The sequence below is a fragment of the Dromiciops gliroides genome, chromosome 1 (genome assembly GCF_019393635.1).
Source record: "Dromiciops gliroides isolate mDroGli1 chromosome 1, mDroGli1.pri, whole genome shotgun sequence".
In the NCBI taxonomy this organism is placed as follows: Eukaryota; Metazoa; Chordata; class Mammalia; order Microbiotheria; family Microbiotheriidae; genus Dromiciops; species Dromiciops gliroides.
This window is the reverse complement of record NC_057861.1, coordinates 114999815-115115641: the sequence shown is the minus strand read 5'-3', so window position 1 is coordinate 115115641 and position 115827 is coordinate 114999815. Positions and strand designations below refer to the sequence as shown.

At 36.2% G+C, this 115827-nt stretch overlaps 1 protein-coding gene across 3 annotated transcripts; it reads right to left on the bottom strand.

Moving 5' to 3' along the window:
- Nucleotides 1-24851: 24851 nt before the first annotated feature.
- Nucleotides 24852-115475, bottom strand: TAF2 (TATA-box binding protein associated factor 2). Of its 3 annotated transcripts, none has more exons than XM_043976572.1 (27): nucleotides 114970-115475; nucleotides 111578-111632; nucleotides 108996-109156; nucleotides 104616-104734; nucleotides 102806-102947; nucleotides 101176-101407; nucleotides 97491-97675; nucleotides 96520-96633; nucleotides 87617-87716; nucleotides 83627-83712; nucleotides 82405-82540; nucleotides 78675-78829; nucleotides 77952-78066; nucleotides 77556-77665; nucleotides 75932-75997; nucleotides 74594-74846; nucleotides 72364-72504; nucleotides 70211-70321; nucleotides 64607-64800; nucleotides 63574-63713; nucleotides 58802-58871; nucleotides 55809-55918; nucleotides 36055-36284; nucleotides 32249-32404; nucleotides 31690-31795; nucleotides 29932-30054; nucleotides 24852-26422 (listed from the first exon to the last, which is right to left on the bottom strand). In XM_043976572.1, the coding sequence occupies exons 1-27, from the start codon at nucleotides 115050-115052 to the stop codon at nucleotides 26160-26162; spliced, it is 3756 nt and encodes a 1251-aa protein (XP_043832507.1). In that variant the 5' UTR covers nucleotides 115053-115475; the 3' UTR covers nucleotides 24852-26159. The 3 variants fall into 3 exon arrangements, with proteins under 3 accessions (XP_043832507.1, XP_043832508.1, XP_043832509.1); XM_043976573.1 differs by having other exon boundaries at nucleotides 36055-36191; XM_043976574.1 differs by lacking the exon at nucleotides 32249-32404 and having other exon boundaries at nucleotides 114970-115474.
- Nucleotides 115476-115827: the final 352 nt, after the last annotated feature.

Sequence of the window (115827 nt, the reverse complement as noted above, 5' to 3'; positions counted from 1 at the left end):
ACAACCCTGGCAGGTGCTATTATCAGCTCTATTTTTCAGATGAGGAAACTGAGGCCAACAGAAGTTAAATAAATTGCCCAGGGTTAACTGCCAGGGCAGCTGAGTGGCACAGTGGATAAAGCACTGTGCATAGAATCAGGAAGATTCATCTTCCTGAGTTAAGATCTAGACTCAGACAGTTACTAGGTGTGTTATACTGGACAAGTCACTTAACCCTCTTTGCCTCAGTTTCTTCATTTGCAAAACGAGGTAGAGAAAGGAATGGCAAACGATTCCAGTATCTTTGCCAAGAAGACCGCCCAACCAAAAATGGGGTCACAAAGAGTCAGATACAACTGAAACAACTCAACACATACACAGAGCTAGTAGATGTCTGAAGCTGAATTTGAATTCAGCATTTCCTGACTCCAGGTCTAGCACTTTGTCTATTGTATCACCTAGATGCCTGAGAAAGATGCAGGCTGAATCATATTACAGTTAAATGAATTAATAACTGGCTCAGTGAGCAAACCCCAAAATGTATTGTCTCATGAATAGATGTCACCCTTAAGGTAAGTCCCAAGTGGCAGGCCAATGATCTCTTTCTTGGGCAGTTTTTTATTGGTGATTTGCGTTCATGAAGATCTGGGTTCAAGTCTTGGCTCATTACCGGGTAAATCAATTAACCTTTCAGTGCTCTAGATTAAATTAGAGTTGCACTCTCAGTTGCTGAGAAGATGAATTGGTGGAGAGATTTCTCTCACATCCAAGTTCCCTATACCAATGAAATTACAAGCCCAGCCCCTATTCTATATCTTATGCAATGGTTTGCACTAGGAACCTTCTGAGATGCAAAAAATGAATAAAACATGGTTGCTGCCCTCAAAACACATAATTCAGTAGACTTAGTTGAAGGCATGGGAGATATTTGTTCATACCTTGGACCCCAGTAGGACTTGAACCCAAGTCTTATTGGTTCCAAAGCCAGCTCTCTTTCCATTATACCTCAGATAGACCACCTGAATCTCCAAAATAACAATACACTATGCAGAGCTATATAGCAATTATGCAAACATACTTGCTCAGGTCATAAATCATGTCTTTATGGCCACTGAAGTCACCCATAAGCTGATTTCTCTACTGCCTCCAAAGCCTCTTTCTTCTTTATGTTCACAGAAATAAGGAAAAAATGTTTTTATCCCTCAACTAAAGTATTACAATAGCCTAATTGGTCTCCATACCTCTACATTCTCCCCTCTATTGTCCATCTTCCCTGCTGTCACCAAATCTGTATTCCTAAAGGATGGTTTCATGTCATTTCTCAACTCAACAAGCTTTGGAGGTTCCCATTGCCTTTAGGATCAAGTACAAAACTCTCTGTTTGATGTTTAAAGGCCTTCGCAGTTTGTCTCAAGCTTAACTTTCTGTGCTAATTCCATATTACTCCTCCTCACTCCAGCCTATGGCTGAGTTCACCTAGATGCCATTTTTCAAACTGTTCTCCTGTACCTGGAACACCCTTTGTACATGTATAATCTATATCTGATTGCTTATCGTCTCAGGAAGAGGGGAGGGGACAGAAGGAAGGAGGTATAAAATTGGGAACTCAAAACTTTAAATAAAAATGTTTATTATTAAAAAAGAAATATCTGTCTTTCTTTTGAATATATTTTTTTGCTTATGTGTTGCTTTATTTTTTTAGTATGAGTTACATTTTTTATTTTCCAGTTACATGTCAAGATTGTTTTCAACATTTGTTTTTATAAGATTTTTTTGTTCCAAATTTTTCTCCCTCTCAAAGACAAAAAGCAATCTGATATAGGTTATATATGTACAATCATATTAAACATATTTCTGTATTAGTCATGTTGTAAAAGAAGAATCAGAACAAAAGGGAAACCCTCAAAAAACCAAAAGAAATGTGAGAACCCATAGTTCTTTTTTTTCTGGATGTGGAGAACATTTTCCATCATAAGTCCTTTGGAGTTACCTTGGATCATTGTATTGCTGAGAAGAGCTAAGTCTATCACAGTTGATCATAACATCATGTTGCTGTTACTGTGTACAATGTACTCCTGGTTCTGCTCACTTCACTCAGCATCAGTCCACTTAAGTCTTTCCAGGTTTTTCTGAAATCTGCCTGCTCATCATTTCTTACAGCACAATAGTATTCCATTACATTCAGATACCACAACTTATTCAGCCATTCCCCAATTGATGGGCATTCCCTCAATTTCCAGTTGAATATATTTTATATTTGTTGTTATGACATTTCAGTTGTGGACAACTCTTCATGAACCCATTTTGGGGGTTTTCTTAGATACTGGAATGGTTTGCCATTGCCTTTTCCAGCTCATTTCACAGATGAGGAACTGGGGCAAAGAGGGTTAAGTGACTTGACCAGGGTCACATAGCTAGTAAGTGTCTGAGGCCAGATCTTCCTGACTATGTCTGGCATTCTATCCACTGTGCCACCAAGCTGCCCCAACTAGATATGTAAATTTAAATGAATTAATATAAATGCAAAAGATATAGAATTTTTAAGTGTCTGAGGCCAGACTGACTCCAGCCCAACACTCTATTCACTGTATCAACCCAGCTGCCCCTAGCCTATATTTACTTATCTGTGAATATGTATTTCTCCATTTCAGTAGGAAATAAGTTCGTCAAGATCAAAAATTATCTTCTTTCTTTATTTGAACCCCTAGTATGCAGCAGAGTGTGATGCATATATTGTTGTTTGGTAGTTTTTCAGTTGTTTCTCACTCTTCATGACCCCATTTGGGGTTTTCTTGGCAGAGCTATTGAAATGGTTTGCCATTTCCTCCTCCAGATCATTTTGCAGATGAGGAACTGAGGCAAATAGGGTTAAGTGACTTACCCAGGGTCACACAGATAGTAAGTATCTGAGGCCAGATTTGAACTCAGGAAAATGTCTTCCAGATCCTAGGCTTGGCCTCTATCCACCGCACCACCTAGCTGTCCCTCACATATAGAAGGTCCTCAATAATTGCTTGTTGATTGATTGTTGAAGACATGCTTACCAAATTTGTGGATGGGGGATATAGCTAAAAATACTGAATTACAGAATCAATAAAATAATAATAATTGTTAACATTTACATAGCACTTTAAGGTTTGCAAAACACTTTATAAATATCATTCCATTTTGAGCCTCACAGCAATCCTGAAACATAGGTGTTATTATTAACCCCATTTTGTAGTGGAGTAAATGAGGCAACCAGTGGTTAACAGGGTCACACAGCTAGTAAATGTCTGAGACTGGATTTGAAATCAGGGCTTCCTGTCTCCTAGAGAGATGGAGCATTCTACCCCCAATGCCAACTACTGTCTATACACAAAACCAAACCAAAAAACACAGTGTAGCCAAGACAAACATGGGTAAAAGAGAATCCATGGAGAGGCCTAGTAAGTCACTGGAGATGACAGGCAAGAAAAAGGGGCATCAAAAAAGCCTATACCCTCAAATATCTGTATGGAATTGGGCATGTGAAATAGGCACTCTACAAACAGGGGGGTTGTTGAGCTCAAATGAGATAAGAATAAAGCACTTTGTAACTCCTGAAGCACTATATAAATGCCATGGTGATTATTGTTACTGACCTACAGTTACCAACCCTCCAGTCTGGTGTTCTTCATTTTCTCAGACTTCTACTGCACTCCTGCTGGGCTGAATTAATGTTTATAGAGCAATACAGAGGGGAGCTCATAAATATCTAACACATGGGCAAAAAAAAAAGTATGCACACATACTTCTAAGTTTAATTTACATTGTTAACATCTTCTGAAGCCTAAATAATCAGCAAAACAATAAATCAAAGGGCAGCTAGGTGGCACAGTGGGTAGAGCACTGGCCCTGGAGTCAGGAGTACCTGGGTTCAAATCCGGCCTCAGACACTTAACACTTACTAGCTGTGTGACCCTGGGCAAGTCACTTAACCCCAATTGCCTCACTAAAAAAAAAACCAAAACAATAAATCAAGCCCTCATTTGTAATTATCACTAACTTCTGAGGTATAAATGCTCACACTGGAAATTTAATAATCAGCTCTAGGAAGTCATTTCCGGCTGACTCCACCACTCCCAAGGTGAACTAGAGATGTAAAATCAAGGAGACAGACTTAAGTTCACAGGTACTCCTCGCTTTGATATAACTTACAACTTGAACACAGCTCTAAGAAGAGCGAGCTTAATTCAAAAGGATCTAAATTTTTTCAAATGAAATTGGATTTTGTGTGTTATCTGCAGTTTGGGGGTTAGGGAGCTTGCAATGATGTGTTGCACTGTTTCTACTATTTCCTTACATAATGGTGGTGACAATGATGATGATTCTAAGGCCTGCTACAACAGTGGTGGATGGAGCAGCAATTATTCAATCAATCCAAAAGCATGTGCTACTTGCCAAGGACCATCAGGTTCTGATGATACAAAGACAAAAGTCTTTGCCTCCAAGAAACTTATACTCTATCAGTGGTCTTCCTGGGTGATAAATTAACATACTCCCAGGAGCCAGCCTGAAACAGTGACTTGTTTTGGGCTGCACTTCCACACCTACACCAGTTCAAATCTTTGAAAAGTTGCAGCAGATGTTTTGACACAAAGGTGGAATTCCACAAACACATTGCAGGTCATTGAAGAAAGTGACTGGACCTTCGGAAGGTAGAGGTGATGATCTAGTCAGGGATCTGGTACCTCTTTCAAAGATCTGCAACACTTCCTTGAAGTTTTTAGAGTGTTAAGTCTATTTAATTCACAGGATTTTTGATTTAAAGAAATCCCTTCATTGACCTACTGAAACAGACAAATGAATCTGGACAATCATGACAGAATTAGCTCTCATTTAGAGTAGTTTAAAGTTTTATAAAGTCCTTCATTTCATTTGATAATCAAAATAATCTCATGAGGTAGGTACTGTTATTGTTGGGTTTTTATTTATTTCAATTGTGTCTGACCCTTCATGACCCCTTTTGGGGACTTTCTTGGCAGAGATACTGGAGTGGTTTGCCATTTCCTTCTCCAGCTCATTTGATAGAGAAGGTAAACAAGGCGAAGTGACTTGCCCAGGGTCACACAGCCAGTAAGTGTTTAAGACCAGATTTGAGCCCAGGAAGATGATGTCAAATGTGTTCAAGTAACAGAAGGTCTAAACACAGGTTCTCAGATTCCTGATTCAGTGATCTAGGCACTCCCTCCCTAGGCCTCATCACAGTGACTTTTTTTCCCTAAATCTAGTGTATGCTATGTGGGGGCAGGATGGCTGAAACACTCAGTTCCTCACTCCATATTAGTTATTTAGAATCTGATATCATTCCACACACAGTGGGACATTAGGAATCCTCTGTTTTATGTGCCTCCTTTTCTCCCCCTCCTTCTTTACCACCTTCTTTCTTCCATTATCAGCTGGACTCTGTGAATCTCCCCCTAGTGTAAGATTTTCTCCCTAAAGATTTCTCCAGAGATGAAAATGCTCCTATCTGATTTAGTAGAGTTCTGATAATATGATTTCCTGTGGCCCTTTCCTTCCCTCAGCCCTAAGGTAGCATGTTTTCTGTAAAAACAGGCCAAGTTTCCTGAACTGGGCCTCTGGGAAAAGTGGGAGTGTGTGGAAGAAAGTGGCACTGGAGCAGGACTTCTTAATCCTTGTTTGTCACAGACCTCTTTGGCAGTCTGCAGAAACTTCTGGCTCCCTTCTCAGAGTCATGTTTTTCAATTCATAAAATAAAATACATGGCATTGCAAGAAAACCAATTATATTGAAATATGGCAATATTTTTACAAAATTATAGACCCCAGCTTGAGTCCCTGTACTAGAATTATGACGAATTGGGTGGGGTTAGTTTTCACATGCATACATACATACGTACGTATGTGCGTATATATGTACCTACTTACATGTGTGTGTGTATGTGTCTATGTGTGTGTATATGTAAATATATATACATATATATATGTAATTAACATTGGTAATAAAAAATGGAAGCAAGCATTTTATTTCACCCTGATGAAGTGGGGAGCATCCTGTGGATGATGCTTCCTATTTCTGATCAACAATGTGGAACCTTTGGTGACTATTTCTAGCTATGCAGTAAGGGGTTAAGAGGATTTACCATTTTGGTATGGCACAGCAAGCCCTGAGTAGTGTATTGGACATTCTGTCACCCTACCTGTGACATGGGCAGAGGGGACCACAGTTGTATCAGTTAAGGAAAAAAGACAGCTTCCTGGACATCCTGAGACACTGTCAGTATACTCTTTCTCAAGACTTCATAGGGTCCATCTGGTCAAAGAATGGAATTTGTTGCACTCAGTATTGCATAGGCATATGAAATTTTTAAGCCAGACTTCATTTACACAAAGCCCTGTCAAGGGTTCTTATAGATCTCCATGGGGACTTTCATATGAGACAACACGCAAAAAGTTCTTGGCAAACTTCAATCCAGAATATAAATGGTATCTATAGTTACTACTACTACTACTACTACTACTCATTTTTTTTTATGAGGCAGTTGGGGTTAAGTGACTTGCCCAGGGTCACACAGCTAGTAAGTGTCAAGTGTCTGAGGCCGGATTTGAACTCAGGTCCTCCTGATTCCAGGGCCAGTGCTTTATCCACTGTACCACGTAGCTACCACTACTACTCCTACTACTCCTACTACTCCTACTCCTCCTACTCCTACTCCTCCTACTCCTACTCCTCCTACTACTACTACCACTACTACCACTACTGGAAATTTGGAAATGAGTTTACTACTGCTCATGTGAACTAGACTGCTTTCTTTGCAGCTCCAGGAAATTTATGAACTACCTCTGGTTCCAAGTCAAAGAAGCAAGTCTACCTCTACTTGAGGCAACTCAAATTGCCTCAAGCTATCTTTTGCTCTAGTTCTCAGCTTGACCCTCAGCGATTTGGGTAGAGCTGGATTTCTGACCTTTTGCTCCCGGCCACCCTCTGCCATTGCTCTTTTGTACTGTTTGCTCGCTTTTTTTGACCAACACTTCTGTCCCGAAGCCCTTTTATGTAATTATAACCATAGAGGATACCTGTCCTCAACTGCCCTGAAACCCAGCTTTATCTCCATAGTAGGTCGGGTGGGGCAGAACATTAGCCCCATGAATAACCCTTTCATACTTGAGGTACTTATAAGCCACATATAGCTAATGAGAAGTGAGAAGCCCAGAAATATTCTAAGTGTCAAGGAATCCTGAAAAGTGAAAATGTATTGCTGGGAATCCTTTTCAATCAATAAACATTTATTAGGCAGACTATGTGGCAGGTGCTCTGCTAAGCACTGGGGATACAAAAAGAGGCACAAAACAATCCTTGCCCTCAAGAAACTTACAATCTTATTAGACCCAACCAGCAAACAAATATATACAAAGCAAGTTATATATGGGATAAGTAGGAAATAATCAACACAGATGAGGCATTAGAATTAAGGGAGGTTGGGAAGGGTCCCCATAGAAGATGGGATTTTAGTTGGACTTAAAGGAAGCCAAGGAGGTCAGTAGTCCCAGCACAGAAAGGAAAGCATTTCAGACATGGAGGACCGTGAGAGAAAATACCTAGAACAGAGAGATGGAGTCTTGTTCATGGAACAGTCAGGAGGTCGTTGTCATTGGATCTAAGAGTACATGGTAGAAAGTGAGGTGTATAGGAAAGAGGGAGCTAGGTTACAAAGGGCTTTGAATGCCAACCAGAGCATTTTTGTTTTTGTTTTTTTGGGGGTTTTTCGGTAAGGCAATTGGGGTTAAGTGACTTGCCCAGGGTCACACAGCTAGTAAGTGTTAAGTGTCTGAGGCCGGATTTGAACTCAGGTACTCCTGAATCCAGGGCCGGTGCTTTATCCACTGCACCACCTAGCTGCCCCGAACCAGAGCATTTTGAATCCAAGCTAGAAGTCATGGTAGGAAGAAGAGTGATATAAGAAGAAACAGTGGTGGATTTGAAGTCAAATGACCCGAGTTTAAATCACCACTCTCTTCTAGGATGTTGGGGGCAGCTAGGTGGTACAGTGAATAAAGCACCAGCCCTGAATTCAGGAGGACTTGAGTTAAAATCCAGCCTCAGACTCTTGATACTTACTAGCTGTGTAATCCTGGGCAAATCACTTAACCCTCATTGACCCGCGCCAAAAAAAAAAAAATCACCACTCTGTCACCAATCAAAATCTATCCTAGTTCCACTTTAATCATCTATAGAATGATGGGGGTTGTATCAGACAACTGCTAATATCCCTTCTAGTTCTTAATGTATATCTTAGAATCAAATGATGAAAGTAACTTGCTCTAAAACAAGACTTGTTAATCAGGTTCTCTATGAACTTTTTGTTTTAATTGATCATTGTATTTCTTTTTGTTTTGTTTTTTTTTGTGTGGGGCAATGGGGGTTAAGTGACTTGCCCAGGGTCACACAGCTAGTAAGTGTCAAGTGTCTGAGGCCAGATCTGAACTAAGGTACTCCTGCCTCCAGGGCTGGTGCTTTATCCACTGCGACCTAGCCACCTAGCCACCCCCATTGTATTTCAGTATAACTGGTTTCCTTCGTAATCCTATGTGTTTTATTTTATGCATTATTAGTGCATTATTAACACATTATTCTGAGAAGAGTCCATAGGTTTCAAGAGACTCACCAAAAGTTCCGTGAAACAAAAAAGATTAAGAACCTCTGTACTAAAAGAAATACCCAGATTAGTGTTAAATCCAGTTGTTTTAATGAAGAGATTTAGCTCTAGGGGTAGAAAGGAGCAATGGGAAAAAATAGAAAAGAAGCAAATTTAGGCTTAACATCAGGAAAACCATCCAAATAATCAACAAAACTATCTAAACACAGAATGGGCTCTCAGGATACACAGCAGATTTTCCTATCACTGAAGGTCTTTAAGTAAGGGCTAGATAGCATCTTGTTATGGAAGCTGAAAAGGAATAATAGCATCATAGATTTAGATCTGGAAAGAAGCTCAGACCTCATCTACCTTAACACCCTTGTTTTATAGATAAGGAAACTGAGGTCCAGAGGAGTTGTAACCTGCTGAAACAGATAGAAAGTGGGAGACCTAGGATTTGAACCTAGTTCCCCTGACACCAAATCCAGAATTCTTTCCACATTGACACCTGGGATTTTTGTTCACATACCAGATAACTAAAGAGTCAAATCAAGTCATCACCTATGATGTCATTGGTCCTTATCAAAAATGAAAGACAAACAACAAGATCTAAATGGTCTCTGCTTTCCATCTTAACTCTAAGTTGATTCATTTTTGACATAAAAGGAAGAAAAGTATTATAATTATCTCTGTAAGGACCCCACAAAGATAGCCCCTCGATATCTAAGGAATTGGGTCATAAATTGATCCACTCCAGGAAGAAATCTGCTCTAATATGCTTCAGAATCTAATTGTTTAGATCCCTAATCATTAAAACCTCTGTCTCAAAGAGCTCTGCCTGTTAACCCTTCAAGCTCTTCCTATGTAGTTGTGACACAATACCGCCACCTGGTGGCCATATGTCTAAATTGCCATTTCAGGTGGTTCTGGCATGAAGAGGTATTGAAAGGGGAATAACACCCCTCCCCTTTCAAATGAAAGTGATGACATCACCATAAATATCAAACTGTATCTAACTACATAAGTGCAAAAGTGGGAAGCATAGTTATTAAAAGTGTTCTAAGGCAACCTCAGTCCCACAAAAACAGCACAGTTAATGCCTGACAATGGCCAAGGCTAAAGGAACATATTTGGGCAGATAAAGCTTGGTTTATAATTGTGAAATTCTTTCTTATTGCTGCAAAGGATTAAAAAAATCTTGGTTTAAGTTTGTACAAAAGCAATTTAAGGTCAGTAAATTTCCAACAGTTTCTCTCCTAGAGGTGAAAAGCAAAGTCTGATTCAATCATTGGGACCAAAGTAAGTGATAAATCCAATTGGCTGGACTTCAGGATCACAAGGGCCACTTGCCCATTGGGAAACAAAGAAATATACAATGCAAATATGCATTTTCCCAGGTTGCCAAGAAGGAAACATGCAATCTGAAATATTACAAAAATATCAGCGATTAAATGCATACTGAGAGGAATACAATCCCTTTCCTTAATGAGTTTCATTGTTACTATCCTTGCATCTCCTGTTTACATCCTTCCTCTCTCCCTACTCCCACACGTCACTTTGCCTGATTGCACAATTCCCAAATCCATGCCTTCTCAAAAAAAAAAATATAGATAGTGTGTATATATTTGTGTATACATACATACACATGTACATGCACATGAACATACACATACATACATATCTTACCCATGGAAGCCATGCTACCTTCCAGCTTCCAAAGCTCCTTTATTTCTGGGTTTGTTTGGATTTTTTTAATCAAATGGCTATATTCAAAATATAAACATCAATGCAATCAACTTGTTTAATAACTATTTATATTTTAATTTATTTATTTTTAAGTTTACCCTTTTTTCCCTTTAAATAGAAATTTTTCACTAAAAATTAACATTAAGCATCAAGACAATCAACTAACAATCAGTAAATAACCATTTGTTAATGCTTACTATGTGCCAGGTGCAGTGCTAAACCTTGGGGGTACAAAGCCAAAAGTGAAACCATCCCAACCCCTCAAAGAACTTACATTCTAAAGGGGGAAAAAGATCAACACATATAAGAACATACAGAATACAAAATGAAGAAAAGGTATTTTTTAGGAAGTAGTGCAGGGTGAGGGGAACAGGGAAGTCTTCCCATTGAAAGTAGTATTTGAGGGGCAGCTAGGTGGCGCAGTGGATAGAGCACTGGCCCTCGAGTCAGGAGTACCTGAGTTCAAATCCGGCCTCAGACACTTAATACTTACTAGCTGTGTGACCCTGGGCAAGTCACTTAACCCCAATTGCCTCACTAAAAACAAACAAACAAAAAAGACAGTAGTATTTGAGCTGAATCCTGAAGGAACTAGATTTGCATAGGTGAAGTTGTTGTTCAGTCGTGCCCAACTCTTCATGACCCCTTTTGGAGTTTTTTGTTTTGGTTTGTTTTGGTTTTTTTATTTTTGCAAAGATACCAGAGTAGTTTGCCATTTCCTTCTCTAGCTTGCTTATTTTACAGATAAGGAAACTGAGACAAAGAGGGTTGAGTGACTTGTATAGGCCTGTACAGCTAGTAAGTGTCTGAGGCTGAATTTGAATTCAGGTCTTCCTGACTCCAGGCTAAGCACTCTATCCACTGTGCCACCTAGCTGCCCCAATGAGATGTTTAAATTTAAATTAATTATGTAAATGCAAAAGAGATAGCAATACTTTTAGTCATTACTTCTACATTACCATTAGATTTTTTTGTCCTTTCATTCTCATTCACTTTTCCTCTCAAATGAAATTAACTAAGTTATTTAAAAGTAAAAATTAAGAGTATAAGCTGTTCTATTCCAAAGCTTCTTCCTTTCCAAACTTTGCCTCCTATTTCCTATAGCCACCTTCCACTTCTGACGCAGTTTAAATTGCCTTTTCTACTGCAAAAATTGATAATAGAATTATCCTTAAGAAATTAGTATGAGATGAGCACAACCAGAAGAACATTGTACACAGTATCATCAACATTGAGTGTTGACCTACTGTGATGGACTATATTCTTCTCACCAATGCAATGGTACAGAAGAGTTCCAGGGAACTCATGATAGAAGAGGATCTCCAAATCCAAGAAAAAAAAAAAAAGAACTGTGGAGTATAGATTCTGATTGAACCGTACTATTTCTTTTGTTTTGGGTGCTGTTGTTTTTTTTTTCTATTTTGAGGTTTTGCATCACTGCTCTGATTTTTTCTCTTGTAACAGGAGTAATGCAGGAATAGGATTAATGTTATTATGTGTATATATATGTGTGTGTCACACATATATGTGTATATATATGTATATATATGTATATGTATAGAGATATATAGATATAACCTATATCAGATTACCTGCTGTCTAGGGGAGGGGGGAGGGAGGGGAGGGAGGGAGAAAAATCTGAAATTGTAAAGCTTGTATAAACAAAAGTTGAGAACTATCTTTAAAAAAAAAAAAGAAATTAGTATGGGGCAGCTAGATGGCACAGTGGATAGAGCACCGGCCCTGGATTCAGGAGGACCTGAGTTCAAATCCAGCCTCAGACACTTAACACAACTAGCTGTGTGACCCTGGGCAAGTCACTTAACCCCAATTACCTCAAAAACAAAATAAAAAAAAAAACATTGAAAAAAATTATATAAAAAAAAGAAATTAGTATGGCATTTTGAACAGAGAAAACACTTTCCTTGTATTTATTTTGAGTTTACTTCAATGTGCACATAGAAGTTGAGAATATAATAAGGTTCCTGAGGACAGAGACTGTTTCATTTTTGCATTTTGCATATGATCATAGGTATAGACTGGGGCATGGAGGGGGGTAGCTCAGAGGCTGTAAAGTTCAACCCCTTCATTTTACATTTAATGGGACCCAAGGAGGTTAACTGTTAAAGGTGATCAAAAGAGATTATTGAGAGAGAGAGAGAGAGAGAGAGAGAGAGAGAGAGAGAGAGAGAGAGAGATTGAGAAAGAGAGCAAGAGCGAGAGCGAGAGAGAATATGTAATCATTTGAGGCAGAGTTTGAACCCATGTCCTTTGACTCCAGATGTTGCTCTTTCTTAAAAAATTTTTTTCAATTAGCAAGCATTTATTTTTTCTCCTTAATATCCACTTACCTCCAGCAAAAAAGGAAAAGAGAAAAAGAAAAAAGAAAACCTTTGAAACAAATATGTAGAGTCAAGCAGAGTAAATTCCCCCATTGTTTATGTCCAAAATGTGTGTCTCTGCATACTGAATCCAACATCTTTCCTTCAGGAGGTGGATAGCATTCTTTATCATCAGTTCTCTGGAATTATGGTTGGTTATTGCACCTATCAGCATTCTTAAGTGTTTCATACTTTTTTGTTTTTACAATGCTCTTGTTCTGTAAATGATTCTCCTGGTTCTGCTCCCTTCACTCTGCATCAATTCAAATCATCTCTTTTGTCATTTGTTACAGCACATTCGTGTGTTATAAACTTGTTGAACCCTCCCCCATTTGGAGGACACCCCTTTAATTTCCAATTCTTTACCACTAAAAACAGAGACCCTATAAATATTTTCGCATGTGTGGGTCCTTTATCTTTATCTTTTTCTCTTTGTTCTGTAGGCAGAGTAGAGATATCACTGGGTCAAAGGGTATGTACAATGTAGTGATTTTGGGGGGGGATAGGTTCAAAATAATTTATTGGATAGCTGGACCCATTCCCACCACAAGTGTATTCATCATCCAGTAGTCTTTCCAATGTACCTTGAAGCCTGTGTTTTCTTTGTTCTCTTCCAGTTTTCAAGTAGTGCACAATCATCTGAGAACAAAAAGTCATACATTGATTCTGCTTCTACTTTAGTCTTGGCTTGTAGCCTTTTCAAGTTAAATAGTGAGATAGTTAAGCTTGTTGCCATATTAGTCCTCATCAAAGGCATCTGACAACACTGTTGAAAACTTCATGCACAGATCTGGCAATTGTCTTGTTGGATACCAGGAAAGGCAAATAGACCAGTTTGGCTAGAACATGGAAAAGGAACTAATATGAACTATTAATCTAGAAAGATCAATTTTGGGCCTGATTGTGAGGGGCTTTAAATTTACAATCTGAGGAATAGATATGAAATGTAAATATTAAAGTAGGTGCTATCACTATTCTCATCTTTCAGATAGTAAACTGAGGCAGCTAGAAGTTAAGCGACTTGCCCAGGGTCACACAGCTTCAGTAAGTATCTGAAGCCAGATTTACTCAGATCTTCCTGATTCTATGCCCAGTGTTTTCTCCACTGTACCATCTAGCTGCTTACTGAAAAGTGCCAGGTGGAGAAGCCAAAGATTGTGACCTTTGCCCTGCTTCTCACCAACAACTAAATTTGTTATTCTCTCTGCTCTTCCCTTCTCCATTACCCTCATATCCAATCAGTTGCCAAATTTAGTCAATTCTCTATCCACAACATCTCTTGAATCTATTCACTTCCCTCCACTCCTATGCATATCACTCTAGTTCAGGGCATTGTCACCTCTTGCCTGGACTGTTACAATAGCTTCCTAATTGGTCTCTCTGCCCTTACTGACTCAGACCTCCAGGTCTAATCATTCCACCCCCCTACTCAAGAAGATTCAGTGGCTACATACTGCTTCTTGGACAAAATACAAATGCTTTTAAGGTCCTTCTTAATCTGGATCCAATTTATCCTCTTGGATTTATTTAAATCCCTCCAGTCAAAATAGTACACAGTGTTCTATCTCCCACTTCCTGTGCTCCCTCCGCTCTTCAACCTCTTAGAAACCTTAGCTTTGTTCAAGTACCAACTTCTATAAGACACCCAATAAAGTCCCCCTAGGCAACAACAATCATAGAAGGACAGGCACCCAAACCTTCTACAGACAACCCTATTGCCACAGAGACAATCGATCTGACTACATCCACAATCAGCTAGTAGTCTGTAGGGTTATGCTACTGCCAACTCTCACTTCTTATTTTGCTTCTAGAAAAAATTTCTAGATGTGGTCCTGGGTCTGGTGATACTCTGGGTCTGGCGACTAAAGAAAAGCTAATTTGAAGACTGGTAAGGTCTTCAGATGTATCAGAAGGATATAATATCTTTAATGTCAGAAATAAGATCATGTAAGGGAAAAGGACCCACATGTACAAAAATATTTATAGCTGCTCTTTTTGTGGTGGCAAAGAATTGGAAATTGAAGGGATGCCCATCAATCAGGGAATGGTTGAACAAGTTGTGGTATATGAATGTAATGGAATACTATTGTGCTGTAAGAAACAATGAGCAGGAGGATTTCAGAGAAACCTGGAAGGACTTACATGAACTGATGCTGAGTGAGGTGAGCAGAACCAGGAGAACATTGTACACAGTATCAACAACATTGTGTGTTGATCAACTGTGATAGACTTGACTCTTCTCAGCAATATAATGGTCCAAGATAGTTCCAAAGGACTCATGATGAACAATGCTCTCCAAATCCAGAAAAGAAAAAAAAGAACTATGGAAACTAGATGCAGATTGAACCATACTGTCTCTATTTTTTTTTTTGTTTTTCTTTTTTGAGGTTTTTCCTTTTTGCTCTGATTCTTCTTTCACAGCATGACTAATGCAGAAATATGATCAATGTGATTATACATATATGCTTGCTGTCTTGTGGAGGGGGGAGGGAAGGGAGGGAGGGAGAAAAATAGAAACTAGAAATCTTATAAAAACAAATGTTGCAAACTATCTCTACATGTAACTGGAAAATAATAAAATACTTTTATGGAAAAAAATAAATAAGATCATGTTCTTAATTCCCCAGTTTTTAGAGCCCTTCCCCCTGTAGGGGCCAAATTTAATATGGGGAGAGTTATTTGGGTGGCTCGCCATAATATTGGGGTTCAGAAAATAATGAAGGACCTCTAGGTCCGAAGTTTCCTCCCCTTCCAAACTGCCTTTTTTAGTTATTTCTCCCAGGCCAATAAGAAAAGAGATTAACAGCCTCTTTTCCACAAACAAATCAGGTTTTATTTAATGGGAATAAAATACATAGCAAAGGTGAAATTAATAAGGTCAAGGACAAGGGAATAGGGAAAGAGGAAAACGGATGATCTCCCTGGCTCTAGCAAAGGCTGCCTCAAACCCAAACTCGCTTTCAGCTCAGCTAATTCAAAGGGCTGGATTTTATTAACTCACCAACAGGGGTCCGTAATTTCTATGGGAGTCAGCAGCCAGTCTCTAGTCCACTCTGAATGCTCCTCCAAGACCAGAGAGAGACTGTGAGTGAGCTACTTCCTGCTAAGATCCCCTTTTCTACCTTATTCTCCCTCCCCCAAAGGGGAGGTCCTTCAAGTAGTGTGGCTGAGACTGGTTCCCTGTTGATGATGAAGTCCACAGCCTCTGAGGACACTCCTTCTCAGGATTGGCCAAGTTAAGCTAGATCTAACAGGGTGGTCCAGGTGTGACTCAAATCTAATCACCTTTAGGTGAGTACTTAGTGGTTTCTCATTCATACCCAATTCAAACACTACTAAGTCAATCAAGTCAGACCCTTGGGCGTATGCCAAATTCTATTATTTTACCATACCCCTAAAATTACCTTGTACCTAATTTATAAACATTTTATAACATCTATGTACATATTTCTTTTTCTTTCTTCAGTAGAATGTAAGCTTCTAGAGGGCAGGAACTGGTTTACTGCTTTCTGTTTTGTTACCAGCATCTAATATAGTCCCTTGCACAGTCGGAATTTAGTAAATGCTTATTGAATAAAAGATTAATAACCACAGTTCTGGATTAGAAGAGGCTGGAACAATTGAGTTATATTTTATTGTTCTGAAGAATTCTTAATCCTATAATTAGTATGGGGTGAGCAGGGCTTGGATTCAGGGTAACAATCTCTGGGTATATTGGAAAGGAAATTCCTACATTGTCCATCATAATCCTCCATTGATACCTGATCCATCATAAGGTTCAACCACCACTCCCAAGGTTCAATACAGTGAGTGAGTCAGTCAGTAAACATTTATTAAGTGCCTATTATGTGCTAAGCACTAGGAATACAAAAAGAAAAGGCAAAAGAAAGTCCTTGTTTTTAAGGAGCTCCCAGTCTAACAGGGGAGACAATAAGCAAGCAAACTCCGTACAAACAAGATACATAGAGGATCAATTGGAGATAACGGAGAGAAGGAAGGTACTAATATTAAGGAGGTTTGGGGAAAGGTTTCTCATAGACAGGATTTTAGTTGGGACTTGAAGGAATCCAGGGAAGCTAAGAGGCAGAGATGAGGAAGGATTGAATTCCAGCCCCACACTACCTTTGCAGTCTTTTTATACCTCACTCAGCCACACATACTCTTTAGTCCAGTGACACTGGCTTCCTTAATGTTGCTTGAACAAGAAGATCCAGTTTCCAACTCTGGGCATTTCCCCTGGCCATCCCCCATGTCTTAAAATTCTCTTCTTCCTCATCTCTACTTCCTGATTTCTCTGGCCTCCTTCAATCACCAACTAAAATCCCATTTTTCCATAAGCCTTATCTTACTAAATACTAGTGCCTTCCCTCTGGTGATAATTTCATTTATCTTTTATATATCTTTTTTGCACATAGTTGTTTGTGTGGGGCTGGCCAGATTGGAATGGATTTTGAATGCTTAACAGAGGGTTTTATATGTTATCTTAGAGGTGATAGGGAACCATTGGCTTTTATTTAATGGGGGTGACACTGTCAGAACTGTACTTTAGGAAAATTAATTTGATTGGTTAAGTGAAGGATAGAATGGATTGGGGAAAAACTTGAGTTATGGAGATCACTCAGGAGCCTATCGCAATATTTCAGAGAACACGGTAGAAGGAATAGCAGGTGGCTTTAGAATAAGTTGAAGTAGGTTATCAACATCCTTGGAGGTTTGGCCTCAGGATGGAATCCTGTTGGCTGCATTTGGCAACTCAGGCAAGGGGAACAGCCAAGGAAAACTAGAGGTATGGTGTTTCTAGCTTCTCCATGCAAGTCAGCCAGATCAGCTAGGAGGCCAGCAGAAAGGATATAACAGAACGGCATATTGCTCTGTCTCCTACAATCAGGAAGAAGCAGGGTGAGGAGACTGTGTATAGTGGAATAATATCTTGGTACCCTTCTGTCAGGAAGCATCCCTGGCAAGCAGGCAATTAAACCAGCAGGGGATGCAATTGTGCTTGTGATTCAGTGACCATCTTGTGCAGGTAGGAAGAAGACAAGCAAGGAGACCAATGCTCTTTCCACTGTATTAAAGTTCAGTGACAAAATACATTTCACTCAACAGAGAAATGGGGGGGGGGTAAGAGAAGAGAGGGATTATGGGAATAAGAGAGAAAAAAGTTAAAATAGATACTGAGAGAAAACAGTAAAACTATACAAGTAGGGGAAACTTAATGTATCCCCTTTCAGACCTAGTAAGATCTCAGGAAAGTTAAATATAATAGACCTCTAATGATTTTCAAATGGGAATAGAAAGGAGTACACATATTTCTCAACTATGTATAGTACCTTTACAAAAAAGTGACCACATATTTAAGGCATAAAAACCTCACAAATTAATGCAGAAAAGCAAAAATAATAAACATAGCTTTTATGGACCACAATGCAATAAAAATTATATGCATTAAAGAGCCACTGAAGAAATTATTGCAATTAATTGGAGCCTAAATAATTTAATCCTAAAGAATGAGTGGATAAAAGAAAAAATATAGAAACAATAAAAATATATATAATTAAATAAGATTGAGACATTCCAAAATGTTCGGATTGAAGCCAAAGCAGTCCTTAGGGTAAATTTTGTTTTTCTAAACATTGTCATTGTGTAATTTAAGATTCTAAATGTGGATTCTAATCTGTTCGCCCAGTTTTGGGGGAAACTGACTAAAATCACTGATAAAACGAGTTTAGGTTTTTAAGGGTTTATTGGAAAATAGAAAGAAAAAGATTGAGAACAGAATTCCAACAGCCTGGCATTTGTATCTTTCCTCAAATTTCCTGTGAAGTCCTCTGCCGCCACCACCACCATCAAGTCAGGAACCCAAAAGAGAGAGAGCTCTCCACACAGGCTCCCTTTCCTCCTTCCTGTCTCCTCCCAGAAAATAGGAGGCTCCTCAAGTTAATTGGCTGGTAGCCTTGATAGCACCCATGAATAAACATCATTTCCTGACGCCAAGGAAAAGCCACAATGCCTCTGAGGCATTTTCCTCGTGGCGGAGCTTTCCCACAGCAAGTCTCCAGTAGGTGGCATCATTCTAATCATTACATCATTAAACAAGTTCCTCACATTTAAGAGTACCTACTTTTAATTTAATGTTTACAGATGGCCTAAAAACTATAATTCTAAGAATGTGTTGTTGTTATTATATACCTCTCCAACCCTGAATACTGTGGACTGGGAAGAGGGAATCATATAGAATGGTCATTATTTATATTTGTTTCATGGATTTCCATGACCAAAGAAATAATCAAAAAACAAGTAGCTAAAAAATAAAATAAAACTGAAAAAAGGAAAAAACCACCACCAACAAAACCTAGTAATGAATCTCCATTATCAGCTAGAAGAGTCCTTGGACAAAAGACCCAGTCTATCACTGAGATGTTGTTTGAAGTATGGCAGAAATCATCAACAAAACGTTATTAAGCTCTTCTTATGTCTGACATCAGGGTTTAAATTCGGTTTTCAAAGCCTTCAGGTCACCTTCATGTCATAAAAATACATTCAAGTGGGATTTGTATAAGAACTTAAGACTTTTGTTTTTTATTTCCTTTTTTATTATTATGAATTTGACAAATATCAACAAACATTTCTTTATACAAATAAAAGCAGAAAAAGACAATTGTATATAATACATTTAATATCTATTGTGTACTACTTGGTTTTATTAAAAAAAACTGTATTACATTTAATACAATGGTTCCAATATTGCCCTAATTATGCCCCATGCTTCTGTACTTCCTTTTATTCTCTTTTATTTTTAAAAATGTTTCATATTGTATGATGATCAGCTGGGATAGACTTTGCTTTTCTCAGAAATAAAATGACACAAGATGTATTTCCAAAGGACTCATGATGAGAAATGCTCTCCACATTCAGAAAAAGAACTGTGGAATCTGAATTCAGATTGAACCATACTATTTTTACTTTTTCTTTTGTTTTTTAACTTTCTTGAGGTTTTTCCCTTTTATTCTGATTCTTCTTTCACAACATGACTAATGTGGAAATAAGTTTAATGTGATAGTACATATACAATCTATATCAGATTGTTTGCTGTCTTCGGAGGTGGGGAGGGAAGGGGAAGTAGGGAGAAAAATTTAGAACTCAAAATCTTATAAAAATGAATGTTGGGGGCAGCTAGGTGGCGCAGTGGATAGAGCACCAGCCCTGGAGTCAGGAGTACCTGAGTTCAAATCCGGCCTCAGACACTTAACACTTACTAGCTGTGTGAACCTGGGCAAGTCACTTAACCCCAATTGCCTCACTAAAAAAAAAAAAAAAAAAAAAAAAAAAAAAAAAAAAAAAAAAGAATGTTGGGGGGCAGCTAGGTAGTACAGTGGATAAAGCACCGGCCCTGGATTCAGGAGGACCTGAGTTCAAATCCAGCCTCAGACACTTGATACTAGCTGTAGGACCTTGGGCAAGTTACTTAACCCTCATTGCCCCACCAAAAACAACAACACAACAACAACAAAACAAATGTTGAAAACTATCCTTACATGTAACTAGAAAAATTATGTACTATTAAGGAAAACAGTTTCATTGATGATCTTATTTTCATTCTTTTTGCTATCACTATCACTACCTATTTCCTTTCTCCCTTCCCTTGCTCCCATAATCACCCCACCCCCTTCAAAAAATAAACCCTTCCTTGGAACAAATAATTATGCTTCAAGCAATATAAATCACATATGGCCATGTGTAAAAATTAATTGCATTCTGCACTTTCAGTCTATCACCTCTCTGACAATAGGTGAGAAGCATAATCCATTAATTGGTCTGTTGGAGTTGTGATTTTTTTTTATCATGATTTTTAAGTATTCCAATTTTTTCCTATACTGTACAGTGTTAGTTATTGTATGAATTCTCTTGGTTCTATTCACTTCATTCTGCATCAAGGAAAGCAGATCCTAGTTTTCTACAAATAAAATGCATCCATTTGGACTTTATTGTGGTATATGATGTGAACTGTTTGTCTAAGCCTAGACTAGGTTTAGTCTAAACCTGCCAGACTGCTTTCTGGCTCTTAGCAGTTTTTGTTGAACATTGAGTCCTTATCCCAGTATTTGGAGACCCTGAATTTATTTAACACTATTCTGTGTTCAATTGCTCCTCGCTCTTGTGTACCTAATCTGTTTCTGTGATCAATTTTTCTATTTTTTGACCAGTACCAAATTGTTTTGATGATTGTTGATGTTTGCTACTCTGAGGATCTCCTCCTCCCTGATTTTTTCCAATGTTTCTCTTGAGATTCTTGGTCTTTTGTTTCTCCAGATGGCATGTTATTATTCTTCTAATTCTACAAAGTAAAATTTTATTAGCTTGATTGGTATCACATTTAGTCTGCAAATTAATTTAGGTATTCTGGTTATCCTTACTATGTTGGCACGACCAAAACAAAACAATTGATCTCTAATTATTCAAGTCCATTTCTGTAAAGTGTTTTGTAGTAATATTCACAGAATTCTTGTGTCTTGACATATACCTGTAATCTTGAGAATATATATATATATTTTTGTTTGTTTATTTATTTGTTTATTTGGAATCTCCCCCAAGTTACATGTAAAAAACCCAAATTTTTTCATATTGATTTTTTAAAACTTTGTGTTCCAAATTTGACCCTCCCTTGTTTCAATTTGCATCTACATTCCACAGTTGTTGTTTTTTTCTTTCTGGATTTGGAGAACATTTTCCATCAAGTCCTTTGGAACTATCTTGGAACATTGTATTGCTGAGAAGAGTCAAGTCTATCACAGTTGATCAACACACAATGTTGATGATACTGTGTACAGTGTTCTCCTGGTTCTGCTCATCTCACTCAACATCAGTTCATGTAAGTCCTTCCAGGTTTCTCTGAAATCCTCCTGCTCATTGTTTCTTACAGCACAATAGTATTCCATTACATTCATATACCACAACTTGTTAAGCAATTCCCCAATTGATGAGTATCCCCTCAATTTCCAATTCCTTGCCACCACAAAAATAGTAGCTATAAATATTTTTGTACATGTGGGACCATTTCCCTTTTTTATTATCTCTTTGGGGAAAAGACATAATGGTGGTATTGCTGGGTCAAAGGGTATGCACAGCTTTATTGCCCTTTGGGCATAGTTCCAAATTGCTCTCCAGAATGGATGGATTAGTTCACAGCTCCACCAACAATGCAGTAGTGTTCCAAGTTTTCCACAGCTTCTCCAACATTTATTATTTTCCTTTTTTGTCATATTAGTCAATCTGATAGGTGTTCGGTGGTACCTCAGAGTTGTTTTAATGTGTATTTCTCTAATCAATAGTGATTTAGAGCATTTTTTTCATATGGAAATAGATAGCTTTGATTTCTTCATTGGAAAACTTCCTGTTCATAATCTTTGACCATTTCTCAATTGGGGAATGACTTGGATTCATATAAATTTGATTATTTCCCAATATATATTTAGAAATGAAGCCTTTGTCAGAAATGCATTGCTTCTGTTTGTACAAAAACATTTTAATTTAATGTAATCAAAATCATCCATTTTGTATTTCATAATATTCTCTATCTTTTGTTTGGTCATAAACTGTTCTCCTTTCCATAAATCTGAAAGGTAAACTATTCCTTCCTCTCCTAATTTACCTATGGTATCACTTTTTACGTCTAAATCATGTACCCATTTTGACCTTATTTTAGTATAAGGTGTAAGATGTTGGTCTATGCCTAGTTTCTGCCATACTATCTTCCCCTTTTCCCAGCAGTTTTTGTCAAATACTAACTTCCTATCCCAGACCTTGCTTTATTTTAATCTTATTGGAAAGGCTCCCTTGCAGATAATGCTGGCTCTTGGTTTCAGATATACACTATATATCATATTAAGAAAGTACATTTGTTACTATGCTTTTAAATATTTTAATTTTTAAATTTTTTCCCACATCTAATAATAATCCTTTATTTTTATTTTGTTATTAATAGTATAACTAGTTTCTTAATCTTGAAACATCTCTGAATTTTTGGTATAAATCTAACCTAGTTATGTGGTTTTTTTTTTAATGTATGAGGTATTTTATTTTTTTGTTAGTTATGTGGTTTTTATATGCAGTCTTTTTGCTAATATTTTATTTGACATTTTTGTTATCATCATTCATAAGATATTGATTTATATTTTTCTTTCTCTCCTGTATCTCTTTCTAGTTCAAGTATCAAGACCATATTAATCTCAAAGAACTTATTTGATGAGATCATATATTTCCCTATTGTAAAGAATTGTTATTTGTGCTATGATTATAGTAGTATAGTAAAGTTCAAATTTAGTTGTAATGCCTCCAGTAATATTGAATATGTGCTGAGTGGGAAAGATAAACTCTCCCATACCATTGTTCCAAAGATTTTTTACTGTGTTTGTTAGGAGAAGCCAGTAATGCTATGAATAAGTATTGAGCAGACTAATAGTTTAAATTGGGACAATATGCTGTCCCAAAATATGCCAATCAGAATATACAAGGGGGGAGCCAAATATTCAATCATGGTGCAGTTTAAAATGGACCGGCTTTTCTCTGACCAGCAAGATAAATGCTAAGGTTTTTTAAAAGCAAGGGAAATTGCCTAAGGGGGAAGTGGGGGAGGGGCAAGAAGGTCCCACAGCAGTTCCAGAGACAACCAGAATCCAGAGACAGCCAGAATCCAGACCAGATTCCAGTTCCCCTGATGACATCTCAACCCTCCTTTGAAGACAAGATTTTAAGGACTTTAAATGGACATTTTTGTTTTTTGTTTTTCCTTTTGTTACTATATACATTATCTGTAATATGTATTTTCCCCTTCGTATACTGTTATTAATATATTGTTTGTTAGCATTGGTTATGATATTGTTATTTTTTAAAAATTATTTATTGTTCCATCAAGGAAGCACCCCATGTTTCTTGATGAAACAAAGGGGGGAATGTAAAGAATTGTTATCTGAAGTTTTTATGACCCCATCTTTTGGCTAGAATTTTTTTTAAAAAACCTTGGCGCGTGCACTGGCCTCTGGGGCTCTGCAAACAGCACAGTGCTTCACCCACTGGTTGTAGCTGTTGCCATGGCACCGGCACCTCACGTCATCATGACTCACTGATGCCTACATGGGCCTGGCAAAATTATGATTGGAAGCCCAGTGAGGGCACTCATGTGACTGTTAGAGCAGCCAGCCAATTGGCTGGGAGCTGTGCGTGGTCAGCCTGGGGTCTGCTGGGAAGAAGGGTTTTTTTTTTGCCATTCTAGCTTGAAGCTGGAAGGCAACAGGACGCTGCTGTGTGTTCTCAGCTGACTCCTGGGGTGGTGGGTTATATAATTTCCCTTTCCCCATTTTATTTCCTTTCCCTTGATCCTACTGATCCTGTTTGTGTTTTTTTAAGTTCGTTCTTGTTAAATAAATCCTGCTCTGTTTTGAGGGAAGCTGTCTGTCTCCTTCCTTGCCCCAATATTGCAGTGTGCCGCTTGGCTAACACTCCCCAATTAAAAACTGGTCCCCACACTATTTTTCTATATTCATGTAATGTTGGAATTAATTGTTCTGTCAATATCTGATAAAATTGATTTATAATTCCAGTTAGTTCTAGGGGTTATTGTGGAGCAGTGACATGGGGTGGGGTAGAGAGTTCAAATATAGCTTAGTCATTTTGTTTTTCCAATCTTAAGATAATTCAGTAGCATTTAATTCCTGGTCTTCAAATATTTGACTGACTAGAAGAAGAATTATAATTGCTCTGCTTCACCTCAGAAATGAGGGCTAAATTCAAAACGATGGTAGTTTCAAGACACAAAATTAATTTCCAAATGAAGAAACTTGGCCAAAAATGCAATAGATTGCCTTGGAAGGCAGTGCCTTACCCGATACTGGCAATTTTCAACAGAGTAGGCTTTGATTTACACGTTGGGAATGCTAGAGATGGATTTATACTTTAAGCAGGTTATTGGCTAAAACGATCTTTGAAGTTACACTTTTAACTGTAAAGATTTCTAAGATTCTATATACTGGAATCCAGCCCTTTAATCCCAGCATTCCAATGAGTTAAGTTTTTTTATTATTTTAGTAGCTTCAGTATTACTAAAAAAAAAGATTCACTGCACAAAGTTCATTAAAAAAGCATTTATTAACATTTTTCAAACACAACTAAATAGAACTAAAATTTCTATTGTAAAAAGTACATTATTGGGTCCCCTTTGAAATATCTTTACTGTGAAGAAGCAGTTTTAAATTGTTACTTTTCATCTTTCTATCAAGAGGGAAAAATGTTAAAAAATAAAAACACTGTTCTTTGAACTAAAAGGTAAAGGAAATGTTAAAAAAGAAAGACAGAATAGTAGTTAATGAAAATAAAGGCAAACCCGTAACAATATAAAGATTAAATTATATCGCCAAAATGTTTCAATGGAAATATTACAACAGAGAATATCTGTGGTTTGTTCTACCATAAGTGCCAATTGTGGATGACACAGTTAATAGGTAAATATACCTTTTAGAAGTTCCAAACCACTGTTAACTCAGTAATGATTTTGCACTATAGAAAAAGCACAAACAATTTGAAATATATATCAACAAGAGCATGTGTTCAGTATTTATCTATTTCAAGACTGCTGATATTAAGGAAATAATATTTTATACATATACACATATATGTACATATATAATTATATTTAATGAAGAAAAAAGCTACCTCACCAAAAAAAAAAAAAGGCAAATTTTACTGTAATGATAAAATCTTGATTTAGGGACTCATCATGTGTTAGTTTATTTCTCATAAAATTACAACAACATAATTGCACAACTGTGAATTTTAAAATGTAGTTATTCATTATAAAAATCTGCATCCTAAGAATTGGCTTTTTAAGGAAGAAAGAAAATATTGCTTATTTTCTCTCATAAATTCTGATGCTCAATTTCATATGTTAACACAAAGACACTGCAATGGAAAAAACAGCTATAGGGAAAGCCTTTGTCTTCTCAGTACGTCAAATGCTGTTATACAATACTGTTATACAATACTGTACTGGAAACAGTGGTTTCACCACAGATCTGGCAGTGGCTTCTGTTTAAAACATAACTTTGCTTCACAACATCCATCAAAAGCTATAAAACATAATTGACTCTGATAGCACACGTGAAAAGCATGATATGTGGGAGGGGGGCAGCCTATGCACTTGGGGGCCCTTATGATGAGAGAGGTTTTCTTATTTTTTTTTAAAGGGAGAAAGGGAATCAAAGTGTTTACTTGGAATCAGAAAATACCTTTTCCTACTAACACTTCAATTACATAACTAAAAGTAATGCAAATCAAATGTTTAGAATTTGAATTTTCAGGTGAGGTGCCACTCCTTTTGGGACTATTCTTCAGAGGACAATCTTCTACATGCTCCAGACAAGTCTCCTTTGCTGCAGCCTTCAATCAGACAGGGATGGTGAACGAACTGACCGGCCACTGGCTGGACTATTAGAAAAAGTGAAAGGTTCCTTCTCTTTTTCTTTGCTGTCATGTTTATGTTTGTGTTTATGCTTATGTTTGTGCTTTTTCTTCTTTTTCTTGTGTTCATGGTGATGGTGGTGATGGTGGTCACTGTGTTTGGATGAGCTTGGCTCCTTAGTGAACACTGAGAGTGGTGTTGTTGGTACCGACAGCACACTCATCTCCAAAGACTGTTCTTTACCTACAAAGCAAAAGTGCAAATGGAATTCATGAACAATAAGGGAAATGACATTAAATAAAAGTGAGAGGCTGCTTACAGAAATGAATTGGCGCCAGAAAACTTATCATTCCAACACAGCCAAGTAACAAGAGTTCTTTTCTTATTCTCAGAGATGCTACCAAGAATATAATGATTAACAGTATTCAGCATTGTGACCAGGCAGCTACAAATTCAACACCTCATATCTAACAAATGTTTTATATAATAATCATGCAATATCAGAATTCAACAAAACATAGTTAATGTATGTAAATTATCTTTAAAGTACCATAAAATAATGATAAGTAGATGCATATGTGTACACACCATGTAGAAGAGACAGTATTTCCCCAGATACTTGGGGACCCATTTGGTAGCATTCTACTAATACCACTTGGAGAACTCACTTTTCATAAAATAAAGCATCAAAGAACACTAGATGCTAGCATCAATCTCCTCCTTAACATAGACTCTAGCACTGGTTAAAGTGAAAACCTTTTTACTTATTATAGTGATTCATAGGGGGAAATCAGATAATATTCCAATAGGCCCAGGGGAAAAAAGTACATTTGTGGCAACCCCAAAAAGGAGATGACTACCAGCATGCCAAAAATTGTTTGTTTGGGGAGAAGGGTCCTAACAAAAGATGCACAGTGGGTATAATTAAGTATATTATTAATGCTGATTTGCATACGAGAAGTAGCAAAAATATATGATTAAGGACTATCTGGGGAAAAGATGGACAGTACTCATAGTGTGAGAGAAGTAACAGATGGACAGTATAAATGCTGTATTTGCATTCAAAAAATTGTAAAATAACAAAGGCTCCTGCCATAATGGGTAGATTATCTATGGATTATGATCAGAAAGAAAAGAATTACACAGAACAAGAAGGCATGGGTGATATGATCTGCACTAGACAAAGTCCTTGAACACTGACAGGATCATGAATCTATCAAAGTATTAACAGATCAACTTACTCCTGATTTCCTCTCAAAGGATATAGTTAGTGCATCTTACTTAGTAGTTGTTTCAGATTAGGCTTTTAAGACTGGCAGCATATACTTTGATAAACTTGGATTTTCAATTGTGGCTAAGATGTAGGGCAATATCAGTACCTAGCTAAGTTAGGAGAACATTCCTGGTTTTGTCTGATAAAGAGGGTGTACTAGCCCTCTTTTTGTTTTGAGCTACAGACTAATGTTAACTATTCTCAGAATTGGATTGTGTGTGTGTGAAATTAAAAAGTTTTTCTTTTGAATTTAATGAAGTATTGCTAGCTGAAGCCAGTTTGACATGGTATAAGAAAGATGTCGGAATGATTGAAAGGTGTACAGTCTGATTCCAAACAAACTCTGAACCCTTTTAAAAAACAATAAAACATACTTTACATGCAAAAAAAAAGACTGGGGCATATAACAACTTTTTTGTGTGGTGATATTTAACAGAACTGAAGTACATTCAAGTTATTGCTTGCTAAGATCCATAGCTTAGGTAAAAGTGTAGATATTGATGATCATAATAAAGGTATAAAAAGAAATCTTTGTGGTAACTTCAGTGGTGTATATAACTGGATATCATCCTTACTTCTTTTTTTTTTTATCCTTACTTCTTACTAAGGGATTCCAGTCTTAATCACTGAGCATCAGAGAGAATCCATCTTTTGTGATCTTTTGAAATAACATGGTGTGTTGCAAAAGGATGCATAGTAAAATAATGGGATGTCATTATGGAAAGAACTAAAATTCTTATAGCATGACACAAGTAAATATTCCAATTACTCCATAACTGGAAAGAAGTCTAAATGAACAGGAAATTTTCAAAAGAAGAAGTCAAAGCTATCTGAGACACCACCTGACACCTATCAGACGGGCTAACATGACAGAAAAGGAAAATGACAAATGCTGGGGGAGGGTTGAGGAAATGTTGGGACATGAATGCATTGTTAGTAGAGTTGTGAACTAATCCTACCATTTAGAACTATGCCCAAAGGGCTATGAAACCATGTACCCCCTTTGACCCAGCAATATACTACTAGGCCTGTATCCCAAAGAGATCAAAGAAAAGGGAAAAGGACATATTTGTATAAAAATATTTATAGCAGCTCTTTTTGTGGTAACAAATTGAAAATTAAGAGAATGTCCATAAATGGCTGAACAAGTTATAGTATATGATTATGACAGGACACTCTTGTGCTGTAAGAAATGACAAACAGGTTGGTTTCAGAAAAATCTGGGAAATGATAAAAAATGAAGTGAGAAGAGCCAGGAGAACATTTTACACAGTAACAGCAATATAATAATAATAATAATCAACTGTGAAAGACTTAGCTACTCTGATCAACACAATGGTCCATGATAGTTCCAAAGGATTCATGATGAAAAATGCTATCCACCTTCAGAACTGATGAATTCTGAGTGCAGATAGAAATGGTCTTTTTTTTTATTTCTATTTTTCTTACTTTTTTTCTTGCAGTATATGGTTAACAGGTATTGTTTCTTGACTTCTTAATGGGTGGGGAAGAGGAAAAGGGAGTAGAGGGAGAGATTTGGGAACTGAAAATTAAAGTTTTATATAAATTAAAAAAAAGAAAATAGAACCTTTGTTTCTTGAGAGTTCATTAGTTTCTGTTTATTCTGTATTTGGATTATAATCCTCTCTTTGTAATCAACAGGGGAAAAGAATAAACACGACACATCTTAAAACAGGTACCCATTCTTCCTCCCCCATTTTTGTAGCAAAAGTCTCTAAAAAAAAATTTAGGAATACTTCTGAATTAACATTGTCTTATGTGAGCTCACTAGATAAAATCAATAACTTCTGTAATTTATACCTAATATACTGCTTGAAGTAGAGCATCACAAAATAAAATCAATGATAAAATAAAAAAGGAAATGTTTTTAATAGTAATACGTGCCTTTGGCCTTATTATTATGTAATGACTATGTCCTTTGTAAGGAACAAACAAACAGCCCTCAAGTAGTGATGAGAAACAATAGAATTCACTCCAGTTTATATTCCTCAAAGGGATAAAAAGGAAGGTTTGATCATTTTAGTTGGTATGCAGCACTATTACATCATCCATAATATCTTAGAGTTAGAAAAACATATAGCTTATCCTTTATTTTTATTTATTTATTTTTTTAAGCGAGGCAATTGGGGTTAAGTGACTTGCCCAGGGTCACACAGCTAGTAAGTGTTAAGTGTCTGAGGCCAGATTTGAACTCAGGTACTCCTGACTCCAGGGCCAGTGCTCTATCCACTGCGCCACCTAGCTGCCCCAAGCTGATCCTTTAGAAGAGGTAAAACATTCAAGTTGTTAAGATTCTTTTTTTTTTTTTGCATTTAATAATATTGCAAAGTTCAAAGGTATAGATTTAGGGGATTTATTGTTCTAATAAGATATAATAATGTATGTAAACAAACTGTAAACCTTAAAATGCTAAATAAACATGAGTTATTATATTTGTGAGTAAGAACATGAATCTTACCTATTCCTTTGCGAGACATATCCATACCCCACTGAGGTTTTGCAGAAGCTGTGACATCACAGCCTGGTGAATGTTGAGGCATCAAAGCAGAGCGGGAGCTAGCTGGCCTCAATTTTGAAAGACCTAAAAAGCCCAAACAAACAAACAAACAAACAAACCCAACCATGGATTGACTTATTTTCAAAATAGCAGTTAACACACTGATTTTATTTTGATACTATAGTTCAAGCAGTATATTAGGTTTAGAGCACAGAAGCTATTGATTTTGTCTGGTGACCTGATACATCATTCTTGAATGATAATCAGAAGTACTGTATTTCTTAATTTCTTTATTTTGAGAGACTTTTGTTAAAAAGGGGGGAGGAGGGAATGAGTGCCTTTTTTAAGTTGTTGTTCATTCTACTCCCATCGATTACAAAGAGAGGATTATAGTCTAAATAAAGAATAAACAGAAGCTAAAAACTCTCAAGAAACAAAGATTGTTTTCTTTTTTAAATGTATTTTAAATTTAAATTTTCATTTCCAAATTCTCTCCTTTCCTCTAACCTCTCTCCAACCTGTCAAGAAGACAAGAAATACAATACCTATAACCATGCTATGAGAAAAGAGCAAAAAAAAAAGTGAAATAATGTATGCATAAAATTTATACTAATTTTTTAAAAATAAAGAAAAGGGAAAATGACCCATTTGTACAAAAAAAAAATATATATATATATATAGCAGTTCTATCTGTAGTGACAAAAGAATTGGAAACTGAGATGTCCATAAATTGGGAAATGGCTGAACAAGTTATGGTATATGATTGTGATAGAATTCAATTGTGCTTGAAGAAATGATAAGAAGGGTAGTTTCAGAAAATCTGGGAAGATTTATATGAACTGGTACAAAGTAAAGTGAGCAGAACCAGGAGAACACTGTACACAGTAAGAGCAATATTGTATGATGACTGGGGGCAGCTAGGTGGCGCAGTGGATAGAGTACCAGCCCTGGAGTCAGGAGGACCTGAGTTCAAATCCAGCCTCAGACACTTAACACTTACTGGCTGTGTGACCCTGGGAAAGTCACTTAACCCCAACTGCCTCACCAAAAATAAATAACTTTTAAAAATTGTATGATGATCAACTGTGAATAACTTAGTTCCTCTCAGCAATAAAATTATCCAAGAGACTTCCAAAGGATTAATTATGAAAAATGCTATACACCTCCAGAATTGATGAATTCTGAGTACAAGATGGAAGCATATGTGTGTGTGTGTGTGTGTGTGTGTATTTTTTTTATAAGTTGGTGGGAAGAGCTGGCCCCCACACCCCAGGAAATGACTCCCAAGATGATGACTATGAGGGTGGGGCTAGAAGGGGAAATGGTAGTCTGGGGCATGTTACAGGGATCTTGTGATTCCCTGCCTGTTTGATGGCAGTTAGCCAGTAGTTGCTTTGGTGGTGAAAAAGACAGGCCCCCCTTCACAAAACATACTTACTGTGCAACCACAAGAAAGTCACTTAACTTCTAAGTGGGCCAGGTAGCTCTCTGAGACAATAAAGTTATAGATTAGATACCTATTTTGGCAGTAAAGAAGAGTTTCTATCCAAATTCCCTACTCAAATGAAATCAAAAGTCCGGACCAAAACAATCCTGATTTTAAAAATCTATGAATACTGTTAAGAAGATCTAATAATTTTCATTGCTCACTTTTAAACTTGCTTTGCCCAATTTTCAAAAACATACACCATCCCTCTGCATGGTGCAAACTCATTGTACCTGGAGTTGACGGCCTTTCTAGCATGTTCAAATGATGATAAATAAAAGCTTGACTATCATGAACGGTGTCCATGTCAACTTCCTCCTCCTCTTGAGAATTTGAGAACTGTAATATACCAACAGAATAAAGGAAGGAGAAAAACAATGAATCACTTTAATAATCTCTTCAATTTCTAGGAAAGGGAACACAGGGTATGCCTCCAAATAACCACAAAGATAGTCTTCTTACCTCAGGAAAGCATTAGAATGAGAAAGGATAAGGTGTATTATTAGTGGGAAGAAAAAGGAAATCTGACTGAAAATTTACAACTAACTAAATCTGTTCTTCTATTGTGAGAAGGAGTGAGATGTATAGTAGAATTTCACAAGTAAGACAGCTACATGATAATTTATATGAAAGAATTGGCTGGACTGTCCAAGTTTCATTTGCTTGATCTTTGACAGTGTGACTTGTCCCAGACAGCTTGGAAGAAAAAGAACATTGTAATTATGTGAAAAGATTTTCCAAGAAGGTGATTATCCTATATTTTTTAGTTTAGTTTTAACCTATGTTCCTTACTCTGATTTTGAGTTTCACTTTACTGTTATCGTCATTCTTCTCCAATATTTGACCAGGTTCTAGTGGGGACCCCAGTGGTGTGTCAGATTTCCTCTTCACTCCCTGCTGATGAGCTGATAAATTAGCTGATGATTCCTTGGCAAGATGATCTTCTTCCTGAGGCACCATTCAAGGTCAAAATTAGATTTTTTTTTTTTAAAGACAAACAGCCCATAGTATACCTAAAATTAACACAATGGCTAAAGCAACCATGCAAATTAGAGTAGCCCAATATCTAAAAGTTACTAGGCAGTGGGCTTAAAAGGAACTTATATAATCTTCAAAAATCTTTTTTATTTTTAATTTGGGGGGAGGGATTTGCATCTCAGTGAATTTTCAGTGTATGAATTCCATAAGAACGTTTTTTACTTAGCAGAGAGTTATGGGAAATATAAAAGAAGGAAATGTGAATAATAAGAGCTAAGTTAGTAAATATAGACTGGTACTAACAGATGAAATTATTATCAAGTCCATATATTTTAAAAACATAGAGGAGGTATGAGATATCATTAACAAATGTCTTATCCAAAAGAATCTTTTTCGGGGTAGCTAGGTAGCACAGTAGATAAAGCACTGGCCCTGAAGTCAGGAGTACCTGAGTTCAAATCCGGCCTCAGACACTTAACACTTACTAGCTGTGTGACCCTGGGCAAGTCACTTAACCCCAATTGCCTCACTAAAAAGAAAGAAACAAACAAAAGAATCTTTTTCTTTAAATTTTATATTCTATATGCATTTCATTAGCAAAAATTTAGATAAAGAACCTATGTAAATATATAAAGTTTAAAATGAACCTTTAAAAAAGAGGGGGGGAATTTAATTGAGAAATCAGTTTTAACGTGTTTTAAAGTTTTGGAGATACCATTGGAAATAGTAGTCAAGAAAGTTACTTAGTCTGTATATTGGGGCAACTGAAGTCTACAGAGCTTAAGATTTTTGATTATCACTCAAGAAATTCTTGTTCCTAAACTTTCTGGATACTCTCATAAATCAATTTGGGGTTATGCAGGAAAATATCTGTAAAATGTTCCTATCCTTTGACTAAGTGATCCCACTACTAGACAAATTACCACCATTCCCCCTGTTAAGGAGGCCAAAGACAGAAACAAAAGCTCTACATACACCAAATATGAGTAGCATCATTTTTGAGGAAGCAAAAAACCCAGAAACACAATATGTCACCTTCAATAGGGAAATGGCCAAATGCATTGCGCTATATATGTATATAATATAATGTTGCTGGACCAAAACAATCAATGAAATACCAGGAATTCAGAGAAACATGTGAGGACATATGAACTAATGAAAGACAGAGAATGAAACCAATACATAAAATGACTCTTCAGAAATACTAAAAATGAAGCAAAAAATTAATTGCAGTGTTCACTCTTGAGTCCCAGAAAACTGAGGATATACTGTTGATCTTAATAAAAAAGTGAGGAACTACAGATATGTTATCAGACATTGTCAATGAGTCAGTTCAGTTAACCTTTTTTCTCTTTTTACAGGAAGACTGTTAAGGGGAAAGACTGTGAAGTAAAAACAAAAACAAAAAAACACAATAAGAGAACTTAAAAAAAAAGTTCCCATATTATAATGAAATAGTTACCTTTAAGTTACATGTTCCATAAGCAATTCTTTACAAATGCTACTAAGTTAGTAAATGGAATCACATTATCTCCCAGTAGAAAGGAATCTCAGAGACCATCTATTCAACACACAACTGAACAAAAATATCTTTTAGAACATTATCCTACAAGTGGTAATTCAACTTTTGCTTGAAGATCTCCAGTGAGAAGAAACACCCTTCATTATCAAGGTAGCCCATTCCACTTTGAGATAGCTCCAAAGGCAAGATTTGAGCTTCCCTTACAGGAAGCTCAAATCTGCTTTTAGTACAGTTCTACTTTTAATGGCTTATACAATTAGGGAACAAGAAGATGAAGTCTAATAATGCTTTTTTCATGGTTTAAAGATAATTTAAACACTCACTATGTGCCAAACATTGTGACAGTCCTTCAAATATCTGCACACAGATCATCTTGTCACTAATTTTTTTCTTCTCTGGGCTAGACACTTCTAATTTCTTCAACCACTTCTTATTAGGGAAGGAGACTCAAAGGCCTTTACCATCCTAACTTCTTGCCTCTGAACACTATCCAGTTCACCAGTGTCCTTGTGACACTGTGACATTGTGGTGAAAAGGACTAACCACAATATTCCAGACGCAGTCTGAGCAGAGCAGAGTGCAAAGGGACTTTCATTTCTCTAGTCCCGGACCTGTTGTTGCTCTCTTTAGCCTAAGAGTGCATTAGTTTCCTTGGCTGTTAGATCACACTACTCAGTCATACAAAGTTCATGGGACACTAAAACCTTAGGTTCTTTTTAAGATTGATTGCTCAATGGCACTCAGTATATATCTGTGAGGTATATATTTTTTTTAACCCAGAGTAAGCCTGTACATTTATCCTTATGAAACTTCATCTTATTAAATACAGTTCAATATTTCAGTCTTCAAGATTTTTTTAATCCTATTATCCAGTGCGATACTGTCCTTACTGGCTTTCTGTCAACTGCAAATTTGATAAGCATGCTATCCTGTCTTCATCCCTGTCTTGTTACTTAAAGCCTGAGCAGCAGCCCTATTCTTCCTTTGATCATTTCTTTCACATACTATACCTATTTTTTTTAAAGTCTTTTTATTTCTGTTAAGGGCTAAAATTCTAGCTAAACTGGCTAAAATATCTAATGAGTGGTCGCCAATAAATTATAAGCTTTAGCAAGAGTTAGACTTTTAAGCATTTATTAAGGAGAATAAGAGTTTGGTAAAGAGAGAAGAAAAGGCCTAGATTCCTATCTATTAAAGGGAGAGCACATTTCTAGCTCCGCTCTCCACCAGAGTCCAAAGGAAAGAGAGTGAGACCGAGCGCCAGTCTCTTCCTTCCTCCTCCCACTAGCCCGCGTCACTTCCTGACGCCAAAGAAAAGACTCCTGGTCTTGCCCTCAAAGACTTTAGCTTCATGGGCAGAACTCTTCTACAGTAAGTCTCCAGCAGGTGGCGTCATTCCAATCGTTACATTTCTCTTAGTTCACCCTGCACTTTAGCATTCCTAATGTTATTCTTATAGAACTGGGTCAATCTTTCGTATTTATCCTCCTATCTGCTCCTCCATTGATCTCTATTTAAAATCTAAGTTTAAAATTAGAGGACTATGTAAAGATAATAAAAATTGTGAATATAAATATCAAACATTAGTTGGTTATGATACAAATCTGTTTGAAGCTCTGAAAATTGCTCATTCAGTTGTTAACCATTCATTCATCCATTATGCATTTGTGCCAAATATTATGAGAGACATCAAAGTAAAAAAAAAAAGTCTCTTCCTTCAGAAAGTGTACAACCCGCTTAGAAGTGAATTTTGTAGTAAGTTAACATTCAGTCAAACTCTCTCCCACCCACCCCAATACATAAGCTCCATGACCAAATGCAATGGTCCTGATAGGGACCATTTGTATATAACAAAATATTTATCTATACAGTATAGTAGTATATAACAAGACATTTGTATCTATAGTATAGTTGTATATAACAAGATATTTGACTGATCATGCAGTAGTCAGTGTACTTCCCCTAAAACCTCTTTCCTATGGTTTTTAGATGGTAAAACAAAATTTCATTACCAGTAATTATAATTCCAGGAATACATTTTTAGGTTATAATTAATATAATTAATTCAACTTTATAAAATAATAAAAGTGGTTCTTACAGCATTCTGAAATCCAATTAACTGGGCATGACTGTTTAGATTGCTCACAGGCTCTTGGCTGCTTGCTACTGCCTCAGGGATGATGGTAGGATTCAGCACGGCCTTTTTCTCTTTCAAATTAAGAACCAATCCAAGCTCTGGTAATGGCAAACAAGAAGGTCTGCTGAGACCAAAGAGTGTGAAGTACAGATCTACAGCACCACATCTTAGTCTCCAATCATGTGAAGTACCTAGTGTAGAAGAAGAAAAAATAATACGTAACATTTTGATTTAATTTTGGTATTCTTTTTAATATAACTAATCTAGATTCTTAGGACATAAGCAAATCAGTTAGTAATCCTGCCTTTATATTCATTACATATGAATGGAACTGTTCTACCTTTGAATATCCTCTGGTTGATAGATACCTAGCCTAAAAGATGAAAATACTTGGTTAAATTACAGTGTTTAAGGAGGTACAGGACAATAGTATACAGGGAAAGTAGCTTCTATAGCAGTGGTGTGCCTTATGTTAGGCTTAGCATAAAGGAAATACTTTTTTGGATAACTTTTGAGAAAAGCTTATTCTATTTGATAAAAACTATTTACAATGACTGCAGACACCCTGCAACAGAAACCCTGCTTAAAGAGAGCAAAAATCAGTATTTCTTAAGACAACCCCATTCCACTTCTGGACAGTTCTAACTTTTAAGAAATATGTTGTTGTACTCGAGTCTAAATGTGCCTCTGAAAATTCCCTCAGTTCTGTCTTCTAGGAACAAGTATAATCCCTTTTCCACATGACAGGCACAGAATCAGATTTAGAGCAAAAAGGGACCTGAGGATCCTTTAAGTCTGACCCCCTTATTTTGCAGATGATAAAACTGAGACCCATAGAGCTGAGTTAAGTGATTAAGTGTTAGACCCAAGATGAAAACAATAGTAACATGACCCTGAACTACCTCAAAATTCAGTGCATTTTGTGTTTTTTTATCTTACATGTACAGTTACATGTAAAAATAATTTTCAACATTTGTTTTTATAAGATTTTGAATTCCAAATTTTTCTCCCTCCCTCCTCCCCAAGGTAGAAAGCAATCTGATATAGGTTATATATGTACAATCACATTATCACATCAAACATATTTCTGTATTAGTCATGTTGTGAAAGAAGAATCAGAAAAAAGGGGAAAATCTCAAAAAAAGAACAAAAAAGCAGAAACAGTATAATTCAATCTTAATTCAGATTCCAGAGTTCTTTTTTTCTGGATATAGAGAACATTTTCCAACATGAGTCCTTTCTTGGATCATTGTATTGCTGAGAAGAGTTAGGTCCACAGTTGATCATCACACAATGTTGCTGTTACTGTGTACAATGTTCTCCATTCAGTGCATTTTCTGCTAAACCTCACTGCCAAATACTTGACAAAAAATATTTATTACATATCCTCATTCTGATGACATTGCACCATAATTATGCAGAAATAACATTACAATGTCTGAAAGAAATTAGATAGCTTAGTTTAAAATCTCAAAGAATATGAGGACTTGGCAGTAATTTTGACAAGCAAAGCAAAATGGGCATAAAAATTGTTAACAAAATTTGGCCTGATAGAGGTAATGTTCTTTCTATTTTTTCTATTATTATATTTCTATTATAATTTCTATTGAAAGAACATTTACATTGGAATTAGAAATAGAACTACAAAGAACTTCAGCCAACCAATAAACATTTATTATATGCCAGGCACTGTGCTAAGCACTGGGGATACAAAAGAGTCAAAAGACAGTTCTTGCCCTCAAGGAGCTTATAATCGAATGTAGGAGCCAACATGCAAACAAATATACACAAAGGAATACAGGATAAATGGGAAATAATTAATGGAGGGATGTACTTGTCAAATACTTAATGAAAGCCATAATTTCTGACACCTCACACTCTGTTTCAGTCTACTCTAACTACTAGTGCTATGCAAAAGTAGAATAGATCATCATAGCATGTTCCCAACTTTACTGGAGGTCTATGAGAATCTGGATGACTGATCATGTCAGGAATGGATTCCTATTTAAGTCTACAAAAGAGTAGATAAACTCTGAGATCCTTTTGTACTGTGAGAGTCTATAATTATGAGTTAAGCTGGACTATTCAAAGTATTTTCTGTCCCCTAAATATGTTCTACATTTTCTCTTTCAAACAAATTTTATATTTTTCATTTTTAATCATCAAAATTTCACCCAGCATAGTGGTCCCTCCCAGAAAGTCACCTCATATAACAAATATTTTTAAAAGAGAAAAATAAATCAGAAAAACAGTTCAATATGTTAAAAATGTCTTTAAATATGTGTAATGTCCTTTAACCCAGCAATTCCACTAATAGGTCTATATTCCAAAGAGATCATAAAAAAGGGGAAAAGACCCATGTATATAAATATATTTATAGCTGTTCTTTTTGTGGTGGCAAAGAATTGCAAATTAAGGGGATGCCCATCAATTGAGGAATGGCTGAATAAGTTGTGGTATATGAATGTAATGGAATACTATTGTGCTGTAAGAAACGATGAGCAGGAGGAGTTCAGAGAAACCTGGAGGGTCTTACATGAGCTGATGATGAGTGAGATGAGCAGAACCAGGAGAGCATTGTACACAGTATCAACAACATTGTGTGCTGATCAACTGTAATAGACTTGATTCTTCTCAGCAATACAATGGTCCAAGATAGTTCCAAAGGACTCATGGAAAATGCTCTCCAAATCCAGAAAAAAAAGAACTATGGAATCTAGATGCAGATTGAACCATACTATTTCTATTTTTTTGGTTTTTCTCTTTTGATGTTTTTCCTTTTTGCTCTGATTCTTCTTTCACAGAATGACTAATGCAGAAATATGTTTAATGAGACTGTACATATACAACCTGTATCAGATTGCTTGCTGTCTTGGGGAGAGGGGAGGGAGGGGAAAAAAATAGAAACTAGAAATCTTGCAAAAACAAATGTTGCAAACTATCTCTACATGTAACCGAAAAATAATAAAATACTTTTATGGAAAAAAAAGAAATGATAAGCAGATGAATTTCAGAAAAACCTGGACTTACATAAACTGATGCTGAGTAAAGTGAATAGAACCAAGAGAACACTGTATACAGTAAGAGCAATATTGTATGATGATGAATTGTGACATACTTACCTTCTCTCAGCAATATAATGATCCAAGATAATTCCAAAAGACTCTTGATAGAAAATGCTCTCCACATCCAGAAAAAGAACTATGGAGTGTGACTGCAGATTGAAGCATACTACTTTCACTTTTGTTGTGTGTTGTGTTTTTTTTTTCGGTTGTTCTTTCTTCTTTCTTGTGTTTTTCCCCCTTTCTTCTAATTTTTTTTATTACAACATGACTAATATGGAAATATAGGTGAGATGATTGTAATATATAACCTATATCAGATTGCTTGCTGGCTTTGGGAGAGGGGAGGGAAAGGAAGAAAGGAGAAAAATCTGGAACTCAAAATCTTAGAAAAATGAATGCTGAAAACTATCTTCATATATAATTGGAAAAAATTAAAATACTCTTTTTACAACTTAAATAAATATGTGTGATGTGCCAAATCTGTGGAGAGGACCTACCTCCACAAAGGGGTAGGATATGGGAGTATTCTCATATCTCTTCTTTGGAGCCATGCTGCTTCTTTATAACTTTATTTTTTGTTTTTGTTCTTATTTGTTTGTTTGGTTTTTTGCGGGGCGATAAGGGTTATGTGACTTGCCCAGAAGGCTGGATTTGAACTCGGGTCCTACTGAATCCAGGGCCGGTGCTTTATCCACTCTGCACCCAGCTGCCCCCTTTTTTATAACTTTGAAGTGTTTCCTTTGTGTGTGTGTGTGATTGTTCTATTTACGTTGCTGTAGCTATTATATATATATATATTATTTTCTGGGTTCAACTTATTTCTCTATTAATCAGTTCATGTAGATCTGTCCATGCTTTTCTGTGTTTATCACATTCATAATTTCTTTCAGTTATACAGTAATGTTCATTATTCATGTGCCATAATTTATTTAGTCATTCCCCAACTGATATCTACTTTGTTTTGAATTCTTTGATATCATAAATAATGCTTCTATAAATATTTTGCTGTATACAGGAATTTATTCTTATCAGTGGCCTCCTTGGGTTATAAGCCTAGTTAATGGAATCTCTAGGTCAAAGGTTATGGACACGTTAGTCACTTTATTACTTTCCAAAACAGTTGTATAGAATCACAGCTCCATCAACAATGTACACCTCTCTTTCAACATCCCCCTTCAACACTGACTATTCCCATTTTTTCCCTCATCTTTGCCCATTTGCAGGTTGTGAGATTAAACTCAGGGTTGTTTTTAATTTCTCTTGTTGCTGGTGATATTGAGCATTCTTTTATACGGATGCTAAAAATTTGTAAGGGGCAGCTAAGTGGCACAGTGGCTAAAGCACTGGCCCTAGAGTCAGGAGGACCTGAGTTCAAATCTCACCTCAGACACTAGCTACGTGACCCTGGGCAAGTCACTTAACCCCAATTGCCTCAGACATCCAGGGCCATCTCCAGTCATCCTTGTGTATCTTGCCACTAGACCCAGATGGCTCTGGAGGAGAGAGTGGTAGTCCTCCCTCACTTAAATCCAATTCACTGCAAGTCATGATATCACCCTTATATCATGGACACCAACAAACAAACGAAGGACAATTCTTTTGATAACAGTCTCTTATTTTTTAACCACTTGATCTACTGAGAAATAGTTTCAGGTTATATATAATGTGTGTGAGTATGGGTATGTATATACACACATGTATAGAAACTTATGTGTGTATACACACACACACACACACACACACACACACTCATGTATGTATGTGTATCTTGGATACCGGACCCTCTTCAGAGAAATTTGATAAAAAGTTTCTCCCCCCCCCCAATACAAAGACTGCTTCCTTTAATTCCTTAATTCTGTTTAGGTTTCATTTAACTAATCTATTTGGTCTTTTTTAATTGTCTTTATCCCTTGTTTGGTTAAAAACATACCTACCTACCAATAACTGTGAGAAGGTATATTATGTACCTATTTGAGTATTTTTCTGGTATGATCTTTACTATTAAGGTTGGGTATCCATTGAGAAGGGATTAGAGAATATTGCATAAAGTGTCAATCTAAGTCTAATTTCTGCCAGATTACTTTCCAGTTTCCCTAACAGTTTTTAATCAAATGGGGGATTCTTCCTAAGTAATCAAACATAGTTAATGAGTTCTATTATTTTTGATTCTTACTTACCTAGTTCCTCTGATCTACCTCTTTAAATACCAAATGATTTTGATGAGTTTTATAATTTACCTCTTTTCATTACTTTCCTAGCTATTTTAGATAGTTGATATTTCCAAATGAATTTTGTTAGTCTTTTATCTAGTTCTAAAAAGTATCCTCAGGCAGCTAGATGGCGCAGGGGATGAAGCACCAGCCCTGGATTCAGGAGGACCTGAGTACAAATACGACCTCAGACACTTGATACTTACTAGCTTTATGACCCTGGGCAAGTCACTTAACCCTCACTGACTACCCCCGCCAAAAATAACCTTTGATGGTCTAAGTGGTATATCATGAAAATGTAAATTAACTTTGTTAGAAATGACATTTTTATTATGTTGGCACAACCAACCACAAACACTCAATGTTCCTCCAACTATTTAGATTATCCTTTATTTCTCTAAGGTACAACTAGGTGACATAGTCAATAAAGCACTGACCCAAGAGTCAAGAGGACCTGAATTCAAATCTTGCCTCAGACACTTACTATGTGACCCTGGGCAAGTCACTTAACCCCAATTGCCTCAGACATCCAGGGCCATCTCCAGTCATCCTGATATATGTCTTGCCACTGGACCCGGATGGCTAAGGAGAAGAGAGTGAGATTGGTGACCTTGCACACTCCTGCCTCACTTAAATCCACTTCTGTGAAAGTCAGGACATCACCCCAATGTTATAGTCCTCGTTGAGAATGAAGGACAACAGAGCCAAGGTGGCAGAGGAAAGACATTAAATGCAGAGAGCTCCTGACACAATTACCCCCAAAACAGCAATAAAACAACCCCTGGAGCAACAACACTCACAAAAAGACAGGCTGAGATTATTTTCCAGCCAAAGACAGATTAGAGGGGGCCAAGCTGGGCTGCAAGAACAGTGCAACCTCGCGATCTCGCTGACACAGACCCCAGACATGCTGCACATAAAGAACTTACTCCCGAGCTTCCAAATCAGCTGCAGCACCAGCGTCTTCTGGAACTAAGCTTACAGTCAGGTAAGGGGGCTGAACGGCTGGCCAGTTGGGTCGGGGGAAGGAATATAGGGGTGTCTGTGGGACCTAAGGAGGAATTCTGCTATTCCACCCCAGCAGGAAACCAGGAAGAAATCTTGAGCAGCAGGAGGCCAAGTGGGGGAGGGGCACAGGCTCATCAGAGCTAAGAACCACCACAGCACACATAGTTCTGTTGGCTTGAGGTTATCTTTGGACCAGAGAACAGGCCAGGCGAGAGAAAAACCAGCCCTCCCTCAAACCAAAACACCTGGGACCCTCTGAAACTTGGGATAGTGTAGCTTGGAAGAAGGGCCCCACTGTAAGAAAAGTTAAAAGTCAAGTAAAAGACAGCAAGATGAGCAAGCAAAGAAAGTTGAGAACTATATAAAGTTTCTTTAGCAACAAGGAAAATCGAAGTGCACCCTCAGAAGAGGAAAACAACCTCAGGGCACCTACATCCAAAGCTTCCAAGAAAAATATGAATTGGTCTCAGGCCATGGAAAAGGACTTTGAAGAGAAAGTAGAAGAGACAGAAGGAAGATTTAGAGAGGTGGAGGAAGGAATGGAAAGAGAAATGAGAGCAAGCTTCCAAATGCAGTTACTCCTAGTTAAGCTCTCTGAGGCTCTTGTGGTGGCACAGGACTTGAAGGAAGAAGCAGGCCAGGCTGAGCTCTATTCTCTCCTCTAGGCTAGAGAGGCCTTTTCTTAACTTTCTGAGACAGGTGTTCTCTTTTTACTAATACTTGGTATGATTTAATAAATGCTTAATGCCCCCAAACTGGTGCTAAAGCTTCTAATTTATAAGTAACAAATATATTAGAAACCCCAGCTAATTTTCCCCAAACTTGAGACAATAATAAGGCAACCACATTTAATTTTACTTGCTACGCTAGCTAATGTGAAGATGTTTTCCATGACTACTCATGTATAACTTATATTGAATTACTTGAGTTCTTGCAGGTGGGGGGGTGGGAAGGGAGGGAGGAAAGAGAAGTTGGAACACAAAGTTTTAAAGAATTGATCTTAAAATTTGTTTTTACATGTAATTTGGAAAATAAAATTCTAAACAGAGAAAAAACGAGAATGAAGGACAAACAACAATATTTCTTTAAGGAGCACTTTGTATATATATATATATTTTATGTAATTTGAAAAATTATCTCATTTGATATCTGCTTTCATCCTTATCCCCTTGCATACTTTTAGAAAGAAATCTCTTAATGGTTTCTCTGCAGTTAAGCCCATAGATGTCTTTTAATAGTTTTTTCTTTCCTTTTTTCCAAGGATAATTTAGTTCATTACCTACACCTTCCTTGATAGTTCTATTTGTTTATTTATTTCATATTTCTGTTCTCTGAGGTGTCTACAAAGCAAATAATAACACATTTATAAAGCACTTTTAAGATCTGCAAAATGCTTTGCAAATAGGATGCAGGTACTATTATTAATCCCATTTTACAGAAGTGGAAATACAGCAAACAGAGGTCAAACTAACTTGCTGAGGGCCACACAGCTATGAAATGTCTGAGGTTCAATTTGAATTCAGGTCTTTCTGACACCAGCACTCTACCCACTATTCACCTATTTGCCTTATGACCTAATGTCCTCAATTCTGGGTGTTTCTGGGTTTTTTTGTAGGAATGGTTCAAATGCCTCTTTAAAAAAATTTTTTTTTGAAATTTTAGTTGAGGTTTACAGAGTACGTCATGTTGAGTTGAATCTTGAGTGCTTTTGCTCTTAACACATTGCTCCACTCATTCTTTTAGAGTTTATGGTGGGTAAAGAAGTTGTGTGTTATTTGATTTTCCCTTTCTTTATATTTGAAGGTCTTTATTCTGGTTGTTTGCAGTATTTATTGTCAGTAGAATTGTTAAATTTAACCACTGTATATCTTGGAGTTTGCAACATAGGGTTTTTGTATCTTCTATGTTCAGAAGTTCTGGGCAGATTCCTTGTATCATTTCTTACATTATGCTTTTCAGATTTTTGACCTGTAATATTGTCTGAGAGACTTATGTTCTTTAGGTTATCTCAGTGCATTTTGTCTTTGATCTTTTTATTTGTATAGAGATCATATTTTCTTTTAACATTATTGCTTTTTGCTTTACTTCTCCTAGATTATTCTTCATGTCTGTATGTTTGCATTCTTTTTTTTTTCTTTAGTGATATTTACCATCATGGATTCAAGTTCTTCTATTCTGCTTGTTATTTCTGCTTTACATATGATAAATTTTGTTTTGGCAATTATTACTGCTCTCTTAAACCACACAGGTTCATTTGGCTGTGATTTCATGCTCTCTTAGGAATCCACAAGGTCCTTTGCATCATTAGGTATTTTCTTTTTTATTATATTAGTTATTCACAGATGTCTGGACTCATGTAGATGATCTAAAGGCCATATTCCCTTCTGTTAGTAATATCTTCTCTATTGGTTTTTCTGCTTGTGTTCAAGTTTTTTAACTGAGTTTTTTTTTCCTCCTGAGAATTAGTCATTTGTCTTTTTCCCTCTCTTAATATTCACATATCACTCACTTTCTGACAAGATCTTTGCCTATCACTACCTAAGACTGAAGAACCTTGCTGGAGAGATGGTTGGAGATATAAATCAAGCACAAATAATTAAGACACCTGTTGAAACACAGAGACCAGGTCAGGGCAACTGCTTGTGAAAAATAACAGCTCTGTGGAAAAATTGGAACACTAATGCATTGTTGGTGGAGCTGTGAACTATGGAACTATGCTCAAAGGGCTATGGGATCGTTCATATCTTTTGACCCAGTAATACCACTACTAGGTCTGTATCCCAAAGAGATTATAGAAAAGGGACAAGGATCCACATGTACAAAAATATTTATAGCAGTCTCTTTGTTGTGGCAAAGAACTGGAAATCAAGGGAATGCCCATCAACTGGAGAATGGCTAAATAAGTTGTGGTATATGAATGTAATGGAATACTATTGTGCTGTAAGAAATGATGAGCAGAGGATTTCAGAGAAACCTGGAAGGATTTACATGAACTGATGCTGAGTTAGAGGAGCAGAACCAGGAGAACATTGTACAAAGTAACAGCAAAATTGTATGATGATCAACTGGGAACTGAGTTGGCTCTTCTCAGCAGTCCAATGATCCAAGACATTTCCAAAGAACTCATGATAGAAAATGTTCTCCATATCCAGAAAAAAGAACTGTGGATTCTGAATGCAGATTGAACCATACTATTTCTACTTTGGCAATGTTTTTTTTTCCTTCTTTTTTGAGGTTTTTCCCTTGTGCTCTGATTCTTCTTTCACAATATGATTAATGCAGAAATATGTTTAATGTGATCGTACATCTATAACCTATATCAGATTGCTTGCTATCTTGGAAAGGAGGGAGGGAAGGGAGGATGGGAGAAAAATTTGGAACTAAAAATACTATAAAAACAAATGTTGAAAACTATCCTTACATGTAAACTGAAAAATAATAAGATACTTTTATAAAATAAAAAGAAAAAAAGAAAAATAACAGCTCTTCAGCAACCCAAGCTGTCTGCTTTTGTATATCTGTGAACTAAGAGCGCCCATTAGAGTGGTATTTATGTATTTATATATAGCCACAAGGATTTAATGTCTAAAGGAAACCAGAATGGTTTGAGGTACCCTTGCAGCACTAGAATTTGAACAGTTTTTGATTTTTAAGTGTCTGTTAAAATGACAACAAACAACCTCATGTCTCAAAAATCTTGAAATGATATTAGAATGACCAAAATAAAAATCAAAGTAGCATTCTACATAGTAGAAAGAACAATGGAATAGAATTTAGGAAGTCTGTGTATTAATTCTAGCTCTTCAACTAGTTCTATGACCTTAGTAAAGTCTTTAAGTCTCAGATTTCCTTATCTAAAATGTGATTATTCTTAGGGTCTCTTCCAGCTTTAAAAGTCTGTCTTTCTAAATTGACTGAATTCCAGCCCCTAAGTGATTCATTAATCTTTCCCCTTATGACATTCTTTAAAGATTCAATTCAATTCAAATGAACAAAGATTTATTAAGTAGCTACAAAGTATAGACATGATAGTAGGCACTAGGTGGTTCTTGTTCATTTGTTCACTCATGTCCTGATTTTTCAGGGACCCCATGGACTACAGCATGCCAGGCCCTTCTATTCCCCTTCATCTCCTGAAGTCTGTCCAAGCTTATGTTTGTGGTCTCCATGATACTATCTAGCCATCTCATCCTCTGCCATCCCCTTCTCCTTTTGCTTTCAATCTTTACCATCATCAGGCCCTTCTCATTATGTGCAAAAAGTTATTAAGCTTCAGCTTCAGTATTTGTCATCCCAATGAGTATTCTGAATTAATTTCTTTAAGTATTGCTGATTTTATCTCCTTGCTCTCCAAAGGACTCTCAGAAGACTCTTCTCCAGCACAATTCAAAAATGTTGATTCTGTGGTGTTGACATTTCCTTATAGCAAACACTTTTTCAAAAGATACTAGCACAAACATGGAGAAAACAAACTCTGCCCTGGAGTTTATATTTTCCTGGGGGATATATGTAAACAACCAAGTAAAGATAATTTGAGGAGAATAGATAATGACTAGAGGTATAAGGAAAGACTTCCTATAGAAAGTAGCATCTTGGCTAACCCTTGGAGAAAGCAAAGTATTCAAAGAGATGGAAAGGAGGAATGAGTACTTTTTAGGCAGGGCACAGAATGTCATCTGATTTTATCCAAAAGGGTAGTGACTGTGGGAATAGAGGGGAGATGCTATGAGGGTAGAATTAATAAGCCTTCAAAAATAATTAAATATGAGGGAAAGAGAAGAACTAAGGTTGATTCAGAGAGATAAACCTGAGAGACTGGCAGGATGGCGGTACTGTCATCATTCAGGTTTCTCATTCCATCTTCCACATAACTGACTTCCATGTCTGGAATATCCTCTCTTCACCTGAGTAATATTGCTTTGCCCTGTCTTTGAGGACAAGGTCCATTTTTTTTCTTTGTAATCTCTGTAGTGCCTTACAGTGTCTTTCACCTAATAGGTGCTTAATACTTATTGAATAGAATGCTGAACTGGATAAGGTTTGGGGGAATAGGGAATAATCAGTTCTGTCTGAAACATGTAAAGCTGGAGGTACTGCTAGGACATATGGGTAGAAATGCCTAGCAAGTAGTTGGCAAGGATGATTTAAAATCTCAGGAAAGAAATGATACTTCTGGATATATAGATGCAGAAGTTGAGAAATAATCTATAAAAGGTCATGAGTTAACCATGAGAAATTAGTAAAGAGGGAAAATATGATGGTTAGAAAATTGGGAGGATAGGACACAGAAGAACGATGATCCAACAAAGTAAACTTAGAAAGAATAGTTATACTAGAAAGAGAACCAAAAAAAAGTAGTGTCCCAAAAGCCAGTGGAAGAAAAATCTCTAATTTTCTAATCAAGCTCATGAACTGATGGAAATGGCAAGGTACATTTTTTAAATAAATGAGAGGGGGAAAACATACCCACCATTCTCTTACTCTACTTCCCCCCCCCCCGGGGAATTGTACAGTGTAAACCAATTAACATCTCATAAATATTACTTTGCTGAACCAAGAAAAAAAGTTTAATGAAAACTAGTATTCATGTACTTTTCCCTACTGAGACAATTCCTGAAGAGAAAAGCCTGTAAAGTGAATGTATGATTTTCTACAAATATACTTTTTCCCTTTCCTGGAGTAGTAACTATTGAGAGAGCAAGATAAACTGCTACCAAGAAGAAAACTGGGTCTGTTTTTAAGACATGATTATGAAAATCCAGAAGTCCTATGATGACCAATAGATCTGAAGATTTTAAGGAGATGAATCAGCCAAATATCACCAATTGGCTTTCAGTAGTGACTTCTTTAAGCTAAATTCAAATCTGAGCAATCCAAATTTTTGCAGTAGGTACCTATATTCACAGCTTCCCAATGCATGTATTGGTGTGATTCTATTGTGCTTTACAAATTCTATACCTAAGGGATGAAAAAGAACTCTGAAACTTTTTAACGTTAACATTAAAACTTTATTTCCTGATACTGACATCTGGCAAATCTGACAAAACTGAATCAGAAGAAGTCACTCATTCCAACCCCTAGAGTGTAGCTATAAACTTTTAAAAAACAAATAATGATGGATATAAAACAGTGAGCCTTCAATGTCCACAATGATTTCATAAGTGTTTATATGTATCCTAGTAGTAATGTGCCAAATGTTATTAAAATACAACCTGAGAGTAAAGAACAAAATTAACTTATAATGAAAAACAGGTAAAGACAAGGAGATAGTCTACTATATTGTGTTATTAAATTATTGGGGAATTAGGCTGGGTTTTTCTAAAATATTGCTATTTATAAATTATATGCTATTTCACCAGTTTAGACAGTAAGCATTTACTATTAATTAATATCACATATTATTAAAGTATTTACTGTGTATCTCCCTAACTTCCTCACTAGTTTAGTTTAGGCTTACAGGCCTAAACAATTATATGCCCAGCATATTGAACCAAGAGGGCGAGGAGAGGGAGCATAGAGTCCAAGGGAGTCCCAGGAAGCCCAGGAAGAAAGAAAGCAAGCCCCTTTCCCTACAGTCTTTTCCCTCCTTTTGACAGGGGCAGCTCCTTACACACTGATCAAAGCTAATTGGCTGGCATCATTCAATTTCATTGGTTGACATGACTTGAGGGTGGTCCATATGAAAATGGCTCAGGGTCTAATGGGAGAGATTCTGAGGGGCAAAGGCCATTCTGAGAGGTGTGGTTTAATGCCCTAAGTCCACAGAGCTAGTCAAAGAATCTATTTTCCATTTCTATTGTATACCCTACACAGGATTAGAAGTCCTTCCTAAAAATTTACCTCTGAAGTGAGGGGTGGGTAGAAAGCCAACCAAAGACTGGGTCCCTCTTGGGTCCCCTCAAGAAATGCATTATTAATAATTATTTTCTCATATTATAGAAAAGGGCACTCAACTGTGAATGAAATTTTAATTTATTTCAATCAATCAACAATTCTTTATTAAGTACATCCCATGTGCCAGGTACTCCATTATGTATTGATGGATATGAGTATGAAACAATCCTTACTCGCCTATCAAGAAGCTTAAATTCTAATCAGGGTGATAACAAGTACACATATACATATATACAGCATAAATTAAAGTCAATAAATACAAATGTATACAAGACAGATAGGGAAGGAATAGCAGTTGAGTGTATCTTTAAGGAAGAAGCCTCTAAGAGTCTAAGGTTAGGAGGAGAGTGTTTTGTGTGAGAAATAGAAAGAAGGCCAGTGTGACTGGATTACAGAATGTGGAAGAAGGAATAAGATCCAGTGAGGCTGGAAAGATAGGTTGAGGCAAGTGTGTGTAGCACTTTATTATTTTTTCTGCCTGTTCATTAATGTTTATTTTTCCTTCTCAAACTAGGTATGACTGGTCTTTTTTTTTTCCATTCAACTTTTATTTTATTTTCGGTCCTTAATTCTCTCCCTTCCCTAGGCCCCACCACTTGAAAAAGCAAGAAAAACAAAATCCATTACAAATATATATAGTGATGCAAAACAAATTCCTGTGTTAGTGATGACAACCACCTTCCCCTCCCCCCCCATCCCCACAAAAAAGAAAGAGAAGAAAATATGCTTCAATTTGGACTCTGAGGGCATTAGCTCTATCTGGAAGTAGAGAGCAGTTTCATCATAAGTCCTTTGGAGCTGCAGTTGGTCATTGAGAGGATCAAAGTGACGAAGTCTTTCAAAATTGATTATCTTTACAAGGTGGTTGTTATTGTATGAATTGTTCTCCTGGTTCTGCTCATTTACTTTGTATATCAGTTCATATAAGTCTTCCAAAGTTTTTCTAAAACCATCCTCTTCATTATTTCTTACAACACAGTATTCATCATATTCATATCCCACAACTTATTGGGCCATTCCTGAATTGATGAACATCCCCCTAGTTTTCAATTCCTTATCACCACAAAAAGAGCTACTATAAATATCTTTTTTTAAATATAAGTCATTTTCTTCTTTCTTGGATCTCCTTGGGGTATGGTATAGATAAGATCTCTATGGTAGTGCTGGGTCAAAGGATATGCACAGTTTAATAGTTTTTCAGGTGCAGTTCCAAAATACTTTTCAGAATGGTTAGACTAGTTCACAGTTCTACCAACAGTGTATTAGTATACCTCTTTTCCCATAGCCCCTCCAGCATTTGGCATTTTCCCTTTTTGTCATCTTAGCCAATGTGATGGGGTTGAGGTGGTACTTCAAGGTTGTTTTGATGGGCATTTCTCTAATATTTAGTGATCTGGAGTATTTTTTACACATGGCTATTGATAGCTTAGCTTTCTTCCTCTCACACAGCCTATTTATATCCTTGTACCATTAATCCATTGGGGAAAGGATCTTTTTCTTGTAAATTAGACTCTGTTTCCTATACATTTTAGAAATGAGACCTTTATCAGCTAAACCTTCTGCAAAATTTGTTTTTCCTTGATTTTCTGCTTCTCTTTTGTCTGTACCGGGTTTTTTTGTGAAACAACTTTTTAATTTTATATAATCACAATTATCCATTTTATCTCCTGTGAACTCCTCTCTCTCTTATCTTGTCATGAATTCTTCCCATATCAAGATCTCTGACAGTTAATTTCTTCCATGTTCCACCAATTTATTTATATCATTCTTCATGTCTAACTCATGTTTTCATTTTGAACTTATCTTGGTATACAGTGTGAGATGTTAGTCTATACCTAGTTTCTTTTAGACAACTTTTCACTTTTCCCAACAGTTTTTGTGAAATAGCAAATTCTTTCTCCAATAGCTGTGATCGTTGGATTTACCAAATGATAGGTTGCTGTGCTCATTTGTTTCTATATATTGCGTGCCAGTACCAAATTGTGTTTTAATGATTATTGCTTTTGATGTATAGTTTGAGATTTGATATTTCCAGGCCCATTTTCTCATGGATTCCCTTGACATTCTTGGCTTTTATTCTTCCAGATAAATCTTGTAAATTTTTTTTTTTAGCTTTATCAAGTAATTCTTTGGTAGTTTGATTGGTATGGCAGAGAAAAGGCCAGGTTTGAGAAATGTCATGAAGAGAGAAAATGGCAAGAATTAGTAACTATGTGGGATGAGGGACATTTAAGGAGTCTAGGATAATGTCAAGGTTTTAAACTTGAGGAGCTGATAATGTTGCTGAGAAAGAATATAGAAGAAGAGGGTGTAGACAAAACCTATGTAGAATAGTAGACAGAGTGGTGGTTCTGGAGTCAGGAAAACCTTAGATCAAACTGTCTTCAGATATTTACCAGCTGAATGACACTGGGCAAATCACAACCTCTATCTGTCTCAGTTTCTTCAATAATAGCACCACTCTAGAGAAACCTGGAAGGACTTGCATGAACTGATGATGAGTGAGATGAGCAGAACCAGGAGAACATTGTACATAGTATCAACAACATTATGTGTTGATCAACTGTGATAGATTTGATTCTTCTCAGCAATACAATGGTCCAAGTTAGTTCCAAAGGACTCATGATGGAAAATGCTCTCCAAATCCAGAAAAAAAAAAAGAACTGTTGAATCTGGATGCAGATTGAACCATACTATTTCTATTATTTTTTTTGTTGTTGTTTTTTGAGGTTTTTCCTTTTTGCTCTGATTCTTCTCTCATAACATGACTAATGCAAAAATATGTTTAATGTGATTGTACATTACTTGCTGTCTTGGGGAGGGGCAGGGAGGGAGAAAAATTTGAAACTAGAAATCTTATAAAAACAATTGTTGAAAATTATCTCTAAATGTAACTAGAAAATACTAAAGTATTCATATGAGGATGAAAAAAAATAATAGCACCACTCTGGGTTGTTGTAAACATAAATGAGATAATATTTGGAAAGTGCTTAGGACAGTACCTTGCATATACTATCTGTTAAATAAATGCTTATTTCCTTCCTCTGGGGAATATCCATGGTTAAGGAATGGAATATGGATACTGAGCTAGCAAAGGAGACCTAGAAGGAGCAAAGATATGGAGGACGCAAACCAGGGTACAGAAGTTTAACAAAAACAGAGACAATATATAGAAAGAGAGGGTGGTCAACAGTATTGAATGCAGGAGATAGATTGAGAAAGATGAGGATAAAGAAAAGACTATGAGATGGGATAATTAAGAGATTGTTGATGAAAGTTTTCCAAGGACAGGGAGACTTGTGTCTGAAGACCGTACAGAAGGTACCAAGAATGGGGGATGATTAGAGATACAATCTGCATGGATCAAAGGCACATTTGGAAGAGATGGTCTTGGCAAAGGGAATGGCTACCACTTTGTCAAAGATTGGGGAAATAGAGGAGAGAGTAGAGGATAATATGAATGGGTTATAAGATGAAGAGAATGGGAAAAGAGCAAACTTTTGTGATAGGTTTTAAGGGCCTATTAAAGTTTCTTTTAAGAAAATAATCTGACATTTTATATTTGATGAATCCAATAAAATCTGATGTAGTTGATACACACACATACACATTTGAAATTTGAATATACAGTATACTTAAACTTACTGAACAATATAAAAAAAAATAACATGCCTTCACAAGGATGCATGTTGTAAACAAAGCAAATTGCATTAATTTATTGTGATAACACTTTTCTCCCAAATTAAATGTTAAAATAATTAAAAAAAATTTTTTTCAAGTTTTGAGTTCCAAATTCTATCCCTCCCTCCTCTCTGGGACAGTAAATTGTATTAATTTAAATATCAAATGGTAAAATAAAAGAATTCGAAGAAATGTACCAGGTACATTTTGGATGATCAAAAGACTATAAATAGATAAATGTTATTCATTCAGCAAGCCAAAGGACAAAACACCTTCTACCTTTAGTGGATAAATGATCTCATAGGATATATACTCCCTCTTCTGGTGTATACCAAAGAAGATACCTTCTATCCTAGGCAATTTTTATTCTTCTTAACAGCATTAATGTGTCTATTTCAAGGCAGCTAGGTGGCACAGTGGCTAGAGTGCTAGGCCTACAGTCAGGAAAACCTGAGTTCAAATCCATCCTCAGACATTTACTAGCTATAAAATGAGCTCAAGAAAGAAATGGCAAAGCTCTCCAGTATCTTTGATAAGAAAACTCCAAATGGGATCACAAAGAGTTGGACTCAACGGAAATGAATGAACACTATTATACCAATTTGATAGACAAGTGCATTAAGAGAATTTGTTATTAATTCAAGATGAAATTAAGAACAAGTACAAGGTGGGGACAGTGAGGTGGTGCAGTAAAGCACCAGCTCTGAATTCAGGTGGCCCTTAGTTCAAATCTGACCTCAGACACTAGACACTTACTAGCTGTGTGGCTCTGGGCAAGTCACTTTATCCTCACTGCCCTGTGAAGGAAGGAAGGAAGAAAGGAAAGAAAGAAAGGAAAGAAAGGAAAGGAAGGAAAAAAAGCAAAGAAAGGAAGGAAGGAAGGAAGGAAGGAAGGAAGGAAGGAAGGAAGGAAGGAAGGAAGGAAGGAAGGAAGGAATGAATGAAGGAACGAAGGAACGAAGGAAGGAAGGGAGGGGAGGGAGGGAGGGAGGGAGGGAGAAAGGGAGAAAGGGAGGGAGGAAAGAAGGAAGGACAGAAGGAAGGGAGGGAGGGAGGCAGGAAGGCAGGAAGAAAGAAAGAAAGCAAACAAAGAAAGAAAAGAAAAGAAAAGCAATGGTGACAATGAACATTTTAAAGGGGCAGCTAGGTGGTGCAGTGGATAGAGCACCGGCCCTGGAGTCAGGAGTAACTGAGTTCAAATCTGGCCCCAGACACTTGACAGCTGTGTGACCCTGGGCAAGTCATTTAACCCCAATTTGCCTCACCAAAAATAAATAAATAAATAATAATAATAATAAGTACAAGGTTCTGAAAACCAAAGTAAACAGGCCACATTTTTATTCATCCTTTGCTCAAAGTTCCATTGTTCCACTCCTATTATGACTGATACACTATGCTCCATCTTTCAATGAACAGATGAATGAAGAAAAATTTGTTAAGTGCCAACTATACGCCAGCTACTGTCCTTGGTGTTGAGAATACAAATACAAAAATAAGATAGCTCTCAATTTCAAAAAGCTTACATTCTAATAAGAGATGACAAAAATAAAAGAGTGGAAGACAGAGAGGGGAGATTTTGGTCGGAGTGGATAAATAAGACAGTAAACTGTCATGCCTTTTGCAGTAGTAATGATGGCACTGATTTGGTACTATTCCCAGAAAAAGAGCAAGAGGAAAAAAAGGAAGGGGGAATGGCAAGATGACAGTGCAGGCCCTTGTTCAGATGTAAGCAGCTAGATTGCATTTGAAGCATAGTCCTGAAACCAGGTAGGTACAGTGCATTAGGTCACCTTCATGGGAGGTATGGCTTCTTTCTTAGTCTGATGGGCAGTTGTTCTAGGTGAGAAGAAGGGGGAAATGGAAGGACAGATGGCAAGGTGCCCAAGTATTGTATATTTATTGCCAAGAAAACAAACTTTCAATGTCCCAAATCTTCTGAAAACCATTTCATAGGAAAAAATCTTCCATTCCTGAAAAGCAAAGATCTAGAAATGAGAGGCCCTGGAGGTTATTTAATCCAATCCTTCACTTTCCATATATGGAAAGTGAGGCCTGGACAGGTGAAGTGACCTGCCCAATGTCACACTGATAATGAGTGGCAGTCAGAATTTGAACTTGGGCCCTATGACTCCAAGTTTAGAATCCTTTATATAGCACCATCCATGGTGTCTCTACTAAGTGCACCCTATTTATCATACTATGCTGTTTCCCTGTCATAACAGTAACAATATAATACAAGGATTTTATAGATATCAAAGTATTTCTACAAATAGTACATAAGCCCCCTAACCAAAAGGTTCAGTGATCTACCCAAGGTCTAGCTAATAAATGAATGAGCTGTTTTCTTAATGTATGTTTTCTTCCCACTAGACCACACATAGCTAATAATCTAAATGTAATCTTTGCTAGTCATTTGAATTAACATCTAATTCCAAATTCATTATCCAAAACTTTAATAATCAGTAATATGTTGCATCTGTACAAATCTTTCCCTTCCCATCTCTTTCATACACATTATTTCATTTTATCCTCAACTCTGTGAAAAGTATCCAAGTGCTATTTGTAAAAGTATCTACTTTGCAGATGAGGAAATTAAGGAAGTTCACTGACTTATAAACAGAATTGGCAGAAGAATTCAGTCTTGCCTACTTCCAGTTCATTTGATCTTTCCAATAAAGCATACTGACCAAGGTAGGTAAGAATATTTTTTTGGGGAAAAAAAAGAATAAATGCTAAATTTCTTTAACTCTTAAAAAGCAATGGAAACCAGCTAAAAGTTCTAAACAGTCCAAAGCAAAAAAGGTTAACAAAAATACATAAAATAGTAGTGATAGTAACAAGAACTACTTGTTCTCACCTGAATTCATAAGTTTCCAAAGTTGGTCTACCAGTGCCTCGTTGCATAAGGGAGAATCCATGTTCTTGGTGAATGGTGGATTCCTAGTCAGCATGTTTAAAATCTTGTGCCTAAGTTAAAATAAAAATACATATTCTTTTTTGTGTGTTTGTTTGTTTTTTTGTTTTTGCAGGGCAATGGGGGTTAAGTGACTTGCCCAGGGTCACACAGCTAGTAAGTGTCAAGTACCTGAGGCCGGATTTGAACTCAGGTACTCCTGAATCCAAGGCCAGTGCTCTATCCACTGTGCCACCGAGCTGCCCCCAATACATATTCTTTATAAAAGATTAACAACTACTTCTAGACCTACATAAAAGTCTTATTTCAATTGTGGCATGTAAATGACCTTAAGTTCCTAATAGGTATAGCAGTGTAATTTTATCACTTAGCAGATTATACAACGTTGGAAGGTTTCTTGTATAGCTTGGATGACAAACTGCTTTTTCCAAGAATCAGCCTACCTAAGTGTGGAAAGGATCAGCACCAAGAGGCTTTATACTAGTTAATACATTTGATGGTCATGATAACCCATGAAACAAAATAAAATACAGTCATATATCCTCTTCTACTTCTGCAGTGATGATGATAGTGATAGAAAGAGGGCAAAGTGTTCTAAGAATAACAGGTTTTAGAGCATACATGAAAGTTAAGTTTATTTATATTTTAAATGTGAAATTTTCGTCCAATTACCAACAAATTAACATACTACTACGTTAAAGGAATCATATCAACACTGACATTTTTAGTATAAATGAAACCAGAAAATAAAAGGAACTTGCAAATGGATGATCCTTAGAACCTTTGCAAGGAAGGCTCAAAGGTTCTCCTAATAAAAGCAAATAAAGGAATTGCTTTTCCTGTGTTCAAAGACAAGAAGAAACATTATTTCACGGGATCACTTGGTCAACTTACAGGGTAATGCCATGATAAGCATTTGAAAAATAATCAGCACGAAAATAACTTCTGTGCCATCTATATCAGAGAATGAAGAATCATAGAATGAGAACTAAAGAAACATGACAAAGAACTAGGTAAGAATCTCCAAACCAAAACCAATTTGATACAAACTTTAATATCTGGAGACTACAACGCAAAGATGAATATGGGGAAACTTGAACAAATAGAACTGAGAAACTAGCAGTCAAAGGCTTACAAACAACACAGAAGTTTCATGCCTATGTTTCATGAATATTATTTTCAAAAAGAAAATTAGGAGAAAGTAGACATGACAATCACCGAATAACATTTTTTAAAAACAGACTAATTATAATCTAACAGTAAATGCCTGATGACATGAGAGTCAATTCTGAATCAGAGCAGTCTAGTGTACTGCCAGACCACCAAATAATTAGGACAAAGATCAAAATCAATACGAAATGAAATTAAGGAATAAAAATAAGTTAAGGCTTCTCATTAAAACAGCTACAACTTAACCTATTTAAACAAAACTGACCCACGGGCAAGTAACAGGGAAGTAACTGTGGAAGAAGCATAAGCCAGGATAGTAGAACCAGACATGAAAGCAGAACAGAGCCATAGTGTTGTCTCTGACTCCAGAGAGGGGATTGGAAACTCAGACTCAGCCCTGTCAACACAAGAGCTGAAGCACTATTGCTTTAACCCCAAAGAGGGGATCTTGGACTCTGCAAAACAGGACTTTAGTACTGATCCTCTGTTCCAGAGAGGGTGTATCAGACTCAGCCTATAGGCACAGAGGTTTCTACACTGCCCCTCTCACCCAGAAAGATTTAAAATTAGACATTTGGCCCACAAGTGAAAAAAAGAGATTATCAGACTGCACTGTTGTGCTTCCAGCTAGCAACTGTACTACTGGGGCTTCACCCAGGGGCAAGTCTGCAGTGATGTTGTCTAGGCCCTAACCAGGGACTGGAGCCTGGAAAGCTCAGGAGTGCAGCAGTCAGATCAATCCCTTTACTAGAATCTATATGGAGCTCTGAAAGTACATAGCTTTCTGGCCTGAGTGGCCCCATTATCCTTGAAGAATACAAAATGCAATACCAGAAGAAGGTAGGGACAGAAGATAGGACAGGCCAAGACCATACAAAGCCACACATGACAGGCTCTTCAGAAGTGCCCAGAGCCTAGCTTTAACACAAAGTCTTCATTTGGGGCCACTGAGGGGTTAAATGGCTTGCTTTGGTCACATTGCCAGCAAGTGTTAGAGGTAATACTTCCTGGCTTCAAGGCTGGTACACTAATATACAACATTGTTTCTCCCTTTAAAAATAATGAAGGGAGGGGCAGCTAGGTGGTGTAGTGGATAAAGCACCAGCCCTGGATTCAGGAGGACCTGAGTTCAAATCTGGCCTCAGACACTTGACACTTATTAGCTGTGTGACCCTGGGCAAGTCACTTAACCCCAATTGCCTCACCAAAAAAACCAAAACGAAACAAAACAAAAAATATAATAATGAAGGGGGCAGCTAGGTGGCACAGTGGATAAAGCACTGGCCCTGGATTCAGGAGGACCTGAGTTCAAATCTGGCCTCAGACACTTGACACTTAACTAACTGTGTGACCTTGGGCAAGTCACTTAACTCTCACTGCCCCCCGCATAATGAACAAATAAATAAATAACTGAAGTAAAAGGACATTATAGTCTATTTTAGAGAAGGACAGTATTTCAGGCTATTTGTAATATAGCAAGCTAAATTATCTATCAAATCAATTTCCCTGCAAAAGAAGTTATATCTCAATCTACAAAGTTATGAACTACTTTATCATACTGGCTTCCAGTATATTAGCAAATCATTTTATAGGAATTATTTGCTTGAATACAAACCAATAAAAATGGATAAGTATGTCATTCATATGACAATTCCATACTCTCCAAAATCATAAAATGGCTTCATTTAAAATTGTCTAAAATTATTCTAATCCATTTAAGATGTCATAAACACAAAATGTCATATAAGTGACAAATGTAAACTAACCTTACATAGGGTACAGGATCACTGTGAATCATGTTAAGCAACCACTGTAATTCTTCATAACTTCTATCCACTGTAAACAAAAAATATGACAATAATTAGTAGCAAATTATGATTTAATGAACAAATTCCTGCCAAGGTCTACCTTAAAATTATCTTCTTTCTTAATTGGAGAAATAAACTCTCCTTCCTCTGAACTACCATAACATTTTTTATGTTTCTTTTCACACTTTCCAAATATAGCCTGAATTACATTTATCTTTGTACTTTTCTGTCTCCCACTAATGGGAGAAGAGGGGAAGGAGCAGTAAAAAGCAAAACATTTTCGAGGAAGGTGAAGATATTCTGCATAACTGCACAAGTATGACATATTGAATTGCTTGATTTCTTAGGGAGAGTAGAGGAGGGAGGGAGAAAGAAAAATTTAGAACACAGAATTAGCTCAAAGACCTTAACCTCATCAGAGTGGACTCCAGGAACATTGGGGCAAAGAGATTATGAAAACTGAAGTTGAACTCCAATTATCCATTTTTGCTTCAAAATGATATTCAGTGGTAGTGTAAAGAGGTCTGTACATTCATTTGTTAGTTCATGATTATCATTCATAATCTTTTGAATCAACAAGTTGTCCTTTTTTATTTTCCACCAAGATGCCTAATTCTATTTTTTTTTTCCTTCTTCATGTCCCTCCGTAATTCTCTTCTCTTAGTCCAGTAGTACAGGTTTAATTATTTCAAATAGCTCCATCTGGAAATGTCTAGCATTTGATATTTTCAGGGAATATAACAAGTTTAAATAAGTTTTACAATTAAACTTTGAAGACCTTCCTGTTCTGAGTCAATTACCTGCATATATTAAGTAAGAATCTTTTACTGATAAGTGTGTGCTTAATACAAAGACTGATTTTAAAAAACAAAACAAAACATGACTACTATCATATCACATAATGTCCCCTCCTTTATACTTTAAACCAGTAGTAAAAGTACTAGATTTATAGAGATCTTATATATAAATCCTAACTCTATTTACTACCTGTATGACATTAACAAGTTATTTAATCTCTCTTGGTCTAACGTTCCTCATTTATGAAATATATAGTTTGGACTGGTGTAGAATTAAGATCCCTTCCAGCTCTTAATCCTATCAACTAGTAATTCCAGAAACTTCAGAAGTGACATCATCCTGCTCATTTCTTTTTTTATTTGAAAACATTAGCCTTCATCCAAAATGTATTATATCAATCAACAAACATTTATATAGCATATAATTATTTTTGTTACAAAAATAATTTCTTTTGGTCTGTGGTAATTTTCACAATATCCCTTAAAATAATTTTATGTCTTTAAACATATGTTTTTTGAACAGGGCTATAATCAAGGGTAAAATCTATATTCATCAAATAACAGTCTGTATGATATTAGTAGAATGATGTAACAAATTCTATCAGAAAAGGATGACATTTTTTTAATGCAAAGTGATCTTGTAAAGACTTTTCTCTTGGTGCTAGGCTCCTTACAATTTTACATACCATTAATGAAAGTGACTCCCAAGTGTTTGGTTACAGGGTTCTTCTCTTCTTCTTATCCTATATAAATTCACTCTTGGCAATCAGGAACACTCACTTAGTGAAGCTGATTAGGTAACTGCTAGTATAAATCCAGTCATCTTTGATTCTTCTTTTCCCTTTATTCTTCACATCCAATAAATTACCAAATTACGTCAGTTTTCCTTCTACAATTTCTCATGACTGTCCTCTCCTTTACGTTTCCACTATAATTACCCAGATTTCAGGCCGTTATTACCCATTACCTAGAAAACTGCTAGAAACTAACAGGTTTTACACAGATCAGCTTTCTAATAACCTTCTCTGATCAATCACTTCATTGCCTACCAAGTATAAACTAAACTTATTCTGACATTCAAGGCCTCCAAATCTGTTTCTAATCTAGCTTTCCAAACTTACTGCAATAGCTCTCCTTCTGCCTTGAATGGATCACATATGTTATAATTAGTTACCATCCTATAGGCTCTTTCTCTCCTCTTAACACTCACGCTTTTATTCAAACTGGCCCCTAAGAATGCAATGGATCTCATCTGGACCTGGTTTGGTTGAAAATCCTTATTTCTTTATTGGTCCAGTTCAGGGTTTCCTCATGAAATTTTATCAAACTTTCAGAGCTGGAATAGTTTCCTCTTCAAACTTCTACACAAGCCCTTTGCTTTGCACATTCAACTTTCAACTAGGCAGCTATGTGGCCTAGTGGATAAAGCACTGGGCCTAGATTTAGGAAGACCAGAGTTCAAATCTGGCCTCTGAGACTTCCTGGTTGTATATAACCTTGAGCATGTCACAACCCCTTTTTGCTTCTGTTTCCTCAACTGTAAAGTGCAGATAAGAAAAACACCTATCTCCCAGGACTGTTGTGAAAATAAAATGAGATAACTATAAATAAAGTGCTTTAGCATGATGTCTAGCACCTGGTAAGTGCTATATAAATGGTAGCTATTATCATCATCATAATTATTATCATTATTAATTATAAGCTGATTATGCAGATATCTTATTTTCCTGGAATTATACAGGAAGTCAAAAACAATGACTTAAATATTTTCTATATTGAGGTTTACAAACACATTTTTTTGCTTTTCAAGAATGTATCAAGGATAAAATATGTTACTGTTCTATCTGTAATATCATACCTGGCCATGAGGCAGTATCAGAGAAACTAATGGGAACTAGAAATGACTGGAAAGCATTCTTAGCTCAGATTACAGAGTACCCAGACTGTAGTCTATGGGACAGATGAGACAGATGTTATGTGGATGTCAGTACTGACTTGGAGTTTTGCTTTAATTGATGGATTTTGAATCTTGTAACTTTAAGGATGAAACCTATTTTGAATTATTTCTTGGACTCTCAGTATATAGTTAAATGAAAAGAAGATTTTTTTTCTAAAGTAATGAATTTATAACCATCTTTAAAAGATAGTGATTCCTGTCCTATTACTGTTCTTTTAAAAATTGCAATACACTTACAATTTTTTCAAATGGAAGGACAGAACAGGGTACGAAGACAAGATATGTCACAGTTAAGGGAGGTCAGGGTGAGGTAAAAACGTTTATTTAAAAAACTGCTATCAATCAAACTTAAATGTTTTTTTTCTCATGTAATAAACAGTTTTATTTATACTTTGGGGTTCCAATTTTTATCCCTTCTTTCCTCCTTCCCCAAGCAATCAGATATGGGTTACACATGTATGATTATGTAAAACATTACCATATTTGTCATTTTGTATAAGAAAACCTGATTTAAAAGAAAAAAATGAAAGAAAATGAAAAACAGCATGCTTCAGTCTGTTCCATCAATATTAGTTCTTTCTTTGGAGGTGGATATCTTAATTCTCAATTGGAAGCTATCAAATGCAAGGTGCATTTAAGCACCTTACATTTTACCTTGACTACCCAGTGTAGCCAACTAAGTAGTTTCTATTATTTTATAAAAGGAAAATAGCTTTTTAAATGGAAACCTATGATAAATAGAATTTTAAAAGGTCCTTTATTATATTTTGAAATATATTTTCTCCTCCAATTTCCTTAATATTACTATTAAAATAGAACTTAACAAAATGATCATTTCCTTGTGAAATGGTCCTTCCATTTAATGAGCTATCTGTATAAATAGAGTCAGGTAACCAACAGGGGAACACTGCTGCTTCATAAAAACTTTAGTCTGTTTCACTTCCTAAGGCTGCTATTGTTTGAAATATAATATTTTAGGGTTCTTCTGACACCTGCCCTATAGTGTCATCTGTTCCAGTCAAACTCAAATGTCTTTGATACTAATGCATTTAGCTTATTCTTAGAAGTGTACATGGTAACTAGGTATCACTTTAGGGACCAAAGACAAGTCTGGCCTTTGATACACTGCATCTTTTATGAGTCTGAATAAGTGCTTCCAGTTGCCCAGACTTCTGGCAAATGTAATAGCTAACAGGAAAGTTTGTTTGGCAAAACACGTACCTCAAATTACAAGAGTTAAAAACCTCAAATTTTATAGGTTCAGAACTGCCTAGATCATTTTTGGTTCCCAAGATATCAGAACCTTAGAATAATATTAAGTAGACTTCAAGGATTCTTGGCAAAATTTAATAAGCTACAAAGACATACCCAAATGGCACCCCTAAGTTTACTTTTTAGTCTTGTAATAATAATAATGATGATGAACATAGTTTACTTAGCAAACTCATCCTTTAAAAGCTAACAACCAAAGTGTTTCATGGCTTCTAGTTTGAACTTCCTATAGGCAAAGTATATCTTCCTATAATAAATTAGATAAAATAGCATAAAAGATAATTTGATACATAAGTAAAAAAACAAGCTGTCTTCTTTTTTTATAAGCTATTTTTCCTGGAGAAAAAAGATTAATATTCCATATGTACAATGGAATATTATGGAACTTAAAAGAACATAACTAAGAATTAGGTCAATGGGATCAACACACTAATTTCTTGGAAAGCACAAAGCTATCTATAATTTTAATTCTTTCTTTTTTGGTAATGATTATAAAGATTCAAAATTTGAATAAAATTTTATCTTAAGAAAAATGTTACCATAAAGAATGTCACCAGCTTTCTGAAATGGTATTTTAACATAAAAAGAATGATTAAATAATTATCTTGGGGGGGGGGCGGAATTCAGCAATATCAGAAGAAATGACAAAAATGTTATCTTCTTTCTTGAATGTAATGAACATAAAGGTTTTTTTTTTTAATTACCTTTGGTGTAATCAACAACAGCTTCCAAAGCTGCTATGCGAATGTCTACAAAGTGACCATATTCAGCATAAGACTTAAAAAGAGAAGGATCACTTGGCACATGCCCATTCTTCTGGAGTACCCGAATGGCTCTCAGACAGCTAGGAGGAAAAAACATTAGCAATCTTCAAAAAGACTTAAGCAAGGTAAAAAGTATTCTAAGTGTAATTAATTTCTTAATATTTAAAATAATATTTACTGTCATAAAGAATTACAAAGTATTTTAATTATCCTAATAGTTGTAAAAATTGTCTAAAAGTTGCTATCTTTCAAAACAAAGAAATCCTATAACATAACTACAAATCATGTGTTTAAAACTCAAACATATGGTTTAAACTTATATTTAAAGTAATATATGTTAATTTGGGTGACAAAATAAGTTTAAAAAATTTCTTTAGTATAAAATTTAACTCAATCTTTTCTTTCAATATTATTTATAAGTTAAAATTTTTCTTTAGATTTAAAAACACAAGCAAAATTATATCAGGGATTATAAAACAATGTAACTTTTCTAAACAGCTCAACTGATTAACCTTATAATATGTTCATATGTACTATACACTATCTTATGACATATGTTAAAACATATGCTTTAATTTTATGCCAGACTTCATTCACAATTTACTTCCTAGTTGTCCTATGTAAAAACTTCAGTTAAGATATTGTCTTTAAGATAATTTTTTAAAAGCTTACTTTTCCACACTGCTTTAAATGCTTTTTCTTGTGAAATAAAATACATTGAGAATAAAACAGATGACATTTCAAAAGGCACAAAGAAATCTCCTTGTAGTATAATAAGAATTTAATAGTACCTGGGCAGCTAGGTGGTGCAGTGGATAAAGCACTGGCTCTGGATTCAGGAGGACCTGAGTTCAAATCCGGCCTCAGACACTTGACACTAGCTGTGTGACCCTGGGCAAGTCACTTAACCCTCATTGCCCCACAAAAAAAAAAAAAGAAAAAAAAAGAAAAAGAAATGAGAATTTAATAGTACCTGACTGTTATGGTGTGTCTGTAACTGGGCAGAAGCTTTTCCATATTTAGGAACCTGGTGATTTCTTCAAGAATCAGTCGAACATCTGGATTTAGGTTATCTAAGGTTCGAACTTCATTATTTACACTGACTGCAGGCGTTACAGAGTTGGCAAGTGCATCTATCATTTCTGCCCGATAATAATTATCTGAAAACTAAGCAAAAAAATGACAATGGTGAGAGAAAGAGAAGAAAAGGACAGGAATAAGCATTTAAATAGCACCTACTACATGCCAGGCACTGTGCTAAGCTCCTTACAAATATGGTCTCATTTGTTGCCCATAGCAACCCTGAGTTAGTAGGGGCTGTTGTTATCACCACTTCATAGAAAAGGAAACTAAGACAACAATGGTCAAGTGACTTCCCCGGCATTACAAAGTAGGTATCTGGACTTGAACTCAGGTCTTCCTAACTCCAGAACCAGCACTTTATCCACTGCCCCACTTAGCTGCCTTTAAATAAATAAGTCAGCAAAACCATTTTTTCTGGTCAAAAAATTAAATGAGGTATATATGAGTATTTGGTAACATAAAAATCCTCATAAAAATTCTCCCCTACAATTACATGTTCTGGAATTGTATTCTTCAGGAACCGTATCTCAAAACACCATAATTGAAAAACATTTATTCAATCCTTAGGCTTAAAATAATTAATCTTGAATTTTTAGCTACCCTTCTTTCATTCAGTAAAAATACAATGAACTATTGCATTCATTCATTATTCATCCACCTAGCCATTCATTAATTAAATACATTTGTTTTCTCAGTTGTTTTTCAGGCCTGTTCAACTCTTTGTGAGCCCATTTGAAGTTTTCTTGGCAAAGATACTAGAGTAGTTTGTCATTTCCTTTGCTGCCTTATTTTACAAATGAAGAAACTGAGGCAAACAGGGTTAAGTGACTTGCTCAGGGTCATACAGTAAGTGTCTGAGGCTAGATCTAAACTCAGGAAGATGAGTCTTCCTAACTCCAGGCCCTGCACTTGATCTACTGCACCACCTAGCTGCCCTCCAATAAATATTTAATGATGATTATATACAAGGTATCATGGATACAAAGAGAAAAAAAATGAGTTTTGTGCCCTCAAGAAGCTTGCAATATACTAGAGTTGATCTGATGTTTACACAGATAAAAAAAAATTTAAAACAATATGATAGGAAGCAAAGGAAAAAGTCATACAAATCAGTTACCAGTTAAAATCTCATTTATCAGAGGAAAGATTCATTCTTCCTAACTTCATTTTTAAGTTATTTTGTTAAATTTGCAGTATAAATTTTTTTAAAAGAAGGCTGAGGTAATATTTCCCAAAAGACTTAAAAGCTCAACAAGATGGATCAGTAAAAAAAAATATATATATATATTAGGAGGAATAGAAATAATAATAAAGTCTTTATTCCCCCAGGCAACCATGACTTTGAAGCCAATAAACTACACTTATCCCCTAAGTCCCAACTAAGAAACCCCCAAGATCTAGATTATATAACTCAAAATATGAAGCCATAAAAGTAGCATATAAACAGTGTTGGAACTCCCCCCACATGGTCAAAAAACATAAGAGTCAAATCTGTCATGTCTAATCTTTGTGACTCTACTAAACTATCCCTTATATCAATCTCTCACTCTCTACTGGTTATTTCTCTCAAGTCTAAGCTTAAAACAAAGCAACAAATACACACAGTTCTCTTAGCCTTCACTACCCAAACCAGCCATCTGACTTTCTGTGCTCTCCTCTGAATGTTAACCTCTAAAAGATTAGTTTTATATTTGGTGTCTCCATTTCTTTACTGCACTTTTCAATGTCTTACAATCTGGCTTTCAAAGCCACCATTCCTCTCCAAGATCATTAATGACTTCCTCATCACCACATCCAACTGCCTTTGTGGGGGGGTGGGGGGGGGTGGTAATCTTCCTCTTTCTTAATCTTTCTGTAGCATACGGCACTACACTTTCTTTCCTCCTTTTCTCTAGGCTTCCAAGACACTGCAGTGTTACTATTCTCCTGCCTTTCTTGATCTTTTTTTGGCTCATTCTTCATCTTTTTCTCACTCAGGATCACATGATCACAAATTTAGAGCTAGAAGGGACCGTAAGAAAGCAGCCCAATCCCTTAATTAAACCAGTAAAGAAAGTGAGAGCCAGTAAAGGTAAATAGTTTACCCAGGTCAGACAAGTAGTAAGCAGTAAAGCTAGAATTCAACCTCAAGTCTTCTGAATCGAAATCCAGCACTTTTTTTTTCCACTTCTTTAAGTTGCTTGACATAACAACTGTCCCCCAAAATATCTGTCCTTAGCCCTCTCACTTGGTAATTTCATCTCCTTCCAAAACTTCAATTATCAGCTCTATATAGAAGACTACCAAATCAGCTCCCTATCTCTCCAGAATTCTGATCCAGTTATCTCCAATTGCCTGATGGGCATCAAAATTCACACTTGAAAGAACTGATTAACGTCACCTTCTCCCTGAAATTTGTTGCCCTGACCTTACTATTTCTTTTGAGGGTACCAGTGCTTCCTCAGCCATCCAGTTTCAAGCCATTTTTCATTCTTTCACCTCTCATAAACAACCATAACTCTTCAATTCGTCACTTTATTATTAACAAATGACCTATCTGTTAATTAACGAGTGACCCACAGGGTATCCACTAAGTACCCTATTTTCATACCATAGGGTACCCTATAAGCACCATACTTTAAACCCTTTATCTTTTTACTCTTGATTAACTGTAGTAATCTCCAACTTCTTTTATTTTTTATTTCAGTCTATTTTATTTCCAAAGGAATCTTTTCACCATTATTCAAGTAATCTTTATATATATATAGATATATATATATAGATATAGATATAGATATAGATATATATCTATATATATATGATTTTTTTTACAGTGAGGCAATTGGGGTTAAGTGACTTGCCCAGGGTCACACAGCTAGTAAGGGTGGGTCAAGTGTCTGAGGCCGGTCTTGAACTCAGGTCCTCCTGAATCCAGGGCCGGTGTTTTATCCACTGCGCCACCTAGCTGCCCCCTATTCAAGTTATCTTAATGTACTACTTGATCATATCATTCTACTCAAAAGCCTCTGGGAGATGGGGGAAGGGTCCCCTATTTTCATTAAGAAAAAAATCTAGACTCCTGATCCTTGAATAAGACTTTCCATAAGATATCAACACCAGTTCGTTCCTCCCCAGCACTCACATACCCTTTCTGTCAACATGAACTCCTCTCTATCCATTAGAGCTTCCCTGCCTTTTCTAGGCTCTGTGCCTCTGCTGGTATAAAGTTCATGCATAGGAAGGACTCTTTCACTCCTAGCTAAACTCTTCTTCTCTCAAGGTACAATTCAGGTATCAATTCTTGAATAAAGAATTGCCTAAATATATATTCCTCATGCTCTGACTCCATATTAAAGTGATTCTTCTGGAGAATCACAATCTCAGAGCCATCTTAATTATTGGAAATTGTTTCCTGCCCCTTGGCAAGTTCTACTCAGTGCTCCTGGTTCAACAACCTTGCAGAATCAAATAGAACCTAATTTCCAAATGCTAGACTTTTCAAATACTGGATTCCCTGATATCTACTCTTCTGAAGGTTAAACTTGTCCTGTCCTTTTAACTGGTAATCACTGTTGTTGTTATTGTGTCCTTTGTTCTTGAAGAGGACCAATAACATCCGGAGGGTGATATCTTGACTTGCAAGTGAACTGGATTTTAGCGAGGCAGGGCTGTGCAAAGTTTTTAGCCTCACTCTCTCCTCCAGGGTCATCTGAGTCCAGTGGCAAGACATAGGTCAGGACAACCCCAGATGCAGGATAACCTTGGATGAAGCGGAAGACCTTAGCTTTTTTAAGTTAAGATCTTTCCCAAGTCTCAGTTTGTCTGAGGCAACACCTATTCAGTGATTTAGGCTATATAAGTAATAAGAAAAGGATGGCCTAGCTTGCCTACTCAAAAAACCAAAAAACCAAAACAAAAAAACACAAACCAAAACAAAAAACTGTTAATCATATGCCAAGAGTTTCAAGATCTTGTTTGCCTCCTGGATACTTCAGGCTCATCAAGATCTTGTTGCTTCTCAATGTCCTTTCCCCAAAGGGCCCAGAAATTAACATAATATTTCAAGTGTGGGTTGAGATCAGGGAAGAGGGCACTTACCTAATCTTAGAAGATATACTTTGTTCAGTGCTACCTAAGATGGTACTAAGCTTTCTTGACTTTCATATCTTACTACTGACTCAAAGAATGAAAGAGAATATAAGAGAAAAAACTCATTGTTTGAAATATTCTTTAAAAAACAGAACAGATTGGGAATTATATATATATATACATATACATATATACATATATATATATATATACACACATACACATGATACATGTAAACAGACAAGTGTATAAGAGACATCTATGATTTAAAGTTGCCACTGACTCAGGATTACCATTTTCAGCATGGTACAAAAGACTCAGCTGGTGCAATTTTGAGTATTTCTGAATTCTCTAATACACAAATAAATGACCTTCACCTGCCCAACTCCCACTATTCTAAGCCACTTTATATTCCTAACCAAGTTCTCATGTCTCCCCTATCTAATCCCACACTTTCTCCCCACCACAAATTCTATTTTTTTATTCAAGCACACTTCTGTAAGATCCAAATGGGAAACCCGGGGAAATTTTTCTCACTGTATTCCCCTAAGACAAATTTTTCAATTAAGTAATTTGGTTGCCCCAATTGGGTTACTATCCAAAGAACTGAACCTTATGGTTAATTGCTTTAATGAACTAACACACTCAATACCAAGAGTATCCTAGTTTTGCAAGCTTTGTCAAAAGAACAGTATGCCCTGATTACTAACAGAAAACCCTTTTACTCTTTTTCATTGGCTTGTGATACATTAATTTTGCTATGACCTAGGTTTCAAAAAAAAAAAAAAAACCAACAAAAAAAAACACCACACCAAGATTCTTAAAAATATTGTTGGGGCAGCTAGGTGGTGCAGTGCATAGAGCACGGGCCCGGGATTCAGGAGGACCTGAGTTCAAATCAGACCTCAGACACTTGACACTTACTAGCTGTGTGACCCTGGGCAAGTCACTTAACCCCAATTGTCTCACCAAAAAAACAAAAAACAAAACAAACAAACAAACAAAAACATTGTCCTTTTTTAAGATGAAGAATTATGACAATCAGAAGAAATAGAACAGAAACGTATTGATACAAAATAAATTCTAACTCTAATAGTTACTTATACTAATAAAACTGTTTACACAAGGTTAGTTTATACCTACTTGTATCAAATAGTGTATGCTTAGAAATGATTTTTTAAATGGTCAGTTAAAAAATATTTTAAAATAAAATATCAGGGGGCAGCTAGCTAGGTGCCACAGTGGATAAAGCACTGGCCCTGTATTCAGGAGGTTCTGAGTTCAAATCCGACCTCAGACACTTGACACTTACTAGCTGTGTGACACTGCGCAAGTCACCTAACCCTCATTGCCCTGCCAAAATAAATAAATAAATAAATAAATAAATAAATAAAATCAGGAGGAATCTTTATGAGCAATATCTTACCTTATTTTTCCTGTTATCATTATATTTGATTAGATCTAAGATAAATGTTAAGACTTCTTTGGGACATAGATTATGTACATCTCTCAACAGAGCCATAGCAACTGGCATGGTCTATAGGAAAAGAAAAAAACAATTTTCTGATTATTATAGTTCATCACAGATTTAAACAAAAATGCTTGTTTGCTCTGATGTTGACACAAAGATATAGAACAAAGAATTCTGAGGTTTCTAGGAACCTATCATGAGGCATCCTGATTTGTAGAAAGCTAGGTGAGCTTACTGGTTTCTATTTCATGTCGATTGTTCCTAGTCCTCTTTTAACAGAAATATCTGTCCTCCCCTCAAAAATACACAATAATTAGGGCTTAGGTTTTCCGTTTCCATACTTTACAACTACAAAGAGTGGCATATGTTCCTTAAATGATGCCTTTCCTCCTTTCTGGTCAATATTTAAGACATTAAACACTATTTTCAATCCTAATGAAATATATTATTTTCACAACTCTAAACATCAACTGGAAGAGACAAGGAACATAGTTTTAATTTAATTTTATGAGATACCATGTCATATTTATCTGTATCCCCCACAAAGTCTTTAAAATGGTCAGTACTCAATAGAAATTTGTCAAATTAGAAAGTATTTGTTTTCCAAGGGGGAAAAAACAACAAGTTACTATTCATTAAAAGGAGACTTGACCTGCATTAGAAGAATTAAAAAAATAAGCCAGATAGAACAGAATATCAAAATGAAGATTAAAAATTTTATAGGCAAAATTTTAAGGTTTTCCTTCCCTCCTCCTGCCTACTTTGACTATGGTAACCAATGAAACAAAATACAAAATGGACTTTAATCTTATGTAGTATTTCTCTTCAATTTTTACAGTAATGGTGGCAGAGGAGAAAGTAAAAAGGGAAGAAGAACCCATAGAACCATAGTTTTTTATGCCATGTACAAACATGCATTCAATTGTTGGCATTACAGTAGTTCCTTCACAAAATGCTACATGATGGCATACAGGTGAACCTAGGCTTTCACATTCTACTGTGAGAATATTATTACCAGGGGCCCCCTGCTGAGAGAGCATGGGTTACCCTTTCTAAGGTTGATTCAGTGTCCGGAAGTTACCTCACATCAACATGACACCACCCTCAACCAATCAGCTTGAAGCATTGTGTAAGGCTGTTCATTTTGTCCGTTGGTGGTTGGAATCTCATGGTGGTGGCAGAAGAACCAGGCCAAACTGAACTCTGATCTCTCCTCTAGGGTAGATAGGTTTTCCTATTCTTTCAGAGACACTTGTTCTCTCTTTGCTAACCTCTAATATACTTTAATAAATCCTTAATGCCTAAACCGTTGCTGAAGCTTCTAATTTATAAGTAAATCCTAGCTAGCTTTCCCCACACTGGGGACAGGTAAGGTGACCACACATATTTAGTTTTACCCGTCACACATCACAATCAGTAAAGCACAAGCCCCAGGACAGTGGTATTCAAAGTAGGAGCTGTGACTTGTAATTAAGATAGCACTGTGATTTAGGACCAGAGGAACCCAGATCTCCCACAAATAGCCCCCAAAACGAACAACGATAAAGGAGCTCAGGAAAATATCTGTTGTAAACTCCTTAACAGGTTAAATTAGACTTCTTTTGTACCCATTAACATCTTGGCCAGAAGGTAGTGCTGAAAAAAGTATCTTTACAGTATTCTTTACCAGCCTGATTCAGCTCAAGTGCCACCTTCTGTATAAGGTAGTTCCTGAGACTCTCGGCAGTTGCTTTTTCCCAAGTAAGTCAGAAATTACTATTTGTTTTGTCTATGATTTACTCTGTATATACTTTGTATTTATATATCTGTACATATGTTGTCTCTAGTCCCCTCCAGGGATTGATTTATTTCCCCAGTACCTGAAACACAGAAGGGACTTAGTAAGTGCTTGCTGAAGTGAGTTGAAATTAAAAATTGATCTACACAGTAGATTAAATATCAAGCAAAGATAGCATTCATTTAAATCGTTGGGGGATATAGTTAGAAGAGGAGATGACATAAAAGTAAAGATTGTAGTATATTAAACATGTCATTAGAATAGCCCATAACCTAAAACAAGTCATAAAGATATCAGTTTAAAACATTTTAAAAAGAAAACTAGAAAACACCTTTTGTAAAAAGTAGCTTTGGAAACTCATGAAGTTGTTTGTTTTCACAATGTTTGGACAAGTCTTGCAACAAAACATCCTTGTAAAGAGTGACTTCATGGCAGGAGGTCCTGTCCATGTACTCACCATGGAATTTGCAATCTGCATAATTAGAAAGAAACAAAAGTGTACTGTTAACACTGCTGCAAATAGATTTTGAGCTAAATAAAAGACTGCTTTTCAAAGTGAAAATACTATCGATCATCAATTTTTACCACTATCTCCATGAAAACTACAAGCTAGTAACTGCAGAAATAATTTCTCTTGTGCTTAATAATTACTTCTATTTCTCAATTTTTGTTAGCAACTACAGTATTTTTCTATTAATGTTTCGAAGTCAAGTATTCTATCAAACCAAGTTACTAGTGCAAGTATCTATAATTCTTATGTTCTAAATTTACCAACAACCTACTTCGTATATATGAAGGTATATTCCTTGGCAAGAACAAGGGCTCCCTCTTTGTGAGAGGTGGGTGAAGGAGGTGATAGTGGCAGAAAGCATCTGAATGATATGTGCATGGAATACCATAAGGCTAGAAAAGCAGCCAGAATGGAGTGAATCTTAAATGCTAGGCTAAATGAATACATATTTTCTTCAGTTGACTAGTTAAAGTTTTTGAGAGTATTGAGAGTGTTGGGAGGAGAGGAATAAATCAAGATTAACCTGCCAGTGAGGATTATAATAGATTAAAGAGAACAGCGATGAGAAAAACTACCACAATGGTTCAGGTGAAGAATTAGAAAGGCCGTGACTAGGACAGTCTCACTGGAAATGGGAAGAAAGGCAAAGATTGAAGAGATATTTCATACAAAGAATTAATTGATCAGATATGAGGGGAATGGGGATCAAAGATAACTAACAGGTTCCTAGCAAGGGTGCCTAGCAAAATGATAGTGTCATTGGCTGAAACAACAAAGTAAGAAAGTACTACAAATTCTGAGTAGAAAATAAGGGATTCAGTTTAAAATATATTGCATCTGAAGCACAGCAGGATAGCCCAATGAATCCAACAGATATTTGGAAATACAGGTCTTATTGTTTGCCCTTTGTTCTCAAAGAGGACCATGACACTGGGGTGATGTCATAACTTGCAGTGAATTGGCTTTAAGTGAGGGAGGGCTGTGCAAGGTTACCAGCCTCACTCTCTCCTTCAGAGCCATCTGGGTCCAGTAGCAAGATATACATCAGGATGACTGGAGATGTCCTGGATGTTTAAGGCAATTGGGGTTAAGTGACTTTCCTGGGATCGCACAGCTATTAAGTGTGTCTGAGGTCACATTTGAATTCAAATCTTCGCAACTTCAGGGCCTGTGCTCTATCCACTGTGCCACCCAACTGCTCCAAATGAAGATCTAGAGCTCAAGAGGAAGGCCAGGACAAGAGATAAACCTGTTAGATCACAGATTCGATGAAAGCAGGGATTATATCTTTTATATCCCTGCCTGCACCAAGCACAATGATCTACATGGAGTAAGGTACTTAATAAATTATTACTGAAGTTGATATATTCCTTATTAACTATGTAGAAACATAATTAACAATTTGCTATATACAGAATTCTAATGTAATGATGGACAGAAATAAAGGTACTTGGGCCTTAGTACAAGATGTGTTGCACAAAACAACAACACATTCCTTCAATAAGAAAAATGTAATCACAGAAAGAAATGTAAAAAAAAAAATTGTCCACTGCTAATTTTTCATGCAGCCAAACAAAAATGCTTATTCTTTATTATGCAATATTTCTTAATTCCAATACCTTTTGAATAGACTGGAATTTATTAGTGTGCCCAAATGAAAATGAAATCAGTTATTTTAGTATTCTAAATATGAAGGATAATGGATTTTAACCCTCTGATGGGAAAATATGGGTCTGAAAAAGCCAAGGAAATCACCACCCAAGGTATACTTACCTCTACATTGAAAAGAAAAATTGTTTTAGGTCTATAAAACAAATAATATGGAAAAATATCTTCTTTCAAAGTTTGAAAATTCAGTTTTGACAACTGCAAAAGCTTTCTCTGGAATCCTTTTTTCAAACTAAAATAATGATACTATAGTCAAATCAGTAATGTTAAAAGCACTTTGCAAAAGTTTTTGAAATAGTGTACTGAGAGCATCTAAAAATTATGGTTAAAAAATAAAAATAAATCACAATTCTTATTTTATTTCTATGTTATAAAATCTCACCTTTGCAAGGCAAAAGCAAGCCAGCATTCTTACGCGGTAGAAACATTGTTCTTGCTCTAGTATATCTGTCAGTGCAAGTCTTGATGCTGGAGTGGGAAATTTTTCCAAAGCTAAAATGGATTCCTCCTGTGCAACTACATCTCTTTCATAGCGAAGCTGATATTGCCACATGAAATCAGACTGCTCAAACTCGACTTTTCTCAAAACTGACATATCTGGGTCTATTCTTATCCACAGCAAAGGAGAATCAGCACTAAAACAAAGAGATTTAATAAAAATAAACAAAAATATAGAAATAAACACATTTTTAAAATGTTATAATCTGATAAAGTTAGAAAAATTAAAATGAGACGTTAAAAACCAGAATTCGCTTTTAACAATAGCATTTTAGACAAATTCAAAATTCTGAGTTTGCTATATAAAAATACACTTTAAACACATCTCACGTCAATGCCATTGGAAGAACAATGAACCATCTCATCACATATACAAAAGGGTCCTTCCATCTCCAAGCCCCTTCAGGCCTTCACTTCTAGACTGAAACTGCAAATAGGGGACCAATTGTTATGAATAGCTTTGTGTTGTGTACAATAAAGACTGTACCTCCACTCTTCGCATAGTCAGGTAATTGAATATGGCTGGCAACTATTACCATCTTTCTAGATATTAAACCAGTGACTAAAAAGTGAAAGGTTCTATTTCACTGGTTTAGCTGTCACACAAATCACACAGAGGTGAGTTTTACTCAAATCAAAGTGATAATCTGGCATCAAAATTATTTATAGCTTATAAATTTTATTATGCAACCACAGATGCTTTTTAAAATATAGGAAAAAAGATTAAAGAAAAAAGAACCTGAATCAATTAGCATAAAATAAAACCATAAAACAATAGACAGAAGTTAAATAATTGCTGTTACAATTCAGATCATTATATATCTGTAGATTAAAAAAAATATGGGAGGCAGCTAGGTGGCACAGTGGATAAAGCACCGGTCCTGGATTCAGGAGGACCTGAGTTAAATCCAGCCTCAGATACTTGACACTTACTAGCTGTGTGACCCTGGGCATGTCACTTAACCCTCACTTCCCCCCCAAAAAAAAGAAAACAATAATAATAATAAATATGGTACTTAATATGGTACATGATAGTAATGTATTAACCTATATCAAATTGCTTCCTGGCCTTGGGAGAGGGGAGGGAAGGGAGGATGGGAGAAAAATTTGGAACTCAAAAATATCTTTACATATAATTGAGAAAAATTAAAAATAAAAAAATAGGGATACAGAATATATAGATAGATACAGAGATATCCTTTGCCTCAAATTATTAACTTACTCCATTGCAGAAAGATCCATGTCAACTTCTTCACCATTCATCAATGGAATTTTTTTCTTTTTATTCCTATAGTGAAAAAAGATAAAAATTAAATGGTTATGGTACTGAACTATTTCTGATCAACTATCTGATCAATCATTTTGTATGTACGTATACAACTGCTAACTTCTCCTGTCAGAACACTTAATTAACACAGCTGATGCAACAGGTGTATGTTTTAGACAGCAAGCTTCCACATATGCATAACACCAACAAGTTATCTTCAGATGATAGATATTAAAATGCTTTTTGACAGAGACATTAGAGATAATAACTTGAAAGAAATGAGAGGTAAATTTGAATGCAAAAGAATCTACCTGCAAAAAATTCTGTTCTAATACAGAAAGTCAGTTCAGTTAGAAGACATTAACAATTCTGATTTCTTATCCCCTCTTCTATATGGCTCACATGTTTCTCATCTTAATATTGAGGAAAATATTAATTGACAAAAGGCCTATGAGAAGCATATAAGATGTGTAATTTTATTTTCAGTCCCAGAACCTCCTACTTATATGATCTCAGACAAGTATCTTAACTTCCCTGGGTCTGAGTTTCCTCCACAGTAAAGTGAAGGCAGCAGGACTAAGTAACCTTGAAGGTCCCTTCCAGGTCTAAAGTTATGATACTATGATCCAAAGTAAGAACTAAGTCATGTTTTTGAGAGTTTTCTAGCATTAAGTCAATTGGCTGCAGGAATTTGGGGATAGAGAGAAGAAAAGACATAAGGTAGAAAGCTATGGGGCTTTTAACAATTATAATTTTTATTAATGTTTTATGTGTTCATATTGCATTAAATTCTCACATTAATTTCTCATCACATTAAATTACCTAGGGATCCCTCTCTTGTAAGAAAAAGAAAAAAAAGAAAAAGAAATCAGGTCAGCAAAACCAAGCAACACATTACCTGCTCCTTACAAGAATATGCAGGACAAGAATGCTAATCCCATTTAATTGATATGGTGGTTAGTCCCCCACCTTGGCAATCAAAAGAGGAAGGTGTATTTTCTCAAGTCTCCAGGGCCACACGTGATTATTAAAATTATCTTGGATTTACTTTAATTTTATTATTTTTTTACATTATTATAGTCACTGTGTACATGTTTTCTTCCTGAATTGCAGGAGCTTTCCATAATCCACAGCTATTAAAACATCTTATAAATTATCTACAAGACGGGGCCTTATTCTATTTTTCTAGCCTTATCTCAATTCTCTTCTCACTCTAATTTTAATAAACTCTCCCATATCAGTCCTTTGCATAAAAATAACAGAAGCCAGTCACATCTGTCTTCCTTTATGTCCTGGGTCTGAAATAATTAAATTTCTGTGACCAAAAAGTACTTGTGTGACCAAAAGCACTATTTTCTCATTCTATAAAAATGTTAACTAAATTTTTAATAAACACAAGCATATTCTGAGAGTAGCAAGCAGATAGGAAGTATAAAAATGTTATATTTAAATAAAATATAGTCTATATTAGTTTGGTTCCTTCATTAAAAAATATAATCCAAGCAAAAGTATTTTAATTCTTTATTTTAAGTTCTGAAATTTAAATATAAACATTGGCAATGTATGTTCTAATACCTACCTTCTGCTTTTAGAATGGCAGGGTATATCATGTTTAAGACTGTTTTCTTCAATTTGCAATGTATGATTAAATGATCCATCTAACTCTTGCACTGTCACTTTAAGAGGGCCCTTTAAAAGAAGACACATTGTTCAATGAAAGTCTTTCTGCTTTTACAAAAATGAACAAAACACTTCAATTATTTTTTAAGATTCAATTTCTGATTTCATCAGAGTAAGGTCGTTCCAGTGAAAAAACTCTGTTTCCAATTCTGTTCTGCAATGTTTGAGATTTGCCTGGGGCACTTACAGATCAAGTGACCTGTCCAGAATCACACAGACAGTATGTGTTAGGACATAACAGAATATATAATTTATGTCAAAAAACCTATAGAGGCTTTTAGAAAAAAAATCTTACCACATATTTCTGGGTTCCAGGAGAGGTATAATCTTGCTTTATTTCTAATTCAAGAACATTTCGTTTTCTGTTGAATGCAAAACTTCCATAAAATTTGACCACTCCACTCTGGTCTCTGAAAATTACATAGGAAAATCTACAACTAAAATGAAAAAAAACTAAACAAAAATAAGCACTTTACCCTTCTGTATATCAGGTAACAAAATATTCTAAATGTTTCCTCAGGCTAAGAAAGGATTCTCAAAGTGTAAAAAAACAAAAAATGCACTTTGGGAGAACCAAAATTATACCACTAGACTACTAATATGATACTGATACGAAATAACAATACTAGAGAATACAACCCTCCAACATACCACCCAAGTCTATTAAGGATAGAATGACTTACTAGAAATCACATCTGAAAATCTACCAGACCACAGCCCTTTCCAAGTTATCCTAGAGATCCCTCTAGTGGCATTTTTCTCCCAACCCCACTAATTCTTTTTTTAAAAAAAACTTTTTAAAAACTGATTAAAGAGTAGTACATCCCCATTCCAGGTGCAAAAAAAAAAAAAATCAATCATTACATGCTAATTTGCTCTATGAAAGAAATTTAAGTACAGTTCATGATTATCTCTAATACTGCTTAGCATTTAGCAATTTCAGAACCTTCTTTCTAAGTAGGGGTCAAAGATTTTCCCAAAACATTTTTAAAGTACCCTTAACTGTTGAAAAGGATACACCCATTGTTTTATTAAAGGCTGGATGTCTTTGCCAGAGACATTGGAGATGGATTTTAAAAATCCAGATGTGGAAACCAACATTTGACTCCACATGTGTGACTGGAACTTCTGAGATGAAGCTGTACTGGCTAAACTCAGGAGTTTGTTAAAAACCTGTAAAATAAAAGTATTGATCAGAATGGTTCAAATGACATAAAATGAACTTTTCAAATCCTGCACTCATTTTAACATATATCATTTCAATATCAAAAGCCTGTACATTTCACTGGGGTAGGAGCAATCTCCCCACTAATACAGATCTCAACTCATCTATAACTTAGTAAATGGTTTACAAGAGTAGCCTTGACTAAAAAATTCATCTTCCTTTGGCCAAAATGGTGATGAAATTCTCCAAAACAAAAAGACAGGTCCTTGGACCAGGTCCAATAGAGACCCAATACTAGAAACCTTTACAGGGCCTCTCCCAGTTTGCATTCTACTGGCTGTGGAAATTTATTTTGATTTGGGGACCCTACCTTTGGGCTGAGATTAGAAAGCCTTAGGCCCTCAGGGTCTCTTCTGTGTGGGAGGGGCTGGTGCCCCTCCTCCTCAGCTTCAGCTGAGCCAAAAAGCCCTGTGGGCTGTACAAGATGCCAGGTCAGACAGCTGTGGGGAGGGAGCCCCAGTTCCCTCCACCCTGAGGGGCGCAGGAAGTCCCCAGATTTGAGTGGAGAGAAGAAAAGAGCTATATAGACCTGGGAGTTAGACAGAGGGGAGCTACAAGGACGCAGGAGAAGGCTAAAAGACTAGGAGCAAAGAGAGACAGACAAGACAGACAAGATTAAGAGGAGGCTGACAAGATTAGAAGAACGGACAAGATTAGAGGGGCAGCAAAGGCTGCAGAGGGCAGACTGAACAGGAGGCAGCAGAAAGCACAGAAGTGGTTAGCACAGCATACATGTTGGAGAAATAGTCAAAAGTCCCCAGATTAGTCCTCCAGTCAGATTAGCCCCAAATTAGCCTTAGTCATCAAAATATTTTCACATTTGAATGGTGACCACGGCAGGACTTGTGACCCAATTATAATTTTTCTAAACTTATCATTTTCATATAATCATAATTTTTCATAAGTCCAATTATAAAATTTTTCAAGATTAGATTAGTTAGTTAATAATTTTTTTTACATGGCATAGCCTGCAAGAATCAGGGTAACATCTAAGCCCCAAGGAGTAGCAAAGCAGAAGAGCAAAGGAAGAGGCTTTTACTGTTTTCTTATATAATTCTTATCAAAATAATCACTTCACACCATCATGGATGAATGTAGCATGAATGAAGCATATGTATAGAGTGTGTATACACACACACACACACACACACACACACGAGAATGAAATGTGTCAAGACCTAAATCTATTTCAGAGTATTAGATTGCAGGTAAAATCATATGTTCAGGAATTAAACAAAACGGGTAAGAAAAATATCACAAACATAAGCATTATTTGTTTCATTAAAATTAGGCTTGAGAAAAGAATGATTACTATGGGCAAATCTTTTACTATCTCTGAGCTTCAGTTTCTCCCCATATCTTATGGATGGGATAGCTCACAACTTGAATTGTCTCTAAGGCTTCTTACAGTCCCAACAATGAATAATGTCATGATTCTGTTTCTTATACTGCATGCAAAATGTCTGTATAACCTGACCATTCTTTAAGACAAAGTTGAGAAGTCATTAGGATTCATGGTCACACTAAATTAGAGTCTTTCATCATGGCCAATCCTTCAGTTAATATTTCTACTTTTTATATTCCAAACACAAGGCAAAGCATAAGGAAAACACACAGAAGAGAACAGAAAAAGGCACAGAGGTCCAAAAAATCAGAGGTCATGGGAGATGATTATATAGTGGACATAACAACATCATATGGTGATTTACAATAGCTCAAATTCATAGTATGCGTTAGGGTTTTAATGTGCTTTACTCACACAACAATCCTATGGAAATAAACAGTATTATCCCCATTTTACACATGAGGAAACTGAGGCTCTTAGAAGTTTAATGACCTTCCAAGGATCACCTAGGTATAGAAACTAAGATTCAAACCCAAGTATTCTGATTACAACTCTGTTGCTCTTTCTACATTATTGTAATCTTTGAGCAAGATTACAAAGTTAAGAGCTTTGTTATCATGTACAAGAGAATAGTGCTGGACTGGCAGTTCCAACATCAGTCCTAAATCTGTCACCACCTTGCTGTGTGACCTTGGGCAAATCACTTAAAGTCTGTCAGTTTCCTCTTCCAAAAGATGAGGGATTTACAATCATACCACTACTAGATCTGTATCCCACAGAGATCACAGAAAAGGGAAAAGGACCTACATGTACAAAAATATTTATAGCAGCCTTCTTTGTGGTGGCAAAGAATTGGAAATCAAGGGAATGCCCATCAGTTGGGGAACGGCTGAACAAATCGTGGCATATGAATGTGATGGAACACTATTGTGCTATAAGAAATGATGAACAGGCAGATTTCAGAAAACCCTACAAAGACTTAAGTGGACTGATGCTGAATGAAGTGAGCAGAAGCAGGAGAACATTGTACACAGCAACAGCAACACTGTCTGATGGTCAACTGTGATAGACTTAGCTCCTCTCAGCAATACAATGATCCAAGACAATACCAAAGGACTCATGATGGAAAATGCTCTCTACATCCAGAAAAAAGAACTCTGGAATCCGAATGCAGATTGAACCATACTGTTTCTACTTTTGGAGTGTTTTGTTTTTGTTTTTTGAGGTTTTTCCCTTTTGTTCTGATTCTTTCACAACACGACTAATGTAGAAATATGTTTAATGTGATTGTGTACATATAACCTATACCAGATTGCTTTCTGTTTTGGGGAGGGGGGAGAGAAGGGAAGGAGGGAGCAAAATTTGAAACAAGAAATCTTATAAAAACAAATGTTGAAAACTATCTTTGCATGTAACTGGAAAATAATAAAATACTTTTATGATTAAAAAAGATGAGATATTTAGGAAAGATTAAAATTCTCTCTTGCTCTGAAATTTCATGATTCTGATTGGTATTTACATAAAACGTTAGCTAAAGTATAAAGCAGACATTAGCAAAAGGCCTCCCTCTAGCTACCCAAAATGTATTTTTTTCTTTTATAAGTTACCAATGGCATTTAAAACCTATTAGAACACCTCATTATTGACATCATCAGCATTCTATGTAATGGCTTAAAACTGGTTAGAGAATAAAATTATGCATTTCTTTAACATTTTTGCTGCTGAAAGCATTTTAGCACGTATTCTCATTTTATTTTCACAACAACCCTATAGGAAGTAAAGGCAGTTGTTGTTGCAAAGAGAGATTTTTGTCAGTGAAATGCAAACCCTAAGAATGTGGATTCTGAATTAGTGGAGGTCTTCAAGTAAAAGACAGACAGCATTTATCATGGATATTGCAGAATGTATTCCTATTTAGAAAACCTTAAGTCTATACAATGATTTAACAACTATACTTAGAAATCCTTTCCTGTTCTGAGTCTAAGATAGAAGTGGATATCTTCATTTTATATGAGGAAACTGAAGCTACCAGTGACTTTCCTAACATTACCAATGACAGAATTGAGACTGTAAGTTCAATTATCGTGACTCCTATCTTATGGTACAAAGAAGTTTTCCCCCAGAAAGAAGTTTATATATACATCAAAATTCATCAAATATGTACATTACTCTACTTACCTGTAGCATGAACTCCATACTTATTCTATTTTCAATCAACCGCATTACAAGGTGAGCTTTACACTGGAACATAGTATAATACTCCCAGGAAAGAGTATGTGGGTGCTTTATTGAAAAATGTAGATGTGAAGCTGGACTACAAATAAATAACAGTTTTACATTTTTAAAACATTATAAATCAAAATAAAACATTATAAATCACATTACTAATAACAATAAGTCAACAACTACATAGGAATGGCTATGTCAAAAAAAAGAATACAATTTCATTTGGACAGCAGAGTAAGGAATTAATGAGCAACTATATGGTATTAGTGGAATCCATTTTATTTATCTGCTACAGTGATGGCTATCTTAAGTAGCAAGGACCCAGAAAAATAAGGTATGCTGTGTTAACAACCTGAGATGCTGATAGAAAAACAACTTTCTCATTCTATTATTCTAAGTTGGCACAGGTATACCTTCAAAGTAGCAAAGATGATATCTGATATCACCAAAAATTTACTCTAACATAACTCTGTCTGGAGCCACCCACTTAAGATTATTTATTTATTTGAGGCTATTGGGGCTAAGTGACTTGCCCAGGGTCCTGCAGCTAATAAGTATCAGGGCACATTTGAACTCAGGTCCTCCTAACACCAGGGCTGATGGTACTCTATTAAGATTCTTTTTTAAATAAAATCCTTGGCAACCATTTGTTTCAGTAACTCAGCTAAAGTTTTAAATTAGGATTAGATAGTAGAATCTACACTGAAACAGAAGAAACAGAAGTAAATGAGGCTTATATTTTTCAAAGAAATGATAATACTAAATTTAAAAGAAAAAATATCATTTTCTTTTTTTTCACTTAAAACTGTATTTTAGGGAGCAGCTAGGTGGTGCAGTGGATAAAGCACCAGCCCTGGATTCAGGAGTACCTGAGTTCAAATCTGGCCTCAGACCCTTGACACTTACTAGCTGTGTGACCCTGGGCAAGTCACTTAACCCCCATAGCCCTACCAAAAAAAAATGTATTTTACAATCATATTAATAAAAGGGAAAAAAGCAAAAAAAATAGGACTGAGTAAAGGAAGAAGAAAATAAAGGCTTACTCAAATGTGTTTCAGTATCATTATTATATGTTACTACTTTGTCTTGCAATTCAATTCTCACTACACATACAAAACACATTAATGATCCAATAAAACATAGCTTGTAACATCTTATTGCTAAATAAACATACTTATCCTTCTCTTTTCCTCCACCAAATATCGGATGTAATAAAACTCCACCAGTTTTCAGTTCATATGCCACTATTTGGTCCAACTCCTAAACAGTATAAAATAAAAACAGATCATGATGAATAATTTGTTTTTATATAAAATAACAAACCTGTGTAATGATCTTTAATTTCCTGGAATCATAATATAAATTTTTCAAAACAAACATTTCATTAAAATGTTATTTTCCAAAGAAAATAAAAGCAAATAAAACACAGACAGCAATACTTTGGAGACAAAAAAAGAGTTTTCTCCCATTTGGGTCTTTAGGATTGATAGTGGCCCGACAAAATTTTCTCTTGGCCCTAAATACCCTCCATGACTGTTTAAGTAAACATTTTCTCCTTTGCCATATCTTCTGGCAGAGGAACTTTTTGTTCAGAAAGAAGGGGTTATTTTAAAAAAATTAATTAATTAATTAATTTTAGCTTTCAGCATTTGTTTAGATAAGATTTCCAATTTCAAATGTTTCTCCCTCCCTCCTCCCTCCCTTAAGATGGCAGGCAATCTGATATAGGTTTTATATATATATATATATATATATATATATATATATATATGTGTGTGTGTGTGTGTGTGTGTGTGTATATATGTATATATATATGTATATATATGTATATATATGTATATATATGTGTATATATATGTGTATATATATGTATGTATATAAATAATAACATTAAACATATTTCTGCATTAGTCATGTTATAAGAATCAGAGCAAAAAGGAAAAACCTCAGAAAAGAAAAACAGCATCACCAAAAACAAAAGAAATAGTATGGTCCAATCAGCATCCATATTCCACAGTTCCTTTTTTTTTTTCCTGGATTTGGAGAGTTTTTTCCATCATGAGTCCTTTGGAACTTTCTTGTACTGTTGGACTGGTGAGAAGAATCTAGTCTATCACAGTTGATCAACACATAATGTTGATGATACTGTGTATAATGTTCTTCTGGTTCTGCTCATCTCACTCATCATCAATTCATGCAAGTCAAGAAGGGGTTATTTTCATTGTGTGTTGATCTACTATGATGGACTATATTCTTCTCACCAGTGCAACAATACAGAAGAGTTCCAGGGAAGTCATTATAGAAGAGGATCTCCAAATCCAGGAAAAAAAAAAAGAACTATGGAGTATAAATGTTGAATGAACCATACTATTTCTTTTGTTTTTGGTGCTGTTGTTTTTGTTTTGAGGTTTTTTATCATTGCTCTGATTTTTCTCTTATAACATGACTAATGCAGAAATATGTTTAATGTTATTATGTATGTGTGTGTGTGTATATATATATGTGTGTGTGTATATATATGTGTGTTTGTATGTGTGTATGTGTATATATATATATATATATATAAACCTATATCAGATTACCTGCTGTCTAGGGGAAGGGGGAGGGAGGGGAGGAAAGGAGAAAAATCTGAAATTGGAAAGCTTGTATAAACAAAAGTTGAGAACTATCTTTACGTGTAACAGGAAAAAAATAAAATACTTTATTAAAAAAAAAGAAGGGGTTATTTTCATGTTTGTCTCCTCCATTAAGACTGTGAACTCCTTGAGATTTGTTTATTTTTTATCCACAGTGCTTATTAGCACAGTGCCTGGCACACATTAAGCATTTAGTAAATGCCTGTTAACTAATCATATGAACAACTATTTCAAATCAGTAATAAAAGAAATGCAAATTAAAATAATTTTGAGGTTTTACCTCATGCCCTTCAAAGTAGGAAAGAGGATTAAAGCCAGAAGTATTCGGGCCTGAAAATTAACAGGTAACTCAGGTATCCTAATACGCTGCTGGTAGATATGTGAAATGGTACAACTGTTCTAGAAAACAATTTGGAATTATGCAAGAAAAGTAAACAAGCTACTATTCACATGTAGTGATCCTATTACTGTCCAGAGGTCCTAAGGGGGAAGGGGTAAAAAACAAAAAGGTCATATATACATCAAACATTCATAGCATCACTTTTTATGACAGCAATAAATGGGAAACAAAATAGGTGTCCAACAGTTTGGGAATGGATAAATAAACTAGAAGATGAACACAATGGAACATACTATTCACAATAAGAAAGAAAGAATTCAAAGAAATGTTAAATTTGAATAAACTGATACAGAGTAAAGTAATAAAAACCAACAGAACAATATATACAATAACCAAAATAATGTAAATTTAAAATAACACCAAAAAGCAGGTTAACTCTGATTAACTGTACTGAGCAGAACAACTGATAAGCCTTCTTCCTCTAAAAGAGATGGGAAATTCTGAGTGTAGAATGTGATATGAGCTGTCAGATACAGTTACAGTATCAATTTTTTTTTTAAACTCTGTTACAAGGGAATGCTTGAGGGTGAAGGATAGATTGTGTGTGTGTGTGTGTGTGTGTGTGTGTGTGAGAGAGAGAAAATGACTAATGTCAAGAGGCAACAAAAAAAACTTAAAAATGTTTTTTTTAAATAATACTTGAGTCCTACTTCACAGTGACACAGGAAACATTTAAATATTTTGTTTTTGTGGGGTTTTTTTTGTTGTGTTTTTAGCAGAGCAATGAGGGTTAAGTGACTTGTCTGGGGTCACACAGCTAGTAAGTGTCAAGTGTCTGAGGCCAGATTTGAACTCAGGTCTTCCTGACTCCAGGGCCAGTGCTCTATCCACTGCGCCACCTAGCTGCCCCCCCATTTAAATATTTTAATGAAGAAAACATTACAACTATTCTGCACACTTAAGCATGGCATCAACAATGCTCTAATTGCTGACAAAATGAAAAGCAAGGGACTTCAATTCCAAATGTTAGAATTTATTTAGTTTCTGTAGCAAGTGACCTTATGTCTGATTACCTGCTGCTATGAAACATGGAAATATACTATTCTCACACAAAATTGTGGTGCCTTTTCAAGTACCAGATCTAGAATGATATGAATAATTCTAATTTGTTACATCTTTAAGAAGATATACAGAGAAGAGCCACCAAAATTATCAGGCAGATAGTATAAGCTGCTATAAATGACCAAAAACAAAAAACAAAAAACAACCCCAACACAAAAAAAAATGTGAGGCTTTTCAATGTGAAAATGAGAAGGCTGAAAGGGAACACAACAGAGATCACATATATAAAGTATCCATGGACTTATTTGTTCTGAAAATTCTTAAGTACTGGAATAATGGGGCACCATTTGCAACTCAATCAAGGAAAGTTTAAGAGCAGTAAGAACTACAACTTCCCAGAATAGAAATTAGCCTTATCTAGCTCAATTCTCTAAGAGCTAGTACTGTCAGTGAAGAGAAATTAACTCATATTGGTCCAAGCAAATGTCTGGACAAATTTATGAATGACAGAACCACTACTGGCTATTAACACATATTAAGATAGATCTAACTTTGATTTTAGAAAGGCCTGGAAAGATTTGTATGAACTGATGTATAGTGAAGTGAGCAGAACCAGGAGAACATTGTGCACAGAGACAGCAATATTGTTTGATGAAGAATTGTGAATGACAACTATTCTCAACAATACAATGATACAAGACAAGCCCAAAGGACTACTATCCACCTCCAAAGAAAGAACTGATATTGATGGAATGAACACAAACTGAAACATGCTATTTTTCACTTTCATTTTTTCTTTTATTCAAGTTTTCTTGTACAAAATGACTAATATGGTATTTTACATAATTTTTTAAAAAAAGAGATAGATCTAACTTTTAAGGCTGATATTGGTGAGAATGACCAGATGCTCCCATAGAATGTCCCGGGGGTTTGACAAACCTCAGCAATTTTTGTGTTTCTATGAATTAAAATTAGAAAGCAACCAAGAAGCATTTTATGAACATTGTTTTAAAGTTACAGAAATATTATTTTATTGCTTGTGAAGTGAAAAATAACGGTGCTTTTCAAAGCATTCAAATGGATAATTTATAAGTATTAGGCATACTTAAGATAATTATAATATTACCTCTTTGATCCAGTGGCGGTACTCATTAACACCAAAGGTTTTTTTCATCCAAAGTCCATAGATATAGCCTGAAATTCCTTTCAATACCCACTCATCAGACCTGTATAAAAGTAAAAATATTAACAATTCTCCTTACCATACAAACTGCTTAAGAAATTATCTAACTTCAATGCAGAATAAGAGTTTTATAGCTGAAAAGGAATTACTCAATTTATAGATGAAGGAAAATAGCCTTGCCCAAGGTTAAGCAGTCAACAGGAGCAGAGCAAGACAAGGACATTCTTCTTGCTCCGGGGCCCCATCTATTATATCATACTGTTTGAAGGAAAAGGAACCTAACTCATTCCTTCAATACACAGAAATCAAGTGCCTCCTATGGGCAAGGCACAGGGCTAGGCTCAGAGGACACCAACATAAAAATGAAACAGTAATTACTCTCAAAAAATTCAGCTTTTACTAGGAGAAACAACTTGTCTACTGAGATGTAAATACAAAATACATACAAATAAATACAGAGTAGTTTCTGAGGATGCTAGCAGGGCAGCTAGGTGGCGCAGTGGATAAAGTACCGGTCCTAGATTCAGGAAGACCTGAGTTCAAATCCAGCCTCAGACACTTGACACTTACTAGCTGTGTGACCCTGGGCAAGTCACTTAACCCTCATTGTCCCACCTTTAAAAAAAAAAAAAAAGGATGCCAGCAACCTAGAAGTTTGGGGATCAGAATGATCTATAGGACCACTGTAGGAACTGGAATCTATACTAAAATTTGAAGTCAACTATGGATTCTTGGAGGCATAAATAAGAAGGCATGTACATTCTAAGCATTGGCAATAGGTCAGGTAAAGGTGGAGAGATAAGGGATGAAATGTCACAGATAGGGTACAAAATTGTCTAGTCTAACTAGAGAAATTACCAATTCTTTTTATGAAACTAACCTAGAAAAAAGGACACGGAATAAGAAGGAAATAACAAATAATCTAAAGTCAGTCCTTTCTGCAATCAAGTGAGAATCAATGTATACCAGGGAAAAGCAATATATGTAAAGCATCTTGGATTTCTGAGTAACCTTTTTTGTTTTACCACCTAATATTCTGAAAAGCAAAAAAAAAAAAAAAAAGAATCTACAGAATTCTACTTTATACAAATGCACAAGGGGCTGAAAGGGTGCAGACATTAATAGCTACTAGTGACTAGGCATGAACACAGGAAGACATCTCAATGGGGTAGCAAAGTCCTGACCCTAGAATTACTATCTGAATAAGAATATGAATCAAAGACATGGAAGTATATATCCAGTTTCCACATTACGTAAGCTGGTTAGAGTTGCTTCGACCTTTGAAGACAGGAAAACTTGCTCATGTCAGTTCAACAGGGGATAGGAACTACTTCATCTGGTATTTCATTGGTATAGAGAACTCCTGGTGAGAACAAGCAGGCTGGCATTTTCTCTACAACTTCTAAGTTCTTTGAGTTACCTGGATCACTAAGAGGTGAAGTGATTTGCCCAGGGTCACTGCAATATATACGTGAGAACCTGAACCCAATCCAGGGTTTCATGACTTCAAGGCTAATTCTCTATTCATTATGCAATACTACCTTTCTGTGAGTTCAATACATGAAAGGAATGGTCTTTCATAAAAAAGGCCAATCTTTCTAACAAAATTAGTATCAGCAAACAAACTGATTAAAAGTATTGAAAAATAAAGCTTAATGGAATTGGAAATGTTTAGAAGGAAAAAAATGACCTCCTATTTAAAAAAAATCTGAAGTTATTGTGAATACTCAACTATTCATAACATCACAAAGCTAGAAAAAATGGATTTAATAAAAGAATTAATTGTTGATTTACAAAGTAATGTAACACTAAAACTGGCTATACTAAGAATAGCATTCCTTTCCACCAATTCATTCAACAAAAATCTGAGTGTCTACTATGTGTAAAGACAGTACTGTTAGATATTACAGAGAAACAAAGATGAGGAAGGCCTTACATTAAGGCCTTTCATTACCTTACAATCTAGTTAAGGGCATGATACGAGCACACAAAAGGAGGTTAAATGACAGAAGTAGTATAAATAGCAAAGCCCTATAGGGTTTGGAGGTAATGCAGTTGAAGAGTTCATAAGGTCATAGAGACCTTAAAGGTCATCTAATTCTGAATCCTTTGTTTTTATTGAAACAGACCTCAAAAGGCTATGTGACTTATCCAAGGTAATAGAGTAGATGGAAGAGTTAGAACTTTCACCAGGCCCCTCTGTCTTTAAACATAGGTCTTTCCTCAGGCCACAGCGCCACTAATATAAGACAGGGTTTGAAAGATGAGCAAGATTTCAATAAGGCAATGCATACAGAAAATCAGCAAAGGTGCCAAGGTGGGAAATGTGTTATGTGGTGAACAGACTTGGGTTTGGCTAGAATGGAAGTGAGCGTAGGAGCCACAGTAAGTAAGACTCAAGAGGCTGTAAGTGGGGCAAGAGTCAGAAAGGAGTCTGGATATTACTGGATAGGCAATGAGGGATCACTGAAGATTTTGATTTTCTTTCTTTTTCTTTTTTTGGTGAGGCAATTGTAGTTAAGTGACTTGCCTAGGGTCACACAGCTAATATGTGTCAAGGCCATATTTGAACTCAGGTCCTTCTGAATCCAGGGCTGGTGCTCTATCCACTGCACTACCTAGCTGCCCCTCACTGAAAGATTTTGAAAGGAAAATGAGATGAGATCTATGCTTTTAGGTATCAATTTCACAGTAGTGTAGTGTGCCGAATGAATCAAAGACAAGGAAAGGAAAGGATGAAGATGGAAGAATCATGAGAAATCTGAAAAGGAGGAGGACTTGGCAACTATATTCAACCAATTCAATAAACAATTACTAACTTATAGGTAAGGCAATATATATCAAGCACCAGAATACAAATACAAAAAAGAAATAGCCCTTGCTGTTAAGAGAGGAAATGAAAAATGCACCAAGTTAAGTAATCCAAGGCAATCTGAGGAAGGAGAAAGCACTAATAACTAAGGAAGGTTTCTTAGAGAAGGTGACCCTTGAACCAATCCATGAAGGAAAAGAATTCTGAAAGGCAGAAATAAATATGGCTTGCTCTCCAGGCATGGGGAGGGGAGATGAAGAAGAGGGGCCCAAAGCTTGTGTAAACAAAGTGAAACAGGAGGCAGTATGTCAAATTTGGTGAACAAGTAGTCCAGTTTCACTGGAACATAGTATGAATGGGAATATTGTGACATAAAGCTGAAAAGGCAGGATGGAGTTACAGTGCATAAGACCTTAAATGTCAGGCTAAGAAATATGTATCTAATTCTAGAGGCAACAGGAAGCCACAGGAGATTATTGAGCAGAATGTCATAATCTTCTATATCTTACTTAAATGGTTACTTGGAGAGTTATATAGATATGTGAAACAAAGAGAGGCTGGAGGCAGGGAAAATAATTAGAAAGGCATTACAGTATGACAGATAGGAGAGGAGGATCTGTACAAAGGTAGTAGCTGGGTGAGTGAAAGAAAGATAATGGATACAAGAGTTGTGGAAAGAGAATAGACACAAGTTGGCAACTGATTGCTTTCAAGGTATAAGAGAAGAAAATCTAGAATGTCTCCCAAGTTTATGAACCAAAATATTGAAGACAATGGTGATTAAAGGAGAGGGAAGTGTGGAGGTGGAATGGGTTTGGAGGAACAGGCATTAGGATAACCACTGTTTTGACATAATAAGTTGACATACTGATGTCACATCACAGTAGAAGTGTCCAGGAAACAGTAGGTATTGTGAAAATGTAGATTAGGATTGGAAAAGTAGATCTGAAGTCATCTACATAGGAAAAATTAAATATAGAGAAGCTGATGAGATAACCAAATGAAAAGAGGACTCAAGATGGGCTTTGGCAGAGTGAAATTAAGAATGTGGGAAATGGATGACAAACTTGCAAGAAAGACTAAGAAGTAGCAATATGATTAATAGGAAGAAAATTAGGATTAATCACTGTAAGAAAGTCAAGAAAAGAATTTATATCCAGGAGAATAGTGATCAACAGTAGCAAAAACTGTAAAAAAAAGTCAAGGAAGATTAAGATCAAGAAAAGGCCACAGAACCTTATGGTTGACATCACAGGTGAGTCTATGTAAGATTTACATAAACTAATGCAAAGTGAAGTAAACAAAACAATATAAACAATGACAACAACATAAATAGGAAGAACAATTGCAACAAAAATAAATCAACATTTATTAATCATCTGCTATGTGCCAGGCACTTGGTGTAGGTCTTCCTGGCTCCAAATCCTGCTCTTTCTGCATTACTTCATGCTATTTCTCCATAAGTATATACAAAATAAATATAAAGAAAATAAATACAAAAGGGAATTAAAAGCAAGAGTTAAGTTAGAGGGGGGTCAGGAAAAGCTTCATGTAGAAGGTGATGTTTGAAGGAAGAGAATGATTCTATGAGGAACAAATACATTCTCTAAAGATAAAAGAGAGATAGCCAAAGCAACAGTACAGACTGAAGAGATGGAATACCATGTGTGAAGATCAGAGAAGGCCACTTGTGCAGAATTGTGGAGTTCAGGAATGTAAGTAACATTCAATGAGGGTAGAAAGAAGGTATCTTGTCGGCTTTAAAAACTACAGGTTTCTATTTTATCCTAGAAGTAACAGAAACACACTGGAGGTTACTGAGTAGGGAAATCACTCTGGAAGCTCTGTGGAGAATAGACTGAGGTAGAGAGAGACTCAAGGCTAAAAAAAACAAGAGTCCACCAGAAAAAAGAGAAACACTGAATGAAGGAATAAGCATTTATTAAGTGCTTGCTGTGTACCAGGCACTGTGTTAAGCACTAAGGAAACAAATACAAAAGATAGCCTCTGACCTTAAGGAGTTTTCATTTTCATAAGTGAAAACAACACATATAAGAGAGTGGTCCCCTTAAATACTAGGAGACTAGAAAGTATAAGGATGGTGAGTAGAAACATTGGCAATTGACTGATTTGACTATTTCCACATTTAAAGTGATAGGGGGCAGGGGTACTACAGCAGTAGGATGGCACAAAAATAGTCAGAGAGGAGATCTGGGTGGGGCTCCATATGGAGAACTTACACCATAAGGAGCCTAGGGTTGTAAGACCTGGGATTTCACTTATAACTGGATAGCTTGCTCAGAGGCAAGAAGCATGGCATGAGGATGACCAGAAAGCAACAGTATAGGAAGTCTGGATCAGACCAGGAACAGAAAGCTATCACCAATGGAAGCACAGAGTCTTAGTGTAGAAGCCAGAGAGCCAGGAAGGACGCATGGTCTAAAGATGGCCAAAGAGTAAAAGTGTGATGGCCAGCTATGGAGAAGTCTCACCAATGGGAGCACAGGAGCCATGGCGTTTAGCCAGGGAACAACCATTTAAAAGCTGTGAATTTATTATGACCAAGCTTAATCCAACAGAAGAAACCTAAAAATGCACCTCTCTCCCTTCACTGAAGGGGTGCAGAATGATGAGTGAAATGATTTGCATACAAAGTGGGACTTGACTGATGTGGGGATTCATTTGGCAAGACTGCTCTTTTGATCTCTTCTTTATTCTTTGTTATAAGGCATGGCTCTCTAGGCTTGGGAATAGGAAATATTTGAAAACAAAAATGATAATTTTAGGAGTTGGGAAGTGAAAAGACAAGGAGCTATGTAAAATAACTGTTTGTTCAGAGGCGGCATGATATAGCAGACGAACCGCGCTCTTGGAGTCAGAAGACCCAACTCTCCTAGTTCTGCCACTTCTCTACACCTCATCTCCCTCAGCTATAAAATGAGGACTTCAGAGATGTTTGTGAGGAAGAGGAAATAGGACTGAATCTTTACTAAGCACAGAAAACTCCCTTTACTGATACAGGTGGGCACCCTTTTTTAACACAGTCTTAGGAGAGTTGTCTAGAGCAAAGGAGTCAACTTTGTGTCTTGTGACTTGTTCCTCAGTGCAGTCAGGATCAGAACAAAATGAAATTAGGAAATGTTTACTAAAATAAGTGAAAATACAAAGCATATAGTTTTCTAAGTCAATAAGCAGCCCAGTGGGATCCATATCTATCAGAGTTGGATACTACTGACCTTGAGAGTTGAAAAGTTAAGTAACTTGTTCAGAGCCACAGAGCCAGTATGTGTCAGGGGCAGGACTTGAACCTAGATCTTCTTGGCTTAGAGGCCTTTCCACTATGCTAAAATGTCTCTTTTGGGAGGAAAGCATGCTGTTGTGTTGTTCAGTCATTTTTCAGTCACATCATACTCTCCATGACCCCATATGAGGTTTTCTTGGCAAAGACACTGGAATGATTTACCATTTCTTTTTCTAGCTTACCTTACAGTTGAGGAAACTGAGGCGACTAAGGTTAAGTGACTTCGCCAGCATCTCACTGCTATTACATCTCTGAGACCAGATTTGAACTCAGGAAGATAAGTATTTCTGATTGCCAGCACTCTATCTAATTGAGCCACCTAGTCGCCTCATCTAGCAAAGCTCACTTTATAGTTTAAAAGGTTTTCCCTCATAAATAACCCCAGGAACCCTGTTGGCATAAGGAGTGCAAATATTTATCCAATGTTTACCAAAAAGAAAAACACCAAAAAAAACTAAGGCTCAAAGATACCATAATCTCATGTCTATAATGTATTGGAACTAGGATTCAAATCCTAATCCTCTGGCTCCGAGTGAAATATTCATTTTACAACACTACACTGTCTCTCTCATTATAACAAAACTAATGTCAGTACATGTAAAAAAATACATTAAATGGTTACATCTAATTAAATGAAAATATCTCACAATTTTAAAGCTGAAATCCTCCAAGTCAGAAGACAATGTGTAATGAAGTAAAAAACACATCTAGCATCCCTGGACAACGAGCCATGTAGTTTACCCCATTAGGTACTCAAACAATTTATTATAAACATCTTGGATTGTTTCCATGCTTTCATAAACAGAATATATTTAATGTATTTAACATTTTCTTGAAGAATGTGGGATCATTCTCAAGAACATTATCTTACTGTATAGTAATACTTTCAGAGCCTACTGTGGGCAAATGATGTTGATAGAGCTCTGGATAAATGAAATTTTACTTTATTTTTAAATATCTCAGGGACACCATCTACAAACATGCTTAGAAACCTATAATAGAATATTTAACCACTTTTTCTATAAGGGGGTTCATTACTGACAGCAATATTAAATTATATATATATATATGTATATATATATGTATGTATATGTATGTATGTATGTATATATATGTGTGTATGTATATATATATATATATATATATATATATATATTTTAACAGATGTATGACCCTAGGCAAGTCACTTAACCCCAATTGCCTCAAAAAATAAAATAAAATGTAGAAAATTGGGATAGCAATTTTCACTCATGAACTTTTACAATTAAATTATTTACGCATCCTTTATCAAGCCAGTTGTAGGTATTCTACTAATAGATAATTCCATTAATAATAAATAGCTAGCATTTATATTGCACTTTAAGATTTACAAAATGCTTTACAAATGTTTTCTCAAATATATTACAAATATCTTCCCAACAACAAAGGGAATAGATGCTATTATTATCCTAATTTTACAGATCAGGAAATTGAGGGAGACAGAAGTTAAATGACTTGCTAAGGGTCACACAGCTATTAAGTGTCTAAAAATGGATGTGAATTCAGGTCTTCCTGACTCCAAGTGCAATGCTTTACTGAATGTTACGCTCACTGACTTTTTACTAAAATGATCTACCTAGTTCTACCCTCCCTCTACTGTGGTATCCTTGGTCCCCGCTTCACATGTTTATCTCTGGTCTTCATGACTGTCTTTCAGTCAGTTTAATACGTATTTATTAAGCACTATGTCCCAGGCCCTGTGCTAACAACTGGGGATACAAAGAAAAGTAAACAAAAACAAAACCCTCCAACCCGTTGTAGGTACCTTAACTATATACCACTTTACTCTGGTGCAGTCCATCAGTAGGTTTTTTTGTTTGTATCCTCAGTACTTAGCAGAGGGCCTGACCCATACTGAGCATTCAAATGCTTATTGACTTGTTGGTGCATATGTACTTTTTCCTGGCTCATTCCATATCTCATTCTCCTTCTTAAAGCTTCAGTTCTAGTGATTCATATTAATGGACTTGATTTATTTTAAAAGAATAGGGAAGGGTAGCTAGGTGGTGCAATGGATGAAGCACTAGCCCTGGATTTAGGAGGACCTGAGTTCAAATCCAGCCTCAGACACTTGACACTTCCTAGCTATGTGAACCTGGACAAGTCACTTAACCCTCATTACCCCAGAAAGGGGAGGGAAAAAAGGGGGAATCCATTCTAGAATAAATCTACTATATGCAAGAATAAACTAACACGCTCATCATTATGCTAACTCTCCTATGGCTTTGCACATTGTAATAAACTTCAAGGCTATAAAAATTATACATGCTTATCTCTTCACTCTTTATCTCTCCATGTTGTATATCTTCAGGTTGGCATGCAGTTTTTAAATACTCATGATGTAAGCTCCCAGTCCTGCCTCAAGCTGCCCTGTTTAAGCTTTCCTCCCTTTCACATAAGTTAACATAAAGCAGAGTTAACATTCAAAACCCTATATATAGTTTCCCCTATTCTTGAAAATAAGTATCTCACTTTTAAAATGTCACTCACTAGTCAGTGTCCTTTCATTTACAATTTAATTTCAAATGGCCAACTTGATTTCAAAAAGTATGTTTAATTTTTAAGAAATATTTTAAGCCATAATTTGTCTTTTTAATGAATTCTTCATAAGTTGCCACTTTATATTCCAAAAATAATAAAAGAAATCTTTCCAGGTCTATTTTCACTAATTATACATTGTTTGAAGGTACTTACCAGGACATTCTAGATATGAAACATCCAAAAAATTGCTGAGCCAATGACTGTGCTAAACACCTTCTCGTTAGAGGTGTCTCATCTATAATCATAGCACTATGCAAAAGGTTTGTGCTAGATAGAAAGCAGAGAAAAAATAGTAATTATAAGAGCAAGAAACAGGCAATTTTATTTAAACAATCAAAATGAAAATGAAATCATGCTCTGGAAAAAAACAGAATTTGGGCTTGGATGTAAAGGATAATAGAAAGAGCCCAAAAGATTTCTCTTCCCTTCAAAAATTATGCTTAAATTTACTAAAATATCAGTCTGTAATTGGGAGTTAGCCTCAAAATTTTCTTTTACTGGTTTCCAAGGCAAATGAAACAGGCTTAATTTCAGTCTTTTAATCCCCAAGCTAGAATTATGAACCAGGAAAATCCTTCATTAATATTATACTTATTTATGTTTTATCCAGAATGATTTCTGGTATAGAAAACTCCCAATCTGGAAACCCACCCCACTGATGCAGATCAATAAGTTATCAGTAACTTATAATCTTACAAAATAACCTGGGACACAGAGGTTAAACTTATTTGCCTATAATTACACAACTAGCATAAGTGAGAGGAAGGACTTGAACCCAGGTCTCCTTTTCTCCAAGTTCAACTTTGCATACACTACACCAAGTTACCACTATTCTTAATAATTAGTCAATTTTTCCAAAAAGAAGGCATACATCACTTTTGCCTTTAAAGACAGACTTCTTCTTCTTTTGATTTTTAAAAACTTAGGGAAGTCTTTCTGAAAAGCAAATAAGATCCAATTGACAAAAGGGCCTAGAAGGAAGGGAGGGATTAAGATTTTACCTTAAAATCTATTACTGAAGATAAAAAAAAAATTCCACATTGGAAAAGAAAATAAATTGGGAAAGTCAGACTGATCATAACAATATCATAATTAAGGCACTCAACTTCTACCCAGATACTAACCTAAAAATGCTCATAGAAGCATAAGCAGCTACTTCAACATAGGCTTCATCTATGAACACAGTCTTGAAACAGGAATATGGATAACGACATGTAAGAATCTCTTCATAAAATTCAAAGACTTCATGAAGATAAGATGTGGTGTGTTTAAGTAGTGGAAGAAGCTGAGGTAAGCAAAAATGAGTTACCTAAAAAAAAAAAAGGAACAAAAAAAATTTAATTTTGCAACAGAAAACAGCCTCTCTCTCCTTTAATCGAATATTTGCCTTGAGCAATTAAAATCAAATTCTCAATTTAATGGTAATATAAAAAAGTATATTTTCACCTAATTTTTCAAGTTTAAGTATCATGATACTAAATGGGTATGTGAACCTGAAATAATTTATTCACTGATCAAGCTCAAAAAAGTTTATTTCACCTGAAAATGCATCTAATTCAGTTAGACATTTATTCAAATAAAATCAAAATGTATGATATGTTTAACTGTACAATTAATCCTCCAAAATTAATCTTCCAAAGAAACTGCCACCAATATCATAGCACTTTCCTACTGGAAAACTTTTTAGTGGTTCCTCCCCATTGCCCATAGCATAACGTCCAGATTACTTCCCCATCAATCAAGGTCTCCAGTATCTTGGCTCTCTAGCAAAGCTGGTCTATTCATTTGTACCCAACCAAGTTTATGCTTTCCCACCATTACTGCAATGTGCTGCCTTCTCTATTCCTTTTTGAGTACAGAAATCCTGCTTCACATGCTCCGTCCAAAGCTCTTTTTCCTAATCTCTGTACCAGTTATTGGATTATAATAACAGAATGTCATCTATCTTTACACACCCCCCCCCCCCACACACACACACATACATTTATCCACTCTCAGAGGAAGTCATTTGGGAGGAGTTGACTGGATAGGGGAATCCCACTGGCCAATTTGAAATTAAGGAAAACTACTTTGGAAGCAATGTGTATGATGAAGACTCTTGAGGCCAATAGACCAATTAGAAAGCTACTGCAATGATCTAAGTGAGAGGTGACCAGGGGCTGAACTAAGTTAGGTTCCATTTGTGTGAGTAGGTCAAATGCAAGAGATGTTAATGAAGTGAGAAAAAGCAAGATTTTGCAACTAATTGGTATGTGGGGGAGAGAAATGAGGTGTCTAAGACAACATGGAAGTTACCAAGCTAGAAGATTAGAAGGATGGTACTATGACAGAAACAGGCAAGTTTAGAAGAGGAGAGAATTTGGGGGGTAAAATAATGAGTTCAGTTTTGGACATTTTAAGTTTAAAGATGCTTTCACAATATCTAGTTTGAAAAGACCGATAGTCAACTGGTGATGAGGGAGTGAAGCTCAGAGGAAAGACTAAGACTAGATATAAAGATCTAGGAGAAACCTATACATAGAGATCACATAGTTCAATTCTTAGGATTTAATGAGGTTACCAAGTGAGACTGTTGATGGAGAAAAGAGAGAATTTAGATGGAAACTGAAAATAAGCAACAGAGATAGGTAGGAGGTAAATTAGGAGAGAGCAGTGTCATATAAGCCCAGAGAGGACCAAGTATACAGAAATACAAGTCAACAGAATTAAATACAACAAATAAGTTGAGAAGGATGAGGGCTGAAAAAAGATCATCAGATCTAGCAATTAAGAGATCATTGGTAATTTTAGATAGAATAGTTAACACTGGGTGATGAGGACAGAAGTCAGACTGCAAAAAGCTGATTGGAGGCAGGAGGAAAGGAAGTTGAGGCAGTGAATGTTGACAGTTTTTTAAAGGAGCTTGGCTGAGAAAGAGGAGAAAGATATGGATCTATATCTTGAGGGGATGGTCATTTTTTTTTAAATGAGAGAGAAACATGGACCTGTGTTGTGAAAGTACAATTCTAACCCCAGCATCCTCTTAGTGCACGTTCAATGTTGGGATGAAAAGAGGCACTCATGAGTTATTAAACAAAGGATGTTTCTTTTGCCCAAACATAGCACGGATATATAGCAAGAAATGTAAGGATACAGTGATACTCTTTTCTGTCATGGTCCCCCTTATCTCTAGAAACATGTCTGGTGAGTACATCATTAGAGTGTGACAATTTTCATGGTTTTAGGTACTCACTAAGTCTGAGAGGCAGGAACTATAGGAGGCTGGGACCTTTTATGCCCCTCCAGTCAGAAAGCTGCATCAAGGAATTTGAAGGCAATCAGGTTACATGTGGGAAGGAAGTCAAGGAAGTCATGGAAGTCAGAGATGCTGCACCAAGAAAACTCTAGTCCTATCACAACAGGTTTGAAGGAAATAAGGAACCAGTTCATAGAGAGAAGTTGAAGATGGCAGGTGTGGGTGGATAATTGAAGATGTCATCTTCTGGAAAAGACCAGAGGATATGGGATCAAGTACACATTTAGAGGACTTGGCCTTGGCATGGAAAGGGGTGACCTCTTTGTTAGAGAATGAAGGAAAAGAGGAGAGTGGAAGATGATGTCAAGGGATTTTGAGATGAAGAAATCTGGTGAATGGGAAGCTTAGATCAACTGCCTTCAATTTTCTTTTTTCTTTTTTTAAAATTTTTTTTCCTTCTTTTTCTTCAATTTTCACAGTAGAAAGACAATGCCTTCAGCTGAGAAAGTGGGATTGGGATGTGGATGGGGGAGAAAGGAAGCATGGGGGGTCTGAAAAGGAAAGAAAAGATTTGGAATAACCTCTATAGAGAGTAAGATAGGGAATCAATTAGAGGGAATGAAAAGATTGTCTTACTATAGTGAAGCCCCAGGTAACACTGGAAAATGTGAATCTGTAACGTACCCGGTCAGTATAATTATGAGACTTCCTTTAGTTGCATTAAGCCACTTGTGAATAGGAACAGAAGAGGCAGATGGTGGGAGTAATCTAGAGCTAAAACTTTGCAAAAGAAGGGTGGCAACAGGACAAAGGAACAAGGAATTCAGGAGCATGAAAGCATGTAGAATTGAAATAGATAACTACTGAGTTAAGTCTGGAGAGGAAAAAAAATCAAGTCAGCACAGAGGTAACAAGTTGAGAAAATACTAAGGGATGGAGGAAATGGAGCTTGAAGAAGTCAAAGAACAGATTTTGGGGAGAAGCAAAGAACCTACAGAGAGGTGGAATGATAGGGAGATAGGTTATGGTCAGATGGGGGAATGTCAGTGTTTCTAATTAGGGAAGTGGTACTATATGACTAGAATAATGTTAAAAACTGAATGCCACAAAATTAAAATGACCAAGGTTGACCCCAAAGAAAAGATATATTTCTCCCTCTTTGTTTGAATAAATGTATCGGGGTGTGTGGGGGGGCACACAAAGAATACTGCATATAATGTCAGACGTTTTGATGTGTTTGTTTTGTGGCTATTCCCTTTTTTGTTCTTTATTATAAGAGATGGCTCTTTGAGAGGGGAATGGAAAAGAGATACAGCAGGAAAGTTACATGATCAGAAAATTAAAGGTACTGACATAAATTTATATCAAAACTACAATTAACTTGGCTACTAAGTGTAAGAGCCAGGACTCAAATACAGATTTTCTGAATTTAATTTCTATATCCTTTCTATAAAACACACTGCTCTCTCTCCAGATAAGCCAAAATTTTAAAGAATTTTTATATCCATTAATATCCTGTCATCTGTTTTTAAAAATTACTTACAGTATATAAGAAGAGATAAAGATATAATTACCTCATGCATATAAGGATCTACAAGGATTTCAAAAGGTCCAATGGCCAGAGAAATATTTGATGCTGCTGTTGGAATAGTAAGCATGTAATGGAAGGTCTTCTTTCGCATATCATGGGTATAAATAGTTTCTACTAAATCTCCATTAGAAACTGCAACCATTGCAGCATCCACTGTATATTCTAATTTCCATGTACATAGTTCAGAGTATGAATCAACACAAGGAAACCAAAATCTGAAAAAAAAAAATTTTAATTTATGTATGTATGTGTATACGTGTGTATATGTATATATGTATATGTATACATACACATATTAAAAAGTATAGAAAATGTCTTAAAATAACTCAGATAACTAGGCTTTGGAACAGAATTTTTATAAGTAGTGTTATTTTTTCAATTCCAGGCAATATATTAATAGGTATTTTATTATTTACCTAAGAAATGCTATAATACTTACTTTGTTCAACTTCACCTAATTCTAATAAAGGGAACTTGTTTCCATTACTTTAACAATTATGTTATAAAAACCATACAGTAAAAGGTACTTGGGCACAGCAGTAACTCAACTGACCCTAAAGAGATTTAAACTATTAAAATTTCCAAGTAATCAAAATTTATATTAGAAACAATTTAGACTGCTTCTTTCAATTTAATTAGTATTAGTATTACTATACTGCTGCTCTCTGTAAAATAAATTGGCTTACAGAGCAATACAGTGAACTACTATGATCCCAGATGACCAATGATAAAGAATTGTGAGAATATTATTAGTATTACTGGGGCGCCCTGCTGTGTGAGCATGTGACCACCCTCAACCAATCAGCCTGAAGCAGTGTGTAAGGCAGTTGGTTTTGTAAGTTGGTAGTTGGAACCTCGTGGGGTTGGCAACAGAACCAGGAGTGGTTGAGGTAGTTAGGGTGAATTTATATTACTTCTATTCACTAAATTAAGAAACTACATGTTGATCCTTATTATTCACAGATTCCATATTTGCGAATTCACCTACTCACTAAAATTTGCAATCCCCAAATCACATTTTCAGTACTTTTGCAGACAAGGCAAAGTTCTACCCTCATGTTTCAGCTCTCACATTGTAAACAAGTGACCTTTTCATGGTCTCTTTAGTGTCATGTTTTTCACATTTTGGTGCTTTTTGTTGGTGATTCTGCTATTTAAAATGACCCCTAAAGATAGTGGTAAAGTGCTGTCTAGCCTTACAGAGAAAATAATGTGTTAGATAAGCTTCATTCAGTCATGAACTGTTGGGCTGTTTGCCCTTGGTTCAATGTTAATGAATCAACAATACAAAACATCAAGAAAAAGGAAGAAATTCACCTATCTGTACATGAAGCTGCCCTGGAAAATACTGAAGTAAATGTTGTGACCAGAGACTCTCAGGAAACTAATGCAAATGTTCCCCAAGAAGCAATGGTTCAGTATTCATTAATTCAGTGTTCACAGTGACTTTAAAGAACCTAACTATCAAGGATGATGAGACTCATCCCTACTTCACAAAATATTAAGTGCCTTGCCTAAGAATCAAAGTACCTCAACGATGAAGACAGTCATAAACTGCTTACTGACTTTCTACTAGGATCCTACTTAATATATGTAAATATTAATATTCTGACCTTGTAGAATTTTGATATCCACACGAGAAAACATGGGCACCTCTCTCTGCCATGCTTCCTTCTACATTCGGCACCACAAAATGAAGGCCTCCTTTTGGTTGATCCAAAGAAAAATTAATGTGTACTTTCAAAACCTTTAATTCTAAAGCAAAAAAAAAAATCAATCAAATAAGAATACATATTAACTTTCATATCACTTTTATTTTATTGTTTTTATTTATAAAATACTTGGGAGCAAAGACTTTTACATTCCTCCAGTGTGACCCTCTCAGGTAAAAGAAAAACAAAGTCTTGTTTTTCATTCATTTTTTTCAGGCCAAAACTATATTACAAGCATTTAGTATGATAAAAAAGCTAATTCACTAGTAAACCCAAAGATATGTTGTAGCTTCAAAAAATAAATACTTTATTCCTTTTCCTCATTAATTTTTCAAACATTTATTAGGCACAAGCTTAAGGCCAGGCTTAAACACAGGCTTTTTTCCCCCATCTCTAAGGCCATCTCTCTGCTCACACTACCTCACACTGCTTCTCAATCTAAGTGTAATCATTATGCCTGTTCTGATTTCATTCAAGATATAAAGATGTTAAAGATTGGGGTAATATAGAGCCAAAAGACCTGAGTTTTAGAATTGATTCTTCCACGAAGTAGCTGTGACCTTAAACAACCCATTTAACTTCACTAGGCATCATCTGCAAAATTATTGAGTTATTCTAGAGCCTGTACATAGTAAGCAATAAATAATTATTTGTTGAATTTGTCATCTCCAAGGTTTTGAAATTGCAATCATTCTAATCTATATTGAATCACTAAACTTAAAGCAAAAAATGAGTAGAATATTTTATATTGTACTCTTACTTTTTAATATATGTGTGGCCTTTCCTTTTTTTCTGGGTAGGTCAATGACTCTTGAAAGAAAAACTGCCTCGCTATCCCTCGTATAAATATAGTAGATCTGTTATTTCATCTCAGTGTGAAAATTCCTTTTACCAATGCTGATTAGCACTATTCTACAACTTTTAGCCTTAAAAGTGACTTTCCTTAAGTGAAGACATGACCATGTCATTCTCATACTTTGTTAATTCCAGCTCTCTATTGCCACTAGAATAAAATATAAGCTATGTTTGTATTTTAAACTATCTAGCCCTTAGCTATCTTCCCAGAATCATCCTATACAACACCCCCTTCAAGCACTCTGTAATCCACCCAAACCAGCCTTCTCTCTATTTGTCACACATGGAACTCTTATCTTCCATTTCTGTGCCTTTTGCACTGACAAAGTGCTCCCTCCTCACTTCCCCTTTACAGAATCCCTTGCCTTCTTCAAGACTCAGTTTAAACACCTCCTATGACACAAACCCTTTACAGATTTCAGCTCGAAGTCCTAAACCTGCTTTCAATAACTACCTTAAGTTTATTCTGTATATACTTAGGAATATAACATCCTTGAGAGTAAGAATTATCTCTTCTTTATATTTGTATCCCTACGGTCCAGCACTGTGTCTGGTACCTAGCAGGACTTTAGTATTAGTTGATGGGAAAATTGTCTGAAGGTACTGAGAAGTTAACTGATTTCCCCAGGGTCATACAGGGTCAAAAGCAGAACTTGAACCCAGGTTACTTTAACTCCAAAATCATATCTCAATCCATTATATCTTGGTGCCTTCTATACACATACACACAACACACACACACTAATTTAACTTAATTTATAATTCTCCTCAAATCATTCTTTCCTACAAAAAAACCTTTATACCTCTAAAACCTAATATCATTTAATCTCGAATTCTTATGATCTTAATACTTTACCATCAACATGTTTCCAAAGCTCTGATGGAACTTTAATGCAAAGTTCTCCATTTCCAGCATCTGGGTCAACAGCACTAACTGCAGCAGCATAAGCATTGGAAAAATAGTTGAGATTTCTTCTGCAAGGTAAAAGGGAAAACTTTTAAAATCAAATAATAAAAACTCTACTGAAGAATTTCCTTAGACATTGGCAGATCTGCTCATAAATGTTTGTAGTTTGCATTCTGTCTTTTATCGAGGCCTGTGATTTTATTTATTTAGGGAACTTCTAGGGAAGAAATTCTACCAATGAATAGATGAACAAAGAATGAAGAAGCATTTATTAAATATTGTGCTAAGTGTTGAGAATGCAAAGAAAGAGGCAAAGGGCCCATATGTACAAGAAAATTTATACAACAGATCTTTTTGTAGTGGTAAAGAACTGGAAAGTAAAGGGGTACCCTTCAATTTGGGAATGACTGAATAAATTATGGTACATAATGATACACTATTGTGCTACATGAAATGATGAAGGGAAAGGTTTCAGAGAAAGTTGGAAAACCTTGTATGAATTGATGCAAAGTGAGCAGAGCAAGAAGAACAATTCTTCTACAATAATAATGCTGTATAGATAACTTTAAAAGATTTAAACTTATCAATTCAATGACCACACAATTTCAGAGGGCTGATGATGCATGCACTTTTCTTAGAGATGATGGTCTCAAGAAGAAAAATGAGACATATTTTTAAACAAGGTGATAAGGAAATTTGTTTTGCTCTACTACAAGGGTTTTCTTTTTTTTTTTCCAATGGGGGACAGGGTGGGAACAGAAAAAATAAAATTTTTAAAAGAATGTAAAAAATAATAAAATTTTCAAAGATTGTTTTAAAAGATAAAATAAAAAAACAAGCAAAAAATTTGACTTTACAGTTTGAAACTATGCCCAAAGAACTACAGAACTGTGTATACCCTTTGATCCAGCAATACTGATGCTAGGCTTATATCCCAAAGACATCCCCCCAAAAAGAATATTCATAGCAGCTCTTTTTGTGGTGGCTAAGAACTGGAAATCAAAGGAATGCCCATCAATTGGGGAACGGCTAAATAAACTGTGGTATATGATGGTGACAGAATATTATTGTGCTATAAGAAATGATAAGCAGGATGATTTCAGAAACACCTGGAAAGACTAGACTTGTATGAATTGATGTATAGTGAAGAGAGCAGAACTAAGAGAACATTGTGCACAGTGACAGCAATATTATTTGATGAAGAACTGTGAATGCCTTAACTATTCTCAGAAATACAATGATCCAAGACAACCCCTAAGGACTAATGATGAAGCATACTATCCACTTTAAAAGAAAGAACTGATATTTTTCACATTCTTTCATATTTTTCTTTTATTCAAGTTTTCTTATACAAAATGACTAATATGGTAATGTTTTATATAATTGAACATGTATAACATATATATGATTGCTTACCTTACTCAAAACTTTTAATAAAAATGTTTTTGTTTTTTTTTAATTGACTCTAGGTCTGAAGAGTAACTCAAGGATTTTCATGGATGCTCCAACATGTTATGGTCTCCCCTCTCCAATGACTTTAGGGTGAAAAGTTCAACGCCACTTATAATTCAGAAGACTAGCCAAGATGGCAGAGGAGGGTGAAACAGTACAGCTCAAGGTTCTACCACAATTACTCCATCAAAAATCTTTACAAGAGTGCCAAACTGAATCGTAACTGGGAAATCTAAGGGGAAAAGATCCATAAAGCAAAAGATCTCAGGAACTGTGACCCAGGAGTGGGTCAAGATTACAGAGCCAGACCCAGGTGCAGTAGAGGACCACTGCACTGTCACTCTAACCCAGGAAAAGAGCCCTTGGAGCCAAACTCCTGGAGCAGAATAGGGCTTCTAGCATTCCAACCCCAACTTGGACTCAGCCAGAGCACAGAACAAGGCCCTCAATATGGTCCCTCAAACCCAAAGACAAGAAAGCAGGGGTAAGCAGACAGTGCAATGCTTCTGAACCTTCAGAACTTTCTAGCTAGCTGATAGGGGTGAGGACCAGGAACTGTCTGCTGGAATGCTACCCAGGAGCAAGTTTGTAGCTATGTTATCTAGAACCAAATTATGGTCTGGAACCTGAAAAAACCAAGACAACAGCTATTATTCTAATTATTAGTGAGTGGGAATGATAAATGGTTTGAAGTATTAGTGATTTTTTTTTTCATATGGTGGCTGGTAATTTGAATTTTCTTCTTTTGCAAAATGCCTGTTCACATGCTTTGATCAGACTACAAAGGTACTAGTGAAAGTTCCCTGGCCTGAGCCCTCCTTGTGATCCTTGAAGAACACAGCATTCAATACCCAGAGAAAGTAGTGGCATGACCCCAAATAAGACAAGCCCGGATCAAATAAACAGACAGAAGTGCATACAGTCTATTCTAAACACAAAGTTCCAATCCAGGAAGTAAGTCTGGAAGAATGAGGAAACAAATAAATAAAGGTATATTTTGATGCCAGGAATGCCCAATAACTAAACCCCAAAATGGATAACTCCAAAACATATATAAGCAAAGACTCAAAGAAATATATAGTTTGGCCACAAGACCAATTAGGACTTTTTAAAATTTAAAATGATATCATGAATGACAGCTCTAGAGGAAAGAATTGGAAACTAAATGAGAAAGAATAAAAACATGAAAAGAGGTTAACAGCTTAACAAAGAAAGGTATCTACCCCAAGAAATAAAGTGGACCAAACAGAAATAAACAACTCTAAGAAATATTATAGACTCCATGATATGTGAAGTCAAAAGATTAAAAAAAAACACACATAAGGTATCACAAAGCAAAAATAGTCACTTAAAATCCCAAAATTATAAGTGTAATCAAATATGATTTCACATGATTATCTTCAAAAAAATTATCCTTGCCCCAAAACACTGCTAATCATTTACCTAGATTCTAGCAGCTTGGGAAAAATAAAACTCAAGATTAGATGTGAAATTCTCACAGTATAAATTCATTAAAGAAAATGACTCCCCGTCAAAAAAATAAATAAAAGCAAGAAAATGACCCCCAAACATTACCCATTAAACTTCCTAGACATCCCTTCCCTCTTTTTGTTGAAATTCTTCTAAATACCTGGAACCCAAAACTTTTCAGTCTTCCTCAGCCCACATATCCAATACACACAACTGAACCATTATCTCCATTTATAGTAGTGCCACCCCAGCTCAGGCCCTCATCATCTCTTTTCTATTACTGCAATAATCTCATAATGGTTTCCCTACCTCAAATTTTTTCTCTGCAATCCAAACTCTACAGAGTTGCCAGTGACATTCCTAATGCACAGGTCTGTCTATATCAGTCTCCTACTTACTCAACTCCAGTAGCTCCCTATTTTCCATGATATCAAATAAAAAATCTTCTGCTCAACAATTATCTTTCACAACCTGGTCCTCAATTCTTCAGGTTTATTATATATTACTTCTCTTCAAACATACTACAGTCCACTCAAATGACTTTCATGCTGCTCCTCACATACCACATTCTACTTGCTATCTCTATGCCTTTGCACAAACTGTTCCCATACCTTCTCACCTTTAGGTCTTCAAATCCTGAGTTTCCTTCAAAGCTAAGCTCAAGTGCCACCCCCTCCATCAGGTCCTTCCTGACTCCACCAGTTACTAGTGCCTCTCCTTAAAAATCACATTATGCATTCCTATATGTGTACATGTTGTCTCCCACTATAGACTGGAAAAATAGAGTGGACAGAGATTCTTGGTAATGGGGAGCTGCTTCTTTTTCATCTTTGCATCAGTAGCATCTAGCACCATTCTTGGCACCTGGGGACCCTAAATGCTTGTTGATTTGCTGAAAACAGTAGTCATAGGATTTAGTGCCAGAAGGTAGTATGCAAATCATCTAGAATCCCTTTACCCCCAGGTAACTAATACCCAGAAAGGTAAAAGTAACTTGCCCAAGGTCATAGATAGTAAATGGCAAAGCCAGAATTCTAACTAAGTTAAGAGTATATTAAGGGGGGCAGCTAGGTGGCGCAGTGGATAAAGCACCAGCCCTGGATTCAGAAGGACCTGAGTTCAAATCCTGCCTCAGACACTTGACACTTACTAGCTGTGTGATCCTGGGCAAGTCACTTGACCCCCATTGCCCCACCAAAAAAAAAAAAAAAAGAGTATATTACAGTAGCAAAAGACCCTACTAACTACACATGGAAAGAATGTATTCCCAGGAAAGTGATGTTCAAAAATTATGAATGTAAAAACATTACTCATGTATACAGACAACTAATAAAACGATAAAACCTTCCATTAAAAAAGTTAATATGATTCAATAGTAACAAGCATTTGGCAAAATGAATTACTTACTGCTTTGATTCATGGTGACAAACTTCCAGCGTTGGGTCATTATAAATAAAAGCTGCCTCTAAATCATTGACCCTTACTCTGTATATTCTGCATTGTTTGCTGTTTAACTTAATTCTATTCAAGTTTGCAACTGTAGGAAATATTGTAAGTTCTACAAATCCCTGTAAAAATATATGAAAATAATTTTAGTTCATGATATCAAAGATTTTTTAAAAAATAATATTAATTTCTATACATGTCCACACACATATATTAAGGACTACATTTTGCAGAGGGGAAGGGGGAAAGGGAGGGGAAATGTTTTTATTGGCCTCATTGGAGCAAATAAATTTAGGTCAATTCTATTCTTCAGGAAAAGTATATTAACATAACATAACATAACATAACATAATATAATATAATATAATATAATATAATATAATATAATATAATATAATATAATATAATATAATATAATATAATATAATATAATATAATATAATATTTAACTAGGAGTAAGAAACCAGTAGTCTAAGAAAATGGCTTCAATCAATGAAAACAATGACAAGATTATCAAATCTGCAGGTGACACAAAACTTGGAGGACTAACTAAAATTTTACAAACTGATCGGGATCCAAAAAATTTTTGACAGGTTCGACTATTGGTCTAAATTTAATCATTTAACAGAGGTAAATATAATGTCTTTTAAAACTTGGCTTAAAAAAACAACAACAATTTCATAAGTAAAAGATGGAGGAGGCTGGTAAGATAGCAGTGCATTTGAAAAAGAACTAAGAGTTTTGATAGACTGTAAACTCAATATGATTATCTATGTACCAGCCAAAAAAACCTCAATACCATCTGAGGCTGCACTGGGAGAAGTATCATCCAGAACTAGGAAAGTAATAGTTCTGCTACATGCTAACTCAATCAGTTCACACATAGAACAGTATTTTTCCTTCTGGACAGCACATTATAAGAGGAGTTGGAGGAAATGCAGATAAAAATAATGAGGCTTGTGAAGTATGTCAAGACTGTACCGGATGAGGAACAGTTAAAGGAAGTAGAGATGTTTAACAGAGAGGGGCATACAATAGCGGTCTTCAGGTACCTGAAAGGCTGTTCCTTAGAAGTTTGTTCTGCAGGGTCAAAGCCTGAGAACTAGGAACAATTAGTGGAAGATGGAGAAAAGCAGGCTTACCTTTCTTGCTCCTATTCTCAATCCCCACTAGAGACCTTAAAGTGGGGACTAGTAGCCACTTTTCAGGAATGTTGAGTTCATTCATGATCAGATATAGGCTGAACTGAATGACCTCAAGTCCCTTCTAACTCAGATTTTTAAACATTAGCAAAATAGCACTGTGGCTATAGCCATGAAAATTCAAAATAACATAAATTTTAATGAGTTTTTGGGGCATCATATTGAAAGCCTCTAAAAAATGGAAAACATATCAAAAGTGATAACTTACTTACTCAGAAACATTCTTGACTTTCCTTGAACACAATTTTTACACTGTGGCTCAATAAAAAGTATTACTTTTGCAGGGGATATATGACCATATGTCAAGTAGAAAGAATTCTTATAAAAGGGTTGGGGGAGGGGATAAGGAGGAAAAAATTGAAAAATGAAACTAGATTGAAGTCTGAGGTTCTTTATAGTTTTTGTAGTCAATTATTCCTTTAAAAGATAAAAAGGGTTTGTTTTTATATATATTGCTAATAGGGAATAATTAAGCATTAGAATTTACACCATTAGTTTAAGAGCTCCCTATCTCTAAATTTTTGGCTTATTGCCAAGTAACTTTAATAAGGACAAGAATAAATGAAGAATTTTAAAATAAAGGCCTTTCTTTAAGTTGAAAGTATTGCTAGCAACTCATAAACCAAGGACATGGTTAGCCTCATTTCAATAATACTTTTTTGGGAGGCGAGGGGGAGTGGCTCCGGAGCAATGAGAGTTAAGTGACTTGCCCAGGGTCACACAGCTAGTACGTGTCGAGTGTCTGCGGCCAGATTTGAATTCAGGTCCTCCTGAATCCAGGGCCGGTGCTTTATCTACTTTGTCACCTAGCTGCCCCCTCATTTCAATAATACTTTACTAATCTGAACCTCTTTCACCCAGATATAGCAATTAAACAGTAAGAAATGTGAAAGAAAAAAGGCATAATAAGCCAAATTGGATGTTAAAAGTTCATCAAAATAGTCCAGACTTGCACTCAGAGATTCTAATTAACTTTGTTTTTCCTAATAGTTCTAATAATCTTGGTTAACTGATTTCCCAGTCTAAAAGATTACAAGTACTATCTTTGAATTTGATAGCATCAATAATGGACAATAATGGATGGAGTACCCTGTCTGGAGTCAGGAAGACTAATCTTATTGAGTTCAAATTGACCTCACTTATTAGCTTCATGACTCTGGGCAAGTCACTTCACCTCACCCCATTTGACTTAGTTTCCTCATCTGTAAAATGAGCTAGAGAAGGAAATGCAAACCACTCCGGTATCTTCGACAAGAATATTTCAAATGGGGTCAGAAAGAGTCAGACAGGACTGAAATAACTGAATGATGGCATCAATAGTAGTAAGAAGAATATACTTACCACCACAGACTTTCTCTGGAAGTTTATGTTGTTGATGCAAACCACTTGGTGAGTCGTATTTATTTAAAAAAAAAAAAAGAAAGAAAGAAAGAAAAGAAAGCTATAAAAAACAGGTAGCACTGCTAGAATTTCATTAAATTATTTTAAATACCTCATAGTTCTAGCTAGATAACACAGGAACACATTTAAACAACTAAAAACACAATGCTTTATTCTTTATCTTTAAATTTGTATACCTCAAATTACTGAAATAAAAAATCTGTTTAGCTAAAATTGCTTTCATGTTTCATTAAAAAGAAAGAAACATTGCTGAATAATATAGTAAAAATCTGCAAACAGACTCAAAATATGTTTACTGTTTTCTCAGGCATTTTCTCATTTCTCACCTACTGTATTCATTTTGGACTTTTAAAAATTCTCTACCATGATCCCTCATAGGAAAATCATTTTAGGAAACACTTATCCTGCAAGACCCAATTAGCCTTATCACTCAACTCACCTCATCAGTGCCATCTGCCCTTCTGATTGAAGGGTGAAGCCATAAAACCTCAGTTTAAGGAGGGGGAACAATACAGACATCTCCTCACTTCCCACCCTGCTACACTCATTTTGGACTTCTTGAACTTATCCATAATGCCCCCTCACCACGTACCTTCTCTTTCCCCCCCTTTTCCACTTTCTTCTCCCTGGCTTCCTTTAAGTCCCAACTAAAATCTTATCTTTTACTGGAAGCTTTCCCCAATCTTTAAAAAAAAAAAATCATTACCATCATCATTTTTTTTTGCAGGGCAATGAGGGTCAAGTGACTTGCTAGTAAGTGTCAAGTGTCTGAGATCGAATTTGAACTCAGATCCTCCTGAATCCAGGGACAGTGCTTTATCCACGGCAACCTCCTCCCATCCTTCTTAATCCCAGTGCTTTTCCTGTTAATTATTTCCAATTTATCCTGCATATTGTTTGATATATATATTTGCATGTTGTCTCCATTAGAGTGTAAACTCCTTGGGGACAGAGACTGTCCTTTTTTGTGTTTCTATCTCCAGCACTTAGCAAGGTACCTAGCACTGAGGAGGCATTTAATAAATGTTTATTGACTATTAACTATATTCAAGCTTTGAACATCACTTTGACCAGGCTTGAGGCACTGTGCTACAGTGGAAAGAGGGTTTGATTTGGAGTCAGAAGGCATATCTTTTTTTAAAAATTGACTATTGACTATGTTCAACTTAAAAAAACAAACAAACAATGAATGAAGAATTTCATTCTGGGAAGCATGATGGATTGAGAATAGGCTTATAAGGAATAATACATATCTACTTCAGGAAGGACAATCGGAGGTGAGGAGACTGTGACCTTGCGGGAGAATGGAAGAGCAAGGCTTATGACTCATTGATGCAGGCACCAGAGAGCTTCAGCTTGTACTTTTCTCACCCCAACTGATATCTTCCATTTGTAATTGTGCCCTGAAATTATATAGCAGTCTCACCAACACTGTTTTCTCCTGAGTCTCAAAACCACCCTGTGGGCCAAGAAAGGATACTATGTACCCTTTACAGATGAGGAAATGTAAACTCAGAAAGGTTAAGGGATTTATGAGCATAAGATTTGGTTTTGAAGTGGAACTTGGAAATCCAGTGTAATTCCTCCATTTTACAAATAAAGAAACTGAGGCCCAGAGAAATTAAGTAATTTGCTCATCATTGTACAATTAGTAGCAAAAGCTGATTTTGAACCCAGGTCTTGAGAATCCAAAGCCTTTCAATTCCACAACCCTGTCTCTTGATGTTCAAGGCTACCTAGATAGTACAGAAAGGAGCCAGAACTCAAAATTAAACCCTCTGGCTATAAATCCAATGTTATTTCATTCATTGATCCATGCAACCATATAGCTGCCTGTCCATTCATTCAAATATCTGTTCAATGTCCTGTAACAGAATCACCTGTGTCAGGAAGAAATCATTTCCCTCTTCTTTAACAGAAATCTTCAAGCAGTGGTCAAGATGACCACATGATAAGGGATATTGTACAGGGGATTCCTGATCAGGTTTGGACTCAGTGCTCTTTTACATGTGTCCAAATCATTGTACTCTATTTCGCTAAAATAGAAATAAATGGCATTGATCACGTGTTTAGACTTTTTTTAGTCCCTTTATATACATTCTTGTTTGAATCTTGCAACTACCTCATGAGCTAGGTATTACAGGAATTAATATTAAAATGTGAGAGATGAGATTCCTGATTCTAAGTCCAGAGCTCTATCCACAACATCTTCCTCTGCTGGGTTTCCAGCTCTTGGTCCCCATTCAGAAGGCAAGGAGATAAACACTTCAATGCCCACTAGGAATAATGACCTGAGGGGCTTCCCTCCAGAAGCATTAGAATGTGTTTGGAGAGCTGCACCCAGAGAGATGGGGAAAGGCACTGAAGGCAACCCAGAATCCTTCAGAAGCTCAGGTAGGACCTGACTAGATTTTACTATCCAAACCCTACCTGCCAGCTTTCTGAACCCAACTTCACCATGGAGTCTTTAATTCCTCTAGCCCCTTCTGATCACTCCTATTCCTGTCCTGGGTTTATACCATACAATGCAGCTTATGATTATTTACCATCTTTTATTGTTTCCTAATTGTCTTGCCTGTATTATTCTCCCTAGCAAAACATACCAAGGGTATGGTCTGTTCTTATACACCTCTGTATGCCCCACAGCTCCTAACACTAGACTAGACATGCAGAGCAATAATATCAACTTATGTTTAACTTTTGAAAAACATTGTGACCAGACTTGAGGCAGTGTAGTATCAGTGGAAAGATAGTTTGATCTAGGGTTGGAGGGCATGGTTTCGAATCCTAGCTCTTCTACCCATCATCTAGGAGACCTGGGACAGAGAGAAGTCTTTTCTTTCTCTGGGCCTCAGTTTCCTCATATTTAAAACGAAGAAGAGGGAGTTAAATCCCAAGATCTCTAAGATCCTGGCTACATGAAAGCGACACATCTAGCAAGTTTCTCCTAATAACAAAGGTTGACATTTGTTTACTTTGTATATATTTTCTATCTACTTATCTGCGTGGAGGTGTTAACTCTCTCCTCCCCCAAATAAATTCTTATGAGAGCAAATTCACTGGACTCGAGACTGAAACTGTCGAGTCCAGCCCCCTCCCCCTTTACAGGCAGGGAAACTGATGCTCAGAGAAATTAAATCATTTTCGCTGGGTTGATTTCATCGACTCCACACCCACCAGGGATGCGGCACAGTGGACTGACTCTCCCTCCCTCCCTCTGCGGATGAGCCGGCTGGACACCAGCTCCCCCGGGCTCCAAGGCCATTACTCTCTGGGCTACATCCCCAGGCACAAAACGACAGCACGAGAAAAGAATTAGAGGGAATACTCATAGTTTATAGGGTCTGGGGCTCTCGAATCCCTTGTCGCCTTTCTTCCTGTTCATCCTGCTGGGCTCTAAGCCAGTGGGCGGCATGAAGAACGGAGAAGGGGCTCGCTCTGCCCCCTCCCTCCAGGCTTACTGGGCATTCCCCGGCTCCCCCGGCCCAAGGACTCCCCGCCGCGGCGGCAGCCGGGGCTACGGCCTGATTCCTCCAGCCAAAAGTTCACTCAACATCAACAAAACCATGCCCCGCTCGGACCCTCCCCGGCTCCGCTCGCTGCCCGTCAGTTCTGACCGCGTCCCGGCTCAGCGGCTTAGAGAGACGTCCGGCGGGGACCCGGCGCTCCCGCGCGCAGCCGTTCCTTCGCCGGCGGCTGCTGTTCGTCGGCTACCCGCGACAGCGACAGCAGCAATAGCAGCGACAGCAACGGCAGCCACCGGTGCCTTGTGAGGGTAGAGCCGGCTCCCCCAGCTCCCAGGAGCCTCAGCCGCGGACTGACGTAAGCCCCATCATCTTTATCTTCCGGCGCGCCGCCGGAAGTGGCGCGCGACGAGGAGGAGTTGCAAACGGAAGTTGCCTGTCAGCGGCGGAGGAAGCGAAATCCGTTTTTAAAAGTATTTCAAACATTCGAATCTGAGGGTTACGGGTTTCGGTTGATGTGGGGGACCCGAGATTGAGAGTTGTGGGAGACAATTCAGTGTCAGGGAGTTTAATAAGGGCTAATGAACTGCCATGAAGCCCCGCCCCTTAAACTGTGAGCTCCCCGCGGGCAGGGACTTTTGCGCTTCGTTTCCCTACCGCTTAGCGCTGCATTTTGCACACTGTTGGCATTTAGTAAATGTTAATTGATTGGCGGTCTCCCGAAGG

What these genes read in the sequence shown, in the direction of transcription:
- TAF2 (XM_043976572.1), bottom strand. Translation starts at nt 115,052, where the DNA reads ATGCCGCCCACTGGCTTAGAGCCCAGCAGGATGAACAGGAAGAAAGGC. An exon ending in CTGGAACCCAGAAATATGTG is followed by an intron (nt 77,666 to 77,951) that starts GTAAGATTTTTT and finishes CTTCTTTTAAAG; the next exon opens with GGCCCTCTTAAAGTGACAGT. An exon ending in ATGATAACAGGAAAAATAAG is followed by an intron (nt 64,801 to 70,210) that starts GTAAGATATTGC and finishes TTTTTTGCTTAG; the next exon opens with TTTTCAGATAATTATTATCG.